This window comes from Rattus norvegicus, chromosome 5 (genome assembly GCF_036323735.1).
Source record: "Rattus norvegicus strain BN/NHsdMcwi chromosome 5, GRCr8, whole genome shotgun sequence".
In the NCBI taxonomy this organism is placed as follows: domain Eukaryota; kingdom Metazoa; phylum Chordata; class Mammalia; order Rodentia; family Muridae; genus Rattus; species Rattus norvegicus.
The window spans coordinates 21,671,319-21,815,497 of NC_086023.1; the positions used below are offsets into that span (position 1 = coordinate 21,671,319).

At 41.5% G+C, this 144,179-nt stretch overlaps 3 protein-coding genes and 2 pseudogenes across 12 annotated transcripts; 2 read left to right on the forward strand and 3 right to left on the reverse strand.

Moving 5' to 3' along the window:
• Nucleotides 1-5,120: 5,120 nt before the first annotated feature.
• Dnajb6-ps2 (DnaJ heat shock protein family (Hsp40) member B6, pseudogene 2) lies at nt 5,121-6,619 on the forward strand (annotated as a pseudogene).
• A 368-nt stretch (nt 6,620-6,987) lies between these two features.
• LOC134487101 (large ribosomal subunit protein eL19-like) lies at nt 6,988-8,981 on the reverse strand (annotated as a pseudogene).
• Nucleotides 8,982-14,794: 5,813 nt separating this feature from the next.
• Rpl19l4 (ribosomal protein L19 like 4) lies at nt 14,795-18,048 on the reverse strand. Its single transcript, XM_063288519.1, has one exon. It carries the CDS (start codon nt 17,487-17,489, stop codon nt 16,824-16,826), a length of 666 nt encoding a protein of 221 aa, XP_063144589.1. The 5' UTR covers nt 17,490-18,048; the 3' UTR covers nt 14,795-16,823.
• Nucleotides 18,049-28,331: 10,283 nt separating this feature from the next.
• On the reverse strand, nt 28,332-83,007 carry Plag1 (PLAG1 zinc finger). 8 transcript variants are annotated; one of them, XM_063287275.1, is made up of 6 exons: nt 82,775-83,007; nt 68,160-68,269; nt 46,989-47,093; nt 39,418-39,517; nt 34,890-35,248; nt 28,332-34,375 (listed from the first exon to the last, which is right to left on the reverse strand). In XM_063287275.1, exons 5-6 carry the CDS (start codon nt 35,129-35,131, stop codon nt 33,118-33,120), a joined length of 1,500 nt encoding a protein of 499 aa, XP_063143345.1. In that variant the 5' UTR covers nt 35,132-35,248; nt 39,418-39,517; nt 46,989-47,093; nt 68,160-68,269; nt 82,775-83,007; the 3' UTR covers nt 28,332-33,117. The 8 variants fall into 8 exon arrangements, with proteins under 8 accessions (XP_063143345.1, XP_008761747.1, XP_063143347.1 ...); XM_008763525.4 differs by lacking the exon at nt 68,160-68,269; XM_063287277.1 differs by lacking the exon at nt 68,160-68,269 and having other exon boundaries at nt 39,418-42,825.
• Nucleotides 83,008-83,400: 393 nt separating this feature from the next.
• Nucleotides 83,401-87,956, forward strand: Chchd7 (coiled-coil-helix-coiled-coil-helix domain containing 7). 3 transcript variants are annotated; one of them, NM_001399637.1, is made up of 5 exons: nt 83,401-83,674; nt 83,908-84,054; nt 85,762-85,831; nt 87,171-87,269; nt 87,819-87,956. In NM_001399637.1, exons 3-5 carry the CDS (start codon nt 85,778-85,780, stop codon nt 87,921-87,923), a joined length of 258 nt encoding a protein of 85 aa, NP_001386566.1. In that variant the 5' UTR covers nt 83,401-83,674; nt 83,908-84,054; nt 85,762-85,777; the 3' UTR covers nt 87,924-87,956. The 3 variants fall into 3 exon arrangements, with proteins under 3 accessions (NP_001386566.1, NP_001386567.1, XP_063144491.1); NM_001399638.1 differs by having other exon boundaries at nt 83,401-83,507; XM_063288421.1 differs by having other exon boundaries at nt 83,411-83,674; nt 87,127-87,269.
• Nucleotides 87,957-144,179: the final 56,223 nt, after the last annotated feature.

A 144,179-nucleotide genomic window follows, 5' to 3' on the forward strand; every position in this document is an offset into this window, starting at 1 on the left:
CTCTGAGGTGTGTTTCCTGTAGGCAGCAGAATGCAGGGTCCTCGTTGTGTATCCAGTTTGTTAATCTATGTCTTTTTATTGCGGAGTTGAGGCCATTGATATTGAGAGATATTAAGGAATAGTGATTATTGTTTCCCTTTATATTCATATTTGGATGTGAGGTTATGTTTGTGTGCTTTCATTCTCTTTGTTTTGTTGCCAAGACGATTAGTTTCTTGCTTCTTCTAGGGTATAGCTTGCCTCCTTATGTTGGGCTTTACCATTTATTATCCTTTATAGTGCTGGATTTGTGGAAAGATATTGTGTAAATTTGGTTTTGTCATGGAATATCTTGGTTTCTCCATCAATGTTAATTGAGAGTTTTGCTGGATACAGTAACCTGGGCTGGCACTTGTGTTCTCTTATGGTCTGTATGACATCTGTCCAGGATCTTCTGGCCTTCATAGTTTCTGGTGTGATTCTGATAGGTCTGCCTTTATATGTTACTTGACCTTTTTCCCTTACTGCTTTTAATATTCTTTCTTTATTTTGTGCGTTTGGTGTTTTGACAATTATGTGACGGGAGGTGTTTCTTTTCTGGTCCAATCTATTTGGAGTTCTGTAGGCTTCTTGTATGCCTATGGGTATCTCTTTTTTTAGGTTAGGGAAGTTTTCTTCTATGATTTTGTTGAAGATATTTACTGGTCCTTTGAGCTGGGAGTCTTCACTCTCTTCTATACCTATTATCCTTAGGTTTGATCTTCTCATTGAGTCCTGGATTTCCTGTATGTTTTGGACCAGTAGCTTTTTCTGCTTTACATTATCTTTGACAGTTGAGTCAATGATTTCTATGGAATCTTCTGCTCCCGAGATTCTCTCTTCCATCTCTTGTATTCTGTTGGTGAAGCTTCTATCTACAGCTCCTTGTCTCTTCTTTTGATTTTCTATATCCAGGGTTGTTTCCATGTGTCCTTTCTTGATTGCTTCTATTTCCATTTTTAATTCCTTCAACTGTTTGATTGTGTTTTCCTGGAATTCTTTCAGCGATTTTTGTGTCTCCTCTCTATGGGTTTCTACTTCTTTATTTATGTTTTCCTGGAATTCTTTCAGGCATTTTTGCGATTCCTCTCTGTAGGCTTCTACTTGTTCTCTAAGGGAGTTCTTCACCTCTTTCTTGAAGTCCTCCAGCATCATGATCAAATATGATTTTGAAACTAGATCTTGCTTTTCTGGTGTGTTTGGATATTCCATGTTTATTTTGGTGGGAGAATTGGGCTCCGATGATGCCATGTAGTCTTGGTTTCTGTTGCTTGGGTTCCTGTGCTTGCCTCTCGCCATCAGATTATCTCTAGTGTTACTTTGTTCTGCTATTTCTGACCGTGGCTAGACTGTCCTATAAGCCTGTGTGTCAGGAGTGCTGTAGACCTGTTTTCCTGTTTTCTTTCAGCCAGTTATGGGGACAGAGTGTTCTGCTTTCAGGCGTGTAGTTTTTCCTCTCTACAGGTCTTCAGCTGTTCCTGTGGGCCTGTGTCGTGAGTTCACCAGGCAGGTCACTTGCAGGGGAAAAGTTGGTCCTACCTGAGGTTCCGAGGCTCAAGTGTGCTCGTGGGGTACTGCCCAAGTCCTCTCTGCGGCGGCAGCAACCGAGAAGATCTGCGCCGCTCTTTCCGGGAGCTTCCGTGCACCAGGGTTCCAGATGGCGTTTGGTGTTTTCCTCTGGCGTCTGGATGTGCGCAGAGTGCAGTCTCTTCTGGTTTCCCAGGCGTGTCTGCCTCTCTGTAGGTTTAGCTCTCCCTCCCACGGGATTTGGTTGCAGAGAACTGTTTATCCGGTCTGTTTCCTTCAGGTTCCGGCGGTGTCTCAGGCGCAGGGGTCCTGCTGCTCCTGGGCCCTCCCCCACGGGAACCCAGAGGCCTTATACAGTTTCCTCTTGGGCCAGGGATGTGGGCAGGGGTGGGCAGTGTTGGTGGTCTCCTCTGCTCTGCAGCCTCAGGAGTGCCCACCTGACCAGGCGGTGAGGTCTCTCTCCCACGGGGTTTGGGAGCAGAGAGCTGCTGCGGGCCGGGATCCGCGGGTGTGGGTATTTCTTATCTTCTTGATGGTGGCATGGATGAGTGAGAGAAGGCCTCTTCTCCAGCACCACCCCCCCCCCAATCCTTTGCCATTTATGACATGCAGAACTGTCAGTGGGTCATGAGAGTGGGAGAACTGGCCATGTCCCTCTCTGGCTACAATGTTTGGGAGACTGGGTCCTGCACCTTGCCTGGGAAGCAGGGTAGAGCTGGTCCTGGTTGCAGGGGATGCTGTGAGCTGGCTCCAAGGGCATGAGAGTGGGTAAGCTGGAAGGCTGACCAGCTTAGATACCTCTCAGGCCCAGATCCAGGGTTTGATTGGCCCACCCCAATATCTTCCTTGCCAATGAACTGCTGGTCCTACAGATCCAAAATTACAGGGTCTGACACAGGGCAACAACAGAATATCTAGAAGGAGTCCCAGTGAGGTTCCAGTATCGACAGAGAGTAGCAAAATCCAGAGGCCTGGTACCAGAGCAATGACTCATTGCAATCAACATTTTCAAGCAAAAAGATGTGGACGAAGGGATACACTGTGGGGTACGTTGTGACGCACTGCAACTTCCACAATAAGATGTTTTTTTCTCTGTTGTTGGAGGGGGAGGTTGCAAGCATGGAGGGTGGGTGTGAGGGGAGGTGGAGATCAGTGGGATTGGGGTACGTGTTGCTAAATTCACAAAGAACCAATAAAAAGTTTTAAAAAGTTTAATGATGCTTTAATGCTATGATATAAAATTCACACATAGGAATAAGGAGTAAAGCAAGTGTTTTTTTTATAAATATGCATAAGTATATTTTGTACATAAACATGCATAGACATGGCAATATAAGTTCATGGAGAAACTTATGACAGTTACAATGCTCATGTCTATCACTGGTCACATGGTCACAACTGGCTTTTCCTAACTACTGATTTATCTGAGTAAGTACTAACTACTTAGTCTGTATCTCTTCCTCTGTCAGCAGAAATTCAGCTGATTTGGTTCTTTACCTAACGAGGGGACCCAGGACTTCAGTCCTAAATGGTCCAGGCCATTAGTAATCCAGCTTGTGATGAACTATTTTTCAATGATCATAATCATAGGGCTTGATAGTAATAATAGCAGTCACAAGGGATATCCTCTATGGCAGGTAGTTTTTCCTTGCCTAGATTGTGTAGGAGTGCAACTTCTGCTTGATGGTGAGGCTCATTTCCCTGTCGATACAGTCATTCTGCTTCCTGCCTATTGATTTAGAGGGATGGGGATCCCTAGCATGGCTGGCAGCATCCTAATCTTCAGGTCAATGGGATGATTGTTGTATTTCCTAGCAGAAACACTTCTCTTTCCAATTAAGACCTCTGTACCAGAAGGACCCAAAGTCACAGGAGGATGAAGCAGACACTCTTTTTAGTGGATTATTAGATCTAATAGTGAATGGTACCATTTCTGTTTCCGTGTCTTGATTTGTATTCTAACTAGGAGAGAAATGGCACCATGAACTTCAGGGATATATCAGTTAGTTTTTCATTACTATAAGGAAATAGCTGAGGCATAACCTATAAAGAGAAACAATGTATTTTGCTCATTATTCTGGAACTTCCAGTCCCAAGTCAGATGACCTCATTTATTTGGGCCTGTGGTAACACGGCACACCATAGCAGCTGTACAACTGCTCTTGGCCAGGAAGCAAAAGAGAACGAGGAAGAGGCTAACGTCTCAGACTGTTTTAAGGATGTCACTCAAATGACCTAAAAACCTTCCAGTGGGCCTTACCTCTAGAAGTTTCCACCATCTTCCCAACTCACCTTGGGAAACCATACCTCTAGCACAGATCACTGGGAAACACACGTCACAGCCATTCTAAAAGCAGATGAAGCTTTCTGGAGAAACTTATCCAGCCCAGTGGAATATCATTGTCTCAGTGGGGCTGGAACAGACTCTTCAAAAGGCAACCCTGCCTTCTGTCAACCCATCTGATTCAGGATGTTGGGAATATGCTAAAAACCCATGGGTTTCATGAGCATGAGACCTAACCAAGTTTATTTTGCTGTGAACTGAGTTCTTTGACCAGAAGCAATATTATGTGAGACACTATGGCAGTGGATAAAACATTTTGTAGTTCACAGATGGTAATTTCAGCAATAGCAGTGCAGGGAAGAAAGCCTATATCTAGAATGAGAATCCTTACTAGCAGGAACAAGCAGGCTAAGCAAGCTATGGGGAGCAAGCCAGTAAGCAGCATCCCTCCATGGCCCCCCATCAGATGCTCCTGCCTCCAGGTTCCTGTCCTGTTTGAGTTCCTGTCCTGACTTCCTTCAGTGATGAACAGTGATGTGGAAATGTAAGCCAAATAAATCCTTCCCTCCCCAAGTTGCTTTGGTCATAATGTTTTGTCACAGCATTAGTAACTCTAAGACAAATATCTACATATATTTTACATATGTCATTACAAAAAAGAAAATGAAAGAAAAAAATCTATGAACACAGACACAAACATCCCTAACATGATACTAAGAAATCAAACCTAGCAATATATAAAAAAAGAATAACACCTCACAGCAACAGCATTATCCTAGGAGCTCAGGGTTAGTCAGGCATTCAAAAATCAATGACATACATATACAGCCACCCAATTAGACAAGATGGATGAAGCAAAGAAGTGCAGACCGACAGGAGCCGGATGTAGATCGCTCCTGAGAGACACAGCCAGAATACAGCAAATACAGAGGCGAATGCCAGCAGCAAACCACTGAACTGAGAATAGGACCCCCGTTGAAGGAATCAGAGAAAGAACTGGAAGAGCTTGAAGGGGCTCGAGACCCCATATGTACAACAATGTCAAGCAACCAGAGCTTCCAGGGACTAAGCCACTACCTAAAGACTAAACATGGACTGACCCTGGACTCTGACCTCATAGGTAGCAATGAATATCCTAGTAAGAGCACCAGTGGAAGGGGAAGCCCTGGGTCCTGCTAAGACTGAACCCCCAGTGAACTAGATTGTTGGGGGGAGGGCGGCAATGGGGGGAGGGTTGGGAGGGGAACACCCATAAGGAAGGGGAGGGGGGAGGGGGATGTTTGCCCGGAAACCAAAGAATTATTATTAAGTATTAAATAAATTAAAAAAAATCAATGAATATGGCCACCGCCACCAGCAAGCGCAGCTGTTCCAGAGCGGCGAGGAGACTGGCCGCTTGACCTCCCCCTCGCTGGCCGCCACGTCCTCAGATTTGTTCCAACAGTCTGTTAAAACATGGTGGATTACTACGAAGTGCTGGGCATGCAGAGACCTGCCTCACCCGAGGACATTAAAAAGGCGTATCAAAAACAGGCACTCAAATGGCACCCAGACAAAAATCCTGAAAATAAAGAAGAAGCGGAGCGGAAATTCAAACAAGTAGCTGAGGCATAGGAAGTGTTATCGGACGCTAAAAAGCAGGACATCTATGACAAATATGGCAAAGAAGGATTAAATGGTGGTGGTGGAGGAGGTGGAAGCCATTTTGACAGTTCATTTGAGTTTGGTTTTGCATTCCGGAACCCAGATGATATCTTCAGGGACTTTTTTGGTGGAAGGGACCCATTTTCATTTGACTTCTTTGAAGACCCATTTGATGACTTTTTTGGAAACCGAAGGGTCCCCGAGGAAGAAGAAACCTAGGCGCTGGCTCCTTTTTCTCTGCCTTCAGTGGACTTCCTTCTTTTGGAAGTGGATTTCCTGCTTTTGATACAGGCTTTACTCCATTCGTGTCACTAGGTCATGGGGGGGTCTCACTTCAGTCTCTTCAGTGTCATTTGTCGGCAGTGGAATGGGCATCTTCATATCAATATCGACTTCAACTAAAATTGTTAATGGCAAAAAAAATCACTACAAAGAGAATTGTGGAGAACGGTCAGGAAAGAATAGAAGCTGAAGAAGACTGACAGTTAACGTCCCTGACGATAAATGGTAAGGAGCACCCGCTACGCTTGGATAACAAGTAATTCAATGCACGCATGTAACAGAAATGCTAAACCATAGCAAGCACCACTTGAGGAATAACAGGAACCTTTTTTTTTTTTTTTTGAAGATTTCAAACGAACTCGACTTTCTGTATCACTGTACCTAATCTAAAGTATTTATAATACAGCTCATCGGAGCCCCCATTCGTCAGATTTTTGAGTTTGTTGTTGGGGCCACAAAATAGGACCTTTCTTTTTCTTTTTTTCTTTTTTCTTTTTTGTCTTTAAACTTGTTGTAATCTCTGTATGCACTTTGCTTTAAACGAAACGTGTTCTGAGGTGAGCCCTGAGACGCCTGAGTAGCGCTAGGAAGAGATTGTCTTTAACAATCATGGATCTGCTTCCCACTGAGTTGAATTGTGAGCAGTGTCAGCCTGCTGTGAAGTTACCATTGCCAGATGAATGTCTACAGAAATATTTCAACTTTATTTTCAGTATTTAGTGATGTAAGCTATTACTGCATCAATGGTAATACATTTTTGGTTTAGTGTAAATTAAGGATGTTTTCTAGTTGTGCATGGATGCTGGCAACTTTGTCAGTTTGACTATTGTTTAAATGTGCAATGTTAAGCTTAGGTTTAAAAAAAGCTGGTAATTTGGGTTTTTGTCATTTGCTTTAAAAAAATAAATACAAATGTGTTTGGTGTTTCTTTCAAAAAAATCAATGAATGTAATTCACATTAGTAGAAGACTAAATGAGAAGACACACAATCATATTAGAGAATGTACAAAGGGTATTCAACAGCATGATCAATATCGTATCAATATCATATAAAATACGACCAGATTATTTCCCTAACCTAGTGAGTGATAGTTGTTTTTAAAAAACTTCTGGCAAATAATCCTCAAAGTGAGAAACTAGATGTTTCTTTTAAACCTGGAGAACAGGGCAAAAATATTTTAAACGACCCATTTAGAGAGTAATATCTCTCTCTCTCTCTCTCTCTCTCTCTCTCTCTCTCTCTCTCTCTCTCTCTCTCTCTCTCCAAAGAGGGCAATGGACAAAGGCTTGTTTTATTTTAATGATTGATCCACGTGAGGCCACAGCCAGGCCACTATGTACAGACATGGGGGAAGCTTTATTTCTTGGTCTCTTCCTCCTTGGACAGAGTCTTGATGATCTCTTCCTTCTTGACCTAGCGGCACCCCTCCCGGCGCATTCGCGCTTTCTTGGTCTTAGACCTGCGAGCCTCAGTCTGGTCAGCCAGTAGCTTCTTGGGGGCCCTGTCTGCCTTTAGTTTGTGGATGTGATCCACGAGACTCCACTTGTTTTTGAATACATTCCCTTTGACCTTCAGGTCCAGGCTGTGATACATACGGCGGTCAATCTTTTTAGATTCCCTGTATCTCCTGAGAAGCCGGTGCAGGATCCTCATCCTTCTCATCCAGGTCAGCTTCTCGGACATTCGAGCGTTGGCAGTACCCTCCTCTTCCCTATGCCCATATGCCTGCCCTTCCATCAGGCCAAGGTGTTTTTCCCGCAGCGAGCCGGGGGAATGGACAGTCACAGGCTTCCGGATGATCAGCCCATATCTTTGATCAGCTTCCTGATCTGCTGATGGGAGTTGGCATTAGCGATTTTGTTGGTCTCATTGAGGTCCAACCAGGCCTTCTTTTTACCACATTGGAGGACACTAAAGGCAAGCCTCTTCTGTAGCGGACACAGCAGCGAAAGGAAAGAAAGGAAAGAGCTTATTGGTCGCAGGCCGAGAGTAATCTTAAATTATTCACATTTAACATCACACTCAAAGTGTTAACTTCAAGCTATTTAGGCAATATGCAAGTAAAAGGATTTGGAGGCAGATAGACTAGAACATAAGAAATGACACTGTCACCTCCAATCTGATATAAATCAAGAATACCTGGAACTCCCAAGTATAACAACATGCTGTCTAGCATATATAAGGCCCCGGGTTTGCTCTGACAAACACACAGCTACTGAATGATCTGGTGGCTGGCTAGAGGTAGAGTGCTTGCTTAGTAGACACAAAGTCTGGGTTCTACCGCATTGTTGCAAGAACACAAGGTAACAGTACCTAACATTAACATGCACGAGGCTCTCCGCCCATTAACATAGGACCACAGGATAGCTAACATGGACGACCTTTGGAAAAGCCACATAAAAACTCTTAGACGTTTCCTAAAACATGCCCATATACATATAAAACAAAATTTTAAATAAAGTCATCCTGCATGGGACATAATGGCTCTGCTAGATTCTGTAGTTGCCAAACAAAATCACAGTGCCAGGTGTGGGTTACCTCCTTTCTAGTTGTTGGTCAGTGGGGTCCCGCGGACCTCAAACAGAACAGGCGATTGTCATTGTTCCTGGTTATCCTCCAGAATCCTTGATGGTAGCAAACTATTGTTTCAGCAAACACATATTGAGACAAGGAACATACAGAGAAATTCAGCCGATACTGACCTGGAAGCTTCATCCCTAAATGGCTAGCTTTCACAGTGCTATGTGTAGTACGGTGAAGTAACGAACGGTGCTACCCAGTTGCAAATCCTGTGAACTACAAAAAATATGCGCTAGTGCTTACCCATAATCCCAACACTGAGGAAAGGCAGACCTCTTTGACTTTGAGGATTAGCTTGCTCTACATAACGACTTCCAAGCTAGCAAGGGTTATTTAATGACATCCTATTTAAGACAAACAGAGACATAAACAAACAAACAAACAAACAACAACAACAACAACAACAACTAACCAATCAACTGAAAAAATCCAAAAGGTTCTTAACATGTGTCATATGTGATATAAACATTGCATTAAAATGGGCCCTAGGGGCTGAAGAGATGGCTCAGCAGTTCAAAGCACTCACTGCTCTTACTAAGGATCCAGGTTCAGTTCCCATTCCCACATGGCAGCTAACAACTGTAACTCTTGTACCAGGGGATCCAACAGCTTCTTCTGGTCTCCGAGGACATTGCGAGCATACATATGGAACATAGATATACATGTAGGCAAAATATCTGTACACATAAATAAATAAACTAATTTAAAAGTGGACCGTAAACATACCTTGAAAATATAATACTACATAAATTCTACAGGAAACTACAGGACAAATCTGCACAACGTTACATTTAGTGATGACTTTTTAGATTCAAATGGAAAAGTACAATTCAAGAAAGAAGAAAAAGCCATGTAAGTGGACTTGGCAAAATGAGAACACAAGCCATAGGCTGAGAAAATATGTGCAGATCATATATCTGACCATGCTTGCAATTAAAGAACTCTTAAAACTCAACAATAAAAATTGATCTAATGAAATATTTTTTTAAATGGGCAAGCAATCTGAAAAAAAATATTTTCCCTAAATTTTTTACAGTTGGCAAATAAATACCCGAGACAGTCCTGGGCATCATTTGTGATTAGGAATACACAGGAGAACTAGAGAGATGGCTCAGTGGTTAAGAGCACTGGCTGCTTTCCCAGAGGTCCTGAGTTCAATTCCCAGCAACCACAAGGTGGCTCAAAACCATCTGTAATGGGATCCAATAGCCTCATGGGGTGTCTGAAGACATCGACAGTGTACTCTCATATACATAAAGTAAATAAATAAATCTTAAAAAAAAAGAAATACAAAGAATCACATTGTAACAATATAGCAGAAGTCCTTACATTCAACACCATCAGACACCACAAAGATGCGGTTGACACTATCCGGCAACACAAGGAAAAGCACTTCGGAAAGTGGATGCATGGAAATCTGTGATAAAAATAATCACAAAAGGAAACACAATCCTAAAACCTAGTCTTCACCCAGACTCTTTGCTACCTAGGGGGATTACACAGAAGACAACGGAAACAGAGCAACAAAAACCGTAGTTATGCATGCTGTTGGCCAAGCTAGACTAAGGTTATGCCCATAAAATCGGAAAAACTTCATGAAGACCTAAGGATTCCATAGCCTTTTCAGATGCAGGTATTATAAACCAAGGTGAAGAAAACTCACTTTCCCAGTTTCGGACAATTTCACGGGCAACTGAAACAGAGATAAAATTCAGCCTTACCTACATGAAAAACCAGATGGCATTCTTTGGAAGAAAATCAGCTGGTCGGTGAAGGAGAAAATCTCAGAAAGGGAACAGACAAATTCTTTTCATATACTCTGCCCAAATTTCTGACGAATTCCTGACATACTCCTGTGTTGGGCAGACTCCAAGCAGCCGCAGGTAGGCTAAAAGAACTTCTGTATGACTAGCAGCCCACCACCCGAGGGATCAGGCTAAAGCAAACATGACCCTCAACACTCATTAGAGCAGTGCTTCTCAACCTCCCTAATGCTGTAACCCTTTACGGCAGCGACCTTCCATCATAAAATTTTGTTGCCACCTCCAAAGTGTGATTTCACTACCGGTAAGGATTCTAATGTAAACAACAGACGTGATTCCCTCAGGCCTTGACCCACAGATCGAGAACCACTGCTGTAGAGAAACAATCAAATCATGAAATTTAAATTATTAGAAATGCTAAGAAACAGGAACTAACGTGCCACAAATAAGAGCAAAAGTGGCGTGTGGAGGCTGACCCTGGGAAGAAGGAACAGTCGGTAGAATTAGCCAAAGGGTTCTAAAAACAGCGCGCATGGAGTGAGCAGCTGTACATTTCAATAAGGGAAAAGACATTATTTAAAAGATATGACGTGTTCTAGAATTTAAATCACACTACTAGAACGAACCATTCCACAGGCTGAGAGCAGGCCTAGCACGGATGTGACTCTGGCTTCCGTTCTCAGCACTGCAACTATGTCAGCAAGCCAAAACGCTATCATAAATATTCACCGAGAGTTAACAGTGTGTTAAGTGGATGCCTCGGAAGCACTGGCACTGTGCGTGGGGCATAGGAGGTGAGAAGTGAAGTGTGACTGTGCTACGGGCAGCGTCTCCATTGGTGGCTGAGTCGGTTTTTGTGTACAAATAAAAGAAAAATTGGGCACGGAGGATGATAGGGGATAGGGATCGGAAGTGATGGGTTGGAGGAAAACTGAAAAGAGCCATCAGAATTCCAAGGGGTAAACAGGATGATTACTGACTTCTGACTTCCCAAAAATAAGGCAAGAGAAATCGAGAAATGCTTAATAAATCAGTCTATGTGTAAAGGAGCTGGATTAACCCAGTAAATATCAACGATGGTAAGCTATATGTAAAAAAGTAACAATTTTTCTCCCCATCCCTCCCCTCCTTTCTTCCCTTCTCCCTTTCCCACAGGCCACTTCCCCATCTCCCCTCTCCTTCTGTCTCTTCTTGTTTTTTTTCTTTTGTTCTTTCTATTGAAAATATTGTTATCATATAATAATATATCCTGATTGTGATTTTGTTCTTTCTATTGAAAATATTGTTATCATATAATAATATATCCTGATTGTGATTTTGTTCTTTCTATTGAAAATATTGTTATCATATAATAATATATCCTGATTGTGATTTTTCTGACCCCTACTCCTCCTAGTTCCTTCCCACTTTCCTTCCCATGCAGATCCACTTCCTTTCTGTCATTACAGAACAAACAGGCTTCTAGTGGATAATAATAAAATAAGAGAAAAGGAAAACTAACACAGCAGAATTGACAAAAGAAAGAAAGGAAAAGAGCCCAATAAAAGACAACAATCAGCGGACCCACTTGTTAATACATTAAGGAATCCCACAAAAACATCTGGTAGCTTTCTACCAGATGTGTAGTTGGTAAAAATCTTTCCTATCCTGTAGGCTACCACTTTGTCTAAATGATGCTGTCCTGTGCTATGCAGAAGCTTTTCAGTTTCTCGAGGTCCCATTTATTAATTGTTGATCTTCCTGTCTGTGCTAACGGTGTTCTGTTTGGAAAGTTCTGTTGTGCCAATGAGTTCCAGGCTCTTCCTCATTTTCTTTTTATCAGGTTTAGTGTATTTGGTTTTATGTTAATGTCTTTGATCCATTTGGAGTTGACTTTTGTGGGGGGTAGTATGGATCTATTTGAATTCTTCTACATGCAGCCGGGCAATTTGACCAGCACCATTTGTTGAAGATGCTGTCTTTTGTCCAGTGTGTATTTCTGGATTCTTATAAAAAAAAACCCCAGATGTCTATAGGTATGTGGATTTATGTGTAGGGCTTCAATTCCATTGATCAAGTGTCTGGTTTTGTACAAATACCATGCTGTTTTTGTTACTATGGCTCAGTAGTACAAGCTCAAATAGGGAATGATGATACCGCCAGAAGTTCTTTCACTATTCAGGATTGCTAGTTAAGCCATCCATTTTTTTCACTGTTTTGTTTTTTGTTTCTTTGTTTTATGTGTGTGCTTAGAGGTGTGCATGTGTACACGCGCGTGTGTGTGTGTGTGTGTATGCACACACGTGCATGAGTAATGGAAACTGTATTGAATCTGTTAGTTGGTTGTTTTTAGTAAGATGGCCATTTTTAGTATATTAAGCCTACGAATCCAGGAGTATGGGAGATCTTTTTATCTTCTGATATCTTCTCATACATTATGTGAGGCTATTGTGAAAGGTGTTCGTTTTTCTAACTTGTTTCTCAGTCTGTCATTTGTATTTTAGAGATAAACTGAGCTTTGTGAGTTAATCTTACATCCAGCCACTTTGCTTTTGTTTTGCAGGTGTGGGAGTTCCCTGGACAATGATGGCAGTTATATTAGGCTCTGTTTGCAAGTATATCAGAATATCATTACTAATGTCAGGTCAAGGTTGGGCTCTCTCTCTCTCATGTTATGGGTCCCACGCTGGACCAGTCATTGGTTGGGCACTCCCCAAATCTGCTCCATCTTTTATCCCTGCATATCTTCTAGGCAGGACTAAGGTTTTGTGGGTCTAAAGTTTTGTAGCTGGGTTGGTGTCCCCATTTCTCCACTGGAAGTCTTGCCTGGTTATAGGAGATGGCCGTTTCAGAGTCCATATCCTCTAATGGTAGGAGTCTTAGTTATGGCTACCCTCACAGTTTTCCATATCCTCTAATTGTAGGAGTTTCCATAGTTCTAGGTTTCTAGCTTGTCCCAGAGGTGCCAGTTCAGCATTCCAATTGTCTCTTCGAGTACTCTTTTTCTCCGTCCTCCCCCCGACTGGATCCTTCCTGTTCCCAGCCCCACCCCTCCCCTACATCAGTGCCTTCACTCCCTCCACCCAACCCTCATGTCTAATCTATTTCCCCTTCTCAATGAGATTCAAGCATCCACCCTTGAGCCCTCTTTATTATTTAGCCTCTTCGGGTCTGTGGATTGGAGCATGGTTATCCTGTACTTTATGGCTAATACCCACTTATTAGGGAGAACATACCATGTGTGTCTTTCTAGGTCTGGGTTACCTCACTCAGGATGATCTTTTCTAGTTTCATCTATTTGCTTGCAAATTTTATGATATTGTTTTAATGCATTTTCTTTATCCATTCTTCAGGTGAGGGGCTTTTAGGTTGTTTCCAGTTTCTGACTATTACGAATAGAGCATCTATGAACCCAGTAGAGTAAGCCTTTGTTGGTCTGGTGGAGCATCTTTTGGGTTTATACTCAGGAGTGGTACAGTTAGGTCTTTAGGTAGATCTATTCCTGCTTTTTTGAGAAACTGCCACATTGATTTCGAAGTTACTGTGCGGGTTTGTACTCCCAAGTGCTGCCCTTGCTCCACACTTGCTTTTCTGTTTTTGTGTTTGTTTTGGATCTTAGCCATTCTGACCAGTGTAAAGTGGAATCTCTGAGTCATTTTGAGTTGCATTTCCTCGATGACTAAGGATGGGGAACATTTCTTTAAGTGCTTCTTGGCCATTAGTGATTCCTCTTTCGAGAATTTTTTTGTTTACATCTGTACCTCATTTTTAAATTGGGTTATTTGGTTTGGTGCTATCTAGTTTCTTGAGTTCTTTATATATTTTGGTTATCAGACCCTTGTTCAATGTAGGGTTGGTGAAGATATTATCTCACTGTATAGGCTGCCATTTGTCCTTCTGACAAATGTGTCCTTTGCCTTATACAAGCCTTTCAGTTCGTAAGGTCACATGTGGTAATTGTTGATCTTAGTGCCTGAGCTGTTGGTGTTTCATTTAGGAAGTCGCCTTCTGTGCCCATGCATTCAAGGCCACTCCTTACTTTATTTTCTATCAGATTTAGTGTATCCAGTTTTGTATTGAGGTCTTTGGTTCACTTGGACTTGAGTTTTGTGGGGTGAAAGATGAATCTATTTGTATTCTTCTACATGCAAACTGCCAGTTAGACCAGCGCCATTTGTTGAAGATATATTTTTTTTCCATTGCAAAGTTTTGGCTTCTTTGTAAAAAACCGTGTCCATAGATGTGTGGGTTAACTTCTAGGTCTTTAATTCATTCCCACCAATCAAAAATCAATCAATCTGTTTTTATGCCAATGCCATGTTTTGTTTTTGTTTTTAATTATTGCTTCATAGAACAACTTGAAATCAGGGATGGTGGTATTCCAGAAGTTCTTTTATTGTAGAGGGGTTGATTGTGGTGGGTTTTTTTTTTTTCCCGTATGAAGTTGAACATTGTTCTTTCAAGGTATGTAAGGAATAGTGTTGAAATTTTGATGGGAATTGCATATAGATTGCTTTTAGTAAGATGGCCTTTTCACTGTGTTACTCCTACTGATCCATAAGCATGGGTGACCTTTCCATCTTCCATATCATCTTCAGTTTCTTTCTTTGAAGATTTGAAGTTTTTGTCATATAGGTCTTTCACCTGTTTAGTTAAGAGTTACACCAAAATGTTTTATATTGTTTGTGGCTATTGTGAAGGCTATTATCTCCTTAATTTCTTTTTTTTTAATTTAGAGAATACTTTATTAGTTTTTGTAATCAAACCCACGTAGATAAGACCTTACATATTTAATACAGTGTGTTACCCCTGTACAAATGGAAAAAACTTAAGTTCAACATTTCTAGACCAATATGGCTGTTAATTTCTGTACAGTGCCAACTCAACACAGTAAACAGGGATACTTTTTTCCAAAGTTGACAGCACAACTAAAGTTTCAAAAAATTCAAATTATATATCTGTATATATATTTATATTTATATAAAAAGACCAATAATAGCAGTGTGTTATGCATCAACAGCAGCAACAGCTTTTCCAGGTTCTGCAGTCATCTGAACAAAACTGTAGAGACATCCAGCACACTCCATTAAAAAAAAAAAAGTAAAAAAACAAAACCCGAGAAAACAGCACAGTTCTGTTACTCTTGTGGTACCTGGCACCATTTTTTTTTTAAATTAGCTTCTCAATCATCATCTGGAAAGAAAACATTCTGAGCAACATCATTAAAAACAGCTCTGATAAAGCATGGTCACTACTACGTATCATAAAGCAGGTACAAGCTATTTTACATCCACAGAGGTATGATACAGTACTGTCCTACATCTATAATACTAGAGGATACGATTTAAAAGGCATTATTTGAGACTTGATTCTACTTTTCCAGCAGAGGGCCCAAAGGATGGTGTGACACAGCTTTGTAAAGAAACATACTCTAGACAGGATTTCCTTTCACTAGTGGCACAGTTCTAAGGATTCATTCTCTCCATGAATGTCAGCTAAAACTGTTATTAAAAAAATGAAATATCCCTAGAACAAAACCGTATAACCACCGGATTCATATGAAGATGACCTAGTGGAGACAAGCTGGACCTCACCTTACCAACAAGCTATCAAATCTGTTATGTTTAAACAGTGAGACCTCCAAGGAAGGAGATGCCAAGTAGTGCTTCAAAGCTTCGGACCACAATCAAACACAGCATCCTTTTCAACAGAAGCAGAAGCTCATCTGAATATGCTCAAGGATGCTGACATCAACATTTAATCATCTCCTCACTCATCCAGGAAGAAGGGGAGATCAGTTACTACTGTACTTTATTGTGTTCAACCAAATCACCATGTTACAAAAATAGCAAACTGCCATAATAAAAAATAAGGCTCCTCTATCCAGCACCAGATAGCATCATTTTACTTTCATGCCTAGAAATTGCACACTTGTATATAAACCAACCGAAGATGAGGATTGAGAGTTCATCTTGGTGGATTTTTCCTTTGATGAATATGAAGTGTCCTTCCTTATCTTTTTTGATGACTTTTAATTGAAAATTGATTTTATTTGATATTAGAATGGCTACTCCAGCTTGCTTCTTCAGACCATTTGCTTGGAAAGTTGTTTTCCAGCCTTTCACTCTGAGGTAGTGTCTGTCTTTGTCTCTGAGGTGTGTTTCCTGTAGGCAGCAGAATGCAGGGTCCTCATTGCGTATCCAGTTTGTTAATCTATGTCTTTTTATTGGGGAGTTGAGGCCATTGATGTTGAGAGATATTAAGGAATAGTGATTATTGCTTCCTGTTATATTCATATTTGGATGTGAGGTTATGTTTGTGTGCTTTTCTTCTCTTTGTTTTGTTGCCAAGATGATTAGTTTCTTGCTTCTTCTAGGGTATAGCTTGCCTCCTTATGTTGGGCTTTACCCTTTATTATCCTTTGTAGTGCTGGATTTGTAGAAAGATATTGTGTAAATTTGGTTTTGTCATGGAATATCTTGGTTTCTCCATCTATGTTAATTGAGAGTTTTGCAGGATACAGTAACCTGGGCTGGCATTTGTGTTCTCTTAGGGTCTGTATGACATCAGTCCAGGATCTTCTGGCCTTCACAGTTTCTGGCAAAAAGTCCGGTGTGATTCTGATAGGTCTGCCTTATATGTTACTTGACCTTTTTCCCTTACTGCTTTTAATATTCTTTCTTTATTTTGTGCGTTTGGTGTTTTGACAATTATGTGACGGGAGGTGTTTCTTTTCTGGTCCAATCTATTTGGAGTTCTGTAGGCTTCTTGTATGCCTATGGGTATCTCTTTTTTTTAGGTTAGGGAAGTTTTCTTCTATGATTTTGTTGAAGATATTTACTGGTCCTTTGAGCTGGGAGTCTTCACTCTCTTCTATACCTATTATCGTTAGGTTTGATCTTCTCATTGAGTCCTGGATTTCCTGTATGTTTTGGACCAGTAGCTTTTTCTGCTTTACATTATCTTTGACAGTTGAGTCAATGATTTCTATGGAATCTTCTGCTCCCGAGATTCTCTCTTCCATCTCTTGTATTCTGTTGGTGAAGCATGTATCTACAGCTCCTTGTCTTTTCTTTTGATTTTCTATGTCCAGGGTTGTTTCCATGTGTTCTTTCTTGATTGCTTCTATTTCCATTTTTAATTCCTTCAACTGTTTGATTGTGTTTTCCTGGAATTCTTTCAGGGATTTTTGCGATTCCTCTCTGTAGGCTTCTACTTGTTCTCTAAGGGAGTTCTTTATGTCTTTCTTGAAGTCCTCCAGCATCATGATCAAATATGATTTTGAAACTAGATCTTGCTTTTCTGGTGTGTTTGGATAATCCGTGTTTGCTTTGGTGGGAGAATTGGGCTCCGATGATGCCATGTAGTCTTGCTTTCTGTTGCTTGGGTTCCTGTGCTTGCCTCTCGCCATCAGATTATCTCTAGTGTTACTTTGTTCTGCTATTTCTGACCGTGGCTAGACTGTCCTATAAGCCTGTGTGTCAGGAGTGCTGCAGACCTGTTTTCCTGTTTTCTTTCAGCCAGTTATGGGGACAGAGTGTTCTGCTTTTGGGCGTGTAGTTTTTCCTCTCTACAGGTCTTCAGCTGTTCCTGTGGGCCTGTGTCTTGAGTTCACCAGGCAGGTTTCTTGCAGGGGAAAAGTTGGTCCTACCTGCGGTTCCAAGGCTCAAGTTTGCTCGTGGGGTACTGCCCAAGTCCTCTCCGCTGTGGCAGCAACCGGGAAGATCTGCGCCGCTCTTTCCGGGAGCCTCCGTGCACCAGGGTTCCAGATGGCGTTTGGTGTTTTCCTCTGGCGTCTGGATGTGCACAGAGTGCAGTCTCCTCTGGTCTCCCAGGCGTGTCCGCCTCTCTGAAGGTTCAGCTCTCCCTCCCACGGGATTTGGGTGCAGAGACCTGTTTATCTGGTCTGTTTCCTTCAGGTTCCGGCGGTGTCTCAGGCGCAGGGGTCCTGCCGCTCCCGGGCCCTCCCCTATGGGAACCCAGAGGCCTTATACAGTTGCCTCTTGGGCCAGGGATGTGGGCGGGGGTGGGCAGTGTTGGTGGTCTCCTCCGCTCTGCAGCCTCAGGAGTGCCCACCTGATCAGGCGGTGAGGTCTCTCTCCCACGGGGTTTCTATCTCCTTAATTTCTTTCTCAGACTGTTTATTGTTTGTATATAGGAGGACTATTGTTTACGTTTTGTTTTTTTAAAGCTATTTTTTGTTGAACCACTTTGCTGAAGGTCCTTATCAGCTGTAGGAGTTCTCTGGTAGAATTTTGGGGGTTGCTTATGTATATTATCATATCATCCATGAATAGCGAAACTTTGACTTTTTCCTTTCCAATTTGTATCCCTTTGATCTCCTTTTGTTGTCTAACTGCTCTAGCTAGAACTTTCAGTAGTATATTGAAGAGATACAGAGAGACTGGGCAGCCTTGTCTTGTCCTTGATTTTAGTAAAATTGCTTTAAGTTTCTCTTCATTTAATTTAATGTATGTTATTGGCTTCCTGCATATTGCATATATTTTGTTTAGGCATGTGCCTCCTGTCCCTGACCTCGCCAAGATTTTTATTATGAAGGTGTCAGATTTTGTCAATGACTTTTTAAGCATCTAATGAGATGATCATGTGATAATTTTTCTTTCAGGTTGTTTACATGATAAATTACATTGATGGATTTTTGTATGTTGAATCATTCCTGCATCTCTGGAATGAACACTACTTGATCATGGTGGATGATGTTTCTTGGATTCAGTTTGCAAGTATTTTTTCATCAATGTTCATAAGGAAAAATATTCTTTTTTGTTGTTGAGGCTTTCTGTTGTCTATGTGTAAGTGTGACTGTGGCTTCAGAAAATAATTTTGGCAATGCACCTTCTGTTTCTTTTTTTGTGGAACAGTTTGAGGAGTATTGGTATTATCTATTTTTTGAAAGTCTGCTAGAATTCTGCACTAAAACCATCTGGACCTGGGCTTTTTTTGGGTGGGAGACTTTTAATTATTTCTACTTTCTTTGGGGCTGTGCATCTATTTTTATGGTTCACCTGATCTTGATTTAACTTTGGTAAATGGTATCTGTCAAGAAAATCATCTGTTTCATTTAGAATTTCCAATTTTATGGTAAACAGATTTTGGAAGTAAATTCTAATGATTCTTTGGTTTGCTTAGTGTCTGTTGTTATGTCCCCCTTTTCTGATTTTGTTAATTTGGATATTCTCTCTCTGTCTTTTAGTTCATTTGACTATCTTGTTGATTTTCCTGAAAGAACCAACTTTTTATTTCATTGACTTTTTTTTTTTTTTTTCGGAGCTGGGGACCGAACCCAGGGCCTTGCGCTTGCTAGGCAAGCACTCTACCACTGAGCTAAATCCCCAACCCATTCATTGACTTTTTTTATTGTTCACTTTAATTTATTGGTTTCAGCCCCAAGTTTGATTATTTCCTGCCTTCCAATCCTCTTGGGTTTTTGCTTCTTTTTGTTCTAGAACTTTTAGGTGTGTTGTTAAGCCAATAGTATGTGATCTCACTAGATTTTTAATGAAGGCATTTAATGCTATGAACTTTCCTCTTAGCACTGCTTTCATTGTGTCCCACAAGTTTGGGTATGTTGTACCTTCATTTTTTATTGAGTTCTAGAAAGTCTTTAATTTCTTCCTTGACCCAGTGGTCATTGAGAAAAGAATTTTTCAGTTTCCATGAGTTTCTTAGAGGTAATGTTTATTCTTTATGTTAAGGTGTATTTCTTAGATGCAGGAGAAGGATGGATTCTGTTTTCACATCCATTCTATTAGTCTGTGTCTTTTTCTTTTTTATTGAGAAATTGAGGCCATTGATGTTGAGAGATATCAATGAGTGGTGTTTGTTGAATCCTGTTATTTTGGAGTGTGTGTGTGTGTGTGTGTGTGTGTGTGTGTGTGTGTGTTTGGTGTTGTTTCTTCTCTTTTGACTTAATGGTTTTGGATAATTTATTCCTTATGTTTTCTTGGGTACAGTCTGTAGGTGTTCTATGTGCTTCTTGTAGTCAACTCCTTCTTTAGGATAAAAAAAAAACTTTTCTTCTATGATTTTGTTGAAAATATTTTCTATGCCTTTCACCTGGGTTTCTTTTTACTCTTTTGTTGCCAGTCTTAGATTTTGTCATGGACCCCCAAATAAGAGAGGTCCTCTTGTGGGAAAGTATGCTGGCTTCTTGTGGTCCTGGTGGGTACTGCAGCCTAGAAGCAAGAGGGGGATCAGTCCAGTTAACAGGCTGGCTCTCCCAGGGCTGAGGTGATTTCCTCTGGGAGTCTCCACTTGGCTATACCCAAGCTGCTGGTCTTTCTCAGCAGGGACCCTAGTTGCTCCTACCTGTTCCAGCAGTCATCACTGAATCGCCCTGTGATTTTTGTATGTGTTTCTATGCAGAATATAGTGTTCTTCAGCAATAGATCAATTTATAGAGGGAATTCATAACTTTTCCAAAAAATGGGAATGCAGAATTGTCGGGGACTGGACTGCCGGACTAGGCAAAGCTAGAGCCCTGCCCTGAACAGATTCCTGAGAAGGGCTTGAACAGGTTCCCGGAAGACTGTTGCCTCATTATCTAAGAAGACTATCTTGCAGTTTAGAGATTCACCTTATGTCTTGGGCACTCCCCGGTTCTCCCCCCACCACCCTAAGCTTCAATTCCTGCTTCAGAGCTTTAAATGCTGTACACTCCTTTCAATAAATAGATCTTGACAAGGACACTGCTTGGTCTCGCTCCTCTTTCTCGCCCATTCCTCCTCAGGTTTGGATCCCCCTCAGTTCCCGTAAATTACGAAGCCCCTGCGGGCAGGGGCACAGAATATAGTGTTCTTCAGCAGTAGACCAATTTATAGAGGGAATTCATAAATTTTCCCAAAATGGCCAGAAAACATCTCAATTACTAAAGCTATTCAGCTAACTTCAGGAATAAGACACCTATGTCTGTCATCATTATTGCTTAATATTCTCTTGTATTTGAGTAAATATATTAAAACAGAAATATAAAGTGAATGACATGGATTTATAAGACACACAAAGATATCTATTCAATGACATAAATACTAATTTTTAGTATTGTGCATATTTTCTTAACTATTCAACAACTGACTACTTTTTAATGTTCTGGTATTGAAAATATAGATGTAAAATGGAAAGACAAAAATTAAATCACATACAAAAGATTTTAACAAAAAGAGAGAGTGAATGTAGAGAACCTTTACAGAATATTTATAGACATCAAACAAAATCTTGAAAGAATGGAGGTCTCCCCACCATCTTGGAAATTGATTTGCTCATTATGAACTTCTGGTAAAACAAGAATCTAAATAACTACCACAATTTGGGGAAAACAGAGGGCTTATTTCAACATTAAATAACATATTCTTAAAGTTCTTAGGTTGACCAAATGCCCATGGGCACAGGTAAAAAAAAAAAACAAACTATAAAAAGAAGAGCAAGAGCAGGTTTGTCACACTAGCTCTCCGAACCAGGTAGACAGGATAAATTAAGGACACCCATGTGTACACTATTAAACAGAAGTGTGAGGACCCCAGCACTAGACACTGGCTTACCCAAGTCAGTAAATGACCAGCGCTGAAGGTGGAACCCACAATCTGGTCAGCCTTTGACGCCATCACCACAGTCTGCTCTTCTGGAAAAAATATTAAACTTTCGTCTGCATCTTACATGTGATACGCCAACAAATAGGTTTAAATATAAGGAGTAACCTTATAACAAAATCTGTGAGGCCAGGGAGACACAGGTGGTTTTCCAACAGAGGAATTCTTTTCTGGGACTGTGCCCCACATGTCTGGAAATCTATAACACAGGACAACCTATAACCTACTTAAACAGAAATTTAAAGCTGTAGGGGCTGGAGAGGTGGCTCAACAGTTAAGGGCACGGATGTTTTTCCTGAGGACTTGGGTTCTATTTTCAACAAGCACATGGTGCCCCCAACCTTCTGTAACTCCAGCTCCAGGCGATGTGCACTCTCTCCTGGTCTCCAAAGGCACTGCATGCATGTGTTGTACAGACATACAGGGCTGCAAACACCCAGACACATAACATAAAAAGTAATAAATCTTAAAGAAAAAAAGCAAGTTCAAAGCTTTAAAATGGTTTCTGTGCTGTCTTTTCATGCCAAAGACATAGCAAATAACATTGCTGGAAATTTCTGAAAGCAGATGATAGATGATCAATTCTAAGAAAAAAATTTCATAAATAAATCAGGAACACGTAAGAAAATGAGCAAAGTGTACATAACCAGGTCACAGAAGAAAAATCTAATACCACCAGATATAAAACTGATGTTCAGATCTAATAGTGAAGTCAAGAAAATGAGAATCGGTGGAACAATCGAAATACCTCTCTGTTCCTTTAAACTGGCAAAAATGAACAGGAAAGCAGGGGTAGCTTTTCCCTCTTGGAGTTAGGTAATATCAACTAAAACCCAAGCCGGGCAGTCCTGTACAGATTTGTCTTAATCAACCCATTTGAAGCAGGAATATCTACCCTAAATGTGGGCGATACCTCCTGGTGGCAACCAAGATAAAAAGACACTGAAGAGGGGAGCTTGGCTTCTTGGCTGCTTGTTCTTACTCTTGCTGGCAAGTTCATCTATCCTGCTGTGGAGGCATTCCTTTACTGATACTAGATCCCACATCTTCAGGATTCCGGCATAGACTATAGACCCCAGCAATTGGGACTGCTGAGAGACATCAAGCCTCATGGACTGAGCAACCGCCAGAGCCGTAGCCTCTGTCTTGTGAGACAGCCATTGTTGGACTATATGAACTATATTTTGTAAGTCAATCTAATGAATTCCTCTTTAGTATATACTCATTCTATTGGTTCTGTTCCTCTAGAGAATCCTAATACAAATGATAACCTACATTCCTACTATCTCCCCAAATGTCTTGAAAATTTCAATATCTTACTGATGAAGACAGTGACATCGTTCTGGGAAAATAAGCATGTATCAATAGCAACTTAGAGGTCAAATGCACGCAGACCACTCATTTTCAACTAAGGCAACTTAAATGTACATTGGTGCTGCTGATACGGAAAGCAATCTGGCATGTTGACCACAACTGAAGAGGGTTTGAAGAATTAAAAAATTCTTTCATGTTCTTTGAATTATCTTAGTTTTCTGGGGGAGGTGAGCTGGTAGGTTTTTGTGACTCAATATGATAATTTTTTGACATGTAGTTTTCGTTATTGATCACTACTGAACCACTGAAGTCCATACGCATGTGATTCATGGCAATTTCCTTTTCTTTGGGGCCTTGTTGCTACCTCCCGTTTCATGTGGCCTTATGGGTTCTCCTGATATTATGTCCCATGACCTAAACCACATGTGGTCTTCTCTGTCTCTTTCTATGTCTGTCTGTCTCATTGTCTGTCTGTCTCTCCCCGCTCCTGTGCTTCCCATAGTTTGTATTGAAAACTCAGGAGTTTGGAGCCAAGAACCTTACCAAGACCCTACCAGGTCTGGGTCTGCAGAATGATCACAGGATGTGGGGCTGAGGTGGAAAGTCAAGAAGGGTAGCTTCTGTACTACTACCTTCTAGTTGACTGTAAGCCATTTACAATCAAAACCTCTTTTCCTTCTACACTCAGATGGTGGTGGTGGTAGGTGCCATTACAGACTGGAATTGGGACAGCTGTCATTCCATTGCACAAGTTGGAACCACACAAGGATGTACACATTCGCTCTCTCTCTCTCTCTCTCTCTCTCTCTCTCTCTCTCTCTCTCTCTCTCTCCCCTCCATTCCATCTCATTCCTTCCTTTCTTTTCTAAAAGTCAGACTCTGAATATGTGTCTCTTGAAAAGCCCAGGGCAGCCGAGTTCAGAGGTGAGGGTTTTGGGAAACATGTGAATTATTAGTGCTCCGAGTTTATTAATCGATCAACCCATTGATTGTTACAAAATGTTATGGCACTATTGAGAAGTGGTAGAAATTTAAGGACTGGTACCTAGTGGAGAAGAAGGTTAATGGGTGAGCTCCTGGGGAGGATATATCTTGTCAGCTGCTTCTTCTTATTCTACTTGTCAGTCTCCCATGAGGCAAGCAAATGCTTACCTGCTAGCTAGTTCTTCTACCACAATGCCTTACCACAGCATAACAACAGAGCCAAGTGATCATAAACTGAACTCTCCGAAACCATGAACAAATGTGTCTTTTCCCCTTGAATTTTTACCTTTGGTATTTGGCCAAAATTAGGATGGTTTTGTCTCAGTACGTAAGTAATATGCATTTCAGAATAGAAAGCACACTGAAGTTTTAAATTTTGACCTTTCCCAAGGCTAGCGGTGTCTTTCAATCGCCTTTTGTAATGCTGGGCTACAGCTACCAACTGCAGATCCCAGTCAGCAGAAGAAACAGACAATCTTCAGTGTTCTGCTATGCTGGCTGGTCTTTGTGCACTATGGGCAGTTTCAATTTAATCTATCTGTAGGATGGGAAGGAGCCCCATCCTAACTTAGGAGCGTTTGTATTTGGAAACACTCATGAAATGCTTTCACTCCTCATGAACTTCATCCACCATGATGTGCCACAAAAATAGGAATTGTTTTGTTCAATGTATTCTCAACACTTGGAGGGTTGGGTGCACACTCGATGATTGACAGATGTTTGTAGAACAGGATTGGTCATTTTTGTGGGAATCCTACGGGGGAAGGAATGCTGAGCCACACTTGCCATCAAATCCAGTTCCCTAGTCTGATGGCCTTTGGTTAAGGATCTCCAGTGCGCTTTGGATAGAGGCATCACTGCTTTCCCTTAACTTCTTCCCAGAGTTAGGGTCTCTCTAGATCTGGTTACAAAGCTAAGCTTCTTCAATATAACTTTCTGCTCAAATATTTTTTAGGGTAAAAAGATCCTTTAAAAAGTATGTCCAAAATCTTCTATTTGCCCTCTATCCAGCAAGAGTTGTCTGCTTTCAACTCTAACTAGATTTTCAAGGTCTTTTTTTTTTTTTAATGCTCTTTTTTTCCACATGGAGAGGTTTAATGAGAAGAAGAGGAGAGGAAAGGAAAGGAGGCTGGCCACAGGCATGTGGAGGGAAGGGGGGTGGATAGAGAGAAGGGACAGGGAAGAAGGCAAGAGAAGTGAAGAACAAAGAGAACAAGAGCTTTTTAAAATAATTTTTGAGACTTATCTATGAGTGTTTTGCTCATATGTATGTCTATGTATCATGTGTGTGTCTGGTGCTTGTCCGGGTGATATGGGGGCATCAGATCCTCTGGCACTAGGGTTATGGATGGTTGTGAGCCACCATGAAGGTGCTGGGAATTGAACTTGGGTCTTCTGGAAGAAGCACATGTGCTCTTAACAGCTGAGCCATCTCTTCAGCCCAATTTTCTAACTCTTAACTTCTTATGACGTTATAAGGGTTCAAGTGTCTCCAGACAGCTTAGAGTGGTCCTTACCCTTTTCTAGGTATGGTAAGAATTTAAAGTACAACCCACGGCTACTTTCATGACTATCACATGTATTTATTACTTTTAAAGATACTTTTTTTCCCTAGCAAATTTCTGATAGCTGTACTAAATCAAGAGTCATTGGTGTCGTTGCTTACTAATTACCTTCTGCTGTTATGGTTTAAGTCTAAATTGTTCCCTAGAGACTGATGTCTTTGAACACTTGGTCCCCAGCCAGTCACAGTATTCGGGAGGTTGCAGAACCGTATGATGAAGTACCTATCTTATGGAAATAGGACACTGGGAGTAGGTTCATGGGGTGTATTATCCCTGGCATGAATTCTGCTTCTCAGCTGGCCAATAGAAGTAGCTTCCCCATGCTTCTAACCATTGAATTCCTCCTGCTGTTTTCCCTGCCAAGGTCTACTGAAGTCTCCCAAACTGTGAGTCATGACAAACCCTTCTTTCCCCATTTCTGTCACATATTTTGTCACAGTAATAGGAAAAGTGGCTAGTGTGGGCATACTGATTACACTTTTGCTTCTGCTAATTGCTTCTATTTCTCAACTAAAAGGAGCTGAATTCATTTTCAGAATTCTTAGGATTCTGATCCAACCTTTTTGCTTGAACATGTGTTTGATAATTGAGTTTGAAATGGTTCCAATATTTTCGACCCCTTCTCTTTCAGTGATGGCTGACATAACATTCTTTTTCAAATGGCAAATAAAATTAATTTATAGATCTTAGCCCATCTTCACAACTCAGAGGTGAGACTCCATGACTCCTTTGAAGTTACAAGAATAAAATACTTCAAAGACGCTAATTTCCTGAATTCTACAGTGGGAGTGTTGAGTAACTCCTGTGTAAAGAGACAGAGTAAAGGTGCAGAACTTGTTTACTTTCATCAAGAAACCAGAACAAAAGACAGTTTTGAGTATGAACATGAGACTTAAAGACTGGAGAACACAATTTTCTATTTTAGGCCAAAGTTTTAGTAATTTTTAGATTCAAGTTTGAAATAATAGATTTTTTACTTTAAGAGGACTAAGTCTTAATATGGCTGAGTCTTTTAGGTGATAACTGTGACGTGCCTTTGATCCAAATGGTACGAGTCAATTATCTGCCCTAGGTGTAGACATGTCTTGTGCTGTGCAGTATCTCCAGATTAGATGATAGGTAATGTCTGGAGGAAAATCCTTGTCCAGTGGGTGAGAAAAGATGCATCTTTACAGAAGAACCATTTGGGTGGTAGAAGATGAGTCAAGTTTTAGCATGTGGAACTGCAGGGCAGGAGGAATGAATGAATGCATCCCAGGGACAGAGAACAGGTGATCTGAAGGCAAAGTGTCAGAAAAACCTCTGGGTCTATTATAATGACCAGGGAGTTACTCCATGAAATGACAGTAAAGTAACACAACAACAAGAGGAGAAATGGGTGGATAGTTTTAATCAAAGAAAAAATTTGGACTTATTTAAATCACTATCTTGAAACTCTCTAGACAAAGCTAGCATCTAGGAAGGCACATGGTCACGCTCTACAGAAGGATTTATGGCAGAGAATTTACCTCAGCACTAAGTTGTACTTTATCCCTGCAAAAGGTTTTTAGGGTTGTGTTAAAGTCACCCTGAAATGCTTACGGTTTGTTACAACCACAGCCCACTGGAAATTTTAATTTTATAAACGGAAACGCCTTTGCATCTTCCACTCTCATCCTCTCCAAAGCCTGGGGTCTTGACTGTGATGGTCATTACTTTCTGTGTACATGAGGTGTATCTGTGTATGTTGAATGTGCATACCCATGCTCACACATGCAGAGGCCAGAGACAAATGTCAGGGGTGCTCTATCACTTTCTGCCTTATCATCTTGAGACAGGGTCTCTGGCTGAAGTAAAATCTCATTTCAGCTGTGCTGACTGGCCAGAGAGCTCAGAATCTGCTTGTCTCCACCTACCATTGTTGAGCTTACAGATAGATGCAGTTCTCTCTCTCTCTCTGATGAGGCTGCTGGGACTTGAACTTACGACCTCAAGCTTATATAGCTCTTTTACTCACTCTGTTAGCTCCTCAGCCCATTTGACTATAGTTTTGTAATGAATGAATAAAAAAATGTTTGATTTACAGACATTATTAATTATTCACTGTGAGGCATGGCAGTCTTCCTACACCAGAATGAAGAAATTCTTCACCCTTTCCCAAAGCTTCAAAGTCTTAAATGTCCTGGAATTGTCCATTTCATATAAAACAAATAACTTTCTAGAGTCTGCAGTTCCAGCCTTAAATCAGTGAGTGAAAAAACGATAGTAGTTGTACGTGGATGATCCTCGACCCATGAGTTAGTTATATGGACTGCACAAAGCAGACTCTGTGGGTTGTGAAAAAACAAAAGAACATAAAGTTGGGAGAGGGTAAGGAATGGTTCTGAGAGAAGTGAAGGGTAAATATGATGTTTGTCTGTCTGTCTTTCTCCCTCCCTCTCCTCCCTCTCCGTGTGTGTGTGTGTGTGTGTGTGTGTGTGTGTGTGTGTGTGTACATTCTCAAAGAATTAGTACTTTTAAAATGCAGTAGAAGAAAAATGTTACAGCAAAGTATTATCTATGAAGATTTGGGGGCAGATCTCTATTATCTATTCTATTCAAATATTCTGTGGCATTCATAAATCTTTTTCCTTACAACAAATACTACTGCAGGTCCCAAGAAGCTGTGGTGAGAAGTGGCGAGTGAGTATGTGTAGTTGGGAGTCTGGCAATGAGCAGCCTCCTTCTCTGGATGTAGGTTTCTAAAATATGGTATTGTTGAAGTTTCCTGCTGTGAAGCTACTGTACAGAGGACACACACACAGACCATCTTTGTCTATATTTTATACAAATACAACAGTAGTTTGTGAATACATTTTAAGTACATGATATACATGATAAGCCACTTGATTTCCCAATATCACAGAATAGCAATTTAAAAGGCAATAAAAATATACAAAATTAAGTCTGGAATGCAGATTTTTTTTCATTTCTATTTGACTCAAAACTTTACCATTAAAACATTTTTTAGAGTACACTAGTCCAAACACTTTTTCATTAGCTAAAAAAAAATATTTCAGCAGTCAGCTTATGTTCAGGCATGATGCAATCCATTTCTCTAATGGATTCCCAGTTTTTGTTAAATTCAAAGGGCTGTTAGTAACTTATAGCATGTTCTTCACTCCACACCCTATGTCAAGCTCACTTTCCATTCTGAGTTACAGTCACCTTGTGGACAAAAGCTGGGTTTGTTCTGGTAACATTTGCACATCCAAGATCTCCTTTTGCAAGCGCACATGAGTACACTGTGGTGGTGTAAAAGTTTGTTAATGACAATTTAAGTCACAGTATAAAAATATATTGTACACCTTTACACCTATAGAGTCCTTTTCCTATGGGTAAAAAAATACAAGTGAATGAGACAGAAGTTTGTAGCACCATGAAGAGTTGTATCCCAAGTGACAGTAGCAGCATGATCCCATAGAACGTTGAAGGAGGGCTTCTGAGAAGACAGACATTCATTCTGGTTCATCTGTACCACTGAAGCTTATACAATGAAGTGTCTTATACATCAGTAATAATCCTGTGTCATCTATAGAGATAGATAACTTATCAAAAGACACTGCCTTCCATCTCCAGGGGCTGCTAACATTGTAGAAAGGCTTATTGGTGATCCGTGCCTGCTATGAAGGCTGATGGCATTAGCTTGCTTAATCTCAGAGGAGTGCTCTGTGGGTACAATACAATTTAAGGTATTTACGGAGGCTTACACAATCAAGCTATGTTGTGTGGTAGACCCGGCTGCTGACATCATGAGTAAAACGAGACAAATTCACCAACGAACTCATTTGTCAGGAAAAAAAACCAGCCTGCCTTCATGAAGGGCGAATATTCAACACTGCAAAGATCTCCTTCAATGTCACATGGATCGCAGTAGGCTAGAAGCAACTTGGGTGAACTGGTATCTTTTAACTTACTTATGGACTGGGAAGACAGTGTGCTTTGAGATACGTAAACCTTGTAAAAAAATAAACCATTGTAAAACCTTATGAAAGGACACACACTGATTCTGTGCAATATAGCAAATCGATAGGAAAACACTGTAAAAATGTACCTGTTTAAAATACCATCTACTATTCTTTGTACACAAAGCATTATATATCAAAGGCCTACGGATATATCGTCTAATGGCACTTGAAATGAATATAATAAGTCTTAAAAATAAAAGGCATAACATATAGGAAAGTTTCTGTAGAAATTTAGGTTCATTTTGAAAGTGCTATATCTTGTAGTATGTGAAGTATAGAGGTTGACCAAGCTCTATTTTTTTTTAATTGGCCTATATGTGTACTGCTCACTAGATGAATGATCCTGAAATATGTACTCTATAACATTCATTATTAGCTTAATAAAGCAATCAGCTCTGGCTCATGTTTCAGTCAGTATATGGTTTCAAAAAACCGTCACTGTCCAAATTAACACAATATATCACTATATTCCACAAATGACTAGAAAAATAAAGCGCAAGCGACACATAGGCAAACACACACAGCTTGAAAGAAACGCCAACTGAAATTAAAAAGGGAAAAAAGCTGCACACAGACTGGTGCATGATCTGCCAAGGCAACTTACATTTTAGAAACCTCAACAAGTAACGGGATTTTAAACGGAAGCTTAAGAGACATTAACTACAGAGGTGGTATTTATTGGTAAATATCAATGGACTATATTGCTCACAGTGCCAGACCTTTCCTGAAAAGGCGCTCACACTCCTGAAGCTGCACACACATGTGTGGAAGTCAAAATGAACGGGGCCCAGCATCTTGTCTGAGGTCCAAACTCTACACTACACTGTTTAGTTAATGTTAACCCCTTTTCTTTTAAGCTAAGGCACTATCAGAAATCCCGAGGACCATGGAGAATGAGAAGGGCACTAGCAAGGCCTATTGCTAAGCAGTCCTACTTCAGACAGAACGAGTGACAGTATTTTCCATGGGGTAGGGGTTGCCAATTCTGTGTTGCGTTCCTGTTAAAACATTGTGCAATGAAAATAAAAAAGCTGACTGATTTTTAATATAAAATCTATCAAAAAAGGGTTTAGTGACCACTGCAGTCAATAAAGCGAAAAGAATTTGCTTATTTCCCTCTTACTTTGAAATGTCATTCAAGTCTGTGGGGGCAGCAACAGGCAAAGAGGTGTACATACAAAGGAAAGTAAGACTCTACGTTTTAACACTGGTACCCTGGAAGATGTGTATTAGAGTTCTGCGCTGGGCAAGAATTAGGATAAAAATATATTTATTATATATATATATATACATACATATATATATATATATACACACACACACATATATGGCGCCATTCCCATTGCGAAATGCTTTATTTCATATATCCTGGTACTCCCTTTTTTCAATTAGCAGTGAAATATATACAGCCTACGAAGGCCAACGTCTCAGGTCATAAATGTGACTTCTTAAGTAATTTTTAGATAGAATAAACTAGTGCTTTCATATGTGGTGTCTGTGAACTCTACATAATAATAGGTTTTTTTATTTACTTGTGCTCTGTCACCAAATGTCCTCTCCTTTTAAAAGTGGTGATTAAAGCAATATTGAACACTAATCATCCAACTAGAACATTAGGGTACGTGATCGGTTTCATAGAAACTAAGGAAGCGGTCATGCGAAGAGCCCACTTTCTGAGTGAGTGCGCTCCCACCCTCAGCTCAGGAGCAGCTTGAAGAGTTAAAATGTATTTCCTTATTAACGTATATAATTTTAATGCCTTTGGAACACTTTCTTTAATAAAATGTATTTTTCACAATAAAATTTAAATACATACGTATAAAAACTACTGCTCTAGGGTTAGAACCAGGAGCTTGAGCCCTCTAGGGAGCAGCTCTGATTCTATGAAGTGCACTAGGCGTGTGTATGACATATAGTGAAAGCCCCATTCACAGGACAGTTTACACTTCTCAATTTAGACTACTCCCAGGCATTGTAAATAATGCATCATAGTCAGTAATCTGTTTATGCTTAGAGTGATGGGTAAACAATACAATATGCAGTGATAACTGGCCCTTACACAAGGGAAGAAGCTTCCCCAGCCAGGGCTAACGAGTGCTCAGAGATTAAAAAATAGTTTCTTCCTTTTTTTTTTTTTTAAAGAGATATATACTCTTCTATAAAACTCCCTGCCCCAACAGAAGGGGTCCAGAATAAGGTGTTAACAAGTGCTTAGTAAGTCTCGTAGGTTGATGCCACAAATAACCCTTAGGAAGATATACGCGGAGCTACCGATGACATTCTTGGTGGCTGTCTGACAAGAGGAAGCCCATTGCTACCTTGCTCAGTGAGCACCACATCCTTGGTGCATTCGTATTCATTTGGTGTTTGCTTTATTTTCCTCTGTTTCCTCTATAAATTCAACTTATTTCTAACATTCCTCCTGTCTCCTGGAGATGTGTAAAAGTGGGCTCTTAACAACTTTTGGTGGTGTAAAACTGTGGAACTCGTCAAGTTGCTTTTTGATGTGTTTAATTTTTAAGTTCTCCATCCAAACACGGCAGGGAAAGATGTATATGCACTGAGCAAGGGCGCACGGGCAAGACTGCTGTTTTAGAAGTGATGCGATAGGAGTCCAGTTCTCAGTTCTGGCAACAGTGGACATTCTCTAGACAAGTGCTGGGGTTTGGCTGTACGTTTTACATCCATCTTCCTGGTGAGGAGTCTATCACCCCGACGATTCAGGCAGCCAGCCACTCTGGGCTTCATATATTTACTGTCTATTGTCCCACAATGGTTCTAAGACTCTGCACTAACTGGACCAACATGCAAAGTAAGAATGCTGGTATTGTGAAGCCATCCTGGGGTATGAAAGGTGAAGGGCATACAACAGAACACTTCTACACTGATCCTGAAGACTCCGAGGCCACACACTGTTAACGGAAAGATGGTTGAAATGTGGCAAATCAGCCTGAGGGCTAGTTCTAACACAGAACACCCCGTAACATCTCTAGGTTTCTATTAAATAGATACTGAAACTTCTTATTTTAGCCAGACAATAGCAGTCTTCAAAATATATTGATCTCAAATGATGGTGTATTTAGGAAACCACTATACTCTCCCCAAACTGGATTCTTAACTCATTTAAAACACACTTGATTATGAATCCATTTAGTGGCTAGTAAAGAAATGTGAAACACTTCAGTTCTTCACACACATTTCATAGAAGATTTACATTGTACTGCACATTTGCAAAAAAAAAAAAGTCCAATGCCCATTGCTATTAGACAAAAGTGAGAATGTTAAGGTCTAACAGTAATTTGAACACAGGACTTGTAAAATTTAGTGATAATAATGGCGCTCCTCTATGAAATAAAACTCCGAGACTATGACAACTGGCAGGAAATCAGGAGAAACAGCAAACGTAGTTAAACACGAACCATTTCAAAGCTTATCAAAGAGGCTAATTCCTATTTACTGGCTTCATAAAACCTGATATTATACAAAAGGAGAAGTTTCTGTGTTGTGTTAAAGTAGGCACTAGAATATAAATGGTCTTTGCAGGCGGGGCTGCACAAGCACCTCCGGTGAATCCCTCGGCCCAGACCCTACTGAAAGGCCTGGTGGAAACGGGGCAGGGTAGTGCTTGAGCTTAGGCTGCTGGTGAAAGCTGCTGACAGTGAGTGCAGAGAGCCAAGGCCCACTGTGTTCGCAGGATCCTGAAGATCCTGTGTTTGTGTGGGCAGCTGAGAAACAGAAGAATGCGCCTCGTCCTGGGAATAGCTCATCCCAAGGCTTCCCACGGAGAGCGGATTGTAAGGAGGACCATTTAATGGTATGAAATTGAACAACTGAGAGAAATCCAATGCTGGTGTGTTCAGGGGGTCACTGATAGAGATAGAGCTCTTTGACAGGGAGAGGTCCCCAGCACCATCGTCTGGGGAGCCACTCTGAGGCTCTAACCCTAACTTAGACGATGATGCTTGAGAATCCTGGGATGAAGATGGTGCGCCACCTTGTAACTCCATCAGATAACTCTCGATTTCCCCCTTTAAGGGCTGTTCTTTCTCGGGAATAGAGATTGCGTATGAGGTAGAACTGAACGGGCATTTGAAAGCAAGATGATGAGAGGGGTGAACAGTGTCCATATCTATGGGGCACGTCATTCCCAAAGGTAAAGTTGTTATCATTTGGTGAGTAGACCCAGAGCTCTGCATGGACTGAAATGGAGTGTTATAGAGGTTTAACTGCAAAGTGTTGGTGAATGGCTTTGACAAGAGTTCGCTGGAAGGCAAGGACATGACCGGCAGGAGCTCATCTTTTATAGGCACAGACATGTTGCAGGTGAATGGGTCCAGGAAATCGACTGGTTCAGTTTTGACCTTCAGAAGCTCTTGATTGTGACTCTTCTTCATGTGTCGAGTGAGGTGATCCTTTCGTCCAAATCTCTGTGCACAGTACTGACAGAGGAAGTCCTTTCTTCCCGTGTGCACCACCATGTGTCTCCGAACATCCTTCCGGGTGTAGAACCTGCGCTCGCAGTGCTCACACTGGTGCTTTTTCTCTTTCACGCCCCCAGAGGACTTGCCTGCGTGAGATTTCAGGTGCTCTAGGAGCACACCTGTGCTCTCAAAAGTCTGCAAACACACCTTGCAGGTGAGGTCGCCACTGGTGGCAGCGTGCAAGGCCAAGTGTCGCTTAAACCCAAGCTTGGTGTTGTAGCTCTTGCCACACTCTTCGCATTTAAAAGTCTCTTTGTTGGGGTCGTGTGTATGGAGGTGGTTCTTCAGATGGTCTTTCCGGTGAAACATTTTCTCACAATAATTACACTTGTGGGTTTTCTCAGGAGAGTGAGTAGCCATGTGCCTTTAAACATAGATATATTCTGTGAGTGATTATCTTAGCAGAAAGGTATGTATTCACTTTTAAAATGGCCAGATAGTCTACTAATGCTAAGACACAGCTCTCTCAATAAAGGATCTACCTAACTAACACACACCACAGGATAGTTAATACACTGCAAAACTTGAGCCATCTAATCGCCACTTTAGTGTTGACTGGTTTTTAGCTCTCATTACAAAAGTAAGCAAGCAAGACTGAACATACTCTTGTACTGTCCACATCCTTTCCATGTAGAAATTTTCTCTCCATAAATGGAAATTCTACTCTCATTAAGCAATTTACTTAAAAAAAATTCAAAGACACTAACACAAATGTATGTGATTTAAAATAGTGCAAGCTAGCCAATATCTATCTACTTAACATTCCCTCTCTGCAAATCAGCTGAGAAATGTGTATTCTGATATACATACACTTACAATGGCTTCAGATGGCCAACACAAGAGAAAGGATAATCTGAAAGACAAATAGAGTGTAGTACCTTTGTAATTTGTACTTAGAAACAAAGGCCTTGGTGCAGTCTTGGTGTGTGCACTTGTAGGGCCTCTCTCCCGTGTGAGAGAAGGAGTGAACCTTTAATTTCTCAACACTGTTAAAGGCCTTGTCACACAGTTGGCAAGGAAAGTTTTTTCTTGGTTTGCTTTCACCACGCTTACGTTTCCCTGAAGGGGCTTTCTGGGTATCTCTTACTTCTGACAAATCACCAGGAATGACAGTGGCCATCGCAGCCTAAACCAGGCCTTCTCGTTGGACACCTGGGAACTGCCCAACTCCACTAAGTGATTTAGCTTTAGGTGGCTTCTCAAGTTTCATGTGGTCGTAAAAGAAAGCAAAAAGGGACTGGAAAAAAAAATAAGAAACAACTAGTTTGTAACTAAACTCAATTTTTAAAAAATTACTTGCTTTGTGATGCTTTTGAATTAAAAAAAGAAACCATAAAATGGATTCAGCTGGTCCAATGTAATATCTGTAGGTTTCTTGGTATTTTCCAAAACAAATATAAATGCATTGCTCAGAATGAACAGTTTATACATACCCCGAAATTCCACCTGACAAACGCTGTACTTAGGCACAACAGAACTGAATTCAGCAACTCTCAAAGCATTGTTCCAAAGGTGGCACCAGAAACTTCAGTTTTCATCAGGAATTAGAAAACATATCTTCCGGTTGAACACCCACTTCAATCTGTGCACGTCATTCTGTGCACATGGGTCACATGAACTACAGGCACTTAGAGCACTTGACATTTTGCAAACACTGAGTCTGTGGAAGAAGCTGAAGCCCAGATGCTAGAGGGTTCACTGCCCTGAGTGAGACCTGACCCTTTAAACCAGCACTATGACGCTCTAAGGGCCTCTGATCAAGAGCAGAATGACATATTTTCATAACAGATATTCTTGAAATGGTAAAACCTTTGCATGGCATGAGGCGAAAGATGAGGATCCTTGTCATTTGTGGAGGTCGGTCAGTTTCCCTCAGCTGCCTTTACGTCAGAGAGATTATTCTTACTAGGTGCTCTAAAGTTGAAAAGCCAGAGCCATTAGGCCGCTTCAAGAGAAGGGATCGCTTTGACATGCCTGAACCCAAGTGTGGCACGGCTGTGGAGCACCTGTTCTAGGATACAACCTCCCAGAGGTATTCCGGGTTGGCCAAAGGTGTGTCAGAATTTTAATTCATGATTAATGCTGTGACAAAGAATGAAATGTGCATATTGTATAAGGAAGGGTTTATTGTAAAAATGAAATAATTAAAACTAAATAGACACCCCCACAGGTAAGAAATAGTAACTATAATTGACTCTATTTCCCAGACTAGGAAAATCAACTCCTTGAAGATTCTACTGCTGTCTAAATTAAATCAGTGGTTCTCAACCTTCCTAACGCTGTGACTCTTTAATACAGTTCCGCATATATGGTGGTCCCCCAACAATAAAATTATTTTCCTTGCTACTTAGGAACTCTAATTTTGCTACTGTTATGAATCATGGTGTAAATATTTGACATGTGACTCCGGTGGAGGTCTTGACCCACAGGTTGAGAACCACTGAGTTATGTTTCTGAAGGTAATTTAGAGGAGTTTTTCCAATAGATCACAGAAATGTTAGCACACATAATCTCTTTTAAAAGGATCCGACTAAAAAATAGAGTTAAATGTCTTATCAATTAATGAGTCCAAGGAAGAAGCTGAGGCCCAGATACCAGAGGGCAGAAGGGAAGAATCCGCCATTTTATATGTATTTTAAAGAAAAGAACCAACTTCTTTATCTTGCCTATATACTGGTGTTAGATTGACACATGCCTTTACACAATTAGATCTGTTACACTTACTTTTACAACTTGAATTAAAAATTTTCAGGAATTCTAAATACCTACATTTGGTAACATTTAATTGTGTTACATCTTTTTGTACTTTAGCACAGCAGCTGTCCCTAAGCAAACAAAACAACGGTAAGCCACTATTTTGATTAAAGCAGTACAGCATTCAGGTAAGGTGAAGACATACAGTTTCTTCTCTGGAAGACAGATGCAGGCCTTTGCACTGTTCTAAATATCAGCAAGTTCCTCTTGCAGTTTACAAATGATATGATGCAACCAGTATCGCAGCATTCGTTCAGGTGTTAGCTGATGCCACAGCACTGATGCAGCTGCTAGCTCTTACATCACAGCACTGATGCAGCTGCTAGCTCTTACATCATAGCACTGATGCAGCTGCTAGCTCTTACATCACAGCACTGATGCAGCTGCTAGCTCTTACGTCACAGCACTGATGCAGCTGCTAGCTCTTACGTCACAGCACTGATGCAGCTGTTAGCTCTTACATCATAGCACTGATGCAGCTGTTAGCTCTTACATCACAGCACTGATGCAGCTGCTAGCTCTTACGTCACAGCACTGATGCAGCTGTTAGCTCTTACATCACAGCATGATGCAGCTGTTAGCTCTTACATCACAGCACTGATGCAGCTGCTAGCTCTTACGTCACAGCACTGATGCAGCTGCTAGCTCTTACATCACAGCATGATGCAGCTGCTAGCTCTTACATCATAGCACTGATGCAGCTGTTAGCTCTTACATCACAGCACTGATGCAGCTGCTAGCTCTTATGTCACAGCACTGATGCAGCTGTTAGCTCTTACATCACAGCATGATGCAGCTGTTAGCTCTTACATCACAGCACTGATGCAGCTGCTAGCTCTTACGTCACAGCACTGATGCAGCTGTTAGCTCTTACATCATAGCACTGATGCAGCTGCTAGCTCTTACATCACAGCACTGATGCAGCTGCTAGCTCTTACATCACAGCACTGATGCAGCTGCTAGCTCTTACGTCACAGCACTGATGCAGTTGTTAGCTCTGATGTCACAGCACTGATGCAGTTGTTAGCTATGATGTCATAGTACTGATGCTGCTGTTAGCTTTGATATTTATCACAGCAGTGATACAGCTGTTAGCTATTATGTCACAGCCATGATACAGGTCTTAGCTATGATGTCATAGTACTAATACAGTTATTAGCTATGATGTCACAGCACTGATGCAGTTATCTATGACATCATAGTACTGATGCCATTGTTAGTTATGATCTCACAGTACTGATGGGGTAGTTAGCTCTGATGTCACAGCACTGATGCAGTTGTTAGCTATGATGTCACAGCACTGATGAAGTTGTTAGCTCTGATGTCACAGTACTGATGCAGTTGTTAGCTATGATGTCACAGCACTTATGCTGCCGTTAGCTATGTCACAGCACTGATGCAGTTGTTAGCTCTGATGTCACAGTACTGATGCAGTAGTTAGCTCTGATGTCACAGCACTGATGCAGTTGTTAGCTATGGTATCACAGCACTGATGCAGTAGTTAGCTCTGATGTCACAGCACTGATGCTGCTGTTAGCTCTGATGTCACAGCACTGATGCAGTAGTTAGCTACGGCGTCACAGCACTGATGCAGCAGTTAGCTCTGATCTCACAGCACTGATGCTGCTGTTAGCTATGATGTCACAGTACTGATGCAGTAGTTGGCTCTGATGTCACAGCACTGATGCCATTGTTAGTTATGATCTCACAGCACTGATGCAGTTGTTAGCTATGGTGTCACAGCACTGATGCTGCTGTTAGCTATGGTGTCACAGCACTGATGCTGCTGTTAGCTATGATATCACAGCACTGATGCTGCTGTTAGCTATGATATCACAGCACTGATGCTGCTGTTAGCTATGATATCACAGCACTGATGCTGCTGTTAGCTATGATATCACAGCACTGATGCTGCTGTTAGCTATGATATCACAGCACTGATGCTGCTGTTAGCTATGGCTGTGGGTTTTCTGAAGCTCACCTTTTCCTGTTATGAGCTTATTAAAGAGAGAGATGCTTTGTGTCCCTCCTATTTAGGGGTAAACAGCCACTCTTCAGACAAGTAATGACAGTAATTCAGTGCAGAGCTTTAATTTTCATTGTGATTTCCTCACTTGATGCTTATTTAGATTGTGCACAAGTCAATCATTTTCCAATTGCCAAATCAAAAGGGAATGCAAGGTGTCTAATAAGTAGGCTTGAAAACTGGTGATAATCACCACTGTAACAACATAGTTGTGATGTTGAGAATTCCAGAAGACAAAAGCAACTTTAATGTGACTACTCCCCGCCAAAATACTAAAAGGGCACCATGAAACAACATACACGCTTTTGATCACATTAACTTGGTGATATTCAATATAATATAGCAAATGGATTGTATCTGGATGTACAGACTGAGCAATGAGGAATTGCACTGATACCAAATATTACACTTTTCTAAGACCAGCTGAAAGTTTTCATGGCTGATAATGCTTTTATACTTTAATCCATTACAAAATTCAAGTTACGTATCATAGGTACATTTACAATTTTAGGATCAATATAATGTTGTGAACTTAATGTCTAATAAAAATTATATTTGTAACATGTTTATCAACAAATACTTTAAAGGCACATGCATAGAAAAAGTGATTTTTATTCAATACATACCTGATTAGTGATGGAAAAAAGCCTCAGACTTTGATCTTAGCCAGTCCCATTAACTCTTCGTGGAAGAGAGCAGAATCCATCCCTTCCCATTTTGGCCAATCTACAAAGAGGTTAAAAAAAAAAAAAGAAGAAGAAGAGGAATGGACCACAATGTAAATGAAACTCGAGGGCAGATGCAGGAAGAAAGCGTGAGCAAACTGCAATTTCATAGCGCATGCTCACATTCCACATTGCTGGTGAGTCGTGCATTAATTCCCACCAATTGCTTGTTTTGATTAGTTGAAAGCACACTTTACATGACCAAATAAATTCGCAGATAAAAAGAAAAGTAGTATTACCTAGAAAAAAATGTCAATTTGTGATGCTGAATGGCTCCCCACTTGTTAATAAAAAAGAAATCTAAGCAAGAGTTACGGACTGTAAACAAAACAGATAAAAATTCATTGAGCTTAATAGAACTCAGTTTCCTCCTGATTACAGTACTGCCACCCACACTGCCACAGTTGTGACTGGGGCTTCTTAGAACCCCCCTTACGCTACTTGCAGATCTGCCAACTTAAACTAAAGAATGGCTAAGGATGGCTGGAACGGAGCAACCACTCTGCTGTCATGCGAGGGAAGTTAAGTACAGGTCTGCTGCAGGAGGCAGGTATCAGGGAAACGGCAATGTTTGTTGACTGAGACCACTGTTGAGAAATCTTAAAGATAGCTTTAAGGTGCTTCTTAGTAGCAAGGTCCTTAGCAGACTGACAGCACACATATAAACTATGTTAATGTTCACAAAGGAAAGAAAAGGCAAGAATAACAATGATGTAAAGTCAAAAAGACCTACAATTATTACAAAGAATACAAGGCAAACAGTAGTTAGTAACCTGTGATTATTTTAATTAATTATTCAGAAGTATTAATTTGAAAAACTTGAGAGAAATAATATAAATCAAATACTTAGAAATCAGTAACAAAAGGATATGTCAATGACAGAGTAGGTTAAAGAACTTCTAATATTGTGTAACAATCTAACAGTATTTCCTTAAATAAAATTCTTTCAGAATTTGATGATAGGTAAGGATGATATGCAACAAAAATATTTAAGAGAGGACATTCAAGCATCATTACAAAATTACTGAGTGTATATCAGAAACCAGTATATTCTTATGGTTTAAAAGAAAAATAAAATTTTAGATAAAACAGACACCTTTAAAAGTTCAAGCAAAAGCCCCATTTTTATACAGCACAGGACATGCATAAGTGGAAGAACATCAAAATTGCAAAATAGCAAAATTGGCTTTGTAAATACTTACTTGCCCAGGACATACACTGAATGTTTGATATGGTAATTATAAATATGAAAGATCACTTTATATACTGTTATCTGGATAATGCAAATACTTCATAGAGGGTTTTCATATTCATCTCACCCCTGCAGTCAGTGACCCAAGAGAGCTCTATCTGTCGTCACTGATCCTGAACTATGTGATGGCATCTGTGTGGTCAAAATGAGACTTCGGTCTTAGACTCCCACTTCACTTATGTTGTATTATAATCTATGACAAGGGCAGATTAGCAAACCAACCTGTGTGTGGATAAATGTTGTCACTACACTTAAAGAATCAGAAGACGGTTCTGTGTTATTTTTCTATGAGAACTTCCAAATAAAATCTCCAAAAAGAAAGAATTAAAAAAGTCTGAAAGACAATTTGCAAGGTAAATTTTTAAATAATTTAATTAAGCATTAAAATAATTAGCAATTCTGAGTGGATGATTTGAGCAGAATTAAATCTAACACTAAACTGACAGGCAAATAATAAATTTGTGTATTCATAAAATTCTATCTATGCTTATTTGTACGGTGACATTTTATAACAGCAATGCTTTGGCAACTAAGTATTTCAAACAATGCATAAATGAAGGTGTCTACAGTCTTATAGTCAGATACTGGATATCTTATAGTCAGAAATAAAATTGTAAATAAAGCGATCACATTAAATTACTTTATCTTAAAATATAACTCCTAAATTATGATTAATTTCTCTAAATTTTTATCTTACTTTGAATTTTTTATTGGTTGTGAAATAATTTCAAAGAACTGGTCATTTTCCCCAAGACACAGGATGTCAAGAGTTGATTAGAATTATTTTTTGACAGAATAAACATAAACGTTAAATACAGTTTATATTCCTATAACCCTAGATAAATGTTAACCGAAGTTATCTGTGTACTCTCTTTCATGTGCTCAAGGCAGCGGTGGGGGAAGAAATCTCATTACTGCTCTAAAACGTCTAAAGGGGTAAAATCCTTAATTTATGTTTTTCGTTTCTGGTTAATTGATCAAAGACTGATCATACGAGTGATGGGCATTCTGCCTTGCCTTTGTCTGAGAAACTGTGAAGGAAGGCAGAGACTACAGACACCCCTCTACACTGCTCCACAGTGAAGTGTTTCAGAATACTATACCCCAGCTGCCGCTGGGATCTAAGCAGACACCGCCTCTACCCCATTCCAAAGGTGATTCTGCATCCAATAGAAAGGAGTGGGAGAAGAGGGAAGGGCGTACGCTTGGACATAAAGGTTCATCTTCTTATGCTGACTCTTACTCTCGGGGAAACAGTGGTTCATGGAGGAAAATAACAAGCAAATACATTGCACGTCAGAGGGTCCATTGAAACCAACTTCTATGAGGTGTCAGCCAAAGGTTGGGTGTACAGTGAAACAGGGCTTTTATTTTGGTTTTTGCTTTTAATTGGATGTCTCAGGTTCTGAGAGTTGCACTGTCAACAGTTATGAGTTTTGAACAATACTTACCGGCATTAATAGTTTTTTCACTTTTAAAAGTCAGATTTTGCTAAGAGCAAATGTTATCAATCACCAAGGCTTTGCTTTTCCTTATACTAATTATAACATACCATTAGTTCACAATTCAGAAAAATATCAACAAGTGCTTAAAACATTTCCATCAGGGTAGATCACAGAAGGAAGCTTAGCAGTGGTAACGTTTTTTAATGTATGAGACACTAATAGAATCTTGAAGACTACCTAGGAGATGAACTAGATTACACAGCTAACTACAACTTTGAAGGAGACGCACCACCATATTAAGAACATTGCTTTAAAACATCATTGATCCTAACTCGGACATTCTCATCAGTTAGCTCCCATTCTATAGAGTTGCTTGCTAATGAAGAAAAAATTAACTATCTTGAATTTACAAAAACCTAAGAAAGGGTAATGGGGTATGTTCGAAATGCATTCAATACATATATTAGACTGTCAAAAAATTAAAAACAAATGCCAAAATCAAGCAAACAAAAAAAAAGACCTTCAGAGAATGAGCAGTCAACTGTAGGCAGCTCAGGGCAGGCTCAGGCCAGTTTTAGTCACTGCTGTTTCCCATAAATGACAGTAAAGTAACTGTTGAATGAACAAGAAAGATTAAAACAGAGTAAGTGCTTACCACTAACATAATGACCTATAAGCTTACTCATCACGGTAGCAGACAGAAGACAATACACATTCGAGTAAGATAAATACTAGCACTTATAGTAACTTAAAAGCTATGCAAAATAGCCACTTTGCTAGCATGCTCTGACTGACGGTATTTTTACAGAATTAATTGGCATGAGTAGACGGCATCAATTCATCTCCACTCTTAACAAAAATTCTTAGAGTGAAAACATGCCTGGTACCTGCGTGGGCTGAAGCAGGAAAGATGGTGAGACTCCTGGGTGGAGTTAGCGAGATCAACAGAGAACAGAGGAGCAGAAAGCCCACTGGAAAGCAGGATGTGTACTTAACTCACCTGAATTATGGGTCCTCAAGAACTCAGTCCTGAGACTAGAGCAAGACCACAGTATTTACTTTCCTACGTTAGACATACTTAATCAGTAAACTTGAGGATGCCTTTTTCTACATTTGATTTTTTGTATTAGTTTTTGAAGAATATAGTTCTAGGATAATCTTTTTCAACTTTACCACAAAACTAGCCCTAATTATGTCTAGAAGCATCTTATACTTAAAGTGGATCAGAACCTTAAGAAATGTGAAGGAAATAGCTCATCCTTTCTGTTTTTGAAGGACAGGTAGGGAAATGTCAAGAGATTTCAAAGTTGGCACTGCAAAATTCTCAGAAACTCTCCCCACTCTTCGGTGGTCACATTCTGGTCACACATGTTCTAGACGGCCCGCATAGAATGCTGGCCACCCAAGAACATGGACAAAGCAAACAAATGAGATTTTCCTACTCAAATCCTCCCTTTGGTGATTTATATTACAGAGTAAAAAGGCTAGTGAGGTAGAGGATTAGTGAGCTGTAACTCAGGAGACAGCATTTATGCCGTATGTGTACGAGAGACACTCCATGAAAACTAAGGCGCACGGAGTATACTAGGCATCACTCTCTCCATGTAGGGAAATCAGTCCTTGCAAACAGGAAGCAAAAGAGGAGCTGTGAGAGGGGAGGTGAGAGCAGCAAGCAGCAGGAGTGGATAACTGTGTCTGTAACAGTATAGAGTGAGAATGTCTCATCAACACAAGTAACTCTCTTTACAGAATGTTCTGAGCTTCTAAACATGCACAAAACATTTCCATGTTTACCATGTAGCTACATCAGAAAGGAGGAAGCCCGCAAGACACATTCTCAACTTGTAATGAGCTCACTGTTACTGCCATAGGCTGAGTGAGTTGCTGGGGTACCACAAGGGCTTCTGACACCAACTACTGTAACATACTGAAGCCCTTAAACATTTAGGGTATGCCTCCTAGAATGAGTAATTACTGCACAATTCAAATCACAGAAACAAAATCCAGGCTTCATATGTGAACTCTCAGGCAGTCACATCGAATCTGTGGGTAAGTTCAGAAAAAGGTAGAGAGCGGATGGAATGTGAGAAAGGGTTAAGTATCATCTTAGTTAAACATGTTCGTGTGGAAATCAGTGTTAAGCTATCGTAAAGCAGTGTGCACCCATACATGCAGTCTGTGTGGTGTGAGGAGGTAGGAACACTGCCAGGGAGCATGGTGATGCTCAAGGAACATGAAATGCACGGACAGAGTCCAGGACTCAGGAAAACTCAGCTCTGCAACTGCCACAGCCTGTCACTCTGTGCTACACTGTGGCTGTCAAGGATGAAGTCACACCTAGAAACAAGACTTCTTTTTATTACCACATCACTGAGGTAAACAGATTAGTTCTGAGCAACATCATCAAGGGACATGACAGTTGTATTCCCTAACCAATCCATTTGAAAACCATCTTTCAGTGATTGAATCCTTTACCCCAAATCATTGTTGTCCTGCCATGTAGCAGTAATCTGATAAATTTTGTCTGTCTGTCTGTCTGTCTGTCTGTCTGCCTATCTATCTGCCTGCCTATCTATCTATCTATCTATCTATCTATCTATCTATCTATCCATCCATCCATCCATCCATCCATCCATCCATCCATCCAGGGGTTCTCTGTGTAATATCCCTGGCTGTCCTGGAATTCAAGTTGTAGACCAGGCTGGCCTTGAGCTCACAGAGATCCATCTGCCTGCCTCTGCCTTCTGAGTGCTGGGATTATAGATGTGTGACACTACATCTGCTTTCCACTGATAAATACTTATTGAGAAAAACTGTAGTAGGGTTTCAGGAATCAAAGCAATCAGGGGAAATATGTTGTGAGCTCTGGAAATCCCAATGGGTTGTAAAGCAAGATTAGAAAAAAGCCCAGCACAGTTAAATAGTTACTGTGCTTTCACAGAGGGGTAGGAACTGGGATGATGCCCAATATAGCCACCTGATGGCTATGCTCCTTCCACATCCTATGAAGCAGCCCTGACTAGGCATCGTGAAGGCAAGGGATTCAGACACATGCTACTCAAACTAAACAGGCTTGAAAATTAACTGGTGGGCTTTCCAGGTGTTCTGTCCTAGTAACCCCGTAAGCACATGAATTCAGATTGTGGGGGGAAAATCTACAAAGCAAAATTCCAAATCCCTTACAGAGAACATGTTTTATATAAGATTAAGATATGAGGATGACACTGACAGTATTGGAGTAAAAAATTAACTGATTACAATTCAAGGAGATGAAAAAAGGTAAAATTTGTAGAAACAGAGCACAGTTCAAAAAAGTTAGTATTTTTCCTTTTTCCAGCTACTAAAGATAGCTTCATACTAATTGTATTCAGTGGCCTAAAATGGCAAATAATTCTAAAAGGAGGCCACAACATAGGGAGGCAGTCCTGGGGCGAACTGGAATTGGGGAGTGTAGGTAGATGTGATACATTGTGTACATGTATAGGAGTTAGAGGAGTGTGGTTAGACGTGATACATTGTGTACATGTATAGGAATGTAGGTAGACATGATACATTGTGTACATGTATAGGAGTGTAGGTAGATATGATACATTGTGTACATGTATGAAATTTTGAAAACCCTAAAAAGCCCCTATAATTTAAAAATACTTCATTAATACAAAAATACTTCATTTAAAAGATAACTCATGGGCTGGAGAGATGGTTCAGTGGTTAAGAGCACTGACTAGTTTTTCAGAGGTCCTGAGTTCAATTTCCAGCAACCACATGGTGGCTCACAACCATCTGCAATGGGACCTGATATCCTCTTCTGGTGTGTCTGAAGACAGCTACAGTGTACTCATATAAACAAACAAACAAAGAAATGAATCTTAAAAATAGATAATCCATAGAACTAAAATAATCATTAGCAATTTTATGAAAAATATTTGTTGTATATAGGTGGCTAAAATTTTATGCTAACTTGATTTTACTCTTTATAGAATGTACTTATTAAGACTAATTTGTGTTCCTTTAATTTAATTGTTAAGCTTTCTTCATGTTTCTAAGGTCCTGTTTAGATCTCAGCCCAAGGCCTAGTTTCCTGAGGGTTGGGGCTGACCACCATAGATGACCAGGTTAGGGGTTTGAGTCTGCTGAGTAACCACTTTTGCTGTTTCCAGTCTCCTTACCCTAGAATATGGAGTCCTGGTCTCTAAATTCCAGCCTTGTGCTGGAGGTTGCACTGACAGACTTACCTGGCTCAAATCCACGTGTGCTTGGGTTTCCAAATATCACTAAACCTTGATTCTGTGCCACTGAGTTATAACTACCATTGGAACTCTAGGTGCTTTTGTGTGTCCTCTTTCCAGCAAAGGTTGGAAGTTGCTCTGGTCACACTGGGCTCTGTACTCTGGGTACAGACCTCGATCTGACCACAGTTAAGATCCTCTCAGCACATGAACACAGTGGTTCCATGGGGTAGTTTACCATTCAGTGATATTCAGAAGATCAAGAGCTTGTGAGCTCATCTGTGGTCTCCAAGAGGAGGAAAAAACCCAAACTTTATTGAAGCTTTCTATTCTGAAGGAAGACGGTTGTTCTTGGCTGATTACAGAGCATAGATTTTACCGACATCTTGTAAACCAGTGCACACTGGCAAGCCCGAAGAGCCTAGCTGGCATGCTTATTATGTGGCATGCTTTTCAAAGTTTTTACTATTGTAGTGCACATAAGTATGGATATGGAATAACTGATCACTTTGAAAATCATGCCATATAATGATAAAAACCACCTACCTGAGACCCTGCTGCAAACTCTAGTTAGGCCACCTTATTAATAGATCATTACAGACTGAAGCATTCTGGGTGCCCAATACCACCAAGGCAGCACTGAGAGGCAACCTAGAAAGAAAAGAAGAATTAGTTTGAAATTCTCAAAGTCAGGATCAATCTGGTTAATGATTATTATTATCATATCAACCAGATTACTTTTCATTCACTAGCACTTATTGCTTGTACTTTATTATAGAGTGGATCAATCTTAAATCCTGTTAGAAGCAAATGTAAAACAAAATATTTATATTAGAAAGTGAAAAGTAAACAAATGATTATTTACAACTTATATATTTTCCTTTGAAATATCACATTTATCTACATTATTTGTATTTAAGTCAGCTATTCTTATGTTTGCTGGTATTTTTCAAGTTGATCATTTACTTCCTTTTTATATATTCTAAACACATCCAGTCTTCTCCAGAACATTTTTGAAAAGGTCTCCTGTCATCTCGTTCTTGTTCTGAGCAAAGACTAAGGAAAAATTGTGCCCCGTGAGTGAGTGACCTCAGAAAGAGTGCAAGGTGGAGGCGAAGCAGGGACACAACTCTTCCTTCAGCTCATCCCAGGAGTATTGTGTATCTTATGTGAGTTCTTTGGGCCAGATCCACCATCAACAATATAGGAAGAAAACCAAAATGTGTCCTGAAGTACACCATGTATGCCGTTAGCCTTGGTATCCCATGGCTACAATTTATGAAGGACCTCTAGGAGCATAATCAGGACAGAAAAGGGAAGCCCCAAGTTCTACATAGAAAATCATCTGCTTTATCTGGAAAGGAGAGCCAATACCCAGTTCTATACAGTTTCCACCCTATTAAGATGAGTATCTGACACTGACAGTAGTAAATATTACCAACACTTGCTACTCACAGTGCTGATCTGAATCGCCATGGGTACTGACAGATGCGATCTCTGCTCTGTAGGAGTGTGCAAACTAGTGCCTATCTTTGGTCCAGTTAGTAAATACTGCCATGTGGTGGTGCTGGTGAGATCGGTGAGAAACAACATTATACAAGTGCCATAGTAAGTCCCAGGAGGGAAATACTATTCATTTCTCATGACTTGCCTTGAAGAATGTTCCCTTAGGAAACTCTCTACCCCTCAAAAGGTGTGTGCAGGTGGAGGGCGATGGGTTAGAACCATCAGCACTGGTCTAAGATGCCTGCTGATTTTGTATAATGTTGCTCACACATTTTCCAAGGGCTGGAACAAGGACAGTGCGGCTCCAATGCTGTGGACAGGCTCACATGCGCATACTAAAGGAAGGATCAGGGGCTTTGGAGAATATAGACACAAGGAAGTGCTGAGAACAACAAAACCTGGGGAGGCAGGAGGACAGGAGGGCGTGTTCTCCTGAGTGAAAGATGTGACCAGAGTAGCAGTCTGAAAACAAGGTGACAACCAGTAAAAGGAACATTTCCCAGAAGCAAGACTACTTCTATGTCAGTATTCTCGAAGCAGCAAGAGGAGGGGAGCCAAAGGTAGTGCAGCCTACTCATAGACACAAGCTGCTGGACACCAAAGGCTATCACTAGGAGATAAGGCTACAGAAGTTTTCAAGGAATAATAATAATAGTAATAATAGTAATAATAATAATAAATAATGATACTGATACTAGTTAATAATAATAATAACTACTAAGAGCCACAGAACTACCCACCAATACCACCAAGCAATAACTATTTGGGCAGAAAATAGTTAGTGATAAAAACTATGGGTGTCAGGGGACGGAGCAGCAAGGAAGTATAAGAGGCCTGTCTGCCTGCTGATGAAGGGCTTCCCTTAAGAAGCATTTCAAAGCATTTAACAACAGAAGGGAGTGGGAGGGGGAAAAGGAGAGGGAAGGAGGGGAGGGGGAAAGAGGAGAAAAGGAAAAGGAAGGGAGAGAGGGGCAAGAAGGGAGGAAAAAGGAAGATTTTTAGTTACTTTTCCATTGCTGTGATAAAATACCTTGGCAGTACAACTTAAGGATGGTTTCTTTTGGGTCACTGAGGGTACAGTCCATTGCACAGGGGAATCATGGCAGCAGCAGCTGGAAGCAGTTGGTCCACTGCATCTGCCGTCAGTAGGGAGACAGCTGTGGGAGTCTGTAGTCAGCAGTTCTGCTCTTTGAAGACTCTGGGACCCAAGCCTGGCCATGGTGCGCTATCCAGTTTGAGGATGCTCTTCGGATCTCACTTAACCTAGGCAATGTGATACCTCACAGGCATTCCCGGTGGGTAAATGATCCCGCACAGGTATGCCCAGAAGCTTGTGGCCCAGGGATTCCAGGTCTTCCTAACTAGCACTAACCATCCAAGAAGGATGGAGGAAAGGAGGAAGACAGAGTCACAAAGGGGATCTGGAGGCTGGGTGTGTGTTTTGAGTGTGACCAGATGTAGGGAAGGAATCGTGGAAAGCAGTGAGGCCTTCTAGAGTCACGAATTAGAATGGGACCCAGAGAGACCAGTCAGTTGTCAATCTAAAGTATGAAAACCTGCTTCTCTAGTTAACATGAGGATAACTATGTTCACCTGCTTATCTTTTCTTGCTCCAGAATGAAGAAATTCAGTTTCCTCACATTGGTGAGGGCTGAACAGAGGGTCTTGTTTGTACCTTAAGAATAAAAAAGCACACCGGCGGATCCCGGACCTCAGCAGCTCTCTGCTCCCAAACCCCGTGGGAGAGAGACCTCACCGCCTGATCAAGTGGGCACTCCTGAGGCTGCAGAGCGGAGGAGACCACCAACACTGCCCACCCCTGCCCACATCCCTGGCCCAAGAGGCAACTGTATAAGGCCTCTGGGTTCCCGTAGGGGAGGGCCCGGGAGCGGCAGGACCCCTGCGTCTGAGACACTGCCGGAACCTGAAGGAAACAGACCGGATAAACAGTTCTCTGCACCCAAATCCCGTGGGAGGGAGAGCTGAACCTTCAGACAGGCGGACACGCCTGGGAAACCAGAAGAGACTGCACTCTGTGCACATCCAGGCGCCAGAGGAAAACACCAAACGTCATCTGAAACCCTGGTGCACGGAGGCTCCCGGAAGGAGCGGCACAGATTTTCCCGGTTGCTGCCACAGCGGAGAGGACTTAGGCAGTACCCCACGAGCAAACTTGAGCCTTGGAACCACAGGTAGGACCAACTTTTCCCCTGCAAGAAACCTGCCTGGTGAACTCAAGACACAGGCCCACAGGAACAGCTGAAGACCTGTAGAGAGGAAAAACTACACGCCTGAAAGCAGAACACTCTGTCCCCATAACTGGCTGAAAGAAAACAGGAAAACAGGTCTACAGCACTCCTGACACACAGGTTATAGGACAGTCTAGCCACTGTCAGAAATAGCAGAACAAAGTAACACTAGAGATAATCTGATGGCGAGAGGCAAGCGCAGGAACCCAAGCAACAGAAACCAAGACTACATGGCATCATCGGAGCCCAATTCTCCCACCAAAGCAAACACGGAATATCCAAACACACCAGAAAAGCAAGACCTAGTTTCAAAATCATATTTGATCATGATGCTGGAGGACTTCAAGAAAGACATAAAGAACTCCCTTAGAGAACAAGTAGAAGCCTACAGAGAGGAATCGCAAAAATCCCTGAAAGAATTCCAGGAAAACACAATCAAACAGTTGAAGGAATTAAAAATGGAAATAGAAGCAATCAAGAAAGAACACATGGAAACAACCCTGGACATAGAAAATCAAAAGAAAAGACAAGGAGCTGTAGATACAAGCTTCACCAACAGAATTCAAGAGATGGAAGAGAGAATCTCAGGAGCAGAAGATTCCATAGAAATCATTGACTCAACTGTCAAAGATAATGTAAAGCAGAAAAAGCTACTGGTCCAAAACATACAGGAAATCCAGGACTCAATGAGAAGATCAAACCTAAGGATAATAGGTATAGAAGAGAGTGAAGACTCCCAGCTCAAAGGACCAGTAAATATCTTCAACAAAATCATAGAAGAAAACTTCCCTAACCTAAAAAAAGAGATACCCATAGGCATACAAGAAGCCTACAGAACTCCAAATAGATTGGACCAGAAAAGAAACACCTCCCGTCACATAATTGTCAAAACACCAAACGCACAAAATAAAGAAAGAATATTAAAAGCAGTAAGGGAAAAAGGTCAAGTAACATATAAAGGCAGACCTATCAGAATCACACCAGACTTTTCGCCAGAAACTATGAAGGCCAGAAGATCCTGGACAGATGTCATACAGACCCTAAGAGAACACAAATGCCAGCCCAGGTTACTGTATCCTGCAAAACTCTCAATTAACATAGATGGAGAAACCAAGATATTCCATGACAAAACCAAATTTACACAATATCTTTCTACAAGTCCAGCACTACAAAGGATAATAAAGGGTAAAGCCCAACATAAGGAGGCAAGCTATACCCTAGAAGCAAGAAACTGATCATCTTGGCAACAAAACAAAGAGAATGAAAGCACACAAACATAACCTCACTTCCAAATATGAATATAACGGGAAGCAATAATCACTATTCCTTAATATCTCTCAATATCAATGGCCTCAACTCCCCAATAAAAAGACATAGATTAACAAACTGGATACGCAACGAGGACCCTGCATTCTGCTGCCTACAGGAAACACACCTCAGAGACAAAGACAGACACTACCTCAGAGTGAAAGGCTGGAAAACAATTTTCCAAGCAAATGGTCAGAAGAAGCAAGCTGGAGTAGCCATTCTAATATCAAATAAAATCAATTTTCAACTAAAAGTCATCAAAAAAGATAAGGAAGGACACTTCATATTCATCAAAGGAAAAATCCACCAAGATGAACTCTCAATCCTAAATATCTATGCCCCAAATAAAAGGGCACCTACATATGTAAAAGAAACCTTACTAAAGCTCAAAACACACATTGCACCTCACACAATAATAGTGGGAGATTTCAACACCCCACTCTCATCAATGGACAGATCATGGAAACAGAAATTAAACAGAGATGTAGACAGACTAAGAGAAGTCATGAGCCAAATGGACTTAACGGATATTTATAGAACATTCTATCCTAAAGCAAAAGGATATACCTTCTTCTCAGCTCCTCATGGTACTTTCTCCAAAATTGACCATATAATTGGTCAAAAAACGGGCCTCAACAGGTACAGAAAGATAGAAATAATCCCATGCGTGCTATCGGACCACCACGGCCTAAAACTGGTCTTCAATAACAATAAGGGAAGAATGCCCACATATACGTGGAAATTGAACAATGCTCTACTCAATGATAACCTGGTCAAGGAAGAAATAAAGAAAGAAATTAAAAACTTTTTAGAATTTAATGAAAATGAAGGTACAACATACCCAAACTTATGGGACACAATGAAAGCTGTGCTAAGAGGAAAACTCATAGCGCTGAGTGCCTGCAGAAAGAAACAGGAAAGAGCATATGTCAGCAGCTTGACAGCACACCTAAAAGCTCTAGAACAAAAAGAAGCAAATACACCCAGGAGGAGTAGAAGGCAAGAAATAATCAAACTCAGAGCTGAAATCAACCAAGTAGAAACAAAAAGGACCATAGAAAGAATCAACAGAACCAAAAGTTGGTTCTTTGAGAAAATCAACAAGATAGATAAACCCTTAGCCAGACTAACGAGAGGACACAGAGAGTGCGTCCAAATTAACAAAATCAGAAATGAAAAGGGAGACATAACTACAGATTCAGAGGAAATTCAAAAAATCATCAGATCTTACTATAAAAACCTATATTCAACAAAACTTGAAAATCTTCAGGAAATGGACAATTTCCTAGACAGATACCAGGTATCGAAGTTAAATCAGGAACAGATAAACCAGTTAAACAACCCCATAACTCCTAAGGAAATAGAAGCAGTCATTAAAGGTCTCCCAACCAAAAAGAGCCCAGGTCCAGACGGGTTTAGTGCAGAATTCTATCAAACCTTCATAGAAGACCTTATACCAATATTATCCAAACTATTCCACAAAATTGAAACAGATGGAGCCCTACCGAATTCCTTCTATGAAGCCACAATTACTCTTATACCTAAACCACACAAAGACCCAACAAAGAAGGAGAACTTCAGACCAATTTCCCTTATGAATATCGACGCAAAAATACTCAATAAAATTCTGGCAAACCGAATTCAAGAGCACATCAAAACAATCATCCACCATGATCAAGTAGGCTTCATCCCAGGCATGCAGGGATGGTTTAATATAAGGAAAACCATCAACGTGATCCATCATATAAACAAACTGAAAGAACAGAACCACATGATCATTTCATTAGATGCTGAGAAAGCATTTGACAAAATTCAACACCCCTTCATGATAAAAGTCCTGGAAAGAATAGGTATTCAAGGCCCATACCTAAACATAGTAAAAGCCATATACAGCAAACCAGTTGCTAACATTAAACTAAATGGAGAGAAACTTGAAGCAATCCCACTAAAATCAGGGACTAGACAAGGCTGCCCACTCTCTCCCTACTTATTCAATATAGTTCTTGAAGTTCTAGCCAGAGCAATCAGACAACAAAAGGAGATCAAGGGGATACAGATCGGAAAAGAAGAGGTCAAAATATCACTATTTGCAGACGACATGATAGTATATTTAAGTGATCCCAAAAGTTCCACCAGAGAACTACTAAAGCTGATAAACAACTTCAGCAAAGTGGCGGGGTATAAAATTAACTCAAATAAATCAGTTGCCTTCCTCTATACAAAAGAGAGACAAGCCGAGAAAGAAATTAGGGAAACGACACCCTTCATAATAGACCCAAATAATATAAAGTACCTCGGTGTGACTTTAACCAAGCAAGTAAAAGATCTGTACAATAAGAACTTCAAGACACTGAGGAAAGAAATTGAAGAAGACCTCAGAAGATGGAAAGATCTCCCATGCTCATGGATTGGCAGGATTAATATAGTAAAAATGGCCATTTTACCAAAAGCAATCTACAGATTCAATGCAATCCCCATCAAAATACCAATCCAATTCTTCAAAGAGTTAGACAGAACAATTTGCAAATTCATCTGGAATAACAAAAAACCCAGGATAGCTAAAGCTATCCTCAACAATAAGAGGACTTCAGGGGGAATCACTATCCCTGAACTCAAGCAGTATTACAGAGCAATAGTGATAAAAACTGCATGGTATTGGTACAGAGACAGACAGATAGACCAATGGAATAGAATTGAAGACCCAGAAATGAACCCACACACCTATGGTCACTTGATTTTTGACAAAGGAGCCAAAACCATCCAATGGAAAAAAGATAGCATTTTCAGCAAATGGTGCTGGTTCAACTGGAGGGCAACATGTAGAAGAATGCAGATCGATCCATGCTTATCACCCTGTACAAAGCTTAAGTCCAAGTGGATCAAGGACCTCCACATCAAACCAGACACACTCAAACTAATAGAAGAAAAACTAGGGAAGCATCTGGAACACATGGGCACTGGAAAAAATTTCCTGAACAAAACACCAATGGCTTATGCTCTAAGATCAAGAATCGACAAATGGGATCTCATAAAACTGCAAAGCTTCTGTAAGGCAAAGGACACTGTGGTTAGGACAAAACGACAACCAACAGATTGGGAAAAGATCTTTACCAATCCTATAACAGATAGAGGCCTTATATCCAAAATATACAAAGAACTCAAGAAGTTAGACCGCAGGGAAACAAATAACCCTATTAAAAAATGGGGTTCAGAGCTAAACAAAGAATTCACAGCTGAGGAATGCCGAATGGCTGAGAAACACCTAAAGAAATGTTCAACATCTTTAGTCATAAGGGAAATGCAAATCAAAACAACCCTGAGATTTCACCTCACACCAGTGAGAATGGCTAAGATCAAAAACTCAGGTGACAGCAGATGCTGGCGAGGATGTGGAGAAAGAGGAACACTCCTCCATTGTTGGTGGGATTGCAGACTGGTAAAACCATTCTGGAAATCAGTCTGGAGGTTCCTCAGAAAATTGGACATTGAACTGCCTGAGGATCCAGCCATACCTCTCTTGGGCATATACCCAAAAGATGCCTCAACATATAAAAGAGACACGTGCTCCACTATGTTCATCGCAGCCTTATTTATAATAGCCAGAAACTGGAAAGAACCCAGATGCCCTTCAACAGAGGAATGGATACAGAAAATGTGGTACATCTACACAATGGAATATTACTCAGCTATCAAAAACAACGAGTTTATGAAATTCGTAGGCAAATGGTTGGAACTGGAAAATATCATCCTGAGTGAGCTAACCCACTCACAGAAAGACATACATGGCATGCACTCATTGATAAGTGGCTATTAGCCCAAATGCTTGAATTACCCTAGATCCCTAGAACAAAGGAAACTCAAGACGGATGATCAAAATGTGAATGCTTCACTCCTTCTTTAAATGAGGAAAAAGAATACCCTTGGCAGGGAAGGGAGAGGCAAAGATTAAAACAGAGACTGAAGAAACACCCATTCAGAGCCTGCCCCACAGGTGGCCCATACATATACAGCCACCCAATTAGACAAGATGGATGAAGCAAAGAAGTGCAGACCGACAGGAGCCGGATGTAGATCGCTCCTGAGAGACACAGCCAGAATACAGCAAATACAGAGGCGAATGCCAGCAGCAAACCACTGAACTGAGAATAGGTCCCCCGTTGAAGGAATCAGAGAAAGAACTGGAAGAGCTTGAAGGTGCTCGAGACCCCAAAAGTACAACAATGTCAAGCAACCAGAGCTTCCAGGGACTAAGCCACTACCTAAAGACTATACATGGACTGACCCTGGACTCTGTCCCCATAGGTAGCAATGAATATCCTAGTAAGAGCACCAGTGGAAGGGGAAGCCCTGGGTCCTGCTAAGACTGAACCCCCAGTGAACTAGACTATGCGGGGAGGGTGGCAATGGGGGGAGGTTTGGGAGGGGAACACCCACAAGGAAGGGGAGGGGGGAGGGTGATGTCTGTCCGGAAACCGGGAAAGGGAATAACACTTGAAATGTATATAAGAAATACTCAAGATAATAAAAAAAAAAAAAAGAAAAAAGAAAAATAAGATAATACCCTAGAGATCATTAATAAAATTGTTTAAAAAACTTTTTGGATGATCTGCATATATAAAAAAAAAAAAAAAAAAAATAAAAAAAAAAAAAAAAAAAAAAAAAAAAAAAAAAGAATAAAAAAGCAGAGACACGCCTGGGAAACCAGAAGAGACTGCACTCTGTGCACATCCAGACGCCAGAGGAAAACACCAAACGCCATCTGGAACCCTGGTGCACGGAGGCTCGCAGAAGGAGCGGCGCAGATCTTCCCGGTTGCTGCCGCCGCGGAGAGGACTTAGGCAGTACCCCACGAGCAAACTTGAGCCTTGGAACCACAGGTAGGACCAACTTTTCCCCTGCAAGAAACTTGCCTGGTGAACTCAAGACACAGGCCCACAGGAACAGCTGAAGACCTGTAGAGAGGAAAAACTACACGCCCGAAAGCAGAACACTCTGTCCCCATAACTGGCTAAAAGAAAACAGGAAAACAGGTCTACAGCACTCCTGACACACAGGCTTATAGGACAGTCTAGCCCCGGTCAGAAATAGCAGAACAAAGTAACACTAGAGATAATCTGATGGCGAGAGGCAAGCGCAGGAACCCAAGCAACAGAAACCAAGACTACATGGCATCATCGGAGCCCAATTCTCCCACCAAAGCAAACACAGAATATCCAAACACACCAGAAAAGCAAGATCTAGTTTCAAAATCATATTTGATCATGATGCTGGAGGACTTCAAGAAAGACATAAAGAACTCCCTTAGAGAACAAGTAGAAGCCTACAGAGAGGAATCGCAAAAATCCCTGAAAGAATTCCAGGAAAACACAATCAAACAGTTGAAGGAACTAAAAATGGAAATAGAAGCAATCAAGAAAGAACACATGGAAACAACCCTGGACATAGAAAATCAAAAGAAAAGACAAGGAGCTGTAGATACAAGCTTCACCAACAGAATACAAGAGATGGAAGAGAGAATCTCGGGAGCAGAAGATTCCATAGAAATCATTGACTCAAGTGTCAAAGATAATGTAAAGCGGAAAAAGCTACTGGTCCAAAACATACAGGAAATCCAGGACTCAATGAGAAGATCAAACCTAAGGATAATAGGTATAGAAGAGAGTGAAGACTCCCAGCTCAAAGGACCAGTAAATATCTTCAACAAAATCATAGAAGAAAACTTCCCTAACCTAAAAAAAGAGATACCCATAGGCATACAAGAAGCCTACAGAACTCCAAATAGATTGGACCAGAAAAGAAACACCTCCCGTCACATAATTGTCAAAACACCAAACGCACAAAATAAAGAAAGAATATTAAAAGCAGTAAGGGAAAAAGGTCAAGTAACATATAAAGGGAGACCTATCAGAATCACACCAGACTTTTCGCCAGAAACTATGAAGGCCAGAAGATCCTGGACAGATGTCATACAGACCCTAAGAGAACACAAATGCCAGCCCAGGTTACTGTATCCTGCAAAACTCTCAATTAACATAGATGGAGAAACCAAGATATTCCATGACAAAACCAAATTTACACAATATCTTTCTACAAATCCAGCACTACAAAGGATAATAAAGGGTAAAGCCCAACATAAGGAGGCAAGCTATACCCTAGAAGAAGCAAGAAACTAATCGTCTTGGCAACAAAACAAAGAGAATGAAAGAACACAAACATAACCTCACATCCAAATATGAATATAACAGGAAGCAATAATCACTATTCCTTAATATCTCTCAATATCAATGGCCTCAACTCCCCAATAAAAAGACATAGATTAACAAACTGGATACGCAATGAGGACCCTGTATTCTGCTGCCTACAGGAAACACACCTCAGAGACAAAGACAGACACTACCTCAGAGTGAAAGGCTGGAAAACAACTTTCCAAGCAAATGGTCAGAAGAAGCAAGCTGGAGTAGCCATTCTAATATCAAATGAAATCAATTTTCAATTAAAAGTCATCAAAAAAGATAAGGAAGGACACTTCATATTCATCAAAGGAAAAATCCACCAAGATGAACTCTCAATCCTCATTTTCGATTGGTTTATATACAAGTGTGCAATTTCTAAGCTTGAAAGTAAAATGATGCTATCTGGTGCTGGATAGAGGAGCCTTATTTTTTATTATGGCAGCTTGCTATTTTTGTAACATGGTGATTTGGTTGAACACATTAAAGTACAGTAGTAACTGATCTCCCCCTCTTCCTGGATGAGTGAGGAGATGATTAAATGTTGATGTCAGCATCCATGAGCATATTCAGATGAGCTTCTGCTTCTGTTGAAAAGGATGCTGTGTTTGATTGTGGTCCGAAGCTTTGAAGCACTCCTTGGCATCTCCTTCCTTGGAGGTCTCACTATTTAAACATAACAGATTTGATAGCTTGTTGGTAAGGTGAGGTCCAGCTTGTCTCCACTAGGTCATCTTCATGTGAATCCGGTGGTTATACGGTTTTGTTCTAGGGATATTTCATTTTTTTAATAACGGTTTTAGCTGACATTCATGGAGAGAATGAATCCTTCGAAGTGTGCCACTAGTGAAAGGAAATCCTGTCTAGAGTATGTTTCTTTACAAAGCTGTGTCACACCATCCTTTGGGCCCTCTGCTGGAAAAGTAGAATCAAGTCTCAAATAATGCCTTTTAAATTGTATCCTCTAGTATTATAGATGTAGGACAGTACTGTATCATACCTCTGTGGATGTAAAATAGCTTGTACCTGCTTTATGATACGTAGTAGTGACCGTGCTTTATCAGAGCTGTTTTTAGTGATGTTGCTCAGAATGTTTTCTTTCCAGATGATGATTGAGAAGCTAATTTAAAAAAAAATGGTGCCAGGTACCACAAGAGTAACAGAACTGTGCTGTTTTCTCGGGTTTTGTTTTTTTTACTTTTTTTTTTTTTTTAATGGAGTGTGCTGGATGTCTCTACAGTTTTGTTCAGATGACTGCAGAACCTGGAAAAGCTGTTGCTGCTGTTGATGCATAACACACTGCTATTATTGGTCTTTTTATATAAATATAAATATATATATACAGATATATAATTTGAATTTTTTGAAACTTTACCTGTGCTGTCAACTTTGGAAAAAAGTATCCCCGTTTACTGTGTTGAGTTGGCACTGTACAGAAATTAACAGCCATATTGGTCTAGAAATGTTGAACTTAAGTTTTTTCCATTTGTACAGGGGTAACACACTGTATTAAATATGTAAGGTCTTATATACGTGGGTTTGTTTACAAAAACTAATAAAGTATTCTCTAAATAAAAAAAAAAAAGAATAAAAAAGCAAGGTAGCAGACCAAGAAAGAACAGGGGGAACCAGGATATCCTCCTGAAAACCACAAACAGAATTTGCTACAAAGAATTCAATCTCGGTTACTGCTGGTGGAAGACTGAAGTGTTGAATCTCTTCTGGAATACGTTGTAGTAATACATTAAGTTCTTCAAAGTCCAATACATGGACTTGATACTTTACTTTTGAAAGTTAAAGAGAGAGAGCAAGGGGATGGGGGGAGGAGAGAGAACTTAAGCATAAAGTCAAAACATCACATTTTAAGATAAAGTTGATGTTTCATAAAATGGATGGAAGCCAGTGTATATATAATAGAATAATACACAGCTATCAAAACCTACTGAGTTTTGCTTGGCAGTGGTGGCACAAGCCTTTAATGCCCAGGACTCACGAGGCGGCAAAGCTTACAGACATCACTAAGAAAGAAAAGCTAGGACGCTAGAGGATGAACAGGACTTTCATAGGGCTCGGTATGAAAAAGAACTTACCTAGCAAAAGAACTTCCCAAATTCAACAAGATGATAATATTTCAATTCAAAAAAAAAAAAAAGGACACAATCAGGTATTTCATCACATGTATAAATAGGGGCTGGTGAGAGTTCTTGCTGCTTTTGCAGAGAATCTGAGTCTGGTTCCCAGTAACCCTATCAGGTGGCTCACAACTGCTTATAAATCACGGGGATCTGGTGCCCTCTTCTGACCTCGGTGGGCACTTGCACTCACATGCCCATACTTACACATAGATAAACACATATAAAGAGTTGAAAATAAAATAGTGTATTTTTTTTAAATATACAAATGGCAAAAACCAACTCTACATGTTTGGCATCACTAGGTATTGGGGAAATGCAAATTAATAGCAGTGAGATCATTCCATGGATCATAAGTGGCTGACTAGATTTGGCAGCTCTTGTGCAATGAACCTCTCTGAAACTGTATTACACAGTGGGCACACCCATCAATAAGAAGAAGGTAACAATGATGCAATTCACTTTGAGAACAGTTGTAGCTTCTTAAAAAGTCAAACAGGAGCCTGCCATGTGATAGCCACTTATTACATTTCTATCTACTTATGCAAGAGATGCAGACACACATCTTTACAAAGACCTGCACATGAGTGTCCAAAGCGGCTTTGTTTTAATAGTCAAAATTAAATATAACCCATTGCCTATCAATGGGGACACAATTCGCTAGTGAACAGCGGTAAGGAATGAACAACAGACATTTGTAGAAACATGAATAAACTTCAGAACAGTTAATTAAGTTTGCTGAAACAAGCCAGGTTAGAAAAGATACGTATTGTGTGGTTCCATTCATATTATGTCTAGGAAATGTGAAATACACTACAAGTTCAGTACAGGGAGGAGTGATCACGAAGGCTACTCATGAGGCAGCAGGAACCATAGATAAGCTTAGTGTGGGATGCTGAGATGGCCTCACCGTGGTCCATATGGTACCCTGTATGCTTCACATCTGTCTACTTTATAAAAACCAGTCACACCTCAACAAAGCTTTGAGAAAACAAAATGGCAGTTTTTGTACTGAAAATATCAATGGACAGAAAAAACTAATGTCCAGATGGACTTACTGAAATCTCAAGAGAAAACACTGTAAGAATGGACAAGCTGTGATGGGTAGAAGGACAATGTCTTGAAATGACTAAAATCTCTCCTTCCCATTCAGAGTGGGAGACAGTGTGAGAAACTCAGTGTGGCTCGAGGCCTTCAGCCCTAAGTAGGAAGGACACACATCTGAGAGGCCTTGGAGCCGCATTCTCAGCTGTTCTCCTGGGAGGGGCCAGTGTGGCTCGCCTGCTGCTTAGGGACTGGCAGACCACACCACATGATTTAAAGGCTCCAGGAATACACTCTAACGGAACTGAGACCTGAGGATAATAAATAGTTCTAGGATACATTCCATTTATTAAATACCAAAGAAGTATCTGCCGCTGTGTCTGGGTGTAGCTTTTACACTGCTTTAAATACCTTCCTTATTAATACCTTCCTTTAAATACCTGTCTTGCCTTCCAATGACAACCCTTTTGACTTGACTTTCAGTATTTGGCCAAACAACACGAGATGTTCAATATCTCATTATAAAGCTGGCTTTGTGTTTGGCGATTTTGCTCGATGTAGGCTAACGTGATGCTTGCTAGATATTATGCTAGGCATAATAAATACATTTTCTGCCACAATAAAGCACATTACTTTGTATGCTAATTTAGAAAACGAATTTGAAAATTAAATTTTCGACCTGCAGCACTGATGAGCTTTAAGCTTACAGCAAGACTATGGTCCATCTACTGCAGGACCTAAAGCATTTGTGTGCTCGTAAGCAACCACCTTCCAAGCAAAGACGGCAGTGGTAACTGGCAGACATGTTCCACCAGGAACATCTCCATCTAGTTTCAGAACAAGCAACATGTGACGTCTTATTTTTATGAATTATACTTCTGTTATTTTTTTATTTTAAACACCAGAGCCAAGACAAGCGTGACCAAAAGAACAAATGTGAGGCCTACCTGGGCAGGTATTCCAGGTAGAAGGAAGTAGAAACGGGGCTGGGTAACTGCAAGAGATACGTTATATTTCCAACAAAATATAAAAAGTGGAGACTGGAGCTATGTGTTTAGATGAGTGAAGAGGTCGTGTTACCAGACAATGAAACCTGCATACGGGCCCCATTCCCAAGACTGTTGGGAATGAGTCAGTCCCTATGTGTCTCTGCTGCTTTATAAAACAGCATGGAGTGGACATTACCTTCTGGTTTACAGCTAGCCTAGCATTTAAAAAAACAAAGAACTTCTTCAATTACAAAACTGTAAACTCACTTTGTTGTGCTTGCTGACAGGTGATAACCAAGAGGTCTAACAAAACCTCTCCAATAAGAAGCTTAGGGCCCCAGCAGCTAAGGCAGCCCCTTTTCACCAACCCAACTCCTCAGTGTGCCCCATACCTCTGGGCCCTTGTCCTACTCTGACATGCTGGAGTCAGTTTATACTCCTAGATAGTGTGACTACAGGACAGCGATCTTCTGGCATTTCCCTTTGCACACTGCTCCTTTAAAAGTTTACTTGAATAACAAAAATTCTCAATCTGACTCAGGCTAAAGCAGTGCAGGAGACAACCACAGAGATGAACTGCTTCTGAGAATAAGGGCTGCTTCAAACACTACCTGAACAGTATAACTCTGTGCAGTTTATTCTCTCTTAAAAATTGTATGTAATACATGTACGTATGCATGCATGCACACATGTGGGTCCTGGGGATTGGACTCAGGACATCAGGGCTGGTGGTCGCCATGAGAAGCTTATTTTTCTTCAACATCTTCTTTAGAAGGACGGGAGTGGATACTTAATCTACAAAGTTGTGTTAGCTAAACAGAGTAACAGTGTCATCTTCCTGAGGGCTTAGTATACACATCTACCGCATTCAGTGGGCTACTCAGCAAAAAGTGCTGCTGTACTATGTCCTGATAGGTATAGGACTAGGGCTGGTGAGGTGGCCCTGTGGGAAAAGATGTTTGCTGAGCAAGCCCAGTGACCTGTGTTCAGTCCCTGGAACCTAAGTAAAAGGTAGAAGCAGAGAATCAACCCCACAAAGTGGTCTTCGGACCTCTACATGTGTGTCATGATACATGTATGTCCCTCCCATATCATACACACATTTACACAATAATGGTAATTTATAAAAATAAGAAGTGACCCTTCCTCCTGTTACAGGCTCTTATACAGACCACAGTCCACAGAGAAAGAAAAAGAACATTTCATATAAAAGGCTTACACACTCAAACAGTGAAGTGGCATCTGGAGAAGTAATGTGCTTGTGACTGCACATCTGTAGACAGGCAGAGTATATCTTGGATTTTATGTACTTGCAGTCACAGTAAAACTCGAATCACAACTAAAAGAAACTATTTTTTTTTTTTCGGAGCTGGGGACCGAACCCAGGGCCTTGCGCTTCCTAGGCAAGCGCTCTACCTCTGAGCTAAATCCCCAACCCCAAAGAAACTATTTTTAAGTGAAATGGGACGGCAACTTGGGCAACAGTTTCTAAATAATACTTTTACTATTTTTACATTCTTGTTTACTCCTTGCAAAAGACATTTCTAAACTAGATGCAATTTTAAGTAAGTAAATTTATATTAGGTTCACCTTGTCAAAACATCACTGTTAATACCAACACAGTATACGTTAATCTGTAGTATTTCCATGTATTGGCTGCATTATTGGTCTTCTTTATCTTCTGAAACGGTTTTATTGGCATTGATCATAAAGGAATGCTATGTGGACTTTAATGTATATATTTCTATATATTCATATGTGTGCAACGCTGAATGTAACTTTGCATGTTGTAAGAAACACACTGCCAATTTTTGACTATCCAGGTAAATGGGAAGTAGAAAAAGCCACAAATAATCACGAAGAAACCAAAATCAACCCGATAGATGCTCATTGGTAGTTCTTTTGCATGCTGAACAAAATCTGATTTCGATGATATAAAGCCATGGTTTGATTCAGCTCAGGGAAGACAGGTAACAGTGGCGTCAGAAATGACAAGGAACAGCAGAGAAGCTCTCAGGCACAGGATTTAGACTGCGTAAGACCAGGATCTTGCTTCTACTGCCCATGTCATCTCAGCATTTAGAATATGGAACACATAGGAGGAACTGGATCAAGTATCTGTTGAGTGTATAGAAGAGAGGAAGAGGAAGGAAGGGGAAGAAGAGGGCCCTTTCCACTGTTGGCCTAGTGGATGACGAAGAAGACAGTTGTCTCTATGAATGACCGAGGATGGACAGATTTGAAAATTCTCTGCAGTTTCCGCTGCATATTTAGCATGTAAGGAGGTAAGGTCCTTTTCTTGACTTGGCCCATTCTCAATGGATACCAGGAAGCTATAGTCATTGTGCCACCTTGTGGTCATGACTAGAAAGTTCATTTTCCTTAATGGAACAGATACCCTCCTCCCCCTAGTCTGCACTAAGGCACCAGGGATGCATGAGAAGAAACTTAAAAACAAATGTCAGTCGTCCCACGTAAAGTGTCACTGGGAACACAGATACCTATAGTCTGTAGGGGGAATGTGTGCCAAAGGAGTACTGAAAATTTATCATCATTGACAAACTAAAACAGAAAGTAATACAGGTTAGGAGCAAAGAAAATTCACAGAAAGGGCAGATCTGGGGGAGGGGAGGTTCAGAGTAGGGGTACAAGAGAACAGGACTGGAGTTGGGGGTGCGCGAAGCTTTAAAGAACCAGGTTTTCCTCGATGGGAGCCATGGAAAGGAGTATCAAATGAGGCTGTAAAGAAGGCAGCAGTTAGACTTGGTGGCGGCGGCGATGGTGGCGGGGGCAGTGGCGGCTGAGGCAGTGGTGGTGGTGAAGGTGGTGTGTGTGTGTGTGTGTGTGTGTGTGTGTGTGTGTGTGTGTGTGTGTGTGTAAGCAGTCTCATCTGGGGACACAGGACAATGTGGTCTGGGAAGGGATTCAGCTTTCCTCAGCTTCAGGCTCCTCAGCTATAAAGAGAGAAATCAAACCCTACTGGCCTGCTGTGGGCGGTAAGCAGCGGATAGGCTAGGGTACATTCTATAATGAGTAGCACTGGCAGTCAGTAGAACTTTATGTAAGTGGGACAAAGGTTAGTAACGTGCAATCACTGAACTGCAGCTTATTCAATAGCTCCTGGAAAATGAGCAGTTACTTTAGTTTGTAAGTGTTGTCAATTCCTTTATAGTTATTTCTCCCTAACCTCTTTCAACCTCAAGATCATGTAGGGTCAGTCTTTCATTTCTTAACCCTTTCCCAAAAAGGTTCGATATCTTCCTAGGCAATTGAGTGAGGACAAGATCCCACCAGGCTGGGATCACTTTTGACTCTCTCTCCTAAGTAGATCCAGGAACGTATGGTGACAGGAACAGACAGATGGACAGCATGAAGGCCAGAGATCAAGAAAAGAAACACTACTCTAAGCTTAGCCCTGCTTTTCCAGACCTGGCCCTTGTGTGTGGGAGAGGTGAAGGCATGATCGGCCAGACCTGTAACGCCTAGCAGAGCCAGAACCCTTTGTGGAGTAGACCAATTAAAGTTATGGGTTTGTAGCATGGCTGTGCCTGGTGTTTCAAAGTTGTCATTGTAGACGTGTTCTTAGCTCTGGGTCTCCATCAAGTTTGTATCCATGGTGGGAGGAATAACTAGTCCATGCCTGTCCTAAACTATCACAGGCTGTACTAGGAGAACAGCCGGGTTGAACCAGGGGCAGCCAAGACCCAAGGGTGGTTGAACTACACAGTGGATGCTTTTGTTGGGTGGTATCCCCTGGAATAGCGATTCTTGATTGTAGAATGGACCCTGGAGCCCTTAGATTACAGTACCTACCATCTAGTAGGCTGAAGTGGTGGAAGACGGGCAATGGGTATAAGAGGTAGGAAGCAGTGTGGCTAAGCTACTACTACATTGAAAGATAAGCAAGTAAGAGGGACGTAGCTGTCCCCACAGGGAGGCCCTGCACTCACTGTTGGGCACTGCTTTCGGATCTGGGACCTCTTAAGTAAGTGAAGAGGTCAGGTGCCTTGCTCTGGGGAAAGGGGACAAGGCCTGATAATTTCACATTGAGAAGTCTCTTCCTCTCAGAGAAAGAACTGGAAGAGCTTGAAGGGGCTCGAGACTCCATATGAACAACAATGCCAAGCAACCAGAGCTTCCAGGGACTAAGCCACTACCTAAAGATTATACATGGACTGACCCTGGACTCTGACCTCATAGGTAGCAATGAATATCCTAGTAAGGGCACCAGTGGAAGGGGAAGCCCTGGGTCCTGCTAAGACTGAACCCCCAGTGAACTAGACTGTTGGGGGGAGGGCAGCAATGGGGGGAGGGTTGGGAGGGGAACACCCAAAAGGAAGGGGAGGGGGGAGGGGGATGTTTGCCCAGATACCGGGAAAGGGAATAACACTTGAAAAGTATATAAGAAATACTCAAGTTAATAATAATAATAAAAAAAAAAGAAGTCTCTTCCTCTACTCCCGAGGGTCCCAGAAGGGAGCAAAGGGAGCACACAGGATTGTCAGAGGAGTTGGGGGAATACAGTGCGTGCTCTCTGCTCCACCTTGGAGCAGCCTCAGTGGGGCTACTCTGTCCAGTACAGGCTGATGGAGAATGTTGATCCTTTCCCAGGGTCCCGTAGCAGAGATTTGATGCTGAAATCTTCCCTGGATGGTTGTGGGACCCTGGGTGGCTCATAGGGCAGAGCATGGAGCACCAGGGGCTCAGGTCCTTGCAAAAGCTGTGTGTGAGCTCTGGGTCTGCCATCACTGGCACAGGGCAGTGTCCTGAAGGCAAGATACCTATGCTGGGATCAGACTCACAGCCACTGCCTAGAAGTTGCCCTTGCTTTGGGGCTCCACATGGTCCTTGGGCACCTTAAAGTAGCAGGGGTTAGAGGAAAGGTTGAGGCCCATGGAGCCCTTCCAGCTCTCATACTTGTCCCTGAAGAAGGGGACCACCATCTAGACCTGACAGATGATGGTCTGGGTCAGCTTCAGCCAGAAGAATGTAGCCTGAATTTTCAAAGTGGTCATAGCCAACAAGGTGTAGAGGGATAGCTCTTCTTCCTCCTCTTGGGGGCTCTGAGGGAGGCTCTTCTTTTTGGGACCTCACATGAGGTAAAGCACCATGCAAGGGAGGCAGCCCTGGGATAGGACATGTCCCAGCAGAGGGCTCGGGGTGGCCAGACTGCACCCGTGGAGGCTGGGTCCCAGCCTGAGGCCATGATAGCAGAGATTTCAAGAGCAGGGTGAGAATTGGGATGCAGCCTAGTGGTGGGATGCTTGCCTAGCATGGAGGAGGCTCTGTCTTCAATAGCTGGTTCTACAAAAATACACATAAAATAATGAAAATAAACAAAGCTCAGGGTGTGCAGAGAGAAGGACGGTGGCAGAGTGTGGGAAGGAACCCAGTGCTGGGAATAAACAGGACAGACAGACAAGGAGCTGTAAGGATGCTTACTACATAGGATGAAAACTCAAGAAGCTGAATGGTCCTAGGAAAATGGGCTGTGTCAGGAAGAAACTGTCCAAGGCGGGCCCCCTTGGCGCTCGCCCACTCCTTGCCACCAAGCTGGCTCGGACTACTCTTCCAGATGCCCCTTTCCAGCAGTAGCCTTCCTTACTTCTCCCCACCTCAGAAGATTCCTCTCTCCTGCTTTGTTTTTTTTGCGGGGAGGGGGGCTCTCCAGAGCTTTTAACAATCTGGAAAGAGCTGACTTTAGGGTAACAGCAGATGTTTGAGGGCAGAACCGGGGAGTAACCCAAGCCCAAATCCGGACAGGCACTGAACTCACAGTCACTTGGCACTTGCTACTTCTGTATTACCTACTAATGTCACTGCCCTTAGTCATCAGGGTGGCCAGGAATGCAAAGCAGAGGAACAGTCTTCCAGATCGGGAATGGTGAGGGCTGCTGAGCATGTGTGAATGTGTGGTATGTCTGTAGGACTATAACTCAAAAGCACCCTGATCATGACGTGTGTGTAGTCCTGATACTTCAGATTCCTCAACTGAAATCCTTCAGAAAGCTGAAGCGCTAATTCAAATGATTATTTTTAAATGATTTTTTTTTGGCAATGTGCACAATTTCACTTCAGTTTACCTGCTTTGTGAATTCTAATTAATTTGCTCTGACAGGTGAGAAGCTGTAATTTCAATGTCAAACAATGACAGTGATGATTCTGAACATGGCAGAGAAACGGGGGTTCTGAGTAGCCAAGCAGATGTTACCAATGCACATGCATCCGATGCTACAGTATTCAAGCATGCACCACGCACCTTCTGAATCAGCCTTTTGGGTAGAACAGTAGGTTGGACAATGGGATTTGGAGTACAGGGACGATTAGCAGTCCTAGATCAATGGCAAATGTAAGGATGACACCAGGTGACTGTTAAAGAGAAGCAGGGACAAATACAGGTAAGAAAGTAAAAGCATACACAATGTGGACCATGTTAGACGTTCAGATACAGACATTCTCATGGTTACCGAGGACATTCCCTAGATGTCCAAATGACCATGTGACTGACATGCCAAGGAAAAAAAACAGGCATTCATCTTTCTGCCCACTCATTTATACCTAAGAATTAAGTATAAATAATGAGAGGCAAACAATGATATTTGCCAAAGGCCACTTAAAAACTATAAACCTGCCTAGGCAACTGGGAGAAAGCTAGACAGTCTGATGCTTATGCACAAAGATCCAGCTTTTTATAAACAAAAGAAGAAACACAGAGAAGTATATAGGAAGCCAACTATCCAATGTGAGGTTTATTTTTGTTTATTTAAAGTGTATTTTTACAACAGAAGAACCCAATTCAGTTTTAATAACTATTATAGACTTTTAAAAAATACAAAGGAAAAATCCATTCATATCTTCTACGCCCTTTTTGATGGGATCCCCCCAACATTGTACTAGGAATAAGGTATCATTCTCTATTCATATTCATGGTTTGTTGTTTATGACACTTAATTCAGTATTACCTCTTTCAGTTCATTCTTTTAAACTTTCCCCTCCTAAAAGATTACTGGGAAGCACAAAGCAGACTCTGAGTTTTACTAACATAGAGGGGACCATTACAATATGTCAAGAAAAAAAAAAACCCCACCACAGAAACCAATGTACAAAACCCCTAAGTGTTGGCAATGCTTCAGGGCAAAACCAGAAACATAATGTCAATGACTATTACTATGTTTAAAAAGATTCATTTATTTATTATATATAAGTACACTGTCGCTGTCTTCAGACTCACCAGAACAGGGCATCGGATCCCATTACAGATGGTTGTGAGCCACCATATGGTTGGTGGGATTCGAACTCAGGACCTCTGGAAGAGCAGTCAGTGCTCTTAACCACTGAGCTATCTCTCCAACCCCAATGTCAATGATTATTAAGGGTAAAAATGGGGAAGGAGCAAGTGTGGGCCAAAAATGACAAGACACGTATCAGCTAATGGTAGGATGGAGGCATGGGCCTTCTTAGATTTGAACCAATGCAGTTGCTAAAAGGATTAAGGGATGGCCATGAACACAAGGTATCTAGTGAGACTTAGGAACTTGTTTTTCCAGGATATAATAGGTGCGCTGAAATCACACCTTAGAGTCTGTACTTTTTGGCAAGACCAAAAAGAATATACAAATAATATGAGATAATTTTATATTAAACAGTCTCCAAGAGAGGGCTGTATTCGGATGGGGGTTGGTTGAAGCAAGCCTAACTGCTCTGGTGTTGCCAAAACTAGGTATGGTACAAGAGTGAATTCTGCTCCTCTGTCAACTTTTGTCTATCTCGGACTGGCCCACGGTGAAGAGTTTAAGTGATCTGTAAAGGCAGCATTCTCCTTAGTGTTGTACAGTGGATCTGTTCAGTATCTGCTACATACATTGTGGTTCTGCCACACAAGATAATGGATCATGTCAAAGACCATTTACGTACAATGTATGATGCTCACAGCTTCCAGGAACTGAGAAACGCACACAGCCAATTGTGAGACTTTGACTCTGCTGTGAGGATCTTGACTGTTAATTGTATGTGATATTGAGATTTCTGAGGGAGATGGATAATCAAGTAACACTGTAATACACAATTAGAGCAGTCACAGCCTCCCTCCAAATGCAGAGTTGCAGGGGGCGGCAAAAGGGACGGTACAATAATTATTCTCCAGGATGCTTTCCAGGCAGATGACGTTTTATCACGTAGCTCCTAAGTTCTGTACAACATTCATTCGGCACTTCACCACGGTTGATCCTATAGGTTGTACTAGACATTTTCTATAGGCCCAATTCTCGGAGTAAAGAAATAGCTGGTGGTCTATGGCCCTTGCCCTCCATTGTCAGTAGGAAGACTAGATACACACAGGATGGGACTGAGCTCCTAGCAGATTAACAAGGTGGCTGTATACGAGGCAGTATCACCACATCTCAAAGACCAGCTGGGGCATACAGAAGAGAGGGCTCTCTTGTCTCAAGGAGTTGTGCTTTTCAGGGTGTTATGCCTACAAGGTGCCCCTGACCTCTAGCCACAGGGCAGATCACAAGTAAGAGGATAGTAGTCATAGTCACCTTGCAAAGGCAACCTCCACATGGCTCAGAAGTTCCAGTCACCTTTAGGTTAGCAGTCCCACAAGGCATTTGGGACAGTCCCCGAGGCATTTGTGAATGCTGTGTAGCTCTCAGGCTGGTCTCCTAACTTGTTCCCTATGTGTCAGGTATGTAAAGTTCCCCCTAACTAGAGCAGGACTCCTGTCTAGTTATCTGACCAAGTTTTTCCAGGCCGATCTTCATTGTTAAGGCTACTGCACAAATGTTCTTTTGTCTTTGCTGCTGTCTCCAACAGTCCTTGTTCATCCAGCCCCTCAGAACTATTCATCCTTGGATTCTCTCTTATTGCTTTCCTACCATGTACCAGTCTGAGGAAGCCCTGTTTACAATCTGACAGGCGACAGTTTAGAACCTGACTCAAAGCTGCACATGCACATGCATAAAACACAGGAGGAAAGCCGAGATGGAGGGAGTTGTGCATATAGGAAGAGGCATGGAAGCCCACAAAAGAAGTAAAGATAGTGAAGCAGCACATGAACAGTACCCCAGGAGGGAACTGGTGCTCAGGGATAGCATGCACAGAGCATAGGTAGTCAGGGAGCCTGGCAAGTGCCAGGAAATGCCAACATGCTAGTCAGCTAGGACAGGTGGAAGCATATGCCACCAAAGGGAAGAACAAAGGAGGTGATGGAGGAGACAGAAAAGCCAGAGGGTAGACTGTGCAGAGTGATGGCACCACAGACCAGACCCATGGTGATAATAAAGACGTCCCTGGATTTGACTTCTGGGGCGCACAAGGTGCTGTTTTCTTTCATGGTAGACTGGATGGCAAGAATGGGGAGAGAAAAGGAAGAGACCACACACAAAACACAAACTTTTCTCACGAGGTTGGCTCTGTTGAGAAAAAAGTTACTAGGGTTGGGATGTAGGGAGAGAGAAAGAGTGGGAAGTTCCAGCACAGGAAGGGCAGCCTAAGTTGGGCTGGCATAATAGGTTGTCTCCAACAGCCCACTACAGGCCATGCATAGCAAATGGTACAGCCACCTCAGCTAGATAGCTAGACAGCTATATATACTCTCCCTAGGGCTCTGAAGAAGTGTTAGGTGATCCTATAGAAATCCAGAAGCGAAGAAATGCCAAGCAGAAGGCAGTCTGCTTTGGAAAGGAGGCAGGACACCTGCTAAGTCTTAGGCAAAGGGATCAGCAGACATCAAGGGTGGAGACTGCCGGGAGAGGACTGAGCATAGGACTATGTATCACTGCATTACCAGAGGCTCAGCTTGAAATTCAGTGAGTTTCTCTCCCAACCAGTTTAAAAACCCACAAGGTGCTGCTGAAGATGTGACGGAGTCTCCCTTGCTAAGTGTCTGCCCACTGTCATCCCGATACTTAGCCACAGGACAGATCTCCATGGAGCTGTGAACCTCTGTTCCAGGGCTACTCTTCTGTGAGCCTGGCTCTCCTGTTCTTCCTCCACCTGTCCACTACGATTACGCCCTACAGTGGCAGTGCAACTCCAGTTCCAAGTGAGTGACTGTGGGTAGAAGCAGGAGTCCTGGGGTCATTACTGATGTTTCAGCTACAAGCTGTAGGAGTGCTGGGAGCCAGGCATTATTGAAAATAAATGTCTAGATCTTTCTGGTGAGCATGGACCCAATGGGGAATACCAGAGTGGAGGAGCCTATGTCAAAGTCGGAGTATGTCTTGTATCTTCCCGCTCAAGTTATTCTGGATTAAGAGGCACCTTAAGTTCCCTAACCCGAAGTCGTCTGCTTGTACAGCTCAAAGCTTTCTATGGCACACGGAGCAAACTCTGACGCTGGCACATCTCCTCAGAAACACCCTCTGAGTATGACTGTCTCGGGGCGCCAGACAAGCAGCACATTTCTGTCCCCTGCTCCTGTTGAAACCATTTCTTTTACCTAGATGTCATCCCCTCTTTTTTTTTTTTTTCTTGCCTATTTCTAACTTGTGCCTTTCCCAAGGCCCATCTCAAGTTTCTCTTCTCCCTCCCAAGAACACTATAGTGTCTGATATCTGTATTATTCGATGGACATGTAAAAACGCACTACCTTTGGGTTCTCTTGGTACTTCGACCCATCATCCAAATACCAGTTTTAAAAGCAAGCCAAAAAAAAAAAAAATGCAGTAAATATAGGTATCTGAAAAGAGTGGCTTGGGTACCCTTCTTATTTTGTCTCACACTTAGCACAAGAATAAAGTGTAAGCCCTCAGATGCAGGGTATAAACAAAGCTAACTCTGTCTTACTATAGAATGGACCACTGTCACACACTATCATTCTAAGCAGTGGCGCTCGACAGTGGAGTGAAGGCAAGAAAGTTACAGTCTGCATTTAGAACACTGTAAGATCTTGTGATTTTAGATAAATCTGTACAACTGTTTACATTGCTTGGTTAAAATAAGGTCAGCTGATCTAGTCTTGAGGTTACTATGAAGAGGAACAAAATGAAGCAAATAGCTTTGTTTTTTTTTTTAAGTTTCTTTGAAAGTGGTAACAGTTCAGTACTGGTTAAAAATTTAATCAAATTTTTCATGGCAATTATTTTTTTTAAATATAAAAATGGTATTTATGGAGACAGAAGAAATTTCCAACCTTCAGAGATAGGCACATTACAAACTGAAGCACTTGAACTTGGTCTTTTAATCGGGGGACAGCACATACATGGCGATGGTTCCTTTTAAGCCCATCGATACATTTTGGTCTCTGAAGCTCAATATCTAAAATTAACTAACCAAAGCAATATTTTCTACCGCTACTACATAGAATTACATTGTTTACTAGAGCAAAACCATTCAAAACTTCTGAAAGAAACCGTGACCACTCAGAAATCAGGTGGCTTGGGCGGTAAGTCTGTCTGAAAGCAACTGTGTCTGAGACCCACACTGTAAAACGAAGCTCAGATTTATAATATTTTAAAACCTCCTTTAAGTAACAAAGCGGATACATCTTTTTACCAATCCTATATAACTTAATAAGTATTCTTATAACACTTTCTAACTTGAGTTACTCTGCAAACTTTAAGACTAAAATTTTAATTTTTACAACAAATTTATAACTTTATAAGTATGTTAATCTCAGTATTGACATAACTTAGGCTTACACTAAGAAATTAATTTATAATTAGCTTTTATAGTGTGTCTATAAGGAGGCTTACTGAGTGTTTGTTGTACATACCCCTTCTAACTTGGACTGCTTTGAAAATGAGATAAGACAGGTAAAAGCAAGTAGATAATCCTGTGATCCTGCCCAAGCGCTTTACGACTGGAGTGCAGCATCAGTTCTTAAATATGATGTGATATAATTCAAGCCGTGCTGATCAGTGATTCAGAGAATAATGTAACCAATCAAATTAAGTTTCCTTTCCTTTTAAGCAGAAACAGTGTCTCCCCCCCCCGTGTGTGTGTGTGTGTGTGTGTGTGTGCGAGAGAGAGAGAGAGAGAGAGAGAGAGAGAGAGAGAGAGAGAGAGAGAGAGAGAGATACCGTTTTAGTTTTGCTTTTACTAGGAAGGACTTGTAATTATAACTTGGCTAACATTAAAAATCTCATGACGATTCTCATCTTTATACACTCTGAACCTCTGTGTTCTTACTCGACCAGTTTTAAGCCACATTTGAAGCACTAGTCTAACTCTGCTTTATTTTAGTGAAACGGCAGAATAGACAAACAACAGCATTTACCTTTAAAGTTTTTCCAAATTTCCGTTTTTTGGCAGCTGAGGACCGTACTTCTGAGCTGCCTAACTTTTAAAAACCTAGCTGGAGCACAGCACCACACACAGAGGCAGAGCATACACAACAGGGTCTGCGCTCAGCTCAGCCTGCACGCTTCTTTTCCACGAGTGCTCCAAAATCTTACCACTTGATAACGCAGCAAATGAGTGCCTGTCGCAGCGGCACTGCCATACACAGGGTGGCAGCACTGAGAGAGAGCAGAGCCAAGCAGCAAGCACACTTGGATGCCAATGGAAGCACACCAGTGTCTGAATCCTGATTAGGAAAAAACGTTCGTAGACACACGGACATTTTGGTTCTAATTAACAAGTTCCTTTTAATTCTGGCAGAGGAATCATGGTCTGCAGAAAGGCTATCATGAGTCAGCCTCGGAAACGGGACTCATTCTTCTCTTCTCAGCTGCTCTCTCCTCCTATTCATGCAGTGGCCAATAATGGGTGAACTGAGTATAATTTCATTCAAGTATGACGCTGGGCCAACGTTCAGCAGAATACCTATACCTGCAGTGCCTATGTTGAGATAATCTGAGCTGCGGTTAAAAGTGCTTCAGTTTCTTTTCAGGACAGTATTCTGTGAGAACAGGTCATGCTTACGAAATAAAAGTAGTGCAAAAAGCTTTAATAAAAGTGAATTAAAATTTAATATCCACAGAGAGGACTTTTGAAGAAAACACTGATACTAGTACTTTTAAAAACACTGAAGTAGCACTGTCCTAGTAAACACAAAAGAATTAAAGCTCCCAAACAGAACAGATGTGCAGTTCGGTATTAGGCTGTTACCACTTTTCTTAGAAAAAATAACCAAAATAGTTGAAGATATTAAATTCTTTGATGTCATTCCGGCCATTTAAAATATGTTTACTATCAAAGGACAAATGCTTAAGACCTTTTGCAGACCTCCATACTTTTTAATTTTATATTATTATTATTTTTTAACAATTACTTTATTTACAAACTTCTGGGACTGAAAAAGATTAAAAAACAAAAAACAATTCTTTTGATTAAAATTCTGTCATTTCAACAGTAAATCAACTTATTTAGATAAATATTTAAATCTCCTTTCCGCCCAATTAAGTTTATTATTTGATGGTTTGTTTTCTTCTCAATTTGGGTAAACAATTACAGCAACACATCTTCACATACAGTGCTGGGATGCATGGCAAATTATTTTGAGGAATACCTTATATTTTTCGTTAGAACTGGGGAAGGCTGACCGTGCACTCTCCACAGAGTAGAATGAAGTCAGCTATCTGCACAGCATCAGTTCTGAGGGTGCACAGGCTTTAAGAGAGAGCAGGGCACACACTGTCAGTGAGTCCTACAGACAGATGTACACTGTACTCACCGGGACCTTCATTCGTTGAAAGCCTCTACATGCTTCCAAGTAAGAACCAGCAGGGCTGTTTGCACCACTCTTGGGATAACCTATTTTATTGTACATCTGATTCTACCTAAATGCTGAAATCACATGCATTTACCAACAATTTTCAAATAAAATACTAATAATAGAAGAGAAACACAACCGAAATAGAAATTTACTCAATTAAATTATCCCAGACAATAACAAATTACCAAAACACGGGAAGAACATTTTCTAACATTTACTTAAGCAATTTTAAAGGCACTAGGAGAGCAAATTTATATTTGAAGCTGAGCTTGCAATCGGGTACACTGGACACCACCAGTCCTGATTTAGAAGATATGATATGTCTTACCCAAATATGTAAAGTAACACTTTTTCCCATGAGTTTACAAATGTGATGACAAATTTCATGTCAGAGTAATAGAGCTAATTTCTCTTCTTCAGAGTGGATCACTCCCAGAAATAATACCTAGAAAATGCAAAAGGTAGCCTAAGAAAGAAAACATAATCTTATACAAATGCTGTTCTACCTCACTGCCTTAAGACAAGACACTAGAAAGTTTTTATTATAACTTGGGCATGAAGAGAATTAATTTGGGCTCTGTAATTATAGTATTAAGACAATACAAGGAAAGAAAATTGATTTACTGAGAAAACTTAGCAGAGTAAAATCAACTGGTAATGTTTTGAACCTGCAAAGTTAAACAACCTTAAGCTTCCAGCTTTGGTTTCTTAACATTTTCCTTCTCAAGAACAATTGACTGATGTGTCTTCAGAGAAACAGAACTGACTGGAACACTTTCTGATTCTGCCTTTTACACAAAAGATTTATAGTCCTCATTTAAAAACTGATTTTTAGTTTTCAAAAAAAAAAGTATCTTAAGGATTCTAATGTCCACTGATATTAAATGTTTTTTAAAAGTCAGATGGCAGCTTTTTAATTGTAGCGTTTACTCTGAGAATTAATATTTTCATACTCAGAAACTATAACATAGGAAATTGTAAACAGCTTACAGGAAATATACCAACATTAGCATGGGACAATAATTTAAGTATTAACAACTGAAAGTTTAAAATGTTCAAAGATAGATTTCAAGACTCTGCAATGCTCTCTCACCCACCACTGCAAAGAGCTCGTACAGTCTCTGAGCAGTTTCCAGAGCTAGAGGTAAATTCTACTTCAGATACCACAATAGGCTTCAATTTTCCTTTAGAAAACCAACAGCTAACTAGTGAATGAGAAAGAGAAATGCCTTTAATCAGCAGCTTACACCTTAAAGTATTCTGGAAATTAACAATCTTATGGGTGAAATACTCTTATCTTTATCTTGTCAAAGTTTTTAAAGTGCTATTAGGACTGTAAGAAATTATTCAAATTGCCCTTAAAAGTCCACAGAACAAAACTACTCTTAGACGGAAGCTTTAAAACTTATTTTACTAACCTAAAAAAAGTTTTAAGCATTCTGATAAATAACAAGGAAAGTAATTTTCAATGATTCCTAAGGCTTTTAGACCATTTCACATAGCTACATATTTAAAAACTCTTTAAAAACAGCAGAAATTGACTTTCTCCTTTTCCTTTTGTTAAAAATGAATTTTAGATCATCACTAGAAATCATTATTAGGATTTAGTTTAATCCACATCTACAGGAGAAGAGCAAAGGCTTTGGAAATCTTGTTTTAAAAGGTGATTACAGATCCAGCAACTTGCACTAAAAATATTCTCTGATAAAATTCCCCAAAGTTCCACTCTGATTCTTTCTTTTCTTTCTTCTTTCTTTTGTAAACCTGTGGTTTTTGATTTGTAGTTGGTTATTCTTTATTCATATAAGTTGAATTTTAAATTTTCCATAAATACTATTTTATTCTGAAATTCTTAGTTTTCCAGTTTCTCATCACTATTTTTGAACATTTTAGTTTACACTGATGTTGTACATTTCCATTGTTCAACAGTATTCATATTTAAAAGGCATCAAAACCATAGTTTTGTTCTTTAGTGTCTTCACATTTCTAGATTTTCTATGATTTTAAATTAGGAAAAGGTTCCACTTAAAAATCAAGTCAAAGGAATACTTTTAGCAGACTGCTTTCCCTAAGAACCTAGAATGTAAGTGCACACGTTCACTCACACGTACACTTTCAGAGGTAGTCATCTCAAATTCCCAACACACTGTGGTTAGTTTTAATACCAAGATCCTGTAGTAACTTTGTTTACAAGATATTCAGGGGCTTTTAAATACTAACAATTTTAGTGTAATATCATACTACTTCACTTTTTAAAAATGAGATATTATTTGTTTTGTATCTTTTTTTTATACTTGACATGCATTTTTAAAAAAAGTACAATCCTTCAGAATAACAAACACCTATATACACAAATATACAATATATTATATATATATACACAAAATCAGAACTCACAAACATTTGAATGTCTTTGATATGTGAACATCATCATATCCTGGTCAACTCTCCCCGTAAGGGGTAGACACAGACAGGAGAGCACACAAGGTAGAATGCAAACTTCAGGGAGATAGGCCAGTGAATTTAAAAGTAAAAATCTAACTCTGCCTCTGGAATAATTTTTAGTAAGCTTTTATACAGATATATTTCTTATAATATCAAATTTTAATAATTACATACCAATTTTTCATAAAAATTTATAATCTAGAAATACTCATTTACTTTCTCAAATGAAACCTGAAATTAAATTTACACATGTAATATAAAAGTTGTCTCCATGTAAAGGAAAAGCAGTAACACCATGAATTTCAGATTAGAGAGATTCACAAATTACCAGTGAAATGGTTACAGAAACGCAACAATGTATTACTTCTACTGTGTCCTTTTGTCCGAGTGGAAAAGAGCATTTCTTCCTGAGCTCTGAAACCACAGTGAACCCTATAGTCCATCAATCCGAGGTACCCTGCCCTCGATATGAACTTATTTATAAATACTGTTCTATGGGTACCTAAACACTTACTAACTGCTTAAATATGCTGCCTACATTAATTCCTATTAAAATTACTAAAGAAATAATGGTTCACCTTTGTTTTCAAGCCATGACTGACAAGTTTTCAACATAGTCTGTTTCAGAAAAAAAAATGTTTATCAGGTTCTTAAAACACTTTAAATGATGGCTTAAGGGACAGTTTTCCCTTTTCACCCTGAACAGATCCACTTCTTAGCTTTTGCTTGATAGACACTTTTCTCTTTCTGAAACTCTCATCTCATGAGTAACAGGTTAATTTTTTACATGTCAAATTCTCAAAGAACAAAATTACAAATAAATAATATTAAACTACTCATAAAAGGATGAACATTTGGATTAAACAACTTGAGTAAAATGATTACTGAAGTAAACTTCAAAGGCAGGCATGGCATAGGTTTCAGTTGTCTGTCTTTTAAAATTCCAGTTACGATAAGAACATGACATTTAATTTAGAAAACAATAGTTTAAATCCCTAGGTAAATTTCTAGAATATCATATGAAAAATGTACATAATAACAACTTGGATTATTATAATAATGAAGGAAAATTCCCATTTTTGATTGATACTAAAAAAAGCATTCTTAAAATTTCAAATTATACTGATAAAGGCAAAGTCAACTACTTTACTACAAAATGTCTGCTTATTGAACTATTTTGATTGTCATAAATAAATACACAGATATGGGGTTTTATCACTATTAGCCCACACTCACTAAATCATCTACTACAGCAGAAATATTCTTTTCAGAATTGTGAGTAGTAGACACTGGGTATCTAAGACTCAGATAAGCATTTTAATCTGTGGGGTTTCTCTTTAAGTGAAGTAAGAATGTAGAGAATGAGATATCTTTAGATTATTTCTGCAAATTGGTATAATTTAATAGGACTCCCAGCAAAGAAAGTTCAACAGGCAGGGTTCCTTATGCATCAAAACACCTTAATACAATCAATTCAACCAGCTATTATGTGGCACTCCCTATCTAAGGAAGATGTGGGCATTATATTTTTTTAATTTCAAAAAGGAGCTGGTTTTACAAACCCCAAACAATGTGTATATCACTGTATATGAGAATGAATAACCATATCTTAATAGGCGAATTTCTGTGGAGGTTGCCAGTAAAGAATGGGATCCCATTTTTAAGTGCCCAAACACCTTAAATAGCTCAATGAGCTAAGAGAACCAAAAGCAAAACTTGCCTTGACTTTTACTGACACTGAATTTATTGGTAATAGTATTTTGTTTGTGGAAGTGGCAATTGCTCAGTTTCTAAAAGCCTCCTCCATTTTAAACACAAAGCATCAGCCTGACTACTTATAGTCAAAGTAACTCTTTTGAGCCAGCAACATAATGAACATGCAAAATAAACTTCAGAGGGTTTGGTAAGTAATGATGGATACAAGATTATGGTGTGTGTGTGGGGGGGGGGCTATCTTCTTCATTGATACTTTTAATCTCTTTCCAAGGCATCATGGTTTAACAGTGATTTGTGACACTGTTTTCTTTAGTGACTTCTTAGAAAGCTGTAGTTGTTTCCAAAGTGGGAAACCACAAGATGATGTGCTCACAGGTCACTGATAGTGTTTTCATGGAGGTATTTACAGCAAGGTGCTGAGAAAAGTTCAGTTAGAAACAGGAACTAACACACGATGCATTTTCACAAAATAATTTTTATGCAGTATGGCAAAAGAGAACAATGCCTACAAAGTCTAAAAACTCAGTTCTTAACTTTGGTCCATTTCTATAAGTTGTAAAAACAAAGCAAAATAGAGATTTATTTCCCTAACTCCATATGCCTGTGGAAACTGAATGTAAGTAGTTTCCATTCCAGATTAGTTGTGATCTTACATACTATAAAATGTATACATTTTACCTTCTGAAAATACTGTGGACATCTAAGACATAAGAGCAGATAGGAGCTAAGGATTAGTAAACATTTCCTGTTAGACACAAATCACTTCGGCTGGAAAGATGCAAATCCATAGGTTTCGGGATATCCAAGCATTTTCATTTTCAAAGTGCAAAGTTATAACACATGCATAAGATCGCCTTTAAAATTGAATGTATATGTAAACTTTTCCATGGTGTTCATGAGAGCCACTCCCGCCTCCCCAGAAATGTCTACTGCTTACAATGTTAAGGAATCTTCACTACTCTGCCTGTAATTTTCATCCACAAGTCCTCAGTGTACCTGAAGCCAGACTGAGTATTAGGTATTTTACAAAATGGCTGTAAACCCCCATTATGGGCATACATGGCTCTTTGATCTCACTGCACAGAATTCATAAGTGTTCAATAATGCTATACCATTACACCACACACCTTCAACTTTTTCCATTTTTCCACAATTCCTTCCAAAATCAGCTTCCAGGGCAAAGCAATGTAACATGAAAAGTTTCTGGGAGGGCTGTTACATAAAAGAACAGCGTGGATGAAAACTAAGCCACACACATATCCATCTTCTGCTGGGCTTGTTTATCCCTCCTCTCCCTCCATCACTCCTAAACGTGGGTGCACTTGAGTAATGGAAAGAGAAGGCTCTTCCATCACCACACTTCCAGCACCTCTGCCTTTGGTCCTCAGACAGTAAGTCTGCGTAGGTGATGAAAACCCTAAGAAAAGAGAAGCTGTCCCTTTAAAATGCCCTGCTCTGTCCCAGATCCCACGTGGAACCAACATCAGCAGCACTTTCCCACTAACATCAACGTGATGCAAGAGGCACCATCCTTTTATATACATAAAACCAGAAAACTTCAGTCCAACATTCCTTAGTGAGGGCGAACAGGTGAAGCAAACGTGTCAGGAAGGGAGAAAGCAAACAACTCCCACCCCTCCCCAGAAGGTTCGCCAGTCTTGCCCTCCAGTCTCTCTGGGTAACAGCACCTTTCTACCCCTCCTCTGGAGAGCTCAGTTTAAAGAAAGGAGGGAGCCACTAACAAAACCCTAGGCATAAATGCGACGAAAATGCAATCTAAAGCCGGAAAGGTTTATTCTTCCAATCACACATACTAACTCTATTAAGAAAATGGCATCACTTTTTTCCTACCCCAAAAAGCAAACCCCTCAAAGATCATTAAAAGGGAGTTATAAAATAGCAAATATAGTGTTTATCTTATCTCAGATCAGTCCACATTACCAATAAGTTTAGTAGTTTCTGCACTACCACCTCCCCCTCCCTCCCCATGCTTTTCTTGCATTGGATTTTCACGTTTTCTCATTGTCGGTGGAGTTATAAAAGGCTTTTGCCCTTCGAAAGTTTTAAAAAATAAATAAATATTAACTCCTTGGTCCCTGTAAAGTCCAAATGGACTTCAGGGGAAAGGCGGTTCACACTTTTACCTTTAGCGAGAAAGGGGGGAGCATTCCGGATTTTTAGGGATTTTTTGCGATTTTTTAACAATTTTTATTTGGTTATATGCCTGAGTTCTCCCTCCATTTTGGTTGTTTATGATACTGACAACAAGCTGTCCCTGCTCCGTCCCGATCTCCTGCTTTCATTTAGCACCCCCTCCCCCTACGCCCCCGCCGCCACCCGGCTGGGTCCGGAGCCCCGCGGACCCCGCACCCCGACTCGGCTCTCCCACCTGGGCAGGAGGGCAAAAACAAATGCATTTCTCCAGAAAAGAAAAACCTCTTCGGAAAAGGGGGCAAAGTTACCCCAAGTCACTCCCAGTGCCCCCCAAATATTGCCGACCGCGGGTCTCCGCCAGGCCCTTTGGGAAGCGACCTTCCCCCGGGATGTTTTGGTGGAAAACGCGGAGAGTTTCCTCTCAAAACCGAATTTATATTAATTTTTCCCTTATTTTTCGGGTCTCTAATGTCTTCCGCTCTCGCTGCTGCCGCTGCCGCTGTCACAATATTCACAGCACCAGAGAGGAGGAGGAGGAGGAGGAGGAGGAGGAGGAGAGGAGAGGAGAAGGAGGAAAACTTTTCAAACTTTCCAGACCCTGAATAAAAGGTTTTTTTTTTCCCACCGACCTCACCTTCGGGTCCCCAGCCGCGTCGCCCCCTGCCCTGTCAGCAGCGACCACGGGAGTCCTCGCAGCCCCGCCGCACGATTTTATTTGATTTTTTATTATTATTTTTCTCTCTGGGGTCCTGAGCAGGGGCTGGGAGTAGCACAAACTTTTCCTCCTCCTGCCGCCGCCGCGGCTCCTCTGCCCCCTCGGCTAGTCCCATAATTTAAATAACCCTGATATTCCTCCCGCTAAACGCCTCCCTGCCGCCCCGGACCCCGGGAGAACTCACCGCGGGGCTTTAACATCCTCCCTCCGGCCCGTCCGCCGCCTTTACACCGCCCGCGGAATTTCTAATAATTTTTTTCTCATATTTCGGGCTGGACGCGGCGGGCCTGGAAATTGTTTCCTTACGCCTCTTTCCAGCAGCCATTGTAGTGTATGCGCTGCCCCTGCAGCTCAACTTGCAGCTGCCGCCGCCGCCGCCGCCGCCGCCGCCGCCGCCGCAGCCGCCGACGTCGCGCCCACCGCTGCCTCCCCCCGCCCGCTCGGCCGCCGCCCCCGCCCCGCGCCCGCCCGCCGGCCCGCCCTGGCCCCCGCCCGCCGAGATGCCCGCCCTCCTCACGCTCCGCCCAGAGCCCGGCCAGTCCGTGCGTCCGCCGCCGGGTCCAGACGAGCTCATTGGTTGACATGGCTGCCCGTCAGGTCGAAATGTTAAGAGCAAGCCTGCAGGGCGGGGGGCGCGGTGGGGCGGGGAGAGGGCGGGGTCTCGCTCCGTCCCACCCACTTCTTCTGCCAGAGCCCTCCTCCCGCTGCCCGGGGGCGGAGCGAACTGAGCCCGCCCCAACCTCGCAGAGTTCCGGGCGCCTGTCAATCCCGCAGCAGCGCTCGTGGATTGGACCGGCTGAAACGGGGGGCGCGGGGGCAGCACGTTGGGGTGCGCGCTACTTAAGGTCCTGCTGCGTGAGCCACTGACGTGTTTGGAACAGCAACCGGCTCCGGTGCTGGCCGTGTGGTGGCCTGTGGTGAGTGGTCTCCGGCCCCTCCCTCCCTGAACGGCAGGCCGACGACAACACTCCGCTGAGGGCAGACCCCACCAGTTCGTGGCGCCAAACCCTCCGCGGCATGCTCCTGCCGCTGCTCACGCCACTCGATTCGTCCGGTCGGGGCAGCGGAAGGTGACCCCATGCAGGTCTGGACACCCCGGATTGTGTCACTCCCCGCCCTGCCCTCCTCAGGTCCCGGCTCTACGCTGCCTCCTTCCTTCCCAGCCCCTTTGTCTTGTTCACCTGTGCCTGCTCCCCACTGTCTGATACTGCGCCTCGGAAGGCGATCCGGGGGACACATCCTTGGGGATTCTTCTCCGACCTCTCAGAGCAATGTGGTCTGTACTTTGACTTTTTGCCCCTGGTCCTCTGCACCCAGGTTTACGGCGTGGTGAATTTCTGCTTCCGGATTTAACACTCACAGACCAGACTGAGAAGCCTGGGGGCCTAGACTTGTTCAGTAACGTGCCCTTCCCCCACTACGGATCAAAGCTACGAGGAGAGTGGGAAATCAGGAACTCCTTTGGTAAGCAGTTTGCCCTTTAGAGTAGATTTTAGAGTTATTTCTCAGGTGTGCTGTAGGTTTGCAGTCTTCCCTCAAACTGGTTTTCCTTCTGAATGTCATCTTGGAAGTAGTAGAGTACTGTAACAGTTGTTCACTCCTGCATCTTCAAAAAGTAAGCAGATAAGGCCTCCTTAGCAGGGCACTCCATCTTGCCCTTCAGCCACACTCCTCCATGTAAATTGACATTTCCTCTTCCTGTACTGTTAACACAGGAATTCATACTAAGGAGGTGGCATTCGGAAATCCATGTTTAGAGTGACTTGTATTTAGGATCCAGAATAAAAAGCAATGAAATGGGAATAGCCTGAAGCAGCAAATTTGATGACTGTGTTGTGTAGATAGTTTTCAAGGAATTTCTGGCTGATGATATTGAAATAGAACAGAATTTCATGATCAGGACGCAGCGTGAATTCTGCTTGTATCCGATTGCTGTTGAGATTATTATATGCATGGCGTATGAACAAGTGGAGCCCTGTGGAGGCATGGCAGGACAGCTGTGAAGGAGAAGATTGTAGATTTTCTTAGTTCTACTATTCTCTCAGGAAGAGGCAGCCTTATAAACTCCTATCTTCGAAAGGCTTCTAGATACAGTTGGACTCTGTATTGAGTGTCTTCCTGTCTAGATGCTCCTGCCGACTGGATATTTTCTGTGCAGTTCATGAAATAAGTGGTTATTTGGTGCTTATTTAAAGGTAAAGGACTGCAGGCCAATTAGATACTTCCTATCCCATGGGAAAGTTGGGTTCCTTTAGTTTACACATCCTGATCTTTATCAGAATAGAGGAAACTGGGCTGGATGACCATTGACCCAGAATACAGTCATTTACCAGGATTTTATGGGTTTGCATGACTTTTCCTGAATATACATTATTTCATTTAACGTGATTTTTTTGTGACATTTAATACAAAAATTTGGACTTCTCTGAAAAGGCCCATGCATGTTTGTTTTGCTCTGTTTTTTAATTCAGTAGACTTGTGTACTTCATACTGTCTTATTTCTCTGGAATGCAGTTTTTTTTATTTTTGGGTAGAAGATGATTAAACAAGATCAGCATTAGGGTGTGTAAGCCAGATCAGCCCCTTAAGCTTAGTACAGGAATTTTTCAGAGATGCTGGGCAGCTCATAGCAGAGGCCCATACTCAAATAATCGTGACTTGCTTTTCATTCCTTCCCCTGAAAGAGAATTGTTGTACAGTTTCACTTGACCTGGAGTTTGAAGAGCAGTTTTCCTTGGCTATGCCCGATTGACTGACTGGATGAAGTACATGACTTGACTTGGAGTAGCTAACCGACACTTAGAGTAATGCGATGTCTTTAATGGATAAAACCTTTGCAAAGCTGTATTTTTAAGACTCAAATTGGAGAATAACTGAGCCATAATAGCATTCCCTGACTTCCTTCAAACCAGGGAAAATGTTAATTTAAATAGAAAGTAGTCCTGGAATAAAAAAATTCATTCATTGTTTTTTAAACTATGGCTTTTTAGAATGCTAAGTAAGCAGAAACTTGGCTATTTGATATACTCACTGTGTTTCATTGTTTCCTACAGAGTACCTACTACGTTGAGAATTAAATTTTGTGGGTAAATTAAATTAAAAGTACTTGTGGGGCTGATGACATTTTCTGGTCATTTCCTTCTGACATGTTTTTCTCCTGCCTACCTTCAGTAAGAAGTAAGACAAGATGCCCATGGTCACACGGCGGCTGAGAGACCCTGACATAAATCCTTGCTTATCGGTAGGGCGGTTTGTTTTTCATTGTTATGTCAACTTGGGAAAACCAATCTTAATTGTGCGGGTATCTGTCTTACACAGTTACTAAATAAAGTATTTTTCTGTAAAAAAGATATTCCTGGCCAGTGTATTTTATTTCACTGTAACATTTTTACATGACCAAAATGTGGCTAACAATGACCCTTTTCTTCAGTTTTGCTTAATTATGAAATAAACAGTGTTTAGTTGTCTCTGTAAAACTTGACAACCACTAAGGAAAGTCTTTAGTCTAAACATGGGACAATATAGCGAATTTAAAACCAACGGTTTTAATCGCAGTGATTACTTAATCTGTCTTTGAGACAACCTGGCTTGAGTCATGGGTTCACAGTAGGATTAGCTTATTTTAAGCTTTTCCACAAAGATATCCTATAAACTGCACTGTGTTACAAAAGTAAGTTTGACATTAACTGGATATAGCTTGTAACACTTTGTTGTGGCTTTGCCATTCCTGAGAAATACAATGTAAATATTATATCGTTGCTATGAGGAGCTCTAATTCACCATCCTTTATGGCTTTTCCAAAAACACACAATATACATCCATTGGTCTATATAGTCGGTTTTCAACAGCATTAAGTATTGTTTAGATAAGGTGTTTTCCTTAGATCTGTGAAGCAGATTCCCTGCCTATTTGAAACTTTATTTTAGATAACTTCTTCTCAGAGTCCTACCTTTCACTTTGAAGCTTGTTGTCCAATCTGCTTCTAGTTCAGACCGCTTAAGTTTAATTACCAGTGGTACCCACTTCATTTTAAACCCATGGCCCTGTGTTGCTTTCCTTTTGAAGTCACATTAATGATAACTATTAAAGCTGCCTATGTAATAGTATGCTTGCATAACGGAGTGAACGATAGCCAAAAGTGCATCTACATGGGTGCTGTTAATTTAGGTTGCCTTGATGTAGATCGTTTACTTGTGTAATTTACTTGGAATCTCAAACCAAGCCTTAAGATCAAACATCAAGTCAGACAGACCTGGGGAAAGCCAGGAGAGCCGCACTGAGTTGTGGGAGGCTGGTTTCTGCTGTTTGCTTGTGTAGCAGTGTTCAGAGCACCTTATACCTTACTTCAGCTCCGGGAACAAATGACCACAATAAGTGCTTTGACTCAAACTCGTGGGATCAGATGCTTAGAAAACTGGCCCAGACGGGGAAAATTTAGGTTTTTTAAGTCTACCTACTACAATGAACAAAATAAGCCATTTGATATCGGTTCCGGGGAAACAGCTTCAGAAGTCTTTGTGTTTGGGTCTTTCTTAGATCACATTCCACATTTTCAATGATGACTCTCTTACATATTTAAGGAATCTGATGCTTCTACCAGATGTATGGATGAAAATAACTATGACAGGGAAAGGTGTTCCAGTTACTTCTTGAAGTACAAAAACTGCCGGCGATTCTGGGTAAGCCCAGCCTCTCAAGCTTCTTGGAAAACTCTGTTCTTAGGCTTGTGGCCATAGATGATAATGATCAATAATCCAGGCTTCCCAGTAATGACTGAAGGAACACTTAACCTTTAACCTTATCTTCTGATTGATATATCAGCTCTGTGGCCTTCTTGAGAGCTTGTTTCATTTGATTCCAAGGTTTCAGATTCAAGCTTTAATATAAAGTCTTGTTGAAGACTGGATCCAGGTCCTTTCTTCTCTGATAGACTTAGTTTCACTTAGTAATTGTGCATAGCTTTTGAAACTGGACTGTATATACTCTTGTATATGTACTTAGTGGCATATTTCTACCCAACTCCTACTAACAATGCTTTCTTTGTGGATGATCACTTCAGTGTAAATGTTAATAGATTGAAACATCTGGAGTTTCAGAAGTAGGTTTTGGAGTTTTAAAACTTTAGATTTCAGTATTTTCTTTTTGAAGAAGCAACTGAAAATTACTGTCGGATTATTGTTATTTAATATATGACTGACTTTGGTGTTTTCTTTTATGCCTATGTATAGAATTCTGTCATGATCCAAAGAAGACAAAATGGAGTTCAGCCATCTATGCCTACAGCAGCAGAAAGAGATGAAATTTTGGGAGCAATGCAAAAGATGCCCTATTGAGTATTTGCATTAAAATTGTTTCTATAACTTGAAGCAGATTTTTTTTTTTTTAATCAATGATTGCTGAAATCTTAAGACTTTCTGCTGTCATCCCAGGCGATTTTGAGTTGTACTTGGTGAGATGGAATTCGGTTAACCTCAAGTCTTTGGTGTTTGCTTTCAGTGCTGTGATAAGAATGTGTTATCATACTGTCACTCAGAAGGACAGGACTGTTGAGGCTGTAGGACTTGGGCTGTCTTAGGTCTAAAGAGAGATTTAGCATGAGAACAGACTCCTGGGGCTGTTATAATGGTGGTGGTCCTCCGGAAGGGAAATGAGAGAAGAATGCCCTGTGTTTACAATGAGTGATGAGGTGGAGAGGTGACTGGCAGAATGAGTTACAGGTAGATGCATGGTGGACCACAGACCTGGGGATCATCCCTGAAGTCCGTGGCGTGCTGCATCCACCATCTTTAAGGTTAGTCCACTCACTAGGAGGGAAATGGGCACAGGAGAACTACTGAATAGATGGAAGATACAAGAATGTTACTTCTTTAAGGACAGGCTTGATTTCAGGATTCTGGTTAAAAATCCATGAATTTTTGGATCACCTAAGGCCACAGCAGCAATTCTTAGGCCATAGTAATACTTGGAAAAAAAAAAAGGAAGAAAAAAAGAAAGAAACAGACTCTAGAAGTAGGGTTTCTAGTTTCAGAATGAGAGCACAGGAGACATGTTTATTGGATGAATCAGTGTGGGTGAGATTAGAGTTTACCTTCAGTTAATGACAGCAAACAGTGAGTGTTCACTGTGGTGACTGGATGGCACAGAAGCTCTCCATATTCCCACTGTTTTTTCATAGATTCTTGTGTATTTAATAACATTCTAGTCTTGGAAGTCAGAGCAAATCATTGTGTCCCTTTCCATCACTTAAGCTTGAATCAGAACATCATTTCAATGACTGTTGACAATCAACTGCCTAGTCTGAAACTTAGCTCAGAAGTTTTAAAATCAGATGACATCTTTATATTGTTTTATTTTTGAGACAAAGCCTTGCTGTGTCGTCCAGCCTGGCCTGGAACTTGGTGGTCCTCACACCTTAGCCTCCTGGACACTGGGATAACATGTGAGCCACCACATGTGGCTTAACCTTGATTGTTGGATGCAATCCTCAGTAAAAAATGGATTGAGAATATGTTTTGGTTCAGGACTTGTGGGAGTGGCCAAGTTTTGTTTCATTGAGGCCCATGCCAGGAAAGGGAACCCATAGCCTTCATTGCCTAGATGGCTGAGAACCAGAGACTGGATAACTCAGAGACATAGAATTGGTGCCTTGTCCAGTCGTCATCAGAAAGGCTTCCTGGGGTGAAAGCAGATGTGAGCAGGTGCAGAGACCCACTGCCAGACACGTGGAGAGAGTCTAAACTGAAGTTCACCAGTGGGTCCCTTCGTTTGGAGATGGAGTTCTGGAAACCCTGAGTTTAAGTATTTGTTATGTCTCAAAACAAAGTAGGCTAAGCATATCAAAGCGGACCTGGCTACCAGTTTTCTCTCAGCATCCTTAGTCCCTCCTCTGACTCCTACTGAAACTCTTCCAACCTTGGTCTGGGCTTTCCTTCCCCACCTACATAATCTAACCAGTTTTCGTTAACTGGTCCATCTTACTTACCCACCCCACCCTCCTTGGTCTGGCTCCTTACCCCGTCCCTCCTACCCCTCCTTACTTGACTTGGCTCAGGCTAGTCTTGTTTACTCTGTACAATCGCAGATGTCTTTGCCTGAGACTATGTACTTCCTTTTATCTACAGTAAACCTCCTTCACCATACCTAGGAGCACTCTTGTCTTTCCTTTTTATTTCTATTTTTTTCTTTTACTATTAGTGTAGTCATTCATTTTGTATCTATTTTTAAGGTTTCTCATTTATTAATGTTTACAATTTCAGCTTTGTAACGATATTACCTCTTAGCCACCAGCACCCTCATCTGAGTATTTCTCCCTGGTACCAAGCTGAGTTATGCTGTAGCTGTTAACTTTGAAAGACTCGAATGGGCTTTTCAGTCTGAGCACTAGGCAGAATTCTAGTCTCCACCTCTTCAATACCTTTGACCTGATGGCAGTCATACTAACAGCTGTGAGTGCTTTGCATTGTTTTGATGGCAAACATTTCTTACATGTCTTCTCATACAGAAACTGACTATAACCAACCAAGACTTTGGAGGCGCTCTGGAGCACAAGACTGCCTCGTGTCTAATGCAAGAGTCTCGGTGCAGGGTCCTGATGCAGACAAGTTGCTAGGCTCTGGGGCCTCTAGTTGTCCTTGGGGATGATGAGCTCTTGCTGGAAGAGATATGTGCTTCATATAGCCTAGGAATTGACCAGCCTGTGAGGTCAAGTGATGACCCTTCTTGAGCTTCACCTCGTCTAGAAAGCAGTACTTGAGGATCACACAGAGATGGAAGGCTTATGCAAGCAGAATCATCACAAAGATCAGAAAGGTTCTGGTCTGGGTGTTCAGTTTTCCAGAGCCTCGATAGTTCCTATGCCTCTGGGGTTTTAGCCCATTTCTCTTCATCTTGAAAAGGCTTTTTCTTCACTTAGAAGAGGGAGTGGCTCCTGCTCTGTTCTCTCCCTCTCCCTCCCTCCCTCTCTTTCTCCCTTTTTCTCTCCCTCTCTAAGTCTCATGGTTGACCTTGAACTGATGTAGCTGAGCATGGTCTTGAGCTTCTGATTCTCTTGCCTCTACTTCCCAAATGCTATTTCAGGCATGAGCTGAACCATGACAGCTGCTGTTGCATTTTCCCAAGCATGGCAGTCCAGCACCACTTTGTCAACTCATACGGTGTCCATACCTTACAGACCCACATTGTCTGGTCCTTCCTAAAATAGCCCAAGGAAAATTGGTAGGAGGCTTTCAAGTACAAATTGACCTGGCAGCTCTACGTTGGTGAAATAATTTTGACAAATTATGGCTGATAGGTAATATGAACCTAATTGCAAAACAAACTACAAGACAAAAAGACACAACACAACACAACAACAAAACAGTATTGGCTGGTTCTGGAAGTCAAAGCTACTAAGAAAAGGTCCCAGAGGTTACTGCTGGAAGGGAGATTAGAAGTCAGAATAAGGAGTCTTAACATTTGTCTCAAAGAAATGTTATCAAGGCAAGATATAGTTTCATGAGATTACAGGACACTCTTGTCAGAGTCCTTTACATGCATTAGATGTAAGATCCTAGATAAAAGGGTTTGAGTTTTCCCCTCATCTATGGCTTGATTTCCACTTAAGGCACCTTTATGAATCATACTTTCTATTTTTGGTGAATGTAAACTAAACATTAACTGTGTTAGAATATTAACCTATGAGGTGCCTTTCCCCCCTTTTGGTACCGAATCTAAGAAAGCATTGCCAAATGTAAGATCATGAAGACTTACATGTATAGACGCTTCTTTTCTTCTAAGAGGTCTATGGTCTTAATATTAAAACATCATTCTGCTTTGAGTTCTTCTGATGTAAGGTCTAAGGTAAGTGTCTACTTTCCTCTTTTACCGATGGCTATCTAGTTTTCTCAACACTATTGAAAAAGACTCTTCTTTGTTCCTTGAATTAGCGTCTCAGTTGCAAATCACTGATTATACATGTGAATACATGGTCATGTCTGCAATCTATTCTGGGGAAGGCATATATGTCTATCCTTGGGCCAACACATGTATCTTGATCATTTTAGTTTTGTATCAGTGGCTTTATTCTGTGATGACCTTCGTTAAGTGTATTTTCTATGAAGCGCTTTGATGACAAACTTATATGTGAGTTGTGAATATTAAGTGTGTGCTTGTGTATGTGGAGGACCCGGGTCTGCAATGGTACCGTCTTCAGACGCGCTCCATCTTATTTTATTGAGTCAGGATATTTCACTGGGATCTGGGATTTCTCATTTAGGCCAAGCAGACTGCACAGTGGGCTCCAGGAATCCCAGTTTCTGTCTCCCTGGTGCTGGTGTTACAAGGATGTGCCACCACAGTGGTTCAAGTCACAGGTGTGTCAAAAAAGGCTCATGTACGTGAACACATGGTCCCTGGTTGATGTCACAGTTTGGGAGGTTATGGAACCTTTAAATGGCAGAAGAATCTTGATGGGAAGGGCTTTGAGAATATATAGCTTTACCCCACATCCACTTCTCTCTGTTTCATTTTGACTATGCGATGTCTCAGTCTCCTGTTCAAACTGCCTACCGCATGTCTTCCTCATCATTATGAACTCTCCTGGAGCCATAGCCCAAATCACCTTTTCCATAAGTCACTTTTGGTCATGGTACTTCATGACAGCAACAGAAAAGCAAGTGATAACACCTGACTTTTTTTAAAAATGTGTACTGGGAGTTGAACTTTCATGACATATGTTTTACTTATTGAAATATCTCCTTAGATCCCTTACTTGTATGTTTGGAGCACCAAACCCTGAAATACACACACACACACACACACACACACACACACACACACACACACACACGAACCTAGTGGTTACACCCAGGCAAAACTGTTCAATTCTACATTTATCTTCAGTAATTCCCTATGTACTTCTTTGCTGTTTTATAAAATAAACTGATAGTTTCATATTGCACTGCTTATTTATTTATTTTACATCGAGAAAGGTTGTGACAGCTCAGGTTGGCTTTGAACTGATTCTCCTGCCTCAGCATCTTGAGTGCTGGGATTACAGACATGTACCACCATTATCAGGCTTCCCAGAATCAACTTTGAGTACTGTAGACCTTCTAGAATATTTTGTCATCACTGTTTGTAATACTTTTATTTTATTGTAACTGGGAAATATTTTACATATTTTATTATTGCCCTCCCCCACCTCTTTCCCTCATATTTGCCCTTTTCTCTATTTTTGGTAGTATGTTAACTTTATGTAATTTTCCTTTAAATCTCATGTTTTCATTCTTAAAGGGTTTCATATCATGTATTTTGAACACATTCACTCTGCCTTTAACTGCTTCTCTTACCACCTTTCAATCTCCCCTCCCCCCATCTCTTCCTACCCAACTCTGAGATCCATTGAAATCTTTCCTTGGTAGTCTAGTTTTTGTTGCAGTCTTGGCCTGCTCTGGCGGGTGATCAGTCCACTAGTAGGTAACGTCATTTAAAAGAAGTGACTTTCTATTTCCCAGCAACCATCACTGCTAATATGCTTCTCAGCCAGTGATGGGATTACACATCCACCTTTCCCTTCAATATTGGCTCTTTATCTGGCTGAGCTTCTGAAGGCCTTGTGCATGGGGTCACAACTGCTGTTGAGTTCATATTTGTGTCTGGAAAACATTGTTTCCTTGATGTTATCTTCTACCTCTAGTTCTTACAGTCTTTCTGCCCTCTCTTCCAGAAAGATCCCTGAGCCTCAGAATGAGATACGGATGTTTAATTTGGGGCTGAGCACTCCACTGTCATTGTTCAGGTTAAGGTCTCTGTGTTAATTGACATCTACTGCAAAGGAAGCTGTTCTTGATAATGATTAGAGATGATCTGATCTATGGGGATAGCAATAATGAAAAATTAGGAGTCGTTTTAATACATCTGTTTTATCCCCCCTTTATTTAACTATGCATTTTAAACTTTCTTATTACTAGGGATTTTCATTCTTTTTCCTTTTCTAAATTCTTGATCTGTTCTGTTCTATCCTCTTATTTTTCCTTTCTCTTATTCAGCCTTGCTTTCCCTAATTTATTCTTTCTTCTATTCTTTCATTTTATTAATTTGCTACTTCTACATTAATTCTATATAACTTTTAAATTTATTCCGCATTAGTTTTACCATTTCTAGTTTCATGGCCATTGTTTATATATCAGAGGGCCTTAATTGATTAAACATTTTTATATCTTGCAAATTTTCATCTTGCAGCTATTACAGTTTTTTTCTCCTTTGTAAGTAGGGCTAGGACTGACCTCTTAAGAGATTGACCTGCTCAATTAGAAGATTCTTCAAATAAAATTTGAAGAGATATCAAAGCCAAAAGACCAATGGGCCATTGAAGAAATCAGGAAGGAAATTTTAAAATTCCTAGACAAATGAAGATCAAAGCAAAATGTATCAGAAACTTTGTGCCACAGCTAAGCTAGCTATAAGAGGAAGGTTTACAACTCTGAGTGTTTACATTTAAAAAAAAAAAGTCATCTCATGAATAACCTGATACCTCATCTCAAAGTCTTAGAAAAACAAGAATGATCCACACCAAAGCAGTTGGCAGAAAAAAAACAACCAAGGTCAGGGCAGAGATTAATGGCAGACTGAAAGAACAGTATATACACTCAGACAGTTGGTTCTTTGGAAAGACAACTAAGACTGACAAACCTCTATTAAATTTAAGAGACAACCTCAGTTAATAAAACGAGAGATGGTACATCAGAGTCCAGTAAATTCTGGACTAGGAATCCTTTGACAACTTTTTCCAATTAGCTGGAAAGTCTAGAAGAAACTAATATATTCCTAAACACAGATGAACTATCAAACTTAGGAAGATATAAGCAGTTTAAATAGATCCACAGAAAGCACTGAGAGTAAAGCAGTGTTTGGGAAAGCTTCATCACAAAAAGACGCAGGACTGAGAAATGGATCGAGTTGTCACAAATTCCTCAGGAAGAGCTGATGCCAACATCTCTCATGCTGTTTCACAAACATGGGGAAGGAGGAGTGTCATCACCACTGTTGAACTTGCCACTGTTACATCTCCCCAAAATCCCGCTTTGTGAGAAATGGGGCTGGTTAAGTTGATAATTTAAATGTGTCAGAATGTTAGTACTTCAGGAAATTTTTATATAAGACAAGTTATCAACTGTCCAAAAGCTACTCACACGCACACGCAAGCGCGCGCGCACACACACATACACACACACACACACACACACACACACCACACACACACACGTGTGTATATGTAGTTTTTATCACATACCCGTTCACTTGTTATAGCAGCATCATATTACAGCATTTCAATGGGGTTGGAAGGATGATGTTCTGTGTTTGTATTATGTAAGAATTCTTTTGAGAAACTGCTGTGTTTGCAGAATCCTGGAAGCCATACATGTCTGTGTTTGGGGTAGATTATAGTTTTTAAAATTGAGAAATGTACATATCCAATGTCAGAGGGCTAACAACTCAGTGCAAGAGATCTTTCGAGAAGTAGTCAATGTCAAAAGTTTTCAGGATTTCTTATTCACATACAAGCATCATCAGTATACGTCTTTGCACTAAAGGAACATCATACTATACATGCTCCAGTGTAGTTCGCTTTTTGCTTTTAACAGGCATAGTTTGGAATAATTTGAAGCAAGGCGATAGCAGTCATTTTGGTGCTTGTTATGTTTTACGTGGAAGATAATTTCTACAAGTTGAAGTTTTAGATGGAAGACTTTTGTATTTTAAATTTTGTAGATATTAATAACTCAATTACCTTCTGAAAAGAAGCACAATTTGCTTCTAAAAACAGACTGTTTCTGCATCTCCAGTCCCAACTTTAAATCTCTTTCACCTTTACCAGTCATATGAGTGAAGCCAGAACAAATAAATTCATTTCTTTTGTCCCTTTCTTTTAAGATTCTAGCTGAAAATGAGTTAGAAGTCTCTGGGTATCTTTAGGAAACCATCTCTTTGTCATAATTGTTTTGTATACCTTTTTGCTTTTAGATTTTCAATAATTTTTCTGTACAGTGTTTTATGTTGCCATGTAATTAAATAGACCATTTTACTTATGATTTTTGAAGTCTGAAAATACGTCTTTAATCCTAGCACTCAGAAGGCAGAGGCAGGGTAGGTAGGGAGGCAGGGAGGTGTGTGTGAGTTCGATGCCAGCCTGGTGTACACAGAGGAACCCTGTCTCAGGGGGAAAACACTAAACGACAAGTATGAAGACTCTATCAGTTCAGTTACCTCCCCAACCTCTGCCAAGTGCTTACGACGTGCGGCATACATATGGACGAACAAGTTTCTTAAAGCACTGCACTGCATGGCTGGAGGGTAAACAGCACCGTGGTAGGAATAACAAAGTCATAGCACAGAGGGCACATGTCTATGTCATTTGGGGGAGTTCCTTACAAATGGAAGCCACAGCATATGAAGGGAATTAGCACGAGAGCAAGAATGAGAGAATGCGTTCACATTAACAAGAGCCTTGAGCACTGTGCTTGGTACACCATAGCTTGCTTTATATGTAAGAGAAAGCTTGATAGTGTTTTGAGACAAAAATTCAAAAGCAATTCGTGTGTAAAGCATAATTCTGGAGGCAGAGAGATTATTATAGTGACCCCAGATCCCCGCAATGGCTTTACCTGTTCTACAAAACTGATCCTGCTGTTTTTGTTTTTGTTTTGTTTTGTTTTGCTCTCTCCACCCCAGCAAATGAATCTTTCTAAAATGCAGAAATTGGTTCACTTAAAATCCCTCAGGCCTACCTACCCTCTCAGGTCCTTCCCATGGTTTGCAATGTTCTTGTGATCTGGAAGGTGAAGGGAGTGGATTGGAGGAAGTTACACAGAGCTTGTGCCCAGTGACCTTAGATTTTAGGCATTAGGCACGAGATTATTGAAATCCCTTCCATAGAGCGACATCTTGCTATTTTCATTGGCTAGTGCCAAGCACACCGTGTTTTCTGATCTTGAATATCTGTACTCCGCTGCTCTCTGCTCTGCTCTCTTCTCAGGCTCCATGATAATTTTCAGTTTCAGGAGCCATGTCTGCTGTTGTCAGTGTGTCCGAGAGCAGATGAGCGTCTTGCAACTGCATAGAGTTCTGTTTGTGAGGTTACCTCTGGGCCGTGGACTGTACTTAGCCCTAGAAATTTGTAGGGGTTCTCAACAAATGGCTGGTTTTCCTTGCAAGACCTGGATGGTGCTATCAGACAGTAAGATGCCCGGTATTCACTGGCTATACAACTTCCTTTAGGAAAACTCTGAAATCACAGTTTTGAAAAGACTACTTTGGGGACTGGGATGGTAGCTTTAGCAGTGGAGATCTACAAAGATCACCCCAGTCTACTCCTGTTTGAGACCACTTGGATTTCTCTTTCAAGTCCTGGGAGACTCCTTGAAGAAATGAAGAGAAAGTAAGGGTCATTTCAGAGCACACGCCTGGGTACTGGGCAGAAAGGGGGCAAACTACAAGCAAATTCATACAAAGGGAAGAGCAGAAAATGACAGAGGCATGTGTAGTCTTGAAGGGAGAGGGTCATTCAACCAAGTGCAGGGTACTAGGCCAAGATGGCTGTGCTAGCTCCTGAGACAGCCACAATGAAAGTAAAAAGCCAGGTGTCAGCATCTGAACTAAATGCCCTGATTAATAATGTAAGTATTGCATGGCAAAGTGTGGACAGAGCACTGTGTTTATGTAAGCTTTGGCTGTGCCTCCCGTTGTCAAGATCATCTGAATTAATTGCTTCATCTTTAAGAATCTTCTGTGTTTTGAAATGTATCATTTAAAAAATTGGTTATAGTGACCCCCAAAGAAACCCATGTGTTGGGTGGTAGATACTGGTATTTGAGAGGTGTGTGTAGAGACTGGCTTATTCATCAGCAAAAGCCACAGTGAACTCTAGGCCAGGCTGATAAAATTATGATGCCAGCCACCTAGTCCTTTCAAAAACCCCAACTAGAAAAGACAAAAGTCTTTCGTATCTGCTGGAAAAGGCAACAAAGCACCAAACAAAGCACTCTTTCTCACACCTTTCCTTTTATTGTTCCACCATTTGGTCCAGATTGCTCTCTCCTGAGAATTTTTACTCCTAGGCTGCCACTGTCCTAGTTCCTTCATTCCCATCTGAAATCATCAGTAAGCAAGCGAAGTATAAAAAAGTTCACTGGGAAGCAACTGGAAGATTTCAAAAGGAGCTAGAAATATTTACCATGGAACTGAGAATAAACTGTACCCCTCCCCCCAACGTTCAGGGCACAATTCACATAATGCAGCCAGCTGACTGTGGCTTAGACTGTTCCACTGCCAACTTGAATTCTTCCTGCTCTCTCCTCCCCTCCACTCTACTTTTCAGTCAGTCCTTCATTCCCTTCAGAGGACCTCCTCTCACTTCCTCTGTCTCTGCCTAGTCTAGCCTCATTTAATCTTCCTGAAATGACTCTTGAACGTTACACACAACACTCCCACTCCCATGATGTAGCATGGTGTGCAGGTCTTCTTGACCTCGGGATTACTCGATGGCACAGCTCATTTTATCCTTGCACTGCATGGGGGAGCTCTGGACTTCTGGGAAGTGCAAAGGCAGAGACCCATTGTGGTGCTTCGTACTTTCATTTTCACTTCATAAAACATTCTCAGGAACATAGTTATACTGAAACTTGCATGCAGCTCTGAGAAATCAGCCTTCCTGGTTTGCAGATGCAGGACTGAGCCTCAGTACATTCAAGTGACCTGCGCAGTCGACAACGTTGCCAGTGTTCTTCCTCTGTGCTCTCGGTTGACTCTATTTCTTAGTGTCTGTGCTATTTTTCATGCCTCCTAATTGCAGGTCTTATCCAGATTCCCATTTTTTTTCACCCATTAGTACTTAACAAGTTTGTAAACTAGGGATTGTGAAAGTGAATGAGAGCTGTGAACTCGGGGAGAAAGTTACACATTAAGAATACTTTAAGTACCGCAGTTGATTCTGGACAAAGCCTTTCATCCACTCTAGGAAGTCTTTCAAAAATGTTTTGTGATCTCTACCTATCACCCTTGTCTCACCCTCAGCTACTGAAGAAGCTAAGAGAGGTGACGTTAACAAGAGGTGACAATGTACTCTATGCCACAAAACAGCAAGAAAGAATAAGGCAAGAAGCCTGGATCGTGGCCAAATAGAATATGTATTTTTCCCCCACTGGATAAACATGCTGGTTTGTCATTTTCTTGTAGTAACGACTTCTGAAGAACAACTTCCTTGGGAAGCTGCAAATCCTGGAGGGGTGTTTTCAGTTTATAGGCTACACTTGGCAACCCGTGCCATCCCTGTCTGCTTCATTCACTTAAATATACATGTCCTTGTGGGACAGCATTCCAATCCCATGATGACTCCAGCAGAGCAGTCTCACTTTGAAGAGTATCTTTCACAACCCAAATAGACCACATTTCTCTACCTCTCAGGAAAAACAAACTATATTATTATCACCACCACTACCAAAAACCTCACAGCAGCTTTCTTCTGCCACAGTGCAGTCATGGCCTGTTCATCTCCAGTCTTGTATAGTCTCCTGACATTCCCTAAGGTGAGTGTGTGGGCGACTGCCTCATTCAGTTACCTCTTACGTCTTCAATTTTATTTCTTGCCCATTTTAAACTTTGCACTGGGGGGATGAAAAAGAAGGCGTGGAAAGCCAAGGAGGGAATTACATGTTCAGTGGTTGGAGGTGTGGCTAAGTTTATAGTCCTGTTTTACTTCTAGCTTTGCGTGTGTGCATGTGCATTCAGCCTATGTCAGCCTCAGGAATGCTACCTTCTGTGAGTCATGGTCTCTCATAGTCCTGAAGTTTACTAATTGACTGGCTAGTGACCCTCAGATATTTTCTTGTTTCTGCCTTTCTCATGTGTCACTGCACTTAGCATCTTCTTTGAGTTCTTGGGATCAAATTCAAGTCTTCATGCTTTTGAGGCAAGAACTTGTTTGACTGTGCTAGCTCCCCAGCCTTGGATAGTTTTCTGAAGCTTAGAAGTTTTGTGTGTTCTGCGTCTATAAAATGCCAGCGTTGGAGAGTGTACTTTTGTACAGAGTAAGATAAGGTGTATGTAAAGCTTAACATGATTGGCTGTAAAGGCACTGATAACACTTTACTATTGTCCTCTATTCCTTTCTTTTAAATAGAGGTAGAGTGAAGAAAGGCTCTTGGAATCCTCTTTAAGTAAAGTGGTTTAAACCTGGAGAATAGGAAGCTTATAGCTGGATTTTACTTACTGGAATACTGGGTCAATTAGAACTCATCTATGTTGTTGACTGAGCTTCCTACTCCGAAGTAAGAATTCTTTGGTGCTAAGTGATTAAATGACTTAATTGCTTACTGTAGCATCTGGCTTTGTCTAGGAGGGGGCTGGTTGAGTGCGTATGGCTTAGCAACTCAGCAGTCTTCAAGAGGGCAAAGAAGCTTATTTATAAAGGTAATCAGAACATTATGGCAGTAAGTTTGAATGGTAACTTTCCCCTAGAAACATTTACAGCGTTGAGATTCTTAGCACATCTCTACCCAGTAAAATTGTGAATGGAATGGGTTTCCTTAGAAGAAGTGAATAGCAAAACTGGGGGTACATGGAGCCCTGGGGAGAACCTGGTTACCGTGGGCCAAGGAAATAAGCTTGTTTAAATGAAAAGGCCCGAATAATGGAAAGGTGACATGGAAATCAGGAGGCAGAGAAAAAGGGAAGAGAGGACAGTGTTTAATGTCAAACCGAGCAGAGCTTTGGCTTTAGAGCAAGCATCCAGAAAAAGCTTTAAGACGTGTCTCATGCGAACACTACAACATCCATCAGTTTGTTTAATCAATCTTTACTGCATACCTGCCATCTGCTATGTGGCCTGTTGAAATTTAGATTCATTTCTAAACAAAACAAACAAACAAAAAAAAAATCTCTGCCCACATGAACTTGTGTGACTGCAGAGAGAAGCAGTTCACAACTAACACAGTGAATGAGCTAGGCACCATAGTGTAACTTTATAAGTTTTAGGAATAAAAGGATCCACAAGGGATGGTAAGAGTGACGGCTGTGGAGCCTGGAGGGTTAGAAGCAAGTGGTAAAGAGATATTGGGGATGGGATAAGGAGGTATTGAGTACAGCAAGGGTCGGGGAAGCAGAACTCATTCTTTCTTGATAGTGTTACGTAAGGCTACAGTCCGGTGGGGGAGAATTTGCTTCTAGTTATTGTCTGTTAAGTGTGTGCTGGATTTTCAAGGTAGAAGTAAAAGATTTGATGTGTGTCTTTCTGTGAGAGCAGAAAGTAGGTCCTCATTGAACCTAGAGATTTTCCTTATTTAAAAGTAGTGAAAAATGCGACAGTGACCAGCAATAGCAAAGCTTCCCCTGGTTCAGGTAGCAAAGACAATCAGATTTGTGGGGCAGCGAGTAATTGCAACCAAGTTTGAATTCATACAGAAAAGGTATATTGCTATGTATCAATAAACCGTGCATGGAGATATTTCCATGTGCAGATAAACCATGCGTGGAATTTGAAAACATCTTCATATTTGAGTTGTAGAATGCTAAGCATCTTTGAAGAAAAGCCCCTATGGAGGAGTCTAATATCCCAACTGATCTGCTGATATGATACATGATTGTTTCTGGTTGGCTCTCTGTCTTCAGGTTGAGTGCTTGTGGTCCAGTTTGGAACTGGAATCGTGTACATAATATCTAGCTGCTGTTTGCTGATAATTTCATGTAGAAAAGAATACTTCTCCCATGCTAGGAAACACACTATCCATTGTCCTGCCTGCTGGAGGCCGTGCTGCTGTAAGCAAATTGATCAGTGACTTTTATTAATGACAGAGACAGCCACACCAAATAAGCCCTTGTCTCAAGATATGGAGGGCCCATCTAAACCACAGGTAGAATTTGCCACCCTCTGGTCTTCTATGGGTTTACACATGGAAGGGTACTGCTCTCTCTGTCTGACCTATGGAGCAGTCCAGGGGAAGGGGAGCAGTTCTTGTGCCAAATTTAGGAACTATTCCTAGAATCATCAGAGTTTCACCAACTGTGCATGTTGGAAGTCATGGGGTGGAAAAAGAGATTTAGTTAATCAGTTTTTTTATATGCTCCAAGATAGGGATTGAAAGCATAAAACAAAGCATTGTCCCCCCAGCATCCACATAGAAGGATTCATTGCAGAATCCCATGCAAGTAACAACCCCATAGGTCTGTAAGTCTCATATCTGCACCCTATGCATCTGCTTTGAGCCACCTTTACAGACGTGAATATCATGTAATGCAATGTAAACCATTGTTAGACTGTTCGTTAGGGAATTGTGTATTACTTCTCAGGACATGTTGGAGACAGTGATGTCCAAATGAATGGAGTGAATGATCACATCCTCTCTCCGGACAGCAGAGTTCACCTAATTAGCTCTCACATACACGATGCTTGTATCACAATGTGCTACGCAAATTCAAATGGTGCTAACTACTGGAGGGTGTAACTGGAACCGTGTGGAACTAAAGAGGGGGAGAGTCTGTATCTAAATACAGACAGACAGACACAGAAGAAGTCAATGGCAAACAGACAGTCCGGTGCCGGGGACTGGACCACACTAGCTAGGATGCTTCATCACAGGGCTACATTCCCAGCTCTTGACATCTTGCTACACCTTACCTTGGCCTGGAATCTGGGATCATTCTGCTTTTACTCTGTAAGTGCAGGGACTGAACGTAGTGCCACAATATCCAATTTGCAGGTGACTTTTTCTTTTGCCATTTGTTTTTAGTTTGGTGAATTCTTTTGCAGCAGATTTCCTGGGCACTAGACATGGTATTGCAGGGCACCACTGTAAAACAAAACAACACAAGATCAAATGTAAACAGATAGAGTGGGGCAAGGCCAGGGACACAGGAAGCTGCACTTACCTTTAATGTGAGTCTAAACATTTTTATAGACTCTGTCAGAGTTTGTTGGTTTGGCTCTATGACTCTGGTACTGATAGCAATTGTTTTGTAGCACAGAAATAAGGAAATGTCTCCCAGACTTGTGTTTCCTTTTTTTTTTTTTTTTTTTTTTTTGGCTTTCCGTGCATCCGTGTTAAATGTTAAAATGAAAAGGTTTGTTCTGTGGGTCTGGCTGAGTAAACCCAAGTCTGCATCCAGGTAGGACTACTCAATCAGCCAATGCAAGTGCTTATTTTTGAAAGTGTATTTTTGACTTTTAAACACTTAAATCCATTGTGGTTTATTATGTCAATATGTGTTTTGGCGGCTGTACAGCTCCAAGAAGTCCTCTCAAAGTTCCTTTGGGTGGTCTGTGGAAGGTCCCCACTTCATAGCCCAGGTCCCCTGTGCACAGAGGACTCTGAGGTACATCTCCACCATCCTGTGAAGGAGCTAATGCCAAGCCTAACAGGCAAATGGACCCCCCAGCCAAATCAATTGTGTTTCATTAAGTACAAACATAATCCAAGAGCAGGAGTTTGTGTAGACGACTCATACAGTGAAATATGAATAAATTGATGTCCTACAATTTCAATTAAATGTCAACCCAGGAGCTTCTCATCTGAATTTCAACAACAACTTTGGGTTATATGAGAAGGGAGTATAATGTCCATACTTTCATAGAGGAGGAGCACCGAACCCAAAATGCACTTATTGGTGGCCAGGACCCAGGATGGGAGATGGAGAACTGTGTAACATATGATTTGTTTTAATTTCCAGCACATCTGTACAATGCCTCTTGAGAACAAATCAGCTTTACATGACTACTTTAAAGTCTATATTTTCTAATGAACATTTTTATATTAGAAACGTGGGTAGAAATTGTTGCTTTTATTATCCCAATTATTAAAATAGCACCAGAAAGCCTTTGGAAAATCGACTGGAACGGTTTCCTAAGGGAAAACATCGCACTATCCCTATTTATCCAGTGCGTCCTTTCAAAGTTTCCTGTACTGTTCGGAAAAGATGCGTATTTGTGATGTGCTCCAGTCAGGAATGGGAACATTATTTCTGCCAAAAACACTTTTCGGAAGCAGCCTACAAATACTAATTACAAGTTGTCTCCCAAAAAGAGCAATATTGTAACCACTGCTGCAGCAAATGTGACATGACTATTAAAAAACAATAACTACGTTTTTTTCAAAGCTTCCTACACACCATGCCCAGGGCCGCATACTTGACAGAAGTACCGTTTGACAGTTCTTACCCTCAGATCAGCAAAGAAAACAATGGGAGCTTAAATAATCATGCTACTTAATTAAGTTTTACACATTTAGTGTGTGTGTGTGTGTGTGTGTGTGTGAGAGAGAGAGAGAGAGAGAGAGAGAGAGAGAGAGAGAGAGAGAGAGAGGATGCATGTGCCTATGTGTATACACGGAGGCCAGAATCAGATGTCTTCTTCAATGACCTTCCATATTTTGAGACAAGGTCTCTCCCTAAAACTGGAGCTCACTGTGTTTACTATACTGTTTGGCTATCAATATTTGAGGACCCTCTTGTCTCTTCCTGATCCCAGTGATGGGGTTACAAGCACATGACACCATGTCTAGCTTTTTCCACGTGTGCTAGAGATTTGAACTCAGGCTCTGAGGCTTGCACAACAAGCATTTTGCCCACTGAGCCACACTCACAGTCCTAATCATGTAATGTGTATGGAATGGAACCAAGATTTTAACTCAGAAACAAAATTCCACAACTAAATGTCAAGTAATACTGCTGAGTGTCATAGTTCGGCTGCTGCTACAAACTGGGTCATATTCGTGAAGCTTAAGGTTCGAAAGACTGGGACATCCAGTACTGAGGAGCTCCATCTGCTGCTTATCTTGTGGTAGAAGTCATCACATGACTAATGAGAGGTGAGGAAGAAAGGGAGATAGAGAGATAAACCCATTTATCAGAACCCTATTGCCCTCTTTTGGTAAGGTGAGTCTATTCATAACACACATGCATAAGAACAGAGTCATTGTGTCCTCCTCTTTTTAAATTCTCCCACTTCTTAATATTACACTAGGGATTGTGATTCAAACTTACCACGTATAGCAACATAGACACTGAGGAAGGAGATCCAGAGCTCCCATTCTGCTTGACTTACTTCTTTGAACTCACTGAGATCAAAAGGCAGTCACTTCTGTATTTATCGAAGAGAACAATATTTCATCACTTTTTTCTAGGTTTCATACAGACATTAAGGAACAGAGGCATTTAAGGAATAAGGGAGGGGGAGAGGGAAGGGAAATGAAGCGGGGGGGGGGGAGTGGCTTGCAAGAAGGTTCTTGAGAGATTTGGATAGAGAATTTAGAAGATAGGTTTTCTTCAGACTGACCTCCAAGGAGAAGCTCAGTGATGACCCGGGTCCCTTGCTAGGACATCAGAGGATTCATAACCATGAGCCAACAATGGAACCACAATGTTCAAGTAAATCACTGGCTTGCTTAGGGAACTCTCTACAGCTTTATAGCTTCTCTTTCTAGCCAGCGAAGATTCTCCAAGAACATGTGTGACAAAGCCGTGGGACTCACAGCTGCATGTGAATGGGAAAATGGAGCTTATTGAGTCTTGGATTCTATACTTCCCAGAGTGGTAGCTGGGAAACCCCAGACACCGCCACCCAAAGTGTCGTAGATATGGACTGAGATGGTATACTCTGACAGCGTCCTTTTGCTTTATGAGCTCAGAAAAGGATTTTGTACATCAAGGCCTGGCAACAATATAGAAGTAAAGGTTGAATTGCTTGAGAAATATTGGCAGGATTCTTGAGCTACGCCTGTTGCAAAGAACCATGTCCTATCACATTTCATAGAAATGGAATTATAGTGTTGCTTATAGAGACGTCAACTGTCAAGATTTCTCTTGTTCTGAGAGCTCGCAGCTAGTCAGCCTTGTTTCCCGGGTTCAGATGCCCACTCTTTTCTCAGCAATGCATTCAATGCATTTAGTATTTATGATTGATGTTTGTAAAGAAAAGGGTGGGGACAGGTTGAACTCATTCCCAGTGGCCTAAATATGCCTGTCATTCCCCAGAAAGTAGATGGATATGTGAGCAAATGCAGGAAGCGCCAAATGCTGGCAGTCAGTCCCATAGTGTCCGAACAGCCATTATTTGAGATTGGGAAAAACTCTGCTAGATGTGTTTTTACAAAAACAAAACAAACAACCCCCACCCCTGATACCCTCAAAAACTTCATTAGATGATTCAGCAGATCTTAGGTTTTGCGAATAGGGCCGTGGTGATGTCAACATGCAAATTCTGGTAAGTTCCACATCTTACAGTGATGGAAGGAGAAAATGCAGAGAGGATTCTACAGTTCAAGTGTAGGATCTGCTCAGTCAGTACTGCAGAAGAGGAGGTATGACTTTAATCTTTTTCAATGCCTATTTTTAATGATGGTTCTTAAACACTGTAACCTCCCTTCTACCCCACCATCTACCAGAGGTAGTGGGAAAGAAAAGACATGGGAGAAACGGACCTGTTTAGAAATGTGGCTCACCGGAGCAGATCCCATAGGCATTGTCAGAAAACCAGCAGTTTGGTTCACAGGTTAGCAGTGGCCGCTCCATCTACTTGCATAACTTCATGGATAAACCAGCAATTCACTTCAGTACTGTTGGGATAGCAAACATGTGTCAGCAGCAATGGCACTACCTAGCAGAGACAGCCAGGCCTCAGCCATATTGCCATGAATCAGCAGGAGGGACCAGGAGGGACCAGGAGGGACACCAGGGAAAGTTCTCAGTGGTGCCTCTCCCAGTGAAGTGAAGATAAGCGAGACCACAACTGTTGCACAGACAGCTTTATAAGCAGGCCAAGCTCAGCATCTGTCATGGTCCATTGTTGAGTCTTATTTATACCCTCCAAACATCACATGTCCTCCATGGTCTTGCCTTAGCATGTGTGTCTGTCTCAACTGACATTACTCTGCCAGTTTGCTGAGTCCACAAAAGCGGCAAGAAGTCGCGGCATGCCACCAGAAGATTTTTGGTGAGTTTTTTCTCTATGGAGTCCCAGAAAAAATGAGCTCAACTATGCAGTGTAAGGCAGACGAATACAGGCATATAGTTAGCAAAGGCATATCTTTTATCCCGTGTTCGATTACATGCTTGCTGTAGCAGAACATCCTTTCACCTGTGTCTGCTCCAGTGAAACCTTCCTAGACATGTTTGCCCCAGCAGAACACCATTCAACACAACTGACTTTCCAAGGGACCCCTATGTTTCTACTTAAAGGAGGAGTAAGAGGACAAAGAGGAGTAAGAGAAGGAGGAGCAAGAAGAGAAGGAGGAGGGGGAGGAGGAAGAGGAGGAGGAAGAAGAAGAGGAAGAGGAAGAGGAAGAGGAGGAGGAGGAGGACATAGCCACAAAAGTTTGTTTACTCTTGGAGAGCAAGTCCATTGCTTCCAGCCAGCAAAGGATTTCACTTCAGCCCGTGTCCACATAGCCAATGAGACTGCCTGATGAGCAGCCTCTCCCTACTGTAAATAAGCAGGACTCTTGCTATGATCTACCCATTTCTCAAACACATCTCCACTTACCATTAAAAGCAAGAAGTTTTGGGCCTTAGGCATGCAGTTCTGTTAGTAAAGATTGATTAGCATACATAAATCCATGGGTTTGACCCTGAGCACTATAAAAAAAATAGACGTGGTGGCAAAGACTCGTAATCCTAGCAAAATGTTCAAGACCATCTTTGGCTTCATTAGTGAGTTCAAAGCCAGCCTATGTAAGAAACAAAACAAAGCAAGCAAGTAAGCAAATAACAAAAAAGTTTTGGTTTTGTATAGAGTATACATAGTATATTCTTAATTATTGTGTAATGTCACTAGATAATTCTATGGACATATCTCCTCCCCCCCCCCTTTTTAAATAAAAGTTCACCTGTGGCATCTTAAAAGAGCTAAATGCAAATGCTCTCTTTGTAGCTTAATAGCCAGGGAGACACCTGCAACATTCAGCTACAGTGAATTACTGGTCGCAGCTTTTAGATTTAACCTCTGCCTCAGGTGACGGCAGAACGGTGTGATCTAAACTGCAGTTTCTTTTGTAAAGTTTTATTTTAGTTTGGTATGTGCACGTCTGTGTTCACACATGTGGATGTGGATGTATTTGGGTATATGCAGGTGTGTGTGCCTGTTTGTGAAAGTCAGAGGGCAACCTCAGGCGTCCTTTCTCACATGTTGCTTGCCCATTTTTTGGGACAGGATTTGTCCCTGGATGGAGCTCACTGAGTAGACTAGGGCTGCTTGCTTCTGCTTCCTAGTTACTGAGTTATAAACTACTATACCTAGATTTTTCTATGTAGGCTTTGGTAATTGAAGTAAGCCATCTCTCAGGACTACTGAAAATATATTTTGGAAAGTTTTAAATGTTTCTGAACAACTTACTTAATTCCCTTTATGTCTAACCTCTACAAATATCTCCTGCTAAATTTACTATTTTAAATACAGCACAGAGGACAGAGAGAACAGAGAGAACACGTAAGCTTGGAGGGGCGCATGGCAACAGTGACTCCTGCATAGCAAAATTTATAGCTATATCGAGATGTATTGGTTGCTTATGATCAAATTTATTTTCACAGAACTGAAGAACACTTGAAGAGGCAAAGTGTCTTGACTAAGCCTCCATGACTAGTAAGTTAATGACGATGGACTGATCCAATGCCTGAAGAGCAGTTCCACTTCCCTTCCTGTGAATGAACTCAGAAACTAAATTATAAGTCTTCAGACTCTTCGACAAGGGCCTCAGGCCCTTTTAAATAAATATCTCTAGTTCGGAAATGAAAACTTTGAATTGATCAGGAAACATTTTTCATTAGAAACCCTCAGAAGAAGAAGAAGAAGACCTCGAAAGACTTGCCTGAGCCTTGAGCCCGAAGAGATTATGATGGGGCAACAAGAGTCCGCTTGTCCTGAAGGTGCTTGATACATGATCTCAAAAAGCTGGCGTTGTTTTGATAAATGCTCACCAAGCATCTATAGCATCAGGGTCTGCTGCTGTGTCTCAGTGCCGAGGCTTGGGGGAGAGTGGTCTCGCACAGAGCAGACAAACTTCAAAAGCTTAGATCTCATTTATCTTTGGCAGGAGCTAAGAAGTTAGTTATCCACAGGTGCTGAGTATAACTCATTGTTATTCCAAACTGGAAACCACCACCATTACAAGGAACAAAGGCTGACTTTACCACTGTCAGTAACTAAAATGAAGAGTGTTACATCGGACCAGGAGGCCCTTCCTTAACCCGGTCTTTTCTATCTGAAAACATTCAGGATGGGGATATGCTGTGGGATGTTCCTGTGAGGTCTGCCCCTTTCCTTTGGCATTCTGTTTGAATTCAAAGATGCAAAGGCATCTTTCTAGCCTTCCAAATTAGGCTGTGATGGAGACAAAAGCCCTGAGAGGAATATGCAGCTCTTACCTGCCAGGTAACAAGCAAGCAAACTACACTAATGGATTTGTCTAAAGGTTTCCTGGGACATTTCTATTGTAGAGAGGTGCTTCTCTTTAGTCAGGGAGGTGGGTGTCCATTCTGATCCTCTTTCTGAAAGGGAAAAGGACTCTAGTTCTGTCTTCAGCTGACAGGCAGTCCCAGCACTTGAAGAGGGGTGAAATATACAAATCAATGTCAGAAGTGAAATGTAGCCATTCTTCCTGAAGAGCACCAGGGACCAGCCCACCGACAGCTCATTTAGAAGTGTCTTATGGGTAAACTTCATGGTGTTGAGACACCTAATCACATGTCCTGGTAAGGAATCAACCTTGCATTTTGTGACCTTTGACAAGACATTCCACTAGCCTGGTCCTCACTGTCTTTAGGCTCCACATGTTCATCGGTTCTTCCGGGAGCTGCTTTGATCTCTGGTCTAGACTTACAGACCTTGCATTTTAAAAAGAGTCATTGATCTAGTAACCTAAAAACCTGATTGTACTTTACTTCCCAAGCAACTGAAAGTATAAAGGAAGGGCAGCTTACTCACTGTGAGGAATGTCCCAGAGACATTTAATTACAGCATCTGGGGATGTGTCACTCAACCATTGCTGGTTCAAGTTGTGGTCAGCTGCTTTATTCAGTCATTTGTCATCTTCCTAACTTCCCGGCCTGTAATTATCTCAGCCCACCCCACCAGTTTGCGTGAGGGAAGTCTTCTGCCCTCTGAATGTAAACCCTAAGGTAAACTTGTGCCTTCCCAGGCTTTACACTTGAATTCTCTTGCATCTAAAAATGTTTCTGTTCATGGAAGTTTGTTGCTTGATTACTTCTATTAATTTAAGAGTCACAGATTTTTGGGGCTGAGGATAAATGTTGAGATTATCCAGTGACATCTCTGTTTCAACTTAAAACTGAAAACAGGAAAAGTAGGCATTTTGCAAAGTCTACTACAGCAGCTTGGTAACAGGGTCATGCTATTTCATAAAAGTGCGACGTCCTTGACTTAAATAGTTCCGTGACCTCCAACCACACCGAGGTCAGAAGGCTCTGACTTAGCCAGAAAGCAGATCTCACTAGAGAGAGATTTGGGCACAGTCACCTGGATTCAGAAATGCCCCACCTGAGCATTTCTGTAAGATGGGCTGCCAGCTAAAGACAGTCACAGGAAAGGAAGAACAATGACAGAGTTGGGGGCATCGAGTCTCTTTATGGTTTGATGGAAGGCAGATTCTAAGTGTGAGTCAAAGTAGCAGAGTCTTAGCTGGATTAAATGATGTCTGAACGTTTTCAAACACTAACATTCTAGCTTCTACACAATGTACTTTTTGCCCAAATCACGACCTTGTTGTTTTTTCTTAAGGTAGACGTGGACAGCATTATTAAAGTTTGCTTCACTTAAAAAGGCAATGGCGGATGGTATTCTTGCTGTTCTGCATTCCCTCATTGCTCCACCACTCACCTCCAGTTTGTTGAGCACCAGGCACTAAGATCAGCCGTTCTGGGGAGACCTGACGAAGAGGGAACCGGCACGAATGTGAGCCTAGTCTCTCATAGACGGGATGGAAGCTTGGAGCAGAGATCAGCAAGACGTGGAGACTAAGGCTACACGGTGCCAAAGCAGGAGGCCACCTGCAGACATGGCCCCTTGCAAGGAGGTGCCTTATGGTGACTTTGTCTTCTTTGGAAAAAAAAACAAAACAAGTCCCTTTTCTTTTTCTCTCAGCACAATGTTTCATTAAGAAAATAGTGAAGTGGAGGTTTCTTTACTGGGTCTTTGTCTGGGAAGGTCTTTTTGTTTTTAGTGAATTGCTTTTCATTTTGATATAATATTAAATGTACAGAGGGCATACAGCATAGAGGATTTTCATGTGCTGTTCACCCGGACCCACCAGATGTTACCAGTTTGCATCAGCCTCCTGCCCCCTTCCTTCCCCTACACATATATTTATGGTTTTTTTTTTCAGAACGACTTGGAAGTGCATCATCCTTTTGGCTTCTATGTGTTTTATAACTGTATGTCTGGTTCCTATGAACAAGAACACTCAGGAAAATATGCACAGTGACCCAAATCAAGAATTCTACATTGATAAATAGTTATTATCCAATCAATATCACATTTGAATTTGGCATCTGTCTCAGTAACATCTTATACATCATTTTTTTTATTTATTTTTTTTCTCCCGCCCACCCGCCCGCTCCAATTTTTTTTTTTAATGGAAAAATCCAGCCCCAAGTCTGGTTCCATGGGTCTTCAGTTTTCTCTCGTCTAGGTGAGCCTCACACTTTCCCCCTTTCATGCCTGATGGTTTTAAGAGTATAGACCATTTATTTGTAGAGAAATTTGGCCGTCCTCTGACTGCCTCATTACTGTAGGGCTTATGTTGTGTTGAGAGGAGCGTTGATAAGGCTGCCGTGCTTTCTTCGTGTCGTATCCGGAGACACCAGATGCTGCTGATGTCACAGATAAATGTAATCATCAGTGTCGCTCACCTAAGTAAGACTACGCATCCTAGATGATGGCCCTGTGGTTCCCGTTCCCTTCTGCTCAAAGTTGAACCACTTAAAAAAAAACTCCATGGGATCATATTAAAGCCTAGGGTAACTCTAGAGGAGAGGGTTGTGTGCATAAAGGCATAGGAGGCTGGGTTATACCACAGCAAACACAGAGAGTGGAGATTAAACCACCAGTCAATGCTGACATAAACAGGAATATCTTGCTTCAGCTGCCGCACGGGCACGTTTTCTAGGAAGGTATCTGACTGCACATGTCTTCCCCATCTGTCAAGTCAAATCTGAGTCAAGTGTATAGACTTTGAAGATATCATCTGTTTCTGGCCTCCTTGGAAGAACTCACTCGGTCTTCAGCTAAAATGAAGAGATTCAGAATGATCTGAAATGGCGAGTCTGTGACGCCTCACTGCTGTGCCCTTCTGTTTATAGCTGGGAAGGGAACCAACCGATCCTTCATATCCGTGAAAAAATTTCATAAAGACTTTGATAGGATACTCGGTATGTGTGGAACGGTCTCAATAGGTTGATGAGCTCACCAATACTGACCTTTCTGCAGAGGTCACTAGATTTCTAGGGCACCCTCGCTTCTAAAACGATCCTGTTAACACGTAGTTTGTCTATAAGCCTGCGAGGGTATCTTGTTTCAATAACATTTTTAGCTATAGCCAAGCTTCTGTGGTTTACAAAGGATAACCAAATGCTGGCAGCTGAGTGGTCCTGTAGCTCTCTCCTTTATGTGTAGTATGATTTTTGTTGTTTGTTTGTTTGTTTAAAAAAGTCAGATTTACTGTCATCCTACAGTCTCAAGGACAGCAAGGAGGAATGAGGGAGAGAAATAACTTCAAGAACAGCAACGCGCGGGGCTAGGATGTGCAGTAGAGGGAACGCGGTGCCAGTGATTCCTATTTTCTCAGTTGTGAACCAAGATGCCTTAGGAAGCTGTTTCAGCCTGATAAAGCTTCATCACAGCCCAAGGGGGAAAATGTGGTGGCTCCATGCTGCCATCTGGTGGTATACTGCTACACTGCGGCCTCCAGTGAGTCCCAGATTCCTGCGGACCAGCCCCTAGTGGGCCTTGGAGGGCCAACACCGAACACTATGAAGCTTCATGAATAAATAGGAAGCTCATCCGTGAAAATGCATACAAATAAGCAACGCTAAGCGGACTCAGCAGGTTGTATCTACGTATTTATCTCTTTATATATATGTAACAATGATAACTAAGAAGGGGTCATGGATTTGAGAGGCATGGGCAGGCGGAAACAAGACGGGAGCAGTGGGATGGAGGAAGCAGGATGATGTAAACATAGCATACACATATGAAATTAGAAAAATAAAACAACGTGAAGGTTAGGACCTGAGAGATGGCTTAGTGAGTAAAGGTGCCTGTCGTAAATGTGTTCCAATCCCCGGAGGCACGTGGCAGAAGGAGAATTGATTATAAATCACATAGGCTTAAGTAGTCTCCAGCCTCTGACTGTGCACTGCACTGTACACACACACACACACACACACACACACACACACACACACACACACACACACACACACACACACACACACCTTTCTTTTGGTATTCTTCTGTCTCCTGTGAAGCATTGGCTTCTGTCCCTTTCAGAGAGCCCTTTGCATCTAGTCCAACAACAAAATTCAGACAAAGGACAGCTCTATCTGAGGCCTTATGAGCAGCTGGGATGTTAAACATGAGAAAAGCAACAGGGGAAAAGCTAAAGTGACTTCATTTTATTGACTAGGAAAGTCTGCAATGGCTGAGCCCATGTTGGATCCTGGGCCCATCTGGCTGGGGCTAGAACCACTCTGCTTTAAATCACCAACTTGCCCTCACATCTGCACGTGAAAGCGAGTGGAATATTAGTGTGAAATTTTTTCTTGCCTCATTTATAATTGTGGAATGGACTTTTTACTATGAAAACATGACATGCATTAGTAAAGAGTTAATAAAAATGTTTTGTGGATACAGGAAGGCCTCAGCCAGCGTCTATTAAAAATCTGCCTATAATGGGCTGGAGAGATGGTTCAGTGATGGGATAAGAGCATTTCTTGCTCTTGCAGAGGACCTAAGGTTGGTTTCCTGCACCTGCGTGGTGACTTACTCCACATGGTGGTCTGTAACTCTAGTTCCAGGAGATGTGATATCCTTTTCTAGCCTCCAGAGACACACACGTGGTGCACATACATATATACATACATACATATACACATACATACATTCACAGATACATACACACATGTAGATAAAAGTGCACACACATAAAAGAAAAATAACCTAAAATTCTATAAAGCTATCTACAACTAAAGGAATCATGTTTCTTAAAATTTTTTTATTTGACTCTGGTGTGTGTGTGTGTGTGTGTGTGTGTGTGTGTGTGTGTGTGAGAGAGAGAGAGAGAGAGAGAGAGAGAGAGAGAATAAGCTCTACACACTGTCACTGTCACACACAAGTGTCTCCCCCTGGGACCTGGAGCTTCCTCATAGGTTAGGCTAGCCCACCAGCAAGGTGAGCTAGCCCAGGGGGTCTGTACACCTCCCCAGTGGTGAGATTGTAGTATTTGTTACTGTATCTGACTTTAGGCTTTTCTCATGCTTACCTGGGGCACATCTTACAGACTGAGCCATATTCTTAGTCTGGAAATCATCAGTATAAGGCTGTTGATGAATCTAGAGCAAAATGGAGTGAATTAAAAAATTTTGACAGTCATTGGAGATGTTTTTGAATTGGATATTCCGTCTTAATAATAATTATTATTATGCTATAACATGTGACAGATCCCGAGTTGAGGCCCACACATGTATTCAGTAATGAGATACTAATCAATCCACAGTGAACTGAATATTTTATATTTTTTGCTTAATTTGGAGAATTTAGAAGTTTGTCTGATTGACTTTAGCCTTTATTTTTAAAAGATTAGTAATATCCACTATTCATATTGTTCCTGAGTTTTTTCTTTTTGAGAAAGGTATCTTAAAAAGAGTTATCTATTTTATGTGTATGAGAGTTTTGCCTGCGTATGTATTGGTGTCCCTGATCATCTGAGTCCCTGGTGTCCACAGAAGTCAGAAGAGGGCACAGGATCCACTGGAAATGGATTTATGGATGGTCATGAGCCTCTGTGTGGGTTCTGGAAGCTGAACCAGGGTCCTCTGCAAGAAAGACAAATTCTCTTTAACCATTGAGCCATCTCTTTAGCCCCTTGTCCTTCCCCTCCTTCCTTTTCTCCTCCTCCTCCTCCTCTTCTTCTTCCTCCTCTTCCTCCTCTTCCTCCTCCTCCTCTTCTTCTTCCTCCTCTTCCTTCTCCTCCTCCTCCTTCTTTGAAACATGGAGTACTGATCCTCTGGTTCTGGTTTTTCCCTTATTTATTTATTTTGATGGTGTGGGATGAAGACAGTGCATCAGATGCCAAGCACAAGTCTTACCATCAAGTTATAAGCACTGCTTTTGTGAAGCCCATGGATGTGATGCCATGGGCACTGTGCTTCCCAAAATTTCTCTGTGGTCTGCTTTATAAAAATTATTTAAAATTGAAAATGAATTTCATATTTATATAATGTGTTTTGATCCTATTCATTCCACAGCTTTCCTCCCAGATCCACCCCATCCATTCCAAACTTTATTTTTAATTTTGAGGCAAAGACTTGACTGCCCTTGAACTCATTATGTAGACCAGGCTGGCCCCCAAGTCTCAGAGATTAAAGGCTTTATTTTCTAAAATTAAATAATACTGAGTCCAATATGTGCCGCCCATATATGCTCATGTATAGGGCCACCTACTGGAGCATGGTTAGCCTATATGGTTCATCTCATAGATAGACAAAATATTTGTAACTAAAATTTAGATGTTAAACTTGTGGAAAGTGGTAGGCATTCCTAAGTACTATTTCCTTGTGCAGCCCTGTCTGTAAGCCCAGGGCTGGTGTTGTGGAAACCTTGCCTTTTCCCCATTACCTTTCTGATTTGTGAGGATCCCAGAATAATTCCAAACTGTCTATAACCTATAGGTCTATAGGTTCAGCTGTGTCTGGAAGTGAATGGGACCCCCCACTCCACCCCACTCCCACCCCCAGATGTTAACTACCCTGAGACGCTATGACACTGTTTCCTTTAAAAGGACCGGTGCACTGTGAACTTCCCCTAGGGATTTGTGTTAGAGTTAGGAGGGAGAGGCACCAGGGAAATGAATACAGCAAAGACACGGATTTGTGGATTGCCCTGTAGGTTAGTCTCCACATCCGGAGCCACAAAGAAAGGAAGTTGTTTTGCATGCACCAGCCTACAGACTCCACATCTCTGTGACTGGCTGAAGCCGGGGTGGGAGTCCAGACCTGCATGGGAAGGAGCAATTGTTTGACCGCTCCCAGAGCTGTTCTCTGCTGTGAGCTGAGCTGGCTTCCTGCACCACATGCTTCCACTGAGACACAAGGTCTAGCCCCAGGCCCGAAGCTCTGTGGCCAGCTTACCATGTACTGGGACCTCCAAAGCTGAGCCAACATGGCATGGCGCCTCTCACAGTAAATAGATTCATCTCAGGTATTTGATATAGTAACAGAAAGTTAACAGCACACCTTCAGTTCCCTAACAAGGAAAACTACAGTGTGGTTCTGGGAACGAGGAGTGAGCAAAACGGGAGTTGGAGTGACAAGTGGCAGTTCACAGAAAGAACAATGTTGGTTCTTCAAGGCTTGTCTTTCCTTCTTAGACAACTCCTGGGAACCTATGGCCAGGGTTCCTGTGTGAGGGAAGAAAGAAACACCTATTGTGTTTAAGACTACGAAAATAAGAAGACTTTCTTCTAGGGGCTGGAGAATGGCTCTGCAGGCAACAGGACCTCTGCTCTTGCAGAGCCCCCAAACTCAGTTCCCAGCACATACTCGGCAATTTATGAACTTCTGGTCTCTTCAGGCAGTGCACATATGTGGAGCACACACTCAACTGCAGTCAAAGCTCTCATCCACGTAAAAACAATAGAGACACACTGAAACATATAATTCCTTCTATTTGGTACTGGATATATTCTTAACTGATAAAGGCTCCATGAAATGTAGTGGCGTGTTCTAGCCAGATCAGCTCACTTTAGGAAGTGGGATGTAGTGGGGCAGATGGCGATGTTAAACGCGATCGGAGCAGATTGAAGTCCGGTCTCATTCCAACAAGGATTTCTGTGACCAAACAGAAGGAGGTTTGTGTTACAAGTCAAATATTTGTAAATGGGATGTTGAAGCAGATTCAGCCTTGGGGGTTATTTGCTATGATTCCTTTACAGCCATCAATGGGTATAGCATGAGGAATGACCTCTTCCCCCCTCCCTCCGTGCCTCCGTCCCTCCCTCCGTCCCTCCCTCCCTCCCTCCCTCTGTCCCTCTTTGCTCACCTTCTTTTATTGCCTCCCTCCCTCCGGCTTTCTCTGCCTCCTTCCTCCCTGATCCAGCCTTAAGTGTTAAGTATGAGTTTGACAAAGTTTTTCTGTAAAAGGTCAGGTAGTAAGCATGTGAGTTTGGCAGGCTATCCGGTCTCTGTCCCAGTGAGTACGAACCACTACCTCTGCCTGAAAGCAGTAAGCAAGCCGGGCTGTGTGCCAGCCATACTGTATTTATGGAAGCAGAGCAGTGGGCTAGATTTGGCCTGACATCTATAGTTAGCCAGTTCTTTGCTCTAGATTATAAAGTGGAAAAATTCAGATTTTCTTTTAAGTTAGGTATTTGTGTCCCCCCAAATCATGTAGACACTGTTGATTTGTTTAGAAAACCTCATTCATCTCGGCAGACTTTTTTTCTTAGGATTTTCCCCATAGACGTTAGATGATATCGTGTGGATTCTGGGCCAGTTGCCTTTCTGGTGTGTGATACCCTCATAGCAGGACCTCTGATTGTGTGCTCTGCTAAACTCTAGCTCCATAAGATATCTCCTCTGGGGCGTGTGTGTGTGTGTGTGTGTGTGTGTGTGTGTGTGTGTGTGTGTGTGTGTGTAAATGAATTTGGAAAGCTCTGGCTTTTAAAAGCTAGCCTAACATTTCTTCTTCATGTAGTAGAATATTTATTCAGAAGCCATTCTAACTAGAATTTTGTGGGTCAACATTCATTTCTTTCCCAGATCTCATCTATCCCCAAGTCTTACTTGGTTTACTTCCTAACATTAAAAAAAAATTGTTCCCATTTCTGTTTCTATCCTCCCAGATAGCTCTGTGGTAGGCTTTGGCTTTCCCCCAAATTTGCTCACTCTTACCCCAAAATGTCACATATGAAAATCCCATGTGGATGATGCATAGCTAACCATGCCCACCCCTCACAGTTCTCCCATGAGTCTTCCCAACCAGCCTTTCTTTTTTTTTTTAAAATTTTTTCCTTTTTTCTTTATTAACTTGAGTATTTCTTATTTACATTTCGATTGTTATTCCCTTTCCCGGTTTCCAGGCCAACCCCTAACCCCACCCCCTCCCCTTCTATATGGGTGTTCCCCTCCCCATCCTCCCCCATTACCGCCCTCCCCCCAACAGTCATGTTCACTGGGGGTTCAGTCTTGGCAGGACCAAGGGCTTCCCCTTCCACTGGTGCTCTTACTAGGCTATTCATTGCTACCTATGAGGTCAGAGTCCAGGGTCAGTCCATGTATAGTCTTTAGGTAGTGGCTTAGTCCCTGGAAGCTCTGGTTGGTTGGCATTGTTGTTCATATGGGGTCTTGAGGCCCTTCAAGCTCTTCCAGTCCTTTCTCTGATTCCTTCAATGGGGGTCCCGTTCTCAGTCCAGTGGTTTGCTGCTGGCATTCGCCTATGTATTTGCTGTATTCTGGCTGTGTCTCTCAGGAGAGATCTACATCCACCAACCAGCCTTTCTAACTGGCATTCACCAGGGTATTAAGTATATCATAAGAAAATTCAAGATGTGTCCCTGGATAAAGCAATTAAAAAAAATTCTCAGCTCTGGGCTTTGCACCTATAAAAGCAGAGTATTGTCTAAGAGGGGAGGAGATACAGCATCTCTCAAAGCCACCTGAACAGGCGGCACCCTTTCCCACTGACACTGTGATGAATTACCATTGCCCTGCACATTCCTGGAAGACCCGCCTTAGCGAGACTGCAGAGCCCAGTTTGGTGAGGACTCCTTCAACTCCACGTGCTCACCCTGACACTGGGGCTCTTCCTTTGGGGCTGGCTCCCCAAGGGTATTCTTTCTAGATTTTCTGCTTTCTTCCCTTCACAAGTCAGCCTGTGCAAGTGGAGAGAATGGGCAGTTTTCCATGAAGGAGATCAGCCTTGGAATTTCAACAGTTAATTAGGTGCATGAGTTTGGGTGATCTTCAGTTGCTTTGAGTCTTTCCCATCATTCAAGCAGATCCGCCTCAGGCTCTCATTGCACACAGAATCTATAACAAACAAAAGAAAAGCAAAACCAGAATTATAGGAGAACATAAGCACTTGAGTCTGGGATAGCAAAAGATTTCACCAAGTGTTGGCCAGAAAAAAATACATTTGGATATTTATTGTATGACACTAACTATGTTCAATAATAATATGCATTTCAAAATAACTAAGAATAAAGTCCAAATTAATACAAAATACTGAGTGAGATGAAGTTTAATCATTCTATACTATATACACCTATCAGAACATTAAACTGTACTTTATTAATACAATATGATTATGACATTTCAATTAAAAGCATAATAATTATGGGTCAGGCATAGTGGCACATGTCTTTAATATCAGCAATTGAGAGGCAAAGGCAGGCAGCTCTTTCTGAGTTCAAGGCCAGCCTGGTCTATGTGGTGAGTTCCAGGCAAGCCATAAGTTCGTAGTGAGATCTTATCTCAAAACAAAATTATGATAGTTAGAAAAGTCACCCCAACAAATCAGTTTCAAATGACCATTTGATTGATGATACACCATGCCAATGTCTGCCATTTTCCCTTATGTTTGGACTCCCAGGGCATCTTGACAAGGATGTCAGAAAGCCAGTTCTCTGAATACACTCTCCTCAACACAATAGAGGGGCGGAGGGTCTTGAGAAAGTATCTCCTGTAATTCTCAGGGCACTGATCTTGCTCTGCCCATAGAGAGGTGATGGCATTCTCTTTCTTGCTAGACTTGTGACCCCACCAAGTACATTGGTGATTCTCTATGTGCTTCTTGCTTGCAATGTGCTTCTGTGAATGCTCCCTCTTGAAAGGCACTAGCCTTTCGCTGGACCACGGTTCTTAAATAATGTCAACACTCTGGACTTTGCCTTGGGTCAATTATTTTCCTTTTATCAAAAAATAATTGCACCCAAATCAAGTAACTTTGTTTTTAGTGAATAGCAGTCTTACCTTAGAGGTTGTGTTATCTATGGGTTTTTATTTAAATCAATTTAAAGATATTTAGGAAAAATGCTATAAACTTTAAGGACAATATAAAAAAACACGCTGTATTTTCTAGTGTATATGGAATGTTTATTGAATTTTCATATTTTTTAAAAGTAGGACAATGCGTGATAATATATACTGTGGACGTATCAGGACCTGTCCTAATCATTTCACTCAGGGATTTGTCGCTGCTCTCCTCTGTTCTGTTATGCTCTATTTGCTCAGCAGATGGCGCTCGTCTCCCACCTTCGAAGACTAGTCACACTAAGGTGTAAAGAGTTGATAATTCATTGTGACTAAATACTCTTTGGGTCTCAGCTAGTTACTTTACAGAACCACCCTACTTGGCATGTAGACTATATTGTACGATTAAGCCTGTATTTTTCACTACAGGCAAGAAGTTTAGTTTATTCCTGTGTTTGCATAATTAACTCTGTCATTCACATCTTGCCAGGCGCTCCATCTGCTAAGCCACTCTTCCACGTAGTAGTCTGCAACCATTCGTTCAGCATCTATAATATGATTGGACTTCGCTAAATTTGAAGACTGCAAAAATATGTGAGTTGTGGTCTTTGGCATAGTTTTTTAAAAGTGAAAGCCAGAATTCATGTAGAAATAAATATAATTGTATTATGACACAACTGTGCTTATTATATCCCTAGAAAGCACGCTGGGTGTACAGGAAGAACCAAAAAGGTGGAGGAAGCCATCTTGTGAGAGGAGTGTGGGAGTCCTTGGTATTAACTCTACACAGGCCAAGTCTTGAGAGATAGAGTCCAGGAAGCATCAGGCTAGAGGTACAATCCGGGGATCCTGGAAAATACAAGCACTGCCTGTGGTCCTCCAGCCTGTCCATAGTAAGTCCACCTCAGGACAATGGGAACATGGCAGTTCATGGATTAATTGACAGCTTTTGAAATTCAGTTATTTAGGAGATATTTAGAGTTATTTCTTCTTCTTCTTCTTCTTCTTCTTCTTCTTCTTCTTCTTCTTCTTCTTCTTCTTCTTCTTCTTCTTCTTCTTCTTCTTCTCCTCCTCCTCCTCCTCCTCCTCCTCCTCCTCCTCTTCCTCCTCCTCCTCCTCCTCCTCCTCCTCCTCCTCTTCCTCCTCTTCCTCCTCCTCCTCCTCCTCCTCCTCCTCCTCCTCCTCCTCTTTCTTTGCCTCCTCCTCCTAACATGATTTTAAGAAGCACTCAAGGACTGGAGAGAGATGGCTCAGCAGTTAAGAACGCTGACTGTTCTTCCAGCAGTCCTGAGTTCAACTCCCAGGAACCACATGGTGGCTCACAACCATCTGTAATGAGCATCCAACGCTCTCTTCTGGTGTGTCTGAAGACATTGACAGTGTACTCACAAACATGAAATAAATAAATAAATTTTAAAAAAAGAGAAGAGGCTGGTCCTCTAAAAGTAGAAAAAGGACGAGAAGAAAGAAGCATTCAAGTTAGGCTGCACAGCTCCTGTTGTTGAGTTATGGCAAATGAACCCCAAAATGTGCTCAGGGGGGTCCTTGGATGCTTTGGGAATCATGCTCAGTACGTGTGCTCTAAGACTCTCGCAGTTGATTCTGATCTCCATATGAGGTCTGTTTTAAGTTTCACACCTTCCGGGTGAGTGGGCAGTGAGAAGAAAACAGTGTCTTAGAAGCCCCAGACAGCAGCTGGTTCAGCCTTGGGGACCATGGCAATGGGGGGGGGGCTTTGTCAGTCACCATAAAGATGGTTTTCATGTTTGGTTTTTGTCCTTTTAGACTAAAATGATAATTAGATTCTAGTTTGAAGGAGATCTAAACTAGGCCCGTAGGCAGGATGATGGAGCAGAAACAGAGAGACAGGTCACAATTTGAGGACCTTGTAACATTATGGGTAAGAGCATAGGAGCCAGAGCCACAGTGGTGACAGAAGACTCCAATGGGGTGCAGGACTTTTGAGACTTCAGAGGCATCTAGAACGTCAATGTGAAGGGGCTGGGCACGTTGAAGAGGGGTTAAAAGCATTTGTTCTTGCAAAGGTCCCTGGTTCAGTTCCCACCATGGAATGGCAGCTCACAACCAGGTCTAACTGAAGTTCCAGCAGGTCTTATGCCCTCTTCTGGCTTCTGAGGGCACTGCACACATGCGATGCACTTCCATACACACAGGCAAGTGCATACATAAAATACAAATAGGTAAAAACAACATAAGATGCAAATATGTCAAGCTCTGACAACGGAGAACTTTATGGACCCAACAACTAGAAAGAAATAAGCTGCACCGTGATATATTAAGCACTGGAAGAGGCTAATGCCTAAAGCCTTTTCCTGTGGAAATTATTTTTTCAGTTTCAACTAGTAAATCTCTCCCAAATATGACTCCCTCTTCACTCTTCATTTTATGTTGTCCAAAACACCTTTCAAGACCGCAGGGAGTAAATAAAGCACAACCAATAGTCTTTAACTCACTTGGTTTGAATAATCTTCCTGCTATAGTTCAAAAGCCACATATGGTCATCCATGCTTTGAATTTGGTTTCCTTCTCAGGTAGTGATATGCAGTATAATCCTTTTTTATTTTTATTTTTTTTGGGGGGGGCAGCAGATGCCACATGCAGCTCCTGGTCATCCATATGACTACCAGGAGTCATGACAGTCACAGGGACTGTGCAGCCGACTGTGGTGTTTGATACATTAGGCACAGTAGATGTATTTCTCCTCCCACTGTTTTCACTGATCCCATGTCCTGTTTATGTTGATAAAAACCCATTATAAGCTGATGAGAATATGTCCTTCAGGAGTTTCGAGGTGAACACACACACCCAAACACACACACACACACACACACACACACACACACACACACACACACGAGAGAGACAGAGACAGAGAGAGATAGAGAGAGAGACAGAGACAGAGACAGAGAGAGATAGAGAGAGACAGAGGACATTGGGAGGAGGGTCTTCTTTTATTTGGGGGACAGAGATTGGTGAAGCTATATGTCAAACTCTCAAATATACTGGCAAGAGAAGGGCCTCATGTACCAATATGTTCATAGCAGGCTTATTTATAACAGCCAGAAGCTGGAAGGAACCCAGATGCCCTTCAAGAGAGGAATGGATACAGAAAATGTGGTACATTTACACAATGGTGTACCATTCATCTCTTATAATCAATGACTACATGAAATTCTTAGGCAAATGGATGGAACTACAAAATATCCTGAGTGAGGTAACTCCATCACAGAAAAGCACGCATGGTATGCACTCACCGATAAGTGGATATTAGCTCAAAAGCTTGAATTACCCAAGATGCAATGCACGGACCACATGAAATTCAAGGATGACCAAAATGTGGATGCTCCACTCCTTCTTAAAAAGGGGAACAAAAATATCCACAGGAGGGGACAGGGAGGCAAAGTTTAGAGCAGAGGATGAAGGAACGACCATTCAGAGCCTGCCCCACATGTGGTTCATACATATACAGCCACCAAACTAGATAAGATGGATGAAGCTAAGAAGTGCATGATGACAGGAACCGGATGTAGATCTCTCCTGAGAGACACAGCCAGAACATGTCAAATACAGAGGCGAATGCTAGCAGCAAACCATTGAACTGAGAACAGGATCCCTGTTGGAGGAATAAGAGAAAGGATTGAAGGAGCTGAAGAGGCTTGCAAACCCCTAAGAACAACAATGCCAACCAACCAGAGCTCCTAGGGACTAAACGACCATCCAAAGAGTACACATGAACAGACCCATGGCTCCATCTGCATATGTAGCTGAGGATGGCCTTGTTGGGCACCAATGGAAGGAGGAGCCCTTGGTCCTGCCAAGGTTGGACCCCCCAGTGTAGGGGATTGTTGGAAGGGGGAGGTTAGGGGGGTGGATGGGGAGGGGAACATCCTTACAGAAGGGGAGGCGGAGGGGTTAGAGGGCTGATGGACAGGAAACCGGGAAAGGGAATAACGTTTAAAATGTAAATAAGAAATATCCAATTAAAAATGGAATAAATAAATAAATAACTAAACACATGGCAAAAAAAAAAGGGAGAATCCTCAGTTCACCTAAACTTGGGGACAAGTGAAGGGTCCTGTAAGAGAAAAAAAGAGAGGATCTGGTGAAATCAGGGGTTTCTCCTTCAAGCCTGGGTGTAGTTCAGGTGACAAGGATAGTATTATTAGGTAGCAGACTGAAAAAGTTTCAGAATTTTAAAGAAGCAAGGGATGAAACTAGCAGAATAGAAGGAGGCCACAAAAGTAGAGGAGAGGGGACTGGATGGGAAATTAGAGGGAAGCTGACAGTAGCCAGCGTAGGACACTGAAACTTAGACACTGGGCAAAGGTAAGGCATCTATCTATTCAGGAGAACCCAGGTGGGACTTCACTAAGGAACAGTGGGATTCTTGGGGGTTTGCACTTTTGTTCAAGATACTAATACACTAGTAGGTGGGCATATGTGTGTGTGTGTGTGTGTGTGTGTGTGTGTGTGTGTTTGTGTTTGTGTGTATGTGTGTGATTTGACAGAATACTGGCTCAAATTACTCTATCAATGGAGGGAAAATGAAGAGAATTGGTAGACAAATGGAGACATAAAAGGAAGACACAGAGCTTAGAGGAAAACCATTGTTTATCAGCCAAATATGGAGAAGTAGGAATTGAAAACTTGCTTACTAATATGTGTTGAGTATTCACTGTATGCCAGTCCAATTTTAAGCTGGTTTTACTGTTACCTTATTTTGCCCACATGCAAATGAATTCTTATTACAGATGGAGTGGAAAATCTCATCTGCTAGGGTCACCCTAACAAGAGGCAAGATCTCAGTTTGAATCCATTTCTGTGATTCTAGACCAGATGCATGAAAGCTACCACCCCAAGCCTTCCTATGTGTTCTTCATTTAATTACCTTACACGGTCTCACCCTCTGTCCTTTAATCTGTGTTATAGTCTTGTCTTCAGATTCAATTATATGGTTTAAAAGTACCATTCTGTTCTCAGTTACTGAGTTCCCGTGTTTACCATTGTTAAATACTTTTCGTGCGCACACAGAAATGACCATATTGGCTTGCATTTCTGTAAATTGCAAGTTAGATTTGGTTGGTTTTTAAAAGAAGTGTTTTATTGGATGTGGTATAATGTGCTAATTAGTGGCTGTGGTTTCTGTTAGTTTTTTTTTTTAATTTTGCTTTTGTCTTTTTGTTTTGTTTTGTTTTTTTGGCAAGTGTACTAAAATGCACCAGTATTAGCTTAGTGACTCCAGCCCACAGTGCTTGGCTCTGCTGACTCTGGCCTATACACAGGAGAACATGTAGTAATGGGAGTGTACGCCAAGGCTGCTTAGTTATGGCCAACAGGAAGCTGAGGGACGAGCCTAGGCATCAAAAGCATGTCTTCAGTGACCCACTTCTCCAGTCACCTTCAACAGTTTCCACCTCTGTGCGCGACAATGCCACACCCGAGTACCCAGCACACAGCACGTGAACCTGTGGGGGACATTTAATATTCTAATCATAATAGTGATAATAGCCTATGAGTTTTCCTTTCCATATTGTTTTTGTTTATTCCAGTATCAAGGACATTAATTTACTAGGCTGATTGTAAATCAAAAGCATGCACACTCTGAAATACATTTGATTAGAGTTTATGTTTGATGGTCGTGAAGGAGAAGAGACAATTTACTGTACAGAGGAGGGCATGTGAGCAACTCCATGCAGGTGGGGGTCCTAGGATGCTGACAGATTACCCGGTGTCTTGTTTGGAGAGGGATATGGATGGACCTTTTAAACAGTGTATGCACCGCCAAGCCCAGCTACTGTTGTTTGTACAGCTTACACAACTCTTATAAAGACTAACTTCCTCTAGTCAGTGTAGACCTTTAGGCACACCCTGAAGTTCTGTTCAATGAGCTACTTCTCTTTTTATGTATTTACTGCAATCTCCTCAGCTGATGCATGCACACAGCAGCCTCTCAGTTATATCTGGGTCAGCTCGCATTTGTCGCTCATGTTTAGGCATCTCTTCGTGGATGCTGTACCAGTGAACACCTCAACTTCAGACTTTCAAGATTCCTTCTTGGAAAAGCCATCTCTTCCTTGTGAGTCATCATTCTCATTAATGACACTAACTTCTTTTTTAAAATTCTTTTTTATTGGATATTTTTATTTACATTTCAAAGGTTATCCCCCTTTCCCAGTCCATAAGCTCCCTATCCCATCCCCCTCCCTTTCCTGCTTTCCCGCCCTGACATTCCCCTACACTGGGAGGGTTCAGCCTTGGCAGGACCAAGAGCTTCTTCTTCCATTGGTGCCCAACAAGGCCATCCTCTGCTACATATGCAGCTGGAGCCATGGGTCTGTCCATGTGTACTCTATGGGTAGTGGTTTAGTCCCTGGGAGCTCTGATTGATTGGTATTGTTGTTCTTCTGGGGTTGCAAGCCTCTTCAGCTCCTTCAATCCTTTCTCTAACTTCTCCAATGGGGACCCCATTCTCAGTTAAATGGTTTGCTGCTAGCATTCGCCTCTGTATTTGACATGCTCTGGTTGAGCCTCTCAGGAGACAGCTATATCCGGCTCCATGACACTACTTTCTTAAAAATTTTTTTTCATTAATTGTTTGAGAATTTTACACATTGTACCATGATCAGATTTAATCTCTTGCTCAATTCTTCCCAGACCCACTCTCTCCATTCTCTCTATACTCAGTTTTCTATCCATTCAACTTCCTGTTTTCTTCTTCCTAAAAACAAAAACAAAAACAAAAACAGAGTTGAATTTGTAGTTCGCAACTACCCTTGGGAGTGAGTCTGTCCTGGAGTATAATTGATCTACTGTTGAGGGCCACTCCCCCTGCACAGCTGTAGCCATTTTGTCCCATGCCTGCCAGCTAATTCATATTGTTGCTGTGATACGCCTGCCAGTCATTGATGCAGAATAACTTGACTCAGAGCAGAGTCATGCTGACCAATTACCGTGGTATGTTCTGTCTATTCTAAGGTTTGCAAATCTTAAGAAATTTAACAACCAAAAGCTTCACTTAGGGCCAATCAGAATAAAGGTCAGTTAGATCTGTTTTGTCTAACTAGCCAAAATAGCTTGAGCTGGAGTCAACCACTGGGCAGCCCTTCCCGCACTTGCATATGAGCTCGTTGTGATTTTTCCCTTTATAAGCTGGCCCTGAGAAATGTAGCTCAGCCCCTGAATTCTGAGCTGTGGTCCTGATCAATCAATCTTAGGGTGTGCGTTCAATAAACCATCCTTGTCTGATTGAGATCAGTGCTTGTGTGGTTTGTGGGCGACTCCTGGACCCTAACGCTACTAGCGGTTATGCAATCAATAAAACGAACTCTTTTTCTCCCAAAAACCTATCAAATGCTGATATCTCCTCAGCCTGCAGTAGAATTTCGTGCCCACTTCTACCTCCTGTGCTGGGATTGTGTCTGACGTGAACCTAAGCTGGACTTGTGAATGCTTACACAACTTTGCAGCAAAGTAGGCGTGATGAATAGGAACTTAATAAGATGGTTTTAGAATTCACATATTATCCTGGCCATCCTGTTGCCCCTTGTGTTTGTGGTATTCATTGTCTAAATTCAGTTAAGACCTGAGAACATACTGCGGCAGGCAGAGTGCATTACGGAACTATATGGAGCTCTTCAGGGTGCGAGTGGACAATGACCACAGGGATCACCGTGGAGCGAACCCTGGAATTATTCGTGCATTATTTTTAAAGCTTAATGCTCCCTGAAAATCTAGGTGGGTAGCCCTAATGGCCTGCTTGATCCACATAATCACAAGATAACAAGAGTGGATGCTCAGAAATGTGAGGTCAGATGTATATGAATTTGTGTTGTAGACCATAGCTAGCTCCCAGACTCCACCGTGGTCTAATTAGATCTTATCTCCTCTAAAACTCAAGTCAAGTTTTAATCTTCATTATGAGATATTAAGAAATGAGAGACATTACAGAGATGATTAGAACCCTTCCCTTGAGGATGGATTAACTCATAAATGCAATCAATCAGTCACAGGGTTCTATAAAGAACAAGTCTGCTATAGCAACAAAACAAAGAAGCAGCAACAATTGGAAAAAAAAGCATCTGCTCTGAGGCCAGCTTGGTTCAGTCTGTCGTGCAGAGATCCCTCCACAGCCATCCTCATGACCTTTCCCATCTTTGCTGCTCTTTGGGACATTCTACCATCTTTGTTTTACTAGGCAGCAACATCTCAGTAACATCATTTCTCTTTCCACTTCAGCCTGTAGAAGACACTTCTCAAACGTTCATTGATGCTTCTTGCAAGTACGTCTGTTTGTCCCTTACTAAGCTAAATTTCCTTTGTGCCTTCCCAAGGGGAATTGTTAGCCAAGGACTCTTATCCACTCTATTGAGCTCTCTTCTTTGGTCTCATGAGAAATTTTAGGGTGTGTGTATGTGTATGTGTGTGTGTGTGTGTGTGTGTGTGTGTGTGTGTGTGTGTTACTGTGGCCAGCTTAACTCTACATTGGACTTAAAACTGCCTTTTTGGGCCCTTGAAAGGGTGCCAAACTTTGTGTATACTATAGAAGAAGTTTCTGTAGGTTTCCTTCCTCAACCTTTTATACTTGACTCCTCATCCAGCATCTTCCGGAATTCACTTCTAGAGACGCTTTCCTTGGTCTGACCATGTGTTATGGCCACTTTGCTGTATAACTTGTGCGTTGTTTCTAGAGTGTGATAAATTCCCTCACAGGGCTGTGCTGAAGTTTGTCCTTACTCCTTGGTATGGTAGCTTGCAGAGGAAGTCAATCTTAAAGTAGATCGCATCTACTCGTAGTGGTTCTAATTTGAAATTTCATCTAGTTTTCTAGTATCAGGAGAAGCCACTTATTCAACACAAGTGATCTTTTTCTCTATTCAAAGGGGAATGCGCCAGCAGAATCTGGGGATTCAAGTTTCTCAACTGCATCTACTTAAGCATTTCAGGTTAAGTTTCAAAAGTTCACTGCTTCCATAGCAAGGGTCAAGACTTTGTTGTAAGAGACTCTCCTCTCTGAAGTTTTGCAACTGTTTCAGTTAAGTTCTGTGCCTTATTGATCTGTGCTCACCCCGTACCCACAGATGACAAGAGACTTTCGAAACACTGCCAAGGAGATTTCTGGCTTTCACAGTGTCTCTTACACAAAGATGAGTGAAATGGAGTTAGCTGGTCTCTCCCTATAATCCCACTGAGCTATACAGCTCTAGTAATGATTGCTTCTCTCCTATGTGTCACATGTGAAGAGACCGTGCCCATCAGTGTACCTTCCTACCTCACCACCGGGACACCTGAGTGATTGCTTTGTTACAGCCCATCAGCATTTTCACTAGCAGATTCTTTTTGCTAACAGGTGGTCCAGCTTCAGACTTCCTTCTCCAGTGTTTGCTTATTGGGCCTAATCTCAGCAGAGCCTCAGCTGAGCTATGAGTTTGTGAGATCTACTGATATCTGGGTTTGCCTGATTTTATGAGTTCTACTTGGCGAATTTGAAAGTCCTCATCTGCATGAGAAGTTAGGAACTTCACCAACACACAACTGAGCACTGAAAGCTGATTTGAAACTACAGACAGCAAGCCATCAATGAGAGCCTTAGGATTTACCTGTCTCTCTCTGATGAATCTCTAGCATCAGAGTATCGTGAGATCTCCATAGTCATATAGAGTTGCAGTAGTATCATCTGGACCCTAGCTTGACTGTGCTGTAAAGGCCTTTCTGAGAGTGAATCACTTAATCTGGTAGCCTTAATCCTATTAGTGATGAGGACGTCACCCAGTCTATGTTTGCTCCTCAGGCCAATGAGCAAAGCTTTAGGGAAAGAGAAGAACAAAGGAAAAATGGAAGCAAGTGAAATGTTCTGCAGGATTTCCCCCTCCCATGCCAGTCAGACACTAGTCACTGTGGCAGGTTTGGTTAGCTTTACTTAGACAAGGCTGAATCTTTGGAGAGAATCTCAATGACCATTGGCTATTACCGATGAATGACTTGCAGCAGCTGCCAGTGGCATCATCGGAGGTTTGAGCAGGGCGACAATAGATGTTATGGTACCCTCGGTTTATTTTCATAAGAGTTTTTGCAAGTGTTCTTTAAAGAGATACATGTACTCTATGTACACAGCCACAGGTGCATTTGATTGAAGGTCAGAGGACAACCTTGAGAGTAGGGAATCTCACCTTCCTCCAAGAGGATTCAGGTGACTGAGTTAAGTCATTTGCTTTGTTGACAAGTGCCTTTATCAACTGAGTTATTTTCTGGGCCATGGCTGATTTTTTTCCTAAACTTTTATTTATACAGTTATGAGTACACGCAGTTTGTTACTCTACTTCTTAGGGGTATTGTCACAGTACTTCATATTCATTAAACTATTTTTAGAAATATGATTTTTTTTAAATCACAACACAAGCGTCTATACATTTTTGAGTGTCTGGTTACTGCAACGTGCCAGGCTTGAGGAGGAAGCATGTGGATTGCTGCTCATACACTGGAGGGAGTGGGGGATGGGTGTGTTCCATCCCTGGGTGATGGATTCATGACGGTTTTATAGGGATAACGTATTATACTAGCACTTCCACGTTCAGACGTCACCATTTGAAGACAGTAACACACAATACACAAATCAAACTGAGCACATAAAAGAGATTGCTATCAGAACCAAGGTGCTTTGCAATAATTTGAGAGGCTGGGATGAAAGGGCAGAGAAAGAGTGCACAGAAGAAAGATTAACCCATTTTCTTTTCTGTTTTTTTTTTCTATTCTTTTTTTTCGGAGCTGGGGATCGAACCCAGGGCCTTGCGCTTGCTAGGCAAGCGCTCTACCACTGAGCCAAATCCCCAACTCCTTCTTTTCTGTTTTTAAAAGATTTATTCAACTATGTATATGAGTGTTCTGCTTTCCTGTGCATCTGCATGGCAGAAACGGGAATCAGATACCATCATAGATGGTTATGAACCATCGTGTGGGTGTTGGGAATCGAACTCAGGACCTCTGGAAGAACAACCAATGCTCTTAACTGCTGAGCAATTTCTCCAGAAATCCCCTCCCCCCCATTTTATTTTTTTCCAGACAGAATGTACGTTAAGTTCAGCAGTTAGGGGTGATATTCACACTAAACTTTGCACTGCTTGGGTGCCACTACGGAATGCCCAGAGCCTGTGCTGACTGTGGTTGTCAGCTTAAGAAAAAATAGGATTGTGCAATGCCAAACTGTAGCTTCCCAATCTCTCCACCTCCCCCCTTCTTTCTGACTGTGACCCTCTCAAAGCTTTCCTGCCAGCAGGCTCTGTCTTTATCTCAGCACCTACCAAGACATACTACATCTGGTCAAACCACACAGTTTGTCTCGGAGGCACAATGTTGACTATCTCTACTCAAAAGGCAGCTTTTAAAGGAAAGACTAAGTTCAATTTATTTTTTTCTAGAAAAAGTCTTGTACATTAAAAAATGAACACAAAAGCCTCAACTTTTAATATGGATAATAATGTGATTTAGAAAAGCTGGCTCTGGACAGAAAGTGGGATTTATAATTAATGAATGATTTTATAGATGCCCTGTATCAATCACAACACAACCTTAAAGGAAGCAACTTTGATCCTAGAAAAAATGTACAATTTTAAAATGAATGCAAAAGTTAGTAGAGAATCTGACCTCACCAAGCGAGAGTTAGATATATGAACCTAAATCTACGATATATGACCAGCACCCCCAGAACCTGCAACTCATAGTTTCACTAACTCAACCAGCAGTTTACAAGTGATTCTTATTCTGTGAGTTAGGAATTATACAAAACACTGAGAAATCATATTTATGATCTTAGTAATTCTTGCCAGGTTGAGGATAAAGCACTTTCTTTGGTCCATAAAGGCACAGAAAAGTTTATACTCAATGAAGAGACCTTCTATTTGTTTTGTTTCTAATAAAAGATGAACCTGGAATGCTCATGATTGCCACCACTGAAGACTGAACCCAATACAGAACAGAGAGAGAAGTGTATTTGGGAAGATGGGTCACTGTGGATAGAGCACTACCTGGGAAAGGTGCATACGCACCAGGCCAACTATGAGAGCCAGTGAGATGCCAAGCCAGGTCCCCAGGCATGAAAATCAACGTAAAAACTCAATAGCATTTCTCTTAACAATTACTAAAAACATCAAACCAAAACAAACAAAAAGCTCCCTCATTACAAGGAAGGTTATAATCAGCAGCGAAGGTTATCTATCATGTTATTTAAGAACTAACCAAAATGTATAAGGGGACAAATTAAAGCCATTAAAATATATTAAAATATCTCTCTTTGTCTCTCTGTCTCTCTCTTTCTGTGTGTGTGTGTGTGTGTGTGTGTGTGTGTGTGTGTGTGTGTCTGCTTAGGGGTAGAGGTCAGAGGTGGCTCAAAGGTTAAAAGTACTTGCTTTTCTTCCACAGAACCAGAATTCAGTTCCCAGCACCCACATTGGATGGCTCATAACCTCATGTAACCTCGCTTCATGGGATCTGATGACCCCTTCTGGACTCCACAGGTACCCATGTACTTGTGGCACATACTCAGATCTAGACACTCACTTATACATAAGTAGAAAATGCACAAACACACACATACACATAAAGAAAAACTAAATCTCAAAAAAGGGCACAGCAGTGAATATCTGTAATTCCACCTCTGAGGTGGTGGATACAGGATTAAGAGTTCAAAGACAGGTTGGCTTGTATTGCAATGTCAGTCTTGAAAAACCACAGGCTGGGGATGTAGCTTGATGCTGGGAGTACATTCCTGACATGTACGAAGTCCTGATTTGATTCCCCAAACTGTGGAAAAGTCCGTGTTTGGGAAAAAGAGCTGGAGAAGTCTTTCTTCTGAATCTTTTGTATACACACAGGCCTTTGGTGCTCCGGTCCAAGACTGAGGGCAGCAGGGAGCAAGAGGCAGAGAAAGGCCAGATGTGGTGGTGTAATGGTAGAGGGACTGTGAGTTTGTGGCTAACCTGAAATTTAGAATGAAAAATTAAAAAGACATTTAAGATTATTCAAGTGAGCAGTGAAGCATTCTGTATAGAGCAGTTAAAAGCTACAGAGGAACAAAAATCTTGAAAAAAAACCCCATATAAATTCATTAAATAAAAAATGCAGCTTGCAAAACAAACTCTAAAATTTTATGGACACCTTAGAAAGAACATTTAATACTTTTCTACCAGCCAGCAGGAAAACCACAAAAACCCTGGCAAGAAAAATAGTGCTGGTATGGGCTGATGGGAACAATGGAGTGAAGCGGGAGCTCAGAGATAGCCCCGTCCCAGGGACACAGAAGACATGAAGGAGAACTGCTGGGGGGCAAAGAGGAAGGCTTACCATATGGAGAATGTAAGAGCCAGGCTATACTGAATACCACCCGTCAAGATGGCTGCGCGTGGACATTAATGTCCAAGTGAAAAACAAGAGAGCTGAGTCCTCTAGAAAATAAAAAAAAAAGCTAGCCTGCTCTGTCAGTCGTGTGGGAGGGAGGAGGTTCCTACTCAAAGCTGTAAAAAGCTGGCTGCAGGATTCCATAGAAATGGCAGTTAGTGAGATGACAGGATGGGATTAGCTGTTCGCTGTGTCTAGTATGAACAAGCCGTTGGTATCTCCTATTGACAGGGGACTGGAAGCCACTCCCTGCGGATTGTGGCACTGTGTAGAAACTGGTAATTCACTGGAGAGACTTTGCCAGGAGCTGGTATGTCCCATGGACAGGCTAAAGCACCAGAGACACAATGATCTTTTAACCAGTGGTTTGACCTGACCAGTTGTACCGGTCAATGTTTAGAATCAGGACAATGCCAAGTGAGGTTTCCACCCTCTACCACAGACCAGGCCCAGCCTCAGAGAGGCCCAGAATCCAGAACAGTTGATCTGTATTCATTATGGATTCCTTATTTATGAATTCATCTACTTGCTAAAATTTACTTGCGACCCCCAAATCTTGTGGCACATTTGTGGTTATCCGTGGACATCTAAAGGAAAAACAAAATATTTGAGTCACTCAGTAACTGCACTGCCAGCTGAGGTTTAACACTGGGACATTTTCCTGTCTTACTTGAGTTCTCATGCTGGGAACAAGTATCTTTTTTCTTGGTCTGTTTAGTGCCACATTTTTTGCATGTTTGTGTATTTTCTGTTTGCTTTTGGTGATTTTGAGGTTTAAAATTGCCTCTAAGTATAGTACTGAAGTGTTGTTTCATGTTGCCCTGTGCAGGGAGGCTGTGCTGTGCCTTGATTCTGTAGCCTCAAGCTGCATAGCCTTGAGCTGAAACTCTTAAAAAAAATACACATAAAGCACGTCTGTGTTCTAATAGGTTGACAGAAACATGAGCAGGGCTTGGCTGGAACTATATTTTGTATTTCCTTTAGAAGCAATGCTTAGTTCTCACTAATTCAGCGTTCAAAGAGCTTTATAGCATGAGAATCAGGCACAAATGGTGTGTGAATTACTTACCCGTCCAGGCAGTGAATGGCTATCTGTGTGCTCAATGGCCTTGCTTAGTGGGACACATTGTAAGCAAACTGTGGATGTCTCTTCTTGGTTCTGCATAGATACCTTTCCTCCTTTGGGCAGCAGAATGAGGAGATTTCAGTCTGGTCTGTAATCCAAGACTCTCGCCTTGTGCCCAGTTTAGTCTTCGGGATCTGTGCTAGGAGCTGGGTGTGATGGTAAACCCATGAAGTCCCAGCACATGGGAAGCATATGTGGGAAGACTGTGAGTTTGAGACCAGCCTGGGCCACACACCGAGGTTCTCATCTTAAAAAGCCTGGGGTTGCTGATGCAGCTGGTTAGTTGGGTTTTGCCTAATCTGTTTTCCTGAGTTCCAGGCCATCACAGAAATGCAAATTGAAACTATTGTGATATTTTGTCTTGTCAGAATAGCTACAATTAAGAAAAACCAATAAAAATAAGCTTTACAGTTTACAGAAAAAAGAAAAAAAATGACAACAAATGCTATTGTGGATGTGGGAAAAGGGGAACCCCATGCGCTGTTCATAGAAATGTAAACTGCTGTGGTTGCTATGGAAACTGACGTGGTGGTTCTGCAAAAAGTAGAAATAGATCTAACGATCTAACAGGTGACACAGCTATACCATTTCTGGCACATGCTTCTATAGTCTCCCATATTCTTCTACAGAGATACACGGTCATCCATGCTCATTGCGGCTTTTACACACTAGCGAGGACAGGCATGCTGTCCAGCTCTCCACTGAGAAATGAATGATGAAAATGTGGTGCCTATTTACAGTGGAATCAGGAAGCTTAGATGGAGCTGGAGACTGGATGGAGCTGGAAGATGTGCTGGGTCCTAAGGAGAGATGCGGCATGTTCTCCCTCATGGGTGGGTCCTGGCTTCACATCTGTGTGTTTAACTTGGAGTACCTGTAGAAGCCAGTGACCTGGGAAGAGACACTTGGTAATGAGGGAGGAAAGACGTTAAGGAGGGAGACGTTAGAACATAGGTAATACGAAGGGGGAATAAGGGAATATTGGGGAAACTTTAAATAAGGAGAGAGATGGGAAGGAACAGCAGAAGGGGGTGAGGGAGGGGCAGCTAACACTTAGGCTATTGCAAGGGCCATGCAGAAACATGCTATTTTATAAGCCTCATTACATCTAACCATCTCTCTCTCTATACACATACACATATATGCTTATAGATATGTGATACATATACATACATAGTGATGTATGTATGTATGTATGTATGTATGTATGTATGTATGTATGTATGTATGTATGTATGTATGTATATCCCAGAACAGAAGTCGTAAGTTACCAACTAAATATCCCAGAGAATGTGTGGGATGTCTCAGCTTGATTTGTTAGTTAGAGCTATTCAACGTGACTTTCTGAACAACATAAGCTATTGGGGTTGCTTTTGGGTACCCACTAGAACTTGATGGCAAGATTCTGCCCCTGAAGACACCACACACTTTGGTCATAAGTCATGGAAACCTGTAAGTGGACTTTTGTATATTTTATAGGTACCTATTTCTACCACCCTTCTCTAGCCTTATCTCTTTCAAGACCCCAACACTAGGTAGGAGAAATGAAGGCTAGAGGGGAAAGAGGGCATTCATATAGTTAGTCTACTTCCTGCTGATTGGAGTATGGAGTTACGAGGGGCATTTTAGATCTTCATCATCAGGATCTCCAACAAGTAACTAGCAACAGCAAACAGCAGGTGGGACATCAGCATCAGCATCAGCAGCAGGAGCAGCATCAGCATCAGCATCAGCATCAGCATCAGCATCAGCATCAGCGTCAGCAGCAGTAGCAGTAGCAGGAGCAGCATCAGGAACAACATCAGCAGCAGCATCGGGAGCAGCAGCAGCATCAGTAGCAGGAGCACCAGCATCAGCATCAGCATCAGCATCAGCATCAGCAGCAGTAGCAGGAGCAGGAGCAGGAGCAGCATCAGGAACAACATCATCATCAGCATCGGGAGCAGCAGCAGCATCAGTAGCAGGAGCATCAGCAGCAGGAGCAGCATCAGCATCAGCAGCAGGAGCAGCATCAGCATCAGCAGCAGGAGCATCATCATCATCATCAGCAGCATCAGCAGCAGCAGCAGGAGCAGCAGCTACACCCCTCTTACGGCTCTTGAATTTATATACCCTCGCAAGAGTCCCTAGAATGTCAAATATCATACACTTGCAGAAACTATCAGGAGCTGGCAAAAGCCAGAGCATAAGGCAAATCATAGTCTGCTGCTTTGGACAATCTGAAGTAGCCTCATATCCTACAACTAGGATTAAAACAAAAACATATTCCCATAACATTTCTATGTTTTAAAGGAAACCAAAATTCTCACTACAGAAAACAATTGGTACTGATCAGAAAGCCTCATTTCTGCCAGCCACTTTTCACAGGTCCAGAAGGCCTTTCTTTGTTTTGTGCATTTTTCTTGTGGTTCTATTTTATCTTCCTTCTTAGCATTCACTGGTTTTCTTTATTGTTTTTCTGTTTCCAGTGATACTTATTTCTGCTCTAATAAATCTTATCTTTCTCCTGCTTGGTTTATAGTCACATTGTTTTTGCACACGTGTGTGTGTGCACGAGTGTACACACACACACAGACACACACAGACACACACACACAGACACACACACACACACACACACACACACACACACACACACACACACACCTGCTTGAGATCAAACTCAAAGCCCTGTATATGCTAGGCAAATTATCTACCATTAATCTGTAGCGCCGTGCATGTAATTTGTTTTTATTTTTCTGTTATTTTTTTAAAGTAGGGAATTAGGCTATTGTTTTTGTGGATTTTTTCTTTTGTATTTGATGTATTTAATGACACAAATTTTTCTTCATGTACAGAACCAGGTATGTACTTCTTTCCTTTAAGTGGGCATTAACTCTGAAAGCAGTTGGTTATCCCTTAAACAGTCATGCCACTATTACACCAGTGTGAATATCTTGCTTCACAGGTCAGTGTTATAGTATTTCTTACCCATCTGAGGGAAGAGTATTGATGAGTTTTCTTTTCTCCACAACCTGCAAGACCTTTTGGAACTATGAATGCTGGGCAGCAGGAAGGAAGCATCCAGCTTAGTTCCAGCTTGCTTTCGTGTGTGTGTGTGTGTGTGTGTGTGTGTGTGTGTGTGTGTGTGTGTGTGTATTTTCACTAGGAGCTTACCATTTACTTCTAGTTTTAGCAAAGAACAATGGCAATACCTTGTGTTGCTTTTCCCTCCCTGGTCAACAACTCACAATCCTACATTGGGATTTTCATCTAAAAACCTATACCTCTGGGCACAGCATTATCCACTCATGTAACTACATTGGAACTCTGTTTAAAAATATACTTTTTGGATAGCTTATAAAGCAGTAGTTTTCCATATGGCTTGCCCATACATTCTTACTTTCGGTTGATCCTTGCTCTCATCTCTCTTTTTACCTTTTTCCTTTGCTCCAGGCCAGATCGAACCTTTCCACGGTTGGCATCCCTATTTTTGTACATTGCTGTTTGTTTTTGTTTCTTGTATCACACTCCTTAAGACCTCACTGCTCTAAACCCACATGGCTCCATTCTTGCTTCTTGGCTTGTACACTCACTCCAAATTAAACATGGGAATTTAAAAATTTAAACTAGGATCTACAGATTAGAGAGAATATGTGGTGCTTGCCGCTCTGGGCTTGAGTTATCTAACTCAGTATACTATTTTCAGTTCTATTTCTTCCTATTTTACATATATATACACATTATATATATACATATAACTAATATATGTATATTGTATCTACATATATACATATATACATATATATAAGACATTATATATATTATCTAGTGCTGAATAGAATTCCATTGTATCCATAGTCCACATTTTCATTATCCTTATTGGTTGGTGGACAGCTAGGCTTATCAAATCATAGATATTGTAGATAAAGCATCAACATAAGTGACATATATAAGAAACACTAAATAGAAACATATCTCCAACTTAGGAATGCATTTTTCTTTAAATTTTATGCATATAATTATAGATAAGTATTTGGTATTATGTAAATATTCTTTTTAAAGATTTATTTTATGTGTATGAAGCTTTTACCTGTATGTACATCTGCCCACTGAATGTGTACACAATGTTCCCAGTGGCCAGAAGAGGGTGTCAAATCCCCTGGATGGATACCCTAATGAATAGTTGTGTGCTACTATGTAGTTGCTGGCTACAAACCAGGGTACTTTGCAAAAGCATCAAGTGCTCTTAAACACTGACTCAGTATTCTTAATAATAAATTAAAAGAATATTTATAAAAATAGCTGTAAATAATTCCAATTCCCACAGTAAGACAACATATGGAAGTGAATATAAAGAAATTTCAAGTGAAATCTTGAAACTTGAGATTTAAAGCCAGAAAGTAAACAAGGAACACAAAAAGGTGATGCCCACTGAATGCTAGGATGTTCTAAGGATTGTATGAAGCATTTCGTGATTGACAACCCGTTAAGATTAACAGTAGTCATATGAGAAACTGCAACCATTATTGATAAAAGAAAGGGTTTTATAAAGTTCCAGCCACTTAAGTTACTCAGATTCATTTTTTAAAATACATCCTTGTAAAGATTATTAACGCCCATCTTACTTTTCAGTTTTAGAAATCCCCCACAGTTATCAGGTAGGGTCCTGCTATTAGAGAAAAGTTTACCATCCCTAGTTACTCTTGCATTGGTTAATAGTATTTGGAGGGAACAATGTGTGGATATTTGTAGAAGTTTTTTAGAAAGGTAAATTGATTCCTAGTCTTTTCCATTTTCCTTTTCTGTGTCTGCTGCCCAGAAGGTGGCCAACCTCACAGTGGTGGGATGGCTGTACGAAGCACTAATAGTAGCCATGGTCCCTGAAGCTCTGTAACTCACCCAAGACAGATGACATGACCTTTCTACCTCTAGACTTACAGTTTTGTAAATCACTGTCCTTTAAGGTCCTTGTACAACTAAACCTAGTCTTTAAGCTAACAGAGAACGTAGCATTGTGTAGGGGATGGTTCAAGGAATAGAGATGGAAATTTGTGGGATATTGTGGGCAAGTTGTCAGGTGAGAGGTGACAAATGTAGATTCTTACAGACTAGAAATCTGGGAACATCTGTTTACAAAGGTAAATATTTAGTTCATATTGATATTCCTCCCACTGGAAGACATCAGGAGATAAGGACACGTGTAGCCTGATCGGTCTGTATAAAATACTTGCAGAACTGTTTTAATGGCTGAGGTGTTGTGCTGCTTTAAGCAGAGTCTCACAATGGTAGCAAAGGCTGGAAAATATTGTGTGCAAGCTGAAGTCTACAGGAAGCTCTGTTCTACCTGCTAGCATGGTGATCACGTGGCCACCTGGAGATGTGAGACATGGACATAGTCAATGCTCTCTATAATTTGGAAACCTCAGAATGTAGATCCCAGACAGAGGGCTTAGCCCAAGTTAGCCTTTTCCCAACACTGTCTCTTAAGGTTAGTTTACCAGCCATGTTTAGCACAAGTCAGTTAGGTAGCAAATGATGGGCACAGTTTTCCTCTACACTTCAACTTCAGGGGGGGGGTCTCATTTTAGTTTTGCCCAAACTGAGACGGGACATCTAGAATGGGCAGTAAAACAGGATGCAGTCACAGAGCGCAGGCTTTATGTTCTACATTTTAGGCGAGATTCCTAGTGGTGGCTAAGTATTGTGAGTGGAAGTGAATGAATACACAGAATCTTAGCAGACAGTGGGGGAGAAATATTTCTGTATCAACGAGACTAGGCTGGAGACAGTCTGCATTGACACCAGTCCCTTGAGACGATACAACCAGACAGTGCTGAGGAAGAATACTCCAGAACACCCACTTCAGTCTTCAGTCGTGGCTTCAGGAAACATTAAGCAGCAAAGAGTTCCCAGCTTCATTCCTTGTTTCCTGACTGGGTGTTGGCAACTGCATCCTGAGTCTCACCCTCCCCACTGGGTAAACTACATCCTCAGGTGAAATAAACTCTTTCCCCTTTAAACTGTTTGTGTTGGGGATTTTATCATGATTCTGATCCCCTTTCAAACCTCATTTTTTCCCCCTTTCCACTGTCTCCCTCTCCTCTTTTTCTTCCCTTCCCATCTTCTCTTTTCTCCCATCCCTGGTATCATTATATCCTGCTTTTTGAGCACCAGAAATATTGAATACAATGGGGACAAATCTCTTATTTTTACCCTCTTGATCCATGAAGTGTCTGGCACAATCGATTCTAGACTTCTTGCAGTGGGCAGTGATGTGTGAATGTTAGCTTGGGGAAACCAGTGGATTCAGTTTAATAATAAGACATACAATATAAATGGAAGAATGTGCTGACTTTGATAACTGCCCTCTCTGCGTTTCACCTTTTCCAGCAATCATAGACTCCTTAATCTTTGAATCATGGCAGTGCAGGATGAGGACCACAGTTCCCAAACATCAGTTTTGAATCAGTCTAGCAATGTTCCTAACTTTGGCTGAGGAATACAATGATGATGGAATGTTCAACGTTCATACATCATCCAAAAAGATATAATGATGGAAGGTAGAGGGTCCATGGGTTATTCCGAAAGGGATGGAATGAATTCTGCTACTGAATTCTTGCAAGCTGAAATGTGAACATGATGGCTGAGTTCTAGTGGTCTGTATAGATATAGGAACTGGATCTCTGTTAGTTTTCTAGTCCTGCGACCCTTACCTGAGATAATCCATTCATAAACAAGCATACTTGGGTAGAGAGGTGGGCCACAACCCAACTCCAGAGCCAGCTTTTTAATAAAGTAGGACGGCATAAAACAATACATCAGTACTATCCATAGTGATCAGAGGGAGAGATCAGAGTAAGTAGAGAACAAAGAAAGGTTAGAGACTAGAAATTCTGGGTGTGGGCCAGCTGCAGCAGTACAGCAAACATCAGGCAGTGAAATAGGATGGCTTATGTGCTCAGGGGTTGTGTGTCAAGGGTAGTTGTATTGCCCTAGTGTGGTGGCAAGGAGTGTGTGGGGTGGCAGCAGCCAGAGCTTCATGGCTTCATGGTCAGAGACAGGAGCCAGCTGGGAGATAGAGCAGGCAGGAAAAAACATTCTTCAGAAGCAGAGTGAGGGGAAAGGAGTGCAAAGAGGATGGTGTAGAGAAGTACCCAATGTGTCAGGCTTCAGCAAACCAATGAGAGGGATAGAGATGGAGAAATCTCCAGGGGGAGTTCAGACTTTTCAGGAGTTATTTTCTTGATGAGGGTAGGAAAGATGGAGGAAGGGCCATGGTACTGTTTTGGCATGAGGAAAACAAAAAGGTCTAAAGGAGAACATTGGTGGTGGTGTGAGGGAAACCAACCAAACAGAATCACATAGATGTGGGCAGCTGGCCTATGGTTTCTGTGGTGTCAGTGTGACTTTAATATTCACTGATGGCAAAGAAAAATCCTAAGGATAGCAATGTGGTCTTAGGAGTTGACGCAATATCAAAGGATATTGAGATATTGCCTAATAGCTTTGGTTTGTATGGATGCATGGCAAGGATATTCAGTGACACAGATGTGTGGGCATGGCCTTCTTGCCCACCCTCGCAACCAATCATCCCCAAGGAGTGAGGAACAGTGGCTGGTGCACTTATTGGCATGTTTTCCACCATAGTGGGAAGCTTACAGGAACCACAAGGAATGCAGATTGGAAGCCTTCCTCAATAGCCCAATGAGAGCATTTACAGCAACAATAGAAGGAGACCATCAGCATCCAGGAAGAGATGCTTAAACAAGTCTGATGTATCCCTAGCCTCGAAGTATGAAGAAGTCGGGGTAGGGCTAAGGACACTGTCCAGTCTCATCACCCAGTAGCTCCAATCAGCACGTCCTGACCCATGTCACGTTGTGTTTAGAGCCCAACTTCCCCTCATGTTCCTCTCAAGTTACGACTCTCAGAAGCTTAATTTAGGCATTAGAAAGGACCTCTAATTCTTTATGTTTCCTAGATTACCGTTGCGTGGCCTCACTGGATGTGGTGTGCCAGTTTTAGCATCAGGCCTGTAAAATCAGGCATGACCTTTTCTATCTTGGCATCTATAGACTGAATGTTTGTCCCTAAGGATTCATGGGTTGAAGCTCTACCCTCCAGTATGATGGCACAGGGAGAGGCTGTGGGGTGACTATGATTATAAAAGGACATGAGAGGATAGGCTGTCAGGAGGCAGTGCTTTTGCTTATAGGAAGATGAAAATCTCCTCATTCCGTGTACCTGAAGGAAACAGCGCGGGAAGATAATGTGAGAAACTAGCTGTCGGAGAGTCAAGAAGACAATCCAAATCGAGGATGGATTTCTGCTGGATAAGCTTCCTAGTTTGTCATATTTTGTTATGGCAACTCAAACCAGCTAAAATAGCATCGCGACATAAAAATCACCTTTAAATTCAAAGGCCACATATACATTTCAGTCAAATTACTCCTTACTGGAGAATTCCTCTTGGTTTTTGAGCAGCAAGCATAACCCATGGGCTGGATACTACCGTCTTAGGAACGCAGAGTAATTTAAAGTGTGTTCCTTCAAGCTTGTTTAGGTGCTTGGCTCTTGATCATGGCTCTATTGGGGCTGAATTTCAGCTAGAAACCACTATGAACTACGACAGGAACACTTGCTCCCTAGGGCCGCTAAATCACCTTATTATTTATCGCTCTCTAGAATCCTCTAATTTACACGTGGTCTCTTCTCGTGGAAGTGCTTGAAGTTAATCTGAATTTGTTTAGACAATTTTATGGATATTATGAAACTACAATTGAATTGTGGACCTTTGTAGCAGCCCAGCTGAGCTGCACTCCAATTAGAAGTAATTGCTGTTAATGCTGGTATGGTGTGGTGGATGCCCACTCGGTCTTGGACTTTTGTTCGGCTAAATTCCCTAGGAGTCTCTTCTTTATTCTTCAACTAAATAGACAGGCCCCAGAATACATGCTCTTAGAATTGCAGTATAGGAGCAATATTGTGCCTCTCTCCTAATTAACCTTGTTAGCCAAGGATTTACAACATCAGATGGTTGGTCTTAGGGGTCTTTGATCATCTCACTACACATCTACAGTGGTAGAGGATGCCTGTGTGAAATGAAGTGCTTTGTATTCTTTGGCATACGCTAAGCCCCCATCCCCCCTTTTAAAATTCTTTGGGGGCATGATGGAGTGTTCTTGTTTAATGAAATGATGTGTGGAAAGCATTTAGCTTAGTGACAGACAAAATATATGTCAGCTATGATTGCTATTATGGTGATATTTGAGGTTGAATGTAAAGGAACAGAACTAGGTTCTAGGATCATGAAGAACATTCAAGAACAACCAGTCTGCAGTGTACCTGGAATGATACTTCGAGACTGACCCTTGGAAGAGCATCCCCAGAAGATCCTTAAATTCTAGATTCTTTTGACTTTTACCGAGTCTGCCAGGATAACTTACTCTCCCAGCCCCAACAGAGGGCAAGACACAAAAAAGAACTTGTTTCTCCCACAGGGGACATGCCCCAGTAGCTTGGGAATGAGTTGCTGGTGGGATTTGATAATTAACGTATGTTTCTTAATCTTGCTTTTATAGTTAATTTATGAAGCATGAAAGCAGTTTGTCAGGTGATTAGGCTTCAAGAGCACAATAGCTTGGAGCTGAGGGTGCCTTTAATGAATACAGATGAATGAAATTGTTCATTCTGTCAAAAATACCTAACTGTGGCTCTCAGCTACAATTATTAAGTTAAACATGGAAATTATCTCTGGGTGTGGCTTTTGGATCAGTCAGTAACAACAAATCTAATCAGCTGACCTTCATTTTCATAGTAAGAAACAACCAGTTATTTTTTTATATATTTTTGA

Excerpts from the sequence above, each read along its gene's own strand:
- Rpl19l4 (XM_063288519.1), bottom strand. The coding sequence starts at position 17,489 with ATGGCGAGAGGCAAGCACAGGAACCCAAGCAACAGAAAGCAAGACTAC.
- Plag1 (XM_008763525.4), bottom strand. The coding sequence starts at position 35,131 with ATGGCCACTGTCATTCCTGGTGATTTGTCAGAAGTAAGAGATACCCAG. Across the intron at positions 34,376-34,889 it reads TCTAAGTACAAATTACAAAG|GCACATGGCTACTCACTCTC; the intron begins GTACTACACTCT and ends CTATGTTTAAAG.
- Chchd7 (NM_001399637.1), top strand. The coding sequence starts at position 85,778 with ATGCCCATGGTCACACGGCGGCTGAGAGACCCTGACATAAATCCTTGC. Across the intron at positions 85,832-87,170 it reads ACATAAATCCTTGCTTATCG|GAATCTGATGCTTCTACCAG; the intron begins GTAGGGCGGTTT and ends TACATATTTAAG. Across the intron at positions 87,270-87,818 it reads AAAACTGCCGGCGATTCTGG|AATTCTGTCATGATCCAAAG; the intron begins GTAAGCCCAGCC and ends GCCTATGTATAG.